This window comes from Serinus canaria, chromosome 7 (genome assembly GCF_022539315.1).
Source record: "Serinus canaria isolate serCan28SL12 chromosome 7, serCan2020, whole genome shotgun sequence".
NCBI classification, from domain to species: domain Eukaryota; kingdom Metazoa; phylum Chordata; class Aves; order Passeriformes; family Fringillidae; genus Serinus; species Serinus canaria.
Genome location: NC_066321.1, coordinates 12,625,562 through 12,769,740, shown reverse-complemented (window position 1 = coordinate 12,769,740; position 144,179 = coordinate 12,625,562).

Below are 144,179 nucleotides of genomic sequence, written 5' to 3'. Positions count from 1 at the left end.
TTAGCTTAGTGTAACACAAATTGATGGTAGATGAAAGGAGGAGAGTGTATGGTATAAGTAATAGGGGCCATAAAAAGAACAAAAAAAATAATAAAGAAAGACACTGAATTTCAGCAGAGATAATTTGTGTAGACATGCAAGAAGTGTTCACTGAAATCAATGGAATGAGGCAACAGAGGTAAAGGACACAGAGGAGAAATGGAAAGTGTTCTGAGGTAAATTAATGTATACCCAAAGGTCTGTGAGCTACCCAGCAATAAATATGTTTGGAGGGGGGAAAGAAGCAAATGGATGACCTATGTAGTGAAAAGAGTAATCAAATGGAAAGAAAAAGCACATGCAAGGAGTAAAATAGCAGATATAGAGGAAGGAGATGATGATTATAAATGCTTGTGACTTTTCCTTACTAAGAATATTAAAAGATGAGACAACTGCTTGGATGAATGAGGAAGGAAAGAGAAAAACTCCAGTTTCCACACTGATAGTTCCCTTCAATCTTCATTAGATGAAAAATATAAACTAAATAAATTAAATAAAATAAACCAAAAAATCAAAATTGCTCTGAGGTCAAAAATCTCCAAAGTGCCAAGTAAGGGTAATCACAATCCATGTTAGTTTACAGAGACTGACACCATGCCTTAAGGAAAGAAAAATTCCTATTCTGTTAAATGGATGGTTCCAGAAATCAGTGATATTATCTACTAACCCTTCCTTCAGCAAAGCATGGATAAGATGAGTGATTGAAGCATATAATATGAACTAATGTCTTCCTGTGCTTCTCAAAATTGAGACTAGGAAGCAGATTATGATATGCTAAGAGTAGAAACAACCTGTAAATTCTCATAAGAAACCACACCACAGGTAAAGCAAAAGTGACTTAGTTTTCATACTCCTAAGGAGGACATTTAATTTCCATAAAATGCTGTCCATCCAGGTTCTATATGCTCCTGTATCTCATAAAAGAGCACCTATTCATACCTTATTGCCCCACTGCAGAAGGATTTGCTCTGTAGCTCTCATTATGCCATAAGCTCTCTCTCTCTTATATGGAAATTAGTTTTGCCTCCTCTGATGCTAAGGAGTATAATGCTTAAATTATTTCATTCATATTTTTTGGAGGAATTTAATGTTTTGCTGAAGACTTCCCCCGAACATTGTAATTGTACAAAGAGATCATTCTTTTCAAGCTCAGGTTAGACTTCAGGGAGGGGGGATAAGGGGAGAAGAAAATAAAAGACAAAATCAACATCCACTGATTCAATGGCTGGAAAAACTATTGATCAGTTGGGTCATTCTCTAAGCTCATTTCATTCTCTGTGTGAAAGAAAACAGCAGTCTTCTAGGAATAAAAGATACTCTTAAGGCAGCATCTTAATGCATTTCCACAAAGGGGTATGCTTTAAATCCTGAAGGAGCACTAAAGTACTCATTTTTAAGACACCATTTTAATACAGCTTTGGAATAGGCACATAATTATTGCTTTATGCTGCAGGACTGGATAGAAGTAAGAAATAATGGTCAGCTGGGCTAGGTGCTGAGCTAATAATAAGCCATAGCCTGGCTTCCTGCTGAGGGGCTGTCAGTGCAAATAGCCAAAACAGACTAAAAAGACAGGATATATTTGGGAAACCATTTCAGAGACATGGAGCAGACCCACTGAGAGGCTGAATGACTTGCCTAGGGTAACATTAGGGGCTTGATTCCAGACAGAAATACAATGCAGATTTCCCAAGTCAATGACAGCATAGAAAACATCCTTCCTTTCCACTGCAGCTGTGCTCTCATTTCCAGTAACACTCAGGAAAGCCAGAGTTTTGGAGGCAGGCATTTCCCTTTTCTTAGGAGTCAAGTTAGAATTATAAATACCAGGCTGGGCTATAAAATCCCCGTCTCTTATGTTTCTCCAAAAAACTGGAGACATCTTCAGTCCAACTGCGATGCATCATTTTGTCAGATGGTGACACTTGGCACTCTGGAGTAGGCAGAGGCTGTGTGACTCAGCACTGAAACACAGCAGAGCACCTGGAGTGCATGAAAAGAGGGAGGAATCTGCAGAGAAGGAGACACTTCATTTTCAAAGGTACTTAATAAAAGCTTTTGCCTCTGCAAGAACACGTCACATCTCTTTCCACAAAAGCCATCTGCCTCCCTCTATGCCTAAGAAAGCACCCTTCTGCACAGCTGGAGTGCTAATTAGAGCAGAGCTTTCAGGTCTAAACCAACCACAAATTGTGGCTCTGCCCCAGAAATGAAACACAATCAAGAGCTAACTAATGCTTTTGAAATGTAACAGTCTAAATTAACAACAGTGAACCATGAAGCATGAGAAAGAAGAGTCAGGAATTAGCTCTGGGTCATCTAGTGGCTTTCAGAGAAGTCTCCTGGCCTTCAGGAAAATCCTGACCTGCTTGATCATTTTTGGCCTGGGAATGTGAAGGGAGAAATGGAACAGTGAGATCTCTGTATTTTCAGTGGTGCCTCACAGAGCTCTTAGCAGCACCATGGCATAATAAAAATGCTGAGCCAGAACATGAGCTCCATGGTCATGGTGTGCACCTTGCAGTGGAAAGAAAGGAAGTAACATCTGTTAATAGTGTGTGGGAGGAAACATTCCTGGCAGTACTGGGCTCTTGGCTCTCCCTATTAGAAGCAGAGCAGTGCCCAAAATAAGCTTCAAAGCACCAAGTTCAGGAAAGGATATCCACTTAACAGAAGAGGAGAGGAAATGGGAGGATGCAGAACAAATGTGAAATTCCCCTTCCCTCTCTTGCTGGTGCTCTCTGCAGCTATTTTTAGGGAAAGGATCTTGGATCCAATATCATTTTCACATCCTTCAAGATCACTTCTCCTTGCTTGACTTTGAGAAGCCATTCTTTAAAACCACAGCTAAAGAAAAAAGTCATTATGTGATCTGTCCATCAGTGCAACTCATTCAGGAAGAAACTGCAGCTTTTCACATTTAAGCTGTTGTTTGGATATTCTGATGCTCTATAGTTCAAGTTGGTGCTTCAAAATATTATGAAATAATACATTTTGGGTGGGTTTCTTGGCTATTCAGTTCCACCCACAACTGCAAATCTCTGGTTCTGACTGAAACAGAGGAACACTATCACTCACAGACCCTGCAGGGGAGGGAGAGATGTGGGTGTCTACCTACTCTGCAGCTCGGGGTTGCAATTAGAGGACACTTAAGGTTTCATTTACTTTGCAGCAGTAGCCATGACAATGCAGCAATGGGGTGTGGGGTGGTAGCAAGCCAAGAAAGTTCCCAGAACCCCAGTGCTGACTTTCAGAATCTGTGCACTTCTTCCATTTTTTTCCTATCTGCACTTGCTAAATTAGATCTAAAGCTAATATAACTACCTGAGCTGCAAACATACCTTGGGAATGTGGAATGAGCATACCCTTAGGCAGAGGAATGTTGGGAATGAGAACAACCTTTGGTAGCAATGTTCAGTTCTAAAAATAGGTACATAACAGCTGACAATAAGCATTTTTGCAAAGTATTGCTTTCAGATCCTATATTGGAACAGCTGGATTCTCTATCATTTTGCTTCTAGAGACAGTCTTTGGATTTCCAGAAACACCTAATGCAAAACTCATCAGCTACTAGAAAACTGACTGCTAAAGATTTTATTGTTTGACAGAAATATTTACAAATTTATTCATTTTAAAATAGCTTTATCCCCCCAAACAGAGGTGAGTTTTATTCTGAAAAAAAAAATCTTGTAAAAATGTCTTCAGATTAAACCAGTGAAATCTTGGAAATCTGACAATTTTTATTTGCTTGATCCCTTTTGAGAGGAGGCATCAGTGTTTGCTGGTTTGGGGTTTTTGTTTGGTTGTTTTTTTCTGGTTTTTTAATTTGGGGTTTTTTTGTTGTTGTTGTTTTCAGGTTTTGTTGGGTTTTTTGGGTGTTCTTGTTTGTTTGTTTGGGGTTTTTCTGAATCACTTGAAAATACAGAAAAAGAAAGAAAATATCATAATTTTCCCAGCTATGGATAACAATGCATCTCAAGCCTGAGGTGAAAATTTAGATCAGTTCTAATTTCATCTGAACCAATCTATCCACGGCTATCAGCAGCCCAGGGCAGGAATGCAATTGCCAGAAGACAAGGGAAAGGGAAATGGCAATCATTACAAATAATGATTGTACCACAGAATCCCTGGATTTACAGCAGACAGAGTGGCAGGGCTTCTCGTGCTCGTGTGGTTGCACTTCTGATTGGTAAGAGAATTACATCTGTACTTCTTGCTTGCTTGGTGCTGGATTGTGCCTTTCTTATTATTTCTCCCGGTTTGTTTGACTCCCAGACCACCACTCAGATTGCAGAGATGATTAGAAATGTCTGCTTACATGAGAGCTAGAGGGCTACAGACAAAACTAAAATGTGTCACAAAGTAAAGAAAAGAGAATTACTATTTCTACTGTGTGTTATCTTCTTCAGTTCTTTTATCCTTTTATTTTGATATAAAAATGAGTATTAAAAAAGTTAAAAGAAGAGAAAAAAAATAGTAAATAACATAAAATAAAATCTGAAATTCTTGCTTATATGCAAACAACCAAAGGCACACAGTTATTTCTGTGGCATTCCTACATAGGGTATTTCAGAGGTACTATGCTTTCAGAAAAAGAAGGAAATTAATTTCCGTGGCTAGCTTTTCAATCTATGGCATTAACTAAGATACTTTATTTAGACTTTTCTACAATCTTTGTCACATTGTTCACACCTCAAATCTGCAATACTAAGCAGAGACTTTAAACTCTGGTCTCAGAGGAAAGCCCCAGCCCAGCTTCTGCTCCAAGCCCTTGATTCTGTGCAGAGGCTGATGCTGGGGCAAGGCTTAGGGACCATTCCCTAGGCAAAGTCTATTCCTAACATGGCTGGCCCAGCAGAAGAGGAAGCATTTCATCCACACAGACTGTGAAGCATGTCCTCTGTTGAGGAACAGGCTGTGGTCTGCAGGGCTGACAGCTAAGACACTTTGTGTAAACAAAACTCTACAAAATCCTTATTTTCATGCAGTGGTGAAAATGCAGTAACCTGAGAAAGCCCTCCACCCTAACACTCTGTCAGACTGTTCCAGTACTCATACAATGCCTACAGACAAAAGTTTCAACCTGGATCCCTGGATTTCAAGCATATATGATTAATCTTGTTTATCACTGATCTTATAAGGGATAACTTTTTTTTGAGCTAAACTGCAGAAACTGCAGTATTGTCCTCCACTTCAAGAGGATTTCTTTGGCAAGGTGTATCCATCTTTGAAGCAAAACTTCCTCTGATTTTAGGAAAGAACAATCATGCCAGAGATGACTTCAGTGTAGATGAGTGAGAAGAATCTGGTCCTTGATTTGCTTAAGCTTGGCTGCAGGGAGGATTCTACTTTGGATGAGTGGTGTAGTTATGAAAAACAAGTTTTCACATTGCACATGATCCATGTGAGTGCTGGAAGGGTGCTCACAGACCATTTGCTGTAGAGTGGGATAGGACAGTCCCAACCTGTGACTGCCAGCTCAACTACACAATCCTATCAGAAGGACTTTCAATCCTAAACTATACAGGCCTCTTTCTCCTAAGTGCCCAGCAGTTACTGAAGGAATTTTTCTTGTTGTCTTTATGTTCTTTCAACAAAATTAATTTTCTTAAAGATCTAGTGTACTCTTATTCAACTCTTAACAAATCAACGTCAAGGAAACAATACATCAAATTATTTTTTATGCTTTGACTATTCTTATTTTCTGTAGAATCAGAGTGATAAAGCAAGAAAATGCCTATTTATTTTGGCAATGCACTCTTGATTAGCATCCAAATATTGTGAAGGATCTGATCGTTATTAGGCAGAGGTTCCTGACAAAACACACTCCCACAAGTCACAACAATTTGTGATTGTATCTGTTGTAATTTTTTGTTCTTTTGAATGAGTGCCTTGAACCTTTGAGGCACTGACAGTCACTGCAAACTCTTTAGGTCTGTCCAACAGAGATGTCTGCTATGCTATTTATGCCCTCTTAATTCTCCAGGAAGAGCTGGATGCTGAAATGGTGTGATAGGGTAAACATGTATCCAATAAATCCATTCTGACTTTATCCATATAGTTCCTCTGAAATAAAAATATCTGAAAAAGTGTACATGGGGCTTTCTTTGAAATGTCACAATGCAAGTTAATACTTTCATTCAAGGATGGACAATAGGAGTCTGCCTTCTCATGGCTTTTTGCATTAAATAAATTGGCAACCCACTATCATAATTTAAAATGTGCATCTTTTGCTATGTAGAACTGTTTTATGATACTAAAATTTGTTGTCCATTTGTTTCAAATTACCATATTTTAAATATAGGATTTTTCTTTTGCAACTTAAATAATAGAAATCCCAAACTAATGTAGTTGGGAGGGTTGAAGCATAGAGGTGTGAGTTGAACCCTCAATAAAAACAGGAACTTTTAAATTGCCATTTATGGGCTTTGGAACAGTTACAATTTGGGTTTCACAGGATGTTCTTTTGTGCAGAAACATCCTGGCATAATCCACAGTTGGAGGCAAAAATGTCCATTATGAAGCAATGTAAAGTCACCAAATTGATTTCCTGCTGTATTTTTAATGACATTATTTTGCATTTGCAGCCAGTGGCCTGAGCCAAGGGGGTCATTGGTGTCCTAGGTATTAAAAACAGCCAGAAACTGCACATACTAAAAAACACAGGCTCCAAATAAACAAGGCAGACATAAAGCCAGGAAGCTTTAAAAGTATTTTCTGCGTTCTTTAAACCCAAGCAAGTAAAAATAATAGTGATGCAATGATTTCAGACCCTGAAAATACTTACTATGAAAGTGGATCCTTAACTTCTATTGATATCCTAAATGTTTTTCCAAAGTTTTACTTTGGCAGTTTCTTATATATTCACACCAGGATTTAGCTTCAGAGAGGAGCTTTAAACAGAAATCTAGAAACAATATTCTTGATAATTTAAAAAAGCTACATCCCAAATTGTAAAACAAGATAGGGTTTTGTGTCTCAGGGCACAGCCAATAAATTAATTCTGAGAAGGTGCCACTATTTTTTAAATTTAATATATGCATATTGGGGTCTTTCAGCCTCAACTTGTACCTATTGCTACCACAGAGACCTATAAAACTTCCTCCTCTCACAAGTAACACTTGAAAGGCTTGTTTTAAACTATTTAAAAAAATATTACTGTCCTAATAATGTTGTCTATTTGTGTTGGAGTTTTTAAACACTGGATTGTATTTAGGATTTAAAAGAATTTTTTGAGTGAACCATATAGATAAATATATCTGTATCTCTATATTGAGATAAAAAGCTGTTTATTTTAGAATAAGCAACCATGAAAGTGGTAGAAGCACACAGTATGAATAAAATCACTATTTGCATTTCTTTTGTTATCAATGATAATTTCTACCAAGTTTACATGTGAGACATTGATTGGATTATTCCCTGTCCTATGTCAGTAAATGAAAGATGAAGATTTGTAGCCACTATGAAGAAGGATTTCACAAGCAGACTGTGACTTTTTTCCTGTAGATTTCTGTTTTAAGCGGCTCTCTTTCTGTCATGGGGCTGGACAGTCCATATGTCCTTTAGGATATGGGATGGTGTGCTGTTACTATGACTGACCAATGACCAAATGCAGAGATCAAAGAAGTTTCCTGAAAAAATGCAGGAACTTTAAAAATTATTATTTTCTAAAAGGAAACAGTCAACAATAAATATACATAAGCATATACATATATATATATATATATACATATATATATATATATATATACAAAAATATGTGTTATGTGTGAGAACCTGAGACTAAGAGAAAATTTTTCAAATGTTGCTTTGAAATGCTAAAAATACAGCTATTTGAAAATTATATATTTTTTTCTCCATTGTAGCATTCCTGAAGAAATATCCTAAAAATTGCTGATATTTAGACCATTCTCATCCTGTTTTGCAAAGAAAACATATTTCAGGATATCAACCTTTCCCATGGAACAGGGATTTTAAACAGCTCTAATCACTGCAATTTTCATTAACTTGTGCTCTGATGTTTTTATCTGTCTTCAAAACAATTGCTCTTGGTTTTTTGTCACTCAGAAAAAAGAAAAAAAAAAGCCTGGAGTCCAGAGATAAGGGGGAGATCTCAGGAGTTCACCTAACCCATTTCTCCTCAGTACCATGTAAACCTGGTGCAGGTATTATCAAAACACTGCCCTGTGCAATGATCTGCTTTTTTTCCAGATGGAGTAGAGTCATGGTGTATCATCCTAAATTTAAACTTGCTCTTTCATCACCAAGGATTCACCTCACCTGGTCTATTGTTATCAGAAACTTGGGCACCCAGTTGAAGGTAATCAGCCATTCTCTGACTAAAACTGAGGCAGAGAAAGGATTGTCTGTCTTCCCTCAACATCCACAGGCCCTGACAGAGGAAGTTTTATCCACTGTGGAATATGCAGAAGGACATACCTTCCCAATGCTAGTTCTCTCCTCTGACTACCCTGGGGAAAAGTAGATTAAATTAGATGCTTGCCTTGATTGTTTCTTAGGTCTTCAGCTAGACCTGCTCATTTTATGTAGTAAAGAACTTTTACTGTGGGATTCAGTATTAGCATCTCATACCTTTCTGTATCTGAACTTAGTGCTTTATAACCCCTATGTGGTTGTGATCTTTAATTTTTTTTGATAATTAGTCAGGCTGAATATTAAATACAAATGACATAATGAAATTTAACATTCAGTCTTTGCTGCTGATGTTATGAGAATAAGGGACAAGTGAGGGAGAAGAATAAAATGAAATTAAAAGATCCTGCATCATCTTTGGCCTAAGAAGATAGTAGCAAGATGTTCACCCACAAGTGTCCTCAAATAATATAATTAACATCTTAAGAGAGAATGTTCATGAAAGCTGAAGGGCAACAAGGGAGCAGGCCCAGTCAATATTAAGTGGTGAAATAAAAAACTGAGGAATGACTTAGGATGTGAAGGGAGTAATAAAGGAACTTGGATCCCTACAACCTTCTTGATTCTTTCTGAACATCAACATGAAGTAAATGAACTAACAACTCCTTCTGCTTTTGAACATCCTTTTCCCTGCACCATCCTGAGTCATAGAGTCAAGTTCTATGTCAGTGCTATAAACTGCAGAAACTTTGTACTTTTTGCCTCTGTTCAATAGAAGTAGCTTCAGTGGCATCAAACAACCTTCAACAAATCAGGACTTCAGGACATCTTGTTCAATATACTACAGAAAATTCTGAGCTGTAGGAAACCCATGAAAATAATCAATATTTTCTTCTTTTTTTTTTTTCCCAGATGAGACAGAAAAAAGAAAAGGGGAAAAATCAGACATTCCAGAACATTGGACTATAGGAGCAGTTTGGACTACAAGTGCAGATAGCTTAGTGAAATTCAATTTTGATGGAACTGCATGAGAATCCTTGTCTACCACATGGATTCCAAATTCAAGCTACACTAAGGAAGTTTGAAGAACAGGGTACTGAGATTTGATAAAGAGTTGGTGGAGATTAACCTCTGAATCTGTGAATCATCTCAGTTGCTCTATTTCACAGGCAAAATATGAATGTCTAGATACTGACAGTAAAAATGTTTGATTTTTATAAGTGGAAAGATGGACATAATGATTACTGTACAGTAAGAGACAGGAGGAAAAGACAGAGCTGACTTCTGTGTACTAATATATGGCATGTCCAGATTTCACTGAGCTGGCTTTTTATTTCTTTCTTTTTAGCAACATGATTCCAAAACCAGTAAATATGAGAAACTGCTTATTTCAGAACCGTTAAAATTGGTTAAACTTCCACGCTAAAAATCTCCATGAAATTCTGCAATATGAAAACTTTGGTATTTGTGAGTTTTTTGAAATTCAGGCTACATTTGGTCATTTATTTGGTCAATATATATCAACAACATTTAGAGATTCTGAGACAGAAACTACGATCCGTGCTTTATAGTCAAGATCAAACACTAATCAAGTGTGAAATGAAAAAAGAAAATAATTACATTTTAAAGCAGTTTAAAGATGCCTAGATTCCTAGATATGTTACAAATACATGTGTATTTTTCATATGTATTACCTCCCTATATAATATAAGTATCTTGATGATGGTGAATGTATAAGTCCTTTTCTCTACCATTTTTAAAAATGAGAGTTAAAGGAAAGAATTTAAAGTGAACTCTATTTTGGAACAAACCCCTTTGATGAATTTCTCTCAAGTGCTGTTGATGGAATTATTTGCACTTTGTTCTTTCTGGGAAGTCAAGATGCTTTTTGTTTGTTTGTATGTCCTTTAAACCACCAAATTTAATTGTTTGCTTCCCTGACTGTAATGAAATAAGAAGATAATGAGTTTTTCATTGTTCACTAATTGTCTACTAAAGATGAGACATAGTCAGCCAACTGTAAATTGCTGCTTTACTGTAATGTTTGGATATTTCAGTGCAAATAGTCACAAATACATCTGTTCCTGCATAAAGTGAAATGCCTGTGTTATGAAAACAAGCTGATGTAGACAGCAATAAAAGAATAACTCTGATGACTTCTGTTGATTAGGATTTGGTGTATTGTTGGAGGTGCTTTTGACATCTCAGAAAATCGCTGGCATGTTTCAGCACCATAAAGACAGGTGATATTTTAGCAGCTTTTCCTGCTCTATAGTATTTAGAATTTGAAACCTGGAACTGATATTCACAGGTAATATAAATCCTAGGATCTAAGTTACTTTGCAATGCAAAATGACAAAACCTGTTAAGGCTCAACAGGCACCATCTTTTTCTTATCTTGGATGGTTCTAAAAATAAAGGTTCTCAAGATGAGTTAAGTCTTAAAGTTATGTTAACTTTGAATTTCCTGGCATGGGTCTTCTCAGCTTTTTTCCTATCTGTTTTTAGAATGGGGTAGATTTAACATTCTAATCTGATCCAGACTTCCCTCAAGGATCCAGATAGAAATTTTAACTCTATTGAGTATAATGGCAGGTTTAGTATTGATATAAAACTGACTAGGATTTCACGTTAAAATTTTCAATCAGATCATCCATAATGTCTAAGTTTCAGTTCAAAGGCAGAAAATGACTGTTTCATCAGCAAGCCCAGTTCTCTCTGGAACAGGGAGGTGTCAGTAGACAATGTTTCAAAATGGACTGGACCCAAAACTCAGAAAAGGAACAGACTTGTGTAAGAAAAACAACTGGCTCTTGTAGATTTTTGGTGACTTTGACCATATTCAGTATGACCACTGTTCAGAATTATATTGGTTCTTCTTAACAGACCAGTTGCCTTTAATAAAATACACATTCTACCCCAGAAACATGTTTAATAGCTATTTACTGACCACAAGATACTGTACCATCATTACATAGGAGCAAAAAAAAAAAAAAAAGCTATTTAATTGAAGCAATAATTTGCTCTGTCAAAATCTGGCTTTGAACATATTTGACTTAGATTACTATTAAATTATTATTATTACTATTATTATTACTATTAAATTATTACATTATTATATGTATTTTGAGTTCAGCATATCTAAACTTAGACTGATTTTATTTTTTTCCATGGGTCATGGAATTTGAACATTGTTTATTTTCTGAGCCCTTGCACCTTCTATCTCTATTTCATTAAAGAAAACTGAAAGCAGGCATAGTTCACAGACTGGAAATTGCTTTGATAGCAGCACCATTTTAATATTTACTCTTATTTTAAATCTTTATATATTCATATACATCTTATCTATAAATATGAATATTTTATATAGATTTATATTAAGGGTCATGTTGGTAGCTACTAGCATCTGGTGCACTGTTTTAATAAGAAGGGACAAGGAAGGGTAACTGGGAATTAGCAGGGCAAGTGCCTAAATGCTTTTAAGAATAAGAACAAACTAGGGGGCCAGGCAATCACTGCTTCATTTATTATTAGCCTCAAATGCAAAGATGGTCTTGGGGCCCTATCTGAGTGTCCTGTTTGGAAAAGGGATAGTATTTTTCCTAGGATTTATGGTTTAATCAAGGCCTTTGAGTCTTCCCAAGGCAATGAACATTCAGTTTATAGCAATCATTTCTGCCTTAAGGCCAGAGTTGCAGCTCATTCTCAGAGCAGTAAAGAAGCAAAGTCCAACTTGTTCAACTGAAGCACCTGCAGCAGAGGAGGTCCCAGCACCCTGTTCTCAGGCAGAGGCTTCTGCTGCCTGTGACTGGAGAAACAATGAGTAAAGTGCTGCATAATTGCTCGCTATGATGCAGAAAAAAGGACTCGATCTGCTTAACAACATGAAGAAGTAAAACAAACATAAAGTCTCAAAAGGGAAGGAGCAGAAATCACATTAAATCCAAATTCATATCCACCCCAAGTCTCGGTGATGAGGTGGTTGAGAGGAAGGACACACATCTATCCATGTTTCTCCACAAATGAAAATTCTATGAGGATCTTGCCAAGCAACCCAGGAATCTCCAGAAGGTGAAATATCTGTTACAGAGGGTAAAGTTCAAGCAGCTATGACAAGACTGTTTTGAATTAAACTACACAAACATTTTCCATGCTTCTTCATTATTAGTGGCTTTAATAACACCAATGTCTATACATAATACTTCTAAATGTGTGTGGTTTTCCTGCTTGCAGGGGCCATTACAGTTGCTCACAGTAAAACAGATCAACATTTTTCACCAGTTTCCATCTAGCCTATGTCCATTCCTCATTAACACTCTGAAGGGATTAGAAGTGGTATTTTCCTGCCACAGAGAACCTAAAACACAACGAGTGAGCTAAACTCTTTCAATGACTTTGTTACTTGTCTACTTGAAAAATATAATTAAGGAGTACCAGGAAAAATATACATGTGTGTAGGTGGGTATTTATCTTTGCCTAGTAGTGAATAGACTATTTGAGTTCATGCTCAGCACTTATTACCAGGCAAACACTGCTAGTAGTGTTTGCTGTCTGGCTAAAAGCAGAAACCCATTAAGGAAAATACTTGGCATCATTTGTAAAATTCAACCCAACTTCAGCCCTGTGCTGAAATGAGATTATTTTCTGTTGATTTCTCAACAGAAAGGGTTTGTCCACTATGAAGACTTTGTTGTCTCCAGAGGATCTGGTTTTGTTTGCTGTTAAGGCTGAGACTTTTGCCTTAAGCTGGCTGGGCTCTTTCCAGCACTGTGGAGAGGTTAGTTTTAAGGCCCACCAAAGAAACATCACTGCAGCCTTGCCAGTGTAGGTTGCTGGATGCATGCTTTGAATTAATGTGTCTCTGCAGACCATGAGCCCTACCCAGCTACTGCCAGTGAAGACCTCAGCAAAATGCCAGGCAATTCTTCCTATTATGTGTTTTTCTTTGTGTCCTACATCCTGAGTTAAATTTTGCTTTGATGAATTCCTGAAGGTGTCTTCTCATAAAATGCAGAAGAAATATTAAAAAAGGAAGGAAATATTAAAAAAAAAAAAAGACAGAAAAACTGTAATTAAATTTCTTCACATCGGGTAAAAGAAAAAATGTGATTCTTTTGGAAAAACATATAACACTTATTTTTTCTAATCCTTCTTCTTCCCTCTAGGACCTTTATTTATTGCATATTTCAGCAGCTGCTATCAGGTGATGAGTCTATCAAATGATAATGTAACTGCTGACTTCATTTATTAAACTTCACAAAGGCCAGGCGTGGAGTGTATATAGGAAAATCACTATCTCTGGATGCCAACAACGATAATTGCAGCTACAGTTACTGTGAAGGCAGTGGAGTGCTCTGCAGAGAAAATGAGACAGGGATTTTTTTAGTAGATAAACATCCTGTTGTAGTTCTGAGTGAGTGGAGAGATAACACAAACAACACAACTGTTTAGAAAATGCACTACTTATCATTTGACTAGTTGAAAGGAACAGGTAAGAATTATAAAGTCAAATAAAAATATAGGAATGATTACTGAACCCTGATCAATAAAGAGATACATGGTCTGATTTATCTCCAGATCAACACTACATGGAGAATGAATTTTCAAGTTACCTCTCTGCATTATTCAAAAAATATCTACCTGTGTCTAGCACAGCTTTCTCCTCTGCCAAGGCTCTCTTCAGTGCATTCCCATAGGTATCTTCCAGCATTTATCACTCCCATATATCACTCCAATTTGAGGGGATTGTTGCATTGTTGCTCAATGCAACATAATATTTAGAAGAGTTTCAGCAGGGTATGAAAGACAGAGGATGGACAAGGTTCAGATGCAAGCCTTGAGGGGTTTGTCACAAAAACAATGAATGACTAAAAACTCAAATCTTAGGACACTGCAAAGCAGCAGAAAGAAAGCTGCACCCCACAGTTTACAGACTCGTTCCTGGGCACTCTTCCATTCAGTGAGAGTGAACAGACCTGTCATTGTGCTGGCAGTTGGAAAGTCATTCATCCTCCACTCGAGGCCAGTGCTAGAAATAGCCAGCAGTGGGATCTCCATGCCTCTTTCAGAACCTCCTCTCTTGCTTTTGCAGGAGATGGAAAGGAATTAGAGAGTTCTACTGCCAGTCTTAAGAGTGCCAGAGAGGGCAGAGTTCAAAGGCTGGCTTTGCTTCCTCTCTGACTTCTGCAGCCTCAAAGACTAAGCAGAAAGTTTAATTGTTTACCAACATCCATTATAAGCTTGGGAGCGATCTTCATTATAAACCACCATTATTTTACTAGGGCCAGTTGGATCAGACTGCCCATTTGTGGCTCAACTTCTGAAGCAACAAAAAGGCAAAAATACTATTTCCCCATTGTGTATCTCAGATAGAATGCATTTTAGCAGCACAAAGATGCTGTTTTGTAATTATCCATCTTATGGCAGGATGAAAGGTTGAAAGAGCTGTTATTTCTGAATGTATTTGAAGGCAGAAATTATTGTCTTTTTTGCCAGCAGTGAAAAAAACAAACAGATTTTGGGGCAGGTGTTAAAGAGCCAGATGCCATTGAAAAATTAATAAATCTTCAAATAATAGCAAGAGTAACTTCTCAAGTGAACTCAGACTGAAGTTTTTTTGGTAGTGGGTCAAGCTAACATATGGTCTGCTTAGACACTGAGATGACAGACAGAAACTGAACAGAAGCAATCAAAACAAAATCTGTTAAGGAACAGACAGCAGAAATATGATCAGTGAAGGCAGGAAAATTAGATTGACAGCTGAGAGAGGCTGATAAATGATAAATAAGCAATTTGGCTTTTTAGTTTTTTTCAATTTAAGCAATTGCCCCCTGCTATACTATTTCATAAGCTTTGGATATCTTAACAGGTTGATAATAGGAAACTAATTTAAAAGTAAATATCCTGTTTCCACAGGGAGTATAACACAAAGCATCACTGATCCTGTTTCCAATATGATACACTTTTTGCAGTTGCCTGAATTTAATATCTCATTTGCATCAATAGAAAGACAATCTTGATATATTTCTATGCCCATTTTTGCCAGAGTCTCTGCCATGTCAGGCATTGCTGAACACTCAATGGAACTGAAAGACCCAAACAAATCTCCAACAGGCAACTGCAGTAAGAGAGTCTCAGCTTTGGCTTTCTTGGTTTGCCAATTCTCCTGCAACACTCCCACCAGGAGAAGGTCAGGAAAGGTTCAACAATTCAACAATTAGTACAATTAGTCAAATACACAATGGGATGGAGTTGCATCTTATGAAGGCTTTTCTCCCTCAGTGAAAAAAAGACAAAACTCTTTGCCATTCTTTGTCTTAATAATGCTTAAATTAATAAAACCGTTCTCTTTTTTTATTCTGCAGGCAGTTCCAAGTTGTATATTTGCATTTCAAATTAATTTTTATTTGTGGTTTTCTACACTTCCAGGAAATAAGGAGCTGGATTCCAGAATAAGAATACTGGACTACTATCCCAGACATGAAATGTTAGGATGTGTATATTTAAATTTCCTAGAGAATATATTACTTAGTGGCAAAAAAATGGTGGGCAAACTATAACACAGATGAAATATGATAGTATGAGATGTATAGAATTTTTAAGTCCCATGAAACACAGAGAAAAGACTTCCTGCCTAGAGATAGCAAAAACAATTTGCAAAATAGTAGAACAATGGGATGTGCTTGAGTCTGTATTAAGTAATTTTCAAGTGTCATCAAATGGATGAAAAAATCCATAGAAACCACACAGATTGCACGAGTTAACTATCTTCAGATTATGATTTACACTGGAAAGAGGATTATCCCTGAGTTGCAATGGTGAATGTTAAAATCAAGGCAGGGCTTGCTTTTCATCCAGTTGAAATGAAAACAGCTTAAACTGGACTGACTGGTTCACATAAGGTAGAGGTGAAATTAGAAAAAGGATGACCTGAAAGAAACAAACTCTAAAGTCTATTCAATAGTGTTTTTCAGATGGATGACTGTAATTTTAAGTTTCCATTATGTTACATTATAACATGAGCCAAAATCCATTAGAGTCTTTCTTTTTGTGGAACTACAGGGTTGGGAAATGTTTCTGATTGGAACTTGCAACACACACACCTCACTCAAGAATGTCACTTTGATAAGGTTCAAGAGCTCTCCTAGTAAAACACTTACTTTGTGTTACAGACACAGAATTAAAGGTTACCATTCCCCATCTGAGCTGCAGTCAGTGTTCATCTCAATAGGTGAGCTGTCTGCTACAACAGAAAATCAAAGTGCTTAGCTGAAACTTTCTGTTGTTTACTTTTTCTTAAATCACTTCAATTGGGTCGTTTGCAGCTCTCAAAAATTTCATTTAATCTTTTAACCTGAGTTGGCCAAAAACACCCACATTTTTTTGACTTTTCTGGACTTACCATAAATGCCAGAAGTCCCAATTCCAGTGATGCATGGACCAGTAAGAAATTTATGTTAGTCCTCAAAGCACACTGGTCCAAAAGTCCATATCTCTCAGTGTCTGCCTGCTTTAAGCTTTCTGCAAAAGTGAAACACTAGACAATTTGGGTTTTGCCATTTGAGAGCTGCAAAGTAGTAGTAAATATTTTACTATCCATTTTATGTTTTTTAGTAAATGAAACGCATAAAGGAACTAAAGAGATTATAGCATTTTCTGTATTTCTATTCCTTCTTTACGGCCCCCCAAACATTAGGTGAAAATCTGTAAGTTTATCTATAATGTTCAATGATTCAGCACATAGATTCTAATAGAAGGTATTACAGTGCACACATCTCTCAAAGCAGAGGCTGATGAGAATGGATTTCTCTGCATGTGGAGTTAGAAATGTACTTATCAGCTAAGTGTTTCAACAATATTTAATTCATAATAAAACACAAATAGTAATTTTTGGTGTAATTCCATGGGATTGCTAAGGTATCTGTCTGCCACTCTGAAAGAAATGGCTTATACCACACACTACATGGGAAGAATTGCAAAAATGCTCTACTGAAACCTGATTTTAACCCTATGTTCATTAACATGAACATTTAGAAGAAGAATTTTTAAAACAAGGGATAAACTCCCATTCAGCACTGAGTGTGTATAAAAAATACTTTATGAAGCTATTTTTAAATACTTTTTTTAATCACTTCTTGTATCTCTTTGCCCTCCCTAATTACTTAGTCAATACCTGTGGTGTGGAATTGTTTTTGCCAGGGAAAGCAATCAATGATATCACTAGAATGATACTCAGTCTGAACTTACTTGCTTGGATTTAGATTTCAGGTTGGCTAAGCCACTCTCAAGATGTAAGGTGGTTGCAATTTTAAGTTCACACTAGAGATAGTCACAATCAAATTCAATATTAAAATATGGTGAAGCATTATTTTCATATAACTTCAGCAGCAGTAAGCTGTTCAGAAGTGACCACAGAGAATATTTTTGAGCGATTTCATTCCTTTATAAAACTATCGACAGAATTCAACCATAAAATGTGTGCAACTGAAAAAGCAAGAAAGCAAAATACTTGCCTTGCTGATTAACACACAATGTATTTATGAACAGTCCTGGCTCTTGAGTTGAAATTAGCAAAGATGATGAAGCCACCATCAGGTGACCCTAACACCTCAGTCCCTCAAGACATCCTAGGATTGTAAGATGTGGAGCTAATGAAATTTCAGACAGTTGGTGGGTTAAGTGAATAAGAGGGAAATTGCTTCTGAGGAAACTGAGACATAAGACAGTCTGGACATAATTTCAGTTCCATTTTTCTAAGGCTGCTTTTGAGGTGAATGTGATGGCTCTATCACTCAGATACCAGTAGTTCTCTAAGGACTTCTTACAGCCCTGCCTTCAAGCTAGGAGAACCAAGTACAGGAAGGAAAAAATCATAGCAGCTCAAGTAACTGTAGTATTCCTCACCTCTCTCCAATGTCCTTGGAAGACTTAGGGCCCTCCTAGCAGAGTCCAAGTAGCCCAGAGCAGGCTTTAGAATGCATCTAATCTACACCAAAAGTATATCTTGTATATCTTATTTTTCTTAGAGCTGCTCTACTCTGGACTAAGAATGTTGCAGTGATAAAACCACACTGGCTGGTGCAGACACACAGCATCCTATAGCCATAAGACCAGGATCACAGACAAGACCATGTGATGATCAGTTGGGATAAAGAGGAAATCAGGAGGTCTGCAGTCCAGCCTCCTGCTCCAAGTGGGATCAGACCAGGCTGCTCAGGACCTGTATTGAGCTCCCTCGAGTACACCCACAGCACTCACTGCAGGTTGGCAGGAAGGCACTGAGTTTGCTCTTCAGTGACTTGCTCTCAGCCAAGACAAATGATAGAGAAGAGTGGGAATGCTTAGGGAACCTTAGTTAAGCTGTCAGATGAAAAACATTGGTTTTGATTTACATTAGGCATGAATAGGCTCAAGCTACAGGCAGCTGTCTGTCCACAACACAAAGCTGATGCTATTACTAAAGCACCAGTCATGTCTGACTATGCAAAAATGACTAAGAGTTGAGAAAAAAGTAGCTTACCAAGAATTGAAATGTAACACTGTAGGTGGATGGCAAATCTAGTTCTGGCAGTAGCACTGGATGCATGTTTAACAGCATGAATGATTCCTATCCTGCTCTGCTAGTGGGTACTTTTTACCTTGGTATGTCTGTCACACAAAAACCAACACAGAGCCCCAGAAAGAAGGACAGATAAAGAAGAAGGAGCAGTCCCCTGACAGCAGAAAAGGAGACAGAAATACAGCCTTTAGGTTCAGAGGGATGTAAAGGTGTAGGCGAGACTGGGGGTTGCACGGCCGGGACGGACGGAGACGAGAGATTTCTGAAGCTAAGTCATGGAACTTGCGGTTTATTGCAAAGGGCGTGGGTACAGGGCCCTGCTGGGAGCTGCCAGCTGCAGCTCGGAGCAGGCCCGAGAGAAGAGAGAGGATGAGAGGGTAAGAACGTAAAAGGCAAGAGCTAAGAGCATAGAAAAGTAAGAGCAAGAGCAAAAGCAAGAGAGCAAGAGAGCGAAGTTCTCGTTACAATACAATAAATTATCTTCTGTGTTGAATATTCTGATTTTTGCTAACTAATCTAGTAGAGCATACAAATCTTATAGCATTTACATACAGCTTATAAGAATCACTACATTACCATATTGTGGTACATTTTAAACTCTAAATTTACTCTTCGGACCCCTTCTGCCAAGCTGGCAGGGTCTGCTCTGACTCTTGGACCTGCCTGCTTGCAGAGGGTATTGTTTCATCAAGAGGGGATTACCTTCATCCGGCCACACCATTGTTTTCCCGTTGTTCAGTAACTAAGGGATGTCAAAGCTTGCTTTCATTTCAATCTCGCTTATAGTTTCTATATTCTCAAAATCTTTTGCTAGGCAATCATATTTGTAAGGCTTTCTTGTTTCATCTTCCCCAACATAAAGGGAATGGTTTGAAGAAAGCAGAGTGAGTTATCCAAGGGAAAGAGAAAGTTCATAGGCAAGCATCTGTTATACACAGCTTGCAAACAGGCCTGTGATTTATTAGGAAGGCCCACTTTATTGCTGTAAGACCTAAGCAGCATGGCTTTCAAAGCTTCCAGTTTCACAGACACCTGGCAGATTATGCTTGTTTTTCTCTAGCCACATGTGTGACCCTGATCCACAGCTCAGTGGAAGCAGCATTAGAAAAATACTCACTGCTATAAAATCACAAAGAGGTGATAAGAGTCTTTCTTCACACAAAGCAGATATGATGAGTGCTTCTGAATAAGCTACACTGCTGGGGTGATTGTATTGATTGGGAAAAGAGGGATAATCATGCACTGATTTTGCTTTTTTTAATCAGATATGCTCCTGAATTTTCTAAGCAAGAAACTCTAGTGGATAAATTTATTACAACAGTATAAATTTATGCACTGACTGAGGCAGTTGTAGCTAGTAATTTTACCTTTCCTGTCAATTTTTTTTTGCAGTGTAACATTTGTGATCCTTCCTGGAGGTGGCTGCATTTAAGGAGTGAGACAACAACTGAGTGACCAATTCATCTTGCCTGCACAGTGTTACACAAATGCATCAGGATTTATTGCTATCTTTATTTATTCCTGCATTATTTACAGGCATGTTTATATATATATATATATATATATATATATATATATATATATGCAAGATAGCAGCAGCAATGTTTATTGTATTCTTTCATGCAATGGTAGTGCCCAGAGCACTCAGGGTTTATCCAGTGCAAAAACTTTTTAAAGGTTCCAGAAGTACAAAGCAGCTAATAAACCTCAAGAAACTGTTCTAAAATGCTTCTGCTTCTGCACAGGGCCATAAGAATAAATAATTCATGCTCTTTTCCATCTCTTCTTTTCACCCCAAGAGCTGTCCCTGTGGGATTTTATTATTTTTTTCAGTGTGACCCACTGAATGGTTCAGAGCTACAAGAGCTCTCCAGTAAGCAGAGTTGGGAGTGCTAATGACATGATGGTTCTGCTATCAGACCACCTTATACATTGCTGGTCAGACAAATTATGACAGGCAGCTTCTTCTTTGACCTTGCTCTGCTGCTCAGAGAGACTCCAGACTAGGCCTTTAAGCCTGAAGAACCAGACACACAGGGTCCAGGATACCATTTGGAGAGACCTGTGTTTAATCTATATCCTCCCACTCACAGCCTTGCAAAGCTCTCATTCCTGCAGTGTAGTTGTTATTGCTAAACTGAGATCAAAATATCTTGATTTTTGACTGACTTGTTCAGATTCATGTAAGACATTTATCAAAGGTATAATTTTCTCAGTCTCTGTGAGATCTCCAAAGTGAAGTCCTGTGGAGTGGAGTCAGATCCATTAAGAGCACTAAAGAATGCAAGTATATTCCATACTTATTCTTCACACAGAGGAGAATTCTGTGTAGAGCAGTTACAAAGGCTGGATTTGTAACAAAGTGTGTAAGGACTGGATGGATGTGTGGCAGATATTGTGGAAATAAATTTGCATACAGAAGACTGCAGTGAAGAAGTATCAGTTGCTTTGGCTGATTCCATGGTCACGGCAAAATATAAAGCAAGACAGAAATATCTGCTCTGCTCCAAAAAGTTTCTTACCAATTCTGTTTGAGTGCAAGCCTCACATGATATCTACAAGGGTAAATTTAGATTTCCTGTGTATTAATCTGGTGGAATAAAACTGATATATCAAAAAATGCAAAACAAACCTCTCTTTTGCTGTACAGCTGTGTGACAGAAACAGAACATGGCTGAAACCTATATGGAAACAGAAGAGTTCTTGCTGAATAGAGCCACAGCCATATATTTTAGGCCTCTGTTTAAGCTGGCTAGGCTAAACCACCTCCATTAAAAAGTTATTTTTCAAAGCATAAAGCTGCATGAAATTTTCATAACAAATATAGTTTATTTGGCAATTGAATAAGAACAGGGGATCCTCTAGCATTTAAATAATTCTGATTTGCACTAGAAGCTTTTTTCCCCTGCTTAATTCTGAAGAGAGCAGCATTATGCTTTAGTTTCACATGCTAGAAAAGCTTCTTGCTGGTGTTAGCAATAGCCCTCTTTCTCATAAGCCTCATCCTCTGTTTCCCAGTCTGTGTCCTTTGCTATGTCAAGATGCTCTTTTCTACTCTTCCTTTCTTGACACAATCTGTTTTCTCCCAGCAGTTACAGGGAACCGATGTAGAAAGAAGTTGACTCCACTGCCAGAGTATTTGCTTCATTAAAGGGCTGTCTCATCAAGGAGACATTTACATGTTCTTCCACATTACCTGTGTCTTTTTGAAAGAAGCAGAGTCCCAAAGAAGTGTCTTAGCCTATAAAATAGACAAGTACACTCCAAATTCTCAACTAGTCAATGTCAGCATTATCCCCAGAAATCTCATACTTCCTTAAAACTTGTCCCAGTGCTCACCTTCTCCAGCATTTCTGGAGTCAAACTGCTGCTTTGTGGATGCCTCAACACTGCATCCTGCCACACAGATGTAAAAAAAAAAACAAAACAAAAAAAAACTAGCCAGGGCACAGATTTGGGCATGGATTTCTGAGATTGTTTTCTTTAGGTGAAGGTCAGGCACTGCACTTTCATTTTCCACAGGCAATCAGGATCCATTTCCACCCCAACTGAAAGGAGCACATGCTCTGCAACAGTAGCTAAGGCTAATTTGTTTTTAAAAGCTGGACAGTCTTAAACCCTGTGTATACTTTTTTTTTTTTTTGCTTCTAGCCCACAAGAGAGATGTACCAGCATTTCCCTAAGTTGATGTAACCCACTAGGCTGTGATGAGACTCAAACACCCAGTGAGAAGTTTCTGGACAATCAGCAGAGTCATTGGCTCCATGATAACTCAGCTCTCTTCCTCTGGTTCACAAACTTCACTATCACCCATGAGACTTATTTGGAACATATTAACTTTTGCTGTAAGATTCAAAACAGCAATAACAAAGGTGAAATATGGGGGGGGGGGGGGGGGTGAGGAAATTTTTCTTAGTTTTCTGCAATTGAAAACTACAGCATTTCCAGTCTGTTCAGTAGTCAAAAAATATTTTAAAGGTGTATGAAGCAGCCATGGAAACACATATTTGCAATGAAAACAGCCATTTAAATGAAAATGCCACCTGCCTCTCTCCCTGTCACAGCCTGCTCAGGAAACTGGGCTGTTCCCTTTCTTTCTGATTTTCAATCTGGCACCCACTGACAGACCTTCACTTTGAGATATGTGATGAGAGAGCCAGCCTGAATTTTTCCTTTTGACTGTCCTTGTGGACAGACGTCTTCCAAGATGTCCTATGGATAACTTCCATTCCTTCTAGGGAAGCTAGAAGCAGCAAAAAGCTGCAACCCAGGGAGTCTGAGCTCCTCTGCCCTGCAGCTCAGTGGAGGTTTTTAACCCTTGACCCATCAGCCCATTCTGGCGTTGTGGATACACAGCAGAAGGCTGGGATTTACCTTTAAATTCTTCCCTCACAAGATCGGGGAGGTCACCTCATTACAGTCTGAAAAAAGTTTCCTGGGATAAAAAAAAAAGAGGCTGCCCTTGCTGCAGCCTTTACTGTTGGTTAATCTGTTCTCTCCAAGACAGACTCCTCCAAGGACCATGTTGACTTGGAAATCAGAGCAGTAATACTGTCAATCAATATGCCTTGAAACCAAGCAATTAACAGGTCTGACACTGTGCTTTAAGACTGTTTTATCCTTATTTCGTTAGTGACTGTACCTGTTATTTAAGCCAAAAGCAAATTTCACTTATAGCAATTCAGGAAGTCTGTCTAACCAAAAATGGTATAAAAGATTAGGATGCAGAAAAGCTACATAAACTCCAAGACATAAAAGTAAAGGAATTAAGCTCCTTTAGTTGTTGCTGAGTAAAATTGAATGAGGTTGAACAAGCACCAAACAAATGGAATATCTATGATTTGCACCATGAAAAACAAGAAAATGTTTAAATATTGTGCAGGTCTACAAAGTATCGCCAGTCTTTGCTTTTAAAGACAAATTTTCTGGACAGCCAGCTGGACAGTTCTGTGTCTCTCTTAATTTTATAATTCACACTGTAGCCATGAATGCAAAGGGTAAATCTCACAGGTATTCACCTGTTAAAATCACAGTACATTTGCCAGCTTCCAGCTGTGAAATGACATGGCACCAGGGAAACACCAAGTGCTGGTGAGAAGCCCTTTACATGGTGTTCTCAAAAGCTACATGAGTGACTCTATAGCCATTACAGTAGAGGCAGACAGAGAAGTTTCCAAGCAGTGACATTTCATGTCAGCAGAGGCACTTTTGCAGCTGAATTTCACTTTTGCTTACCAAAAATGTAAATAAACTGGAGAGACCCAGAATGTTCTGGCAATAACCAAAGGACATGAACCCTCCTGGTTGAGGATGCAGGCTCATAAGTAATGACACTTTTCCTCTCAGACTGAATTAAAGTGGTGTTTTGAATCACTTGAACTAGGATTTAATTTTTTTCCTCACAGAACCATCATGCAATATCACAGTTTCTCTTAAGCCAACATATCATCCTGAAGTTAAAAATTCAGGTTTAATCTGAAAAAAAAACCAAAAAAATCAAGAAACCTTGGACATTTGGAAACAACTCCAGTTTTGTGGATTTTTCTTCCTCATTAGTTTTGGGCTATAGAACAAATTTTGAAGCTGCAAATGTTTGGAGTGATCAGCATCCAGCATTTCATTAATAGCTCCAGTGATTAAAAAGTGCAGCCTAAGCAATACTCATGTCAGTAGATGTCCACCTTTATAAATCCTGAGCAGCCACCAAAAACAGATGTTAAATGGGGTCCAGTACAAACCATTGGATTAAAAAAACCCACAACTTTCCATGTTTTTTATTCAGAGCCTCACAGCCATCCCAGCTTATTGCAGTCTCTCTCATATATTGTACTTTTTTTAAAAGTTGTCAAATTCTAGGTTTTTGTCACTCTTTGAGGAGATAAAATTATGTATTGCACATTTCTGGGGTTCCAAGCATGTGATCTATTGGTGGCAGATTTCAAAAGCATGAACAACCCATGTTCCAAGAATCACACCAGCAACATAGGAAGCAGCCAGCTGCAAAGGTATGAAACTGCATTTTCTACAGCTCATCACCAGCTTTGGTCACAGTAAATTGTCCTTTTAAACACATCTTCTACCAAAGAGAAAACTGTCAAACCATGATAATAAAAAGTCAGGTAAACATCACTCCCTTTAATACCTATTCCAGACATTTTGGCTTAAATCATTGCTCTGAATATTAATATCTTCCCAAAGTGCCCAGAGGATGTGGGAAAACCTTTCAGTTTGTTTGGAAGATAAGTTTACTGACCCACTAACACTTTACACAAAAGAAGTTTCAGTCTAGGAAACCTATTTTATGCTTCAAAACTATATATTACTGGACCTGACATTACTGCTTACACTCCTTTCAAGAATTTCACCCCAGAAAGTTGTTATGTGCTCTGACCTGTAGAATTAAGTAGCACTTTCTTAAGACTATTATGAACACTTATTTTGGATGCTGCTGTTCTAGAAGACAAATAAATACCACAGAAGGTTTTTTTGAGCTTTTCTTTTCTCTTCCATGCCTGACACTTTCACACTAGAAGTAAAATGTAGCTGAAACACAAAACTGTTAAAATGAGAGTTAAAAACTGAACTTGGTTCAGATGTTTGAATTATATGAAAATATATATTTGTACTTTGTACTATAAATACCCATGTCTCCATTTGTAGTATATGGAGGAGGAAAAAAAAAAAACAAACCAGGAAAACCTCTAAGAAAATTTTAGAGGAATAATCAGGTTTATTATTGTTATTTTTAATGACTGACATTTGTCTTATGGCTCATCAGAATTAAGCAGATCACCTTTCTGGGTAACAGAAAAGAACAAAAGGAAATATCTTTTTCTGGCTTTGGAAGTCACACCTTAGTTTTATTTTTCCTGCAACACTTAATACACTTAACTGAAGACTAAAATATGTTTTTGTTTTTCTAATGAAAGTTCATTCCATGTTGCATGTCCATGGATAAGGACAGCTTTCTCAACAGCTGAGTCACAGCTGGTATCTTTGACTACAAAAAAAGATTGAGGACCAGTGAGCAGGATGGTGTTAGCCACAATGTGTAGAGTTGTTGGCAACAGTTTAATTCAAGGCAGTGTTCAGATTGCTCCAGTTCATTCTGGAGATCAAACACCATCTAAGGAGCTCTTTGTTTGCTCCCTGTGGCTGGGGCTCAGCAACTGAGCAGCACAGTGAAAGACATGGAAAGCTAGGAGAAAACTTTCATTTTTATTACAGATTTATACCTATGTACCATAAAATTGCTATGCACAGCCTGAAAACACATTCAACATAACTCTTTAAACATCCAGAAATAACTACAACTTGCTTCATTTGAAAAGTAGGAAATCTCAAAGCAGTCACTGCTCTATGAAGCAGAATCTCTGGTAAAAATTTTTCTTGGCCATCATTGGACTATTTTTTTCTTCTGAAAAGCAAAAAATACAAATCTAAGCCCTCTTCCCAAAACCATGACAGAGAAAAGAAATCCATCATTCAATAAGAAAACTGGTTAAAAAGAGAGCAAACCTGCATAAGGGGTACCTTTATTCCTTTTCTGAGAGGCACAAGGGGACCATTTAAAGGCACGGTGTTACCTACATGCCATCCTTTGGTTTTGAAGGCATGGCCTACAGCAGGGTAGAACAGTGGCAGAATAAGCTACTGCCTACATCCTGACAGACCTTCTTCCACACTGTTTAGGAGAAGGATTGTCTGACCAGGGATGAGATCACCCACAGCAAGAAGTTTACATCCAAGTCATAAACCTAGGGATGAGGGGCAATTCACAGAGGGCATCAATGCACAGTCACCAGAGAGGGGCAGGTGCCAGGTCTGGTGTTTGGCTCTTGGGATACTTATTTCTTGCTCCAGTTCTCTACCCTGCTAGCTAAACTCAAGCCTCAAATTATTAAAAATAAATAAGTTTATGAGTATGCATTTGGTGCTCTGTCCTTGCAGCTGGGAAAGGAATCTGACCAATGTCATGATTAATCATTGGAAAAAGTAGGCTTTATAAAATATTTCCATTTAACTGCTCTTTCACCTCCATGGCTCTGAGCTACTTTAGTCCCACAAGTGCTGATCCACCTGCTGCTTGACTCTTAACCTTTTAGCACCTGGATCTTCCCTTCAAGCTGTCTCTAGATCATTGTTCCCAAAGATCATACAAGGTTGTCCATGAGCCTTATCCTTACACTCATAAAGCATGGCCTTGCTTAAAAAAAGGAAATAACTTTTTGTAGGAGAGAAGAAGGTGGCAAAAAAACTTAAAACCAGCAATCCCCATGGGAAAAAGAAGTTTAGAAATATCCATATTCCCTCAGCTGGAGGAGATTATATGTACAAATAACACATTCATAATGAACATAAGTATTTATAAATATGAAGGGCTGTTTTGGTAATTTTAACTCAGCCTTCATTAATTTCTAATGTATACTTCTCTGCAGTATGAGATGCCCTGTAAACAGAAAGATGTGTTGCAACACAGATAAAAAACCCTCATGTTTTCTGAGCAAGCTGCAAACCCAAAAGCTGGCTCCCATGAGAGCCATGCTCTCAGATTTATGCTGTTGAGCACTGGCAAATGGCCCTGTAAATGGGTGCTGTGCTTTAGCAGGCTCCTACTCCCAAAAATTCTGTCTGTGGTACTCCTGGAAAAAATAATTCCACCACAAAGGAGCTTCAGTCTGTAGATGGGTGCAGCCTGCCTTGAATGATGATACAATCTAGGTATGTCCTATGTGGGATGTCAGTGGATTTTGCTGTCATTGCTGTAGCTGCACTAATGAGCAGAGAACTCCCACATGTCAGGGAAATTTGCAGCTGGATATCTCCTAAAAGGAACAAGATATGCCATGAGGCAGATGTTTGCCAAGACAAGACAGAGAGGGGAACTTTGCAGCTAAAGGGAGCCTTTGGAGATTAGCAAACATGTGGGTAAAAATCTGTTGAGGTTCTCTTCCAAAGCCCAGGAGATGGGGGTGAGTGGCTACATGGGACTTGTTTTAGTGGAGCTGAAAATATTTCCCAGCCTACATAAAATTTCCTCACCCTGCCCATTGCTAAAGGTCTGGGTTTTTAAATGTGGGAGATGTGAGGGGTGGAAAACTGAGCAGACCTGAAGTAAACCAAGAATTCAACAGGAACTGAAGCAAAATAAGCTAATTTCCTTGGGCATGAGATGGGAGGCCCAAAGATTATAAAGGCATGTTTGGAAAACTTAGTAAACTTGGTATTTTTAGACTCACTCAACAGACCATATATATTAACATTTACTGAAAAAATATCCTCTCAGCAAAATAAAGTTTTCTCTTTAAGTGACCACATTCAAAAGCATTATTTAGACCCCCCCAGGTACTAACTTTCCCCCTGCCACCCTCCCTTCCAGTGTCTCACATGTTACAAAGAAGAGTTCTAGTTCAGCAACTGGTTCCTATCCAGCTTGTATTAGTGCAACTCAGCTATTAGTACTGTCCTGAAGAGATTAATATTAAGTAAACCAGCTTGAGGTACATAGCTCATCAAAACTGGTCACACTGCCCTTAGATGAACAATTGCAACATTCCTTTTTCCAGCCATGGTTTTACTTTCATCACTAAAATACCCCTGGTAGTAAAGTGGTTGTACAAGCTTATTCTCTACCCAGTTACTCCAAGGTAATGTAATTTAACCAAGCAGAAAATGGAGAAAGTCTACCTGCATCACTGGAAATGGAGCCTAATCACTTTGAAATTATTCTGTTTGAATGAACCTGGACTCTCACCAAAGAGAGAAGAGGAGGAACAAATCAGTCAGCAGATCAGAGTTACAAGGAGAACCTGCACATCTGCAGGCTAGCAGAAGCTCTTATTTAAGCTTCTAAATTCATGCCAGTCCCTCATGAAATAATAAAAATCAACATCAGAAATTAAAATTATTTTGCTTTTAATTACCTTTTTTCATTACCCAACTTTTGGTAAAATTGGTAAAGATGTCTAAAAAACGATGAGCATTCATTAATTTTTCAGACTTCTGAGATTCTGTGAAGAAGCAATTAAATTTAAAATGGCAGCTCTCTTTCTTCAACTGTACTGAGTGTTTATAGAATTGCTTCAAGAAGGTTGGTGAGTCCCCTTTTCCTAAATGGACATCAATTTACTGTTGATCTTAACCAGAAATTATATTGCATATATTTAATGAACACTATGTTGATTTGACTGATTTTTTTTTTCCTGAATGTTGGGTGTTGGGCTACAATCTGACCAAGAATATATTTTTAATCACTCTAAAATGTTCAATTTTTTTAAAGTATATTTTACATAGAATGAATCTGTGTATATATCTGCTATCATAATCCATGTACACACCACATAAAACAGCAATCTTTCCTCAAATTTAAATAAACAAGGTAAGATCATGGCCACATTGCATTAAGAGTTGCACAATCAGCTCCCAGTTTTCCATACCATGAGCATATTCTCTCCAAAAAATAGCTTTGTTTGGATATATTTGGTTTTCAAATATTTTCTTATTACTATTTTCTTGCTGTTTTTTTCCATATCTAAGCAGTGACAAAGCAAGACCTATTATTTATTGAGTTACCACTGAATCTAAAAGTGCACTTCTTCCTTTCTCAAGGTGTGAAGCCAAGCATTCTTTCGTAGCTATGACAGTTTCAACTTCAATGACATTTTCTTAATTAACCAGAACAGGAAAATTCATGTTCTGCATGAAAATACCACAAGTCTTTTGCAGGGTTTTTTTTTTTTCCCTCAGAGGAAGCTAATTTTCTGAAAGGAAGAATCTCCTCCTATGGCATTTGTATTGATCAAAGTGAAATTGTTTTCTTTGTTTTGTAAAGGGTATATATCCCACGGAACTGTCAAAGCTATTTTAAAGACCCAAAATTATGGCATGCCTGATCCTGTCTGTCTGAGACCATAAATTATCAGCATCCTAAAAGCTCTCTGCTCTCAGAAAAGGACAGCTAACAACGATGTCTTAAGCTACAGGAGACATCAACAACACAGCTGATTCCTTCTTGCAAACAGTTTTGTTAAAAAACTTTTTGCTTGATTTTAAAAAAGTCAGGAAATTATCATTAACTCATGATCCCCAAGCTTTGACAGAAACTGCATGTGATTTATAATCAGCAAGTTGTCAGAGAGGGACCTTAAACCATGCAGTAAAACTCCATGAAGGGAAATTTATCATCCATCAAGGATTACTCTTCCCTCAAGACACAGGATGAGGGAACAGGGGCAATTAGGGAATGAGAATTACAGTGTCGCCTACCAAACAGAATTATTCTAGGGATTCTTGAACTGGACACCAGGGAGCAGCTGAACTTTACGTACTCTTGTGGGCCTCCAGAGAGCCTGTTAAAATTCCACTGTAGTTAAAAATGGCCAAGAGTGGAAAAAATAAACTTGAGCTACAAGGAATGAAATCCTAGTGACTTGGTGGTTGTTTAATGATCAATGGTAACTTGGCAAAATTAAAAAGTTTACTAAAAAAGAAATATTACTTCTGTGATCATTACATGGCACATCTAATGGTTTATTAGTCACAGCAAATGGAAATCTGACATTGCACAAAGCCCATTGTGTTTCATGTCAGGGGGCACTCAGTCACCTGCATGACTCATGAGACACTGCAATGTAGAAATCTGACACAGAACAAGGATCCTGGGGCTCAGCTCAGTGTGCCTCTGAGAAGACACCTTTTTTCAAAGCTGGGTACTTCGGAAAATCTGACTGACAAAGGGAATCCAGAGCTGTCTGCCAAGATGTGAAGACTTGTGCTAACATATTTCTTCTTTTAAGCCTAAAGCTACATTTAAAATACAAAGATCTCATAGTGACAGCGTCAAACCCAATGCAAGTCCAACACCTGCACCTAAGGAGACTGTAATTCAGCAGCAGGGAATACAGTAAGTTTGGAATCTGATGAACTTCAAGTTGACATGCACTGGAGTATCACTGACAGACACATCCATTTATCTCTCTGTTAGGACTCATTCATCCCTCAGATAATTAGCACTTGGTTTGTAAGGGCCTGTTACTCACAAAAAGCCTTTGATTACAGGTCAGATTGAATATTCCCAGCAAGTTTGACAGCTGATAGGAAAACCACTCACCTGAAACCTCTACTATACTTAAATGATTTGAGAAGATATTATTCTAATGCTGCTGCTTTGATACATTTTAATGGTAAAAAGGCTGATGGCTGCATCTGTGAATGTACTGCAGCACACTGGAGCATGTGCTTCCAACTCCAGCACCACAGCCCTGGTCCCTGATTTCAGCTTCTACTGCTCCCTCCAGTCATCTGTGGACTACACAGTGACCAATTTTAGACCTCTTGGCCATTCAGATTTCTACTGCTGAGCTGGAATGGGATTGTTTTCATCATAACAGCATATGACCTGATCCTCAGGAGCACAAGACATGTGGTTCCCCTGCCAAAAGCTGTACAACTGATGAATACAGCCAGGACACACCCTGAGCTCTGTGTAAAACTTTGCCAGGTAAACTGGCATTGGTACCTTCCCCATTTCAGCATTTTCTCCTAAACTCATCCACTTAGGCAGAATAAGAATTGTAAAAGTAAGAGCTAGAGCTAATCAGCTCCCTTCCTAACAGGGATTCAAATTCACATGTCTGCTTTGACAGAAAAGCAGCCTAATTACCAAGCAACAGGCAAAGCTGAAGCATGATCATGACATTTCTCCAGCAAGAAAGGCTTCACAGAAGCCAGAAGTATTCATCCATTAATAAATCAGAGGCTGTGTCATTAAATGTACTTCAGATGGATGCAGTGCCCAGCTTCAAATGCTGGAAAACCTTTTCTAGTGTTTTTTAAAAAATAGTGATCAGCTAAGAATTATTTTCTTTCCCTCTACCGCAAAACTAAGATTCTCTATTATACCAGAAACACATGCATGCAAAGTTCAAGGTCAAAGGACAAATTTAAAGGGTAGGAGTTGCAGTACAGTCTGTGACAGCAAAGTCATTTCAATTTACCCCCTTTATTCCCCAAATAATTTGATTCTGTTTTCCTTCGCTACTCTCCTTAAGCACATACATCAGCAACACAGTGCCCTCTGTGTAACAACTCCTCCCAAGAGAGGCAAAGTTTTCATCCCTCATTACTATCTGTCCTCATTAATTTCATCCTTTTTTTCCAGTTTTGTTCCAAAACATAAATACCAACAGGCTGATTAACTCATTTTGGATGCAGAGAAAGTTTGGCTCAGAGCAGACCTGGCCACAGCAGAATGGTTTTTTCTTCCTTCTTCTCTACCAGGGCAGTACATCCAGGTATGAAACTGGAGAAGCCCTGCAGAACATCAGGCTGTAAAAAGCAGTACCACTAGAACTTCAAACACAACTCATGTACCCATTCAAAAAAACTGACAGTGCTACTACACCTTATGTCAAGACAAATGGAGAAACTGAGACACAAGTCAACTAAGTGGAGACATCAGCAAAGAAGCACCATAGTGGAGAACAGATCCAAGAGAAATTTCTTGGTGTCATAAACTTCCACTTAATCCCAAGACCATCCTTTCTTTTTCCAAAGCAATACTTGAATGAATTTGGTTAAGTGATCATCAGCTTGAGCCACCTCTTTACTGCCATGAATCTGAATCCATTACAGAACAGGAATATCCCACAAGCACATCATCTCTTATTTAATCATGACATAGGAAGAACCAGAAAGTATTTCTCTCCATGCTCAGCTAACTCTTTATGGCATTTGGTTGACGCACAGAATTCAAGTCTTTTTGAAATAATACTGCCAAATTATATTTGGCTCATCAAGTTTCATACCTCTTGGCTCGATAACTCCCTTGACAACTGACCTTCTGTTGGTTCTCAAATTTAAAGACTGATCTTATCTTACATATCCATGAAGCAGATGGAGATGAAGAGTTATGATTTTTAAAGGTAAAGATGGTAAAATATATTATTTTGTAATTACAGGAAGTTAATTTTGTCCATGCATTATTGCTTCACTACTATTATTATTATTATTTCTACTACTATGATTTTATTCTTGCTGCAATTTCCCCATCCTTCTCAGACTGCCTAGAAAGCACTTACTCTGACACTTTCCCAAAGGCACCTGTGACAAGAAGCACATCATAAAGCAGCTTGGTTTTGCAAGACCAATTCTGGGTAGAGAATTTGATTTTAAACAAATGCTGTGTCTTAAAAACAGACACACACAGAGATCCAGCCTATACATGCCACCTGTGCAATATATCTCAAAGAGAAATCTAGCACCTAGAGGGCAGGCTAACACTGGCAAAATAACACTTCACATGAAGTGCACCTTCTAAGTGCTCCATCTTCCAGAATATGCTGTGCCCAACACTTTGCAGTCTCTCCACCCAGTCCCTCTTTATGGCTTTAGGTTTCATTTTACACATAAATCACCCAAAGGAGTAAATGCACATACCTGGAAAGCACAGGGCAGCCTGTTCAATGTACACACTTTGCTCTCAGTTATGGTGACAGCACAACTCCAGCAGCGAGATCTCAGCTCTGTATTGTGAAGTTCTTCATCTGAATGCATAAAAGCTCCTTCACTTTTACTAGTCACTCTAACATGACTTTCATGGATATCCACAATTATATTCATTTCTGGATTTTGGGAAGGAGGAGCTACTTGAAAAATGCCCACAGTTTAAAAAAATATGTCATTTGTGTTACTTTACTGGGCAAACCTGTCACGGGATTTTCAGTGCTGGCTGCACAGGCTTGCATAAATGGCACAAAGAATATTAAGTATTTTTCTCTGATCACCAGCTACTGTTTCCTTTCCCTGCTTCTCTCCTTGTTCCCACACATAATCCCACTGGGGTCAAATTAGACGAGGGCTAGATAAACAGATAATCTTAGGTTTACCAGATTCACCTCAGACTTGGGAAACCTATATTTTTAATCCAGTATGTGTTGCTAGCCTTTGCTGCCACTTGATCTATCACCTAATTTCCATTTCTATGGTTGCCCTCTGCCTGTTTCACCTGGTGAGCTTTTGCTATTCCGTTTGCCTGTGCTAGAGTCACATCCCAGTCCTGTTCCCCCAGCAAAGGTCATCTGCTGCTGCTGGGACCTTATTTATGCTACACTCCTTCATTTCTGCAGAGTTCCTCCTGGGTAAGCCCGAGAGGACTCGCCTGTCCTGCCCCGGGAATGCCGGAGAAGGCTTCGGGGGAGAAGCAGCGCCGCTGTGACAAAGCTGCCGCCCCCTCCCTGCAGCGACACAGCCAACATTCACAGCGTGCTGCAGTCACCCACTGATGACTCAAAGCTAAGGCAGGATCAGAAAGCAGAGCTGCACCTCCCAACTGGCAATTTGAGCATTTTGCAGCCTTTTGTAGGAATGGCCTCACAGTGACTTTTGAGGAATAAGATATTATAAAAACACCAGAAGAAAAATAATATAGGCTTGATTGGAAGGGAAGAAACTCCTCTATATTGCATCATAGCTTCCCAGGTCTCCTTTATTTCATTCATTGTCCTCAGAATTAAATGATACTCGTTTAAAATTACTAGGTTCATGTAGCATAATGTAAAATTAAAGGGTATGTCAACTTCAAATACACAGTTCTCCATCACAGCAATTAATTGCTGAAATTAGTCATTGTTTCATAAACTGAAAGCAAGTAAAATATATGTTTGCAATTGACAAAAATGTCAACAATATCCTTTAATTATTTTTCCAACTAAGTCATTAGTATTTTCTTTACTCTTACAAAGACACATTCTTCATAGTATAGTATTAGCTTGCAGATATCACCACCTCTGCTTCCCAGGCTGACGCCTTCCCCTTTTGTGCTGAATAAATAGCACTAAAATACAGCAATTAAAAATAAAGGCCACCTTCAGGTTGTACATGAGTGACTCCAGATTTACCTCAGCATGAATAAAAGCAGAATTGTGCCTACCTTTCTAACTAGGTTCAGATTATTTTCTTCCTTTATTTTGCCTGTGAATATCATGGGGCCATAATGAAGCCAAGCCATGTTTTTCAATCAAATGGCAGGAAGGAATCATTATTCTATATTTTCTTACTATTTCTTCAAGATTTATGGTGGTTTCAGTAGTTCATTTGTTCCTGACTGCTCCAGACACACATGGACTGGAAAGATGCACTTCAGAGAGAACTCTCTGCCCCTGAGAACATCCATGGGCCAAGAACATGATCTTACTTAATGCCCACAAAGTGTCACTCTGAAGTCAATTACCACTGAGCACAGACAGGTCATGTGCATTCAAGCATTATAACCCATTCATTTTGCTACTTGTGATTTTGTAATATTGACCAACTCAGATAGAGCTTTTTGACCCTTCTAAAGCCACTGTTAATGAAAATGAGATTTGACCCTGTGAAATTGGAGCTTCAGCTGGTTCTTTCATAATGCTTTTCAAAATACTTGTTCTTTCAAAAGTACTTTAAGTCTGAAATAATTAATTGTAAGTAGCTTCATTTTCCAAACCTTATAGCTATATCTAGGTGACTGAGCCTCGCTGTGGTTTTTAGGAAGTGAGGCCAGTGGCACCAGGTAAACTGACCTTCCACCCATGGTTTTTTACAAAGCAGAGGTACCTTTTATATAGCTGCTGCTGTGCACTGCAAAGTCTGTGCATTCATCCTCCAAGGCTGCTTGAGAAGCCTTACCTTTGCACCAGGGTCTGTCTGCAGCTGCAGGTGCTAGGAGCCCTCCTTTGCACTGACAGCCCCCTGAGCCTTAGGGAAGCTGCCACTCCACAACAGTCTAGGGAAGAGAGAGAAGCTTCCATTGAGCTTGGACAACATGAAAAAATTTAACTCAGAAACACTATAATCTTTCAGCCACTTCATTTAAGCTGTGAACTGCAATAATTTACAGGCAGCTGGATGAATGCCACACTGGAGCAGCAGTCACTCACAGCACAAGCACAGATCCAACACTCAAATAAATCCCTGTAGCCCTGCCTCTGGGAACTCACATCTCACTAAGAACCCAGAGGTTTCAGAACTGTAAGACACTGGTATTTTGTCCCCTCTAAGCTATACTATATTTTGGTCTTACTATGAATAGCTTTAAATGAATACACATCAGCTAAGGGAATTCCATTCCTAGACTGCTGGAAGGGTCAGGACTCTTACTTTAAAATTAATTAGTGAACATTAATTACTCAACAACAGTTATAAAACATTTAAAAGGAAAATTAATATCCAGAAATACCATTAGTAAACACATTCCTGAGGAAATTATTTAATTAGTGTTTAATTACTGGTAAAGAAATTTATTAGTTGCTAAACATTAATTACATAAAGCACCACTTTTAAATTGCTGGTGCCATTCATAATTTAAATAACTACTTTTGTCAATGTATTTATTTTCTAGTGTTAAGTGGATTGTTTCTCATTAAGGGTAGAACATAGTAAATGCTTTATACACAGGATTGATTGCTATTCTGGTTTGACCCCAGGTGCACCTTAGATACCAAGACACAATTCTGAGCACTTTGGAGTGAAAAAGCAGTTTTCTTTTTGGGATAGCAGAAAGCCATTTCTGTCACCTGTACAAACCAATACTGCCTCTTGACTGAAGGAATAGGTACTCATTAGCCAAGGTGTCCTGAATATTCAATAGCTGATACAAGGAATTGCATCAGAAATCAGATTTGAACCCAGGCCTCTTGCCACTGATTTCTGCCCCTTTCATAACTGAGGTGCCTTCAGCAAGAGCACCAGGAATCCTCTGTCGCCTGCACAACCAGCCCTGAGCCATGATGATACTCCTTTGAGAGAGTGTTACACTGAGTAATAAAATAAATCTTAGCACTATTTCTGTGAGCAGTCTGGGGACTGGGAAGGCAATAGTTATTTTGGTTTGCTTGCACTTTGTGAGGTGAACTGATGATTCTCATGTTCTGCCTAGGAACAGAAAAACAGTAGTTTCCCCCAAGTCTTTATATGGGATGACCTACAAGGACAAATTTCAAAATGGTTGCATTTAGTGTCAGATTATCCAAACCATTGGGAATAACAGTGGAATACAGCAGTCACTGAGGAATGCATACAATTCCTCTGTTTTCCAAAGGATATCTGGTATTGCCTGAGGTTTCCTTCCATTATTCCACCTGCTTAAAGGTATTTAAAAGCAGCTTGACTCCTACTAGGCTTAATTATATTTCTTATCTTACAAATCTCCAGTTATGACTTTTTTCAAAATTCTTTGCAATCTCAAGATGAAGCAGGAAGAAAAAAATGTATTTGCTCATGACCCAGATTGCTCCGTTAAAAAAAAAAAAAAAACCTCCTGCAGTTTTTTAATTGGAACCATCTGTTATTGCTTGTCTTTCCTGAGAAGAAAAAAAGATTTCAACTCGGTCTAGGTGTCATCTATATGTAGCATGAAAAGTTAGATCTCTAAGCTTCGGGTGGAAAGGTGATAGGACACATTGCAGCTGGTCTATCAGATACCAGCATTTTTATTAGACACAAGGAAAAACCTTGTTAAAATTCTAGAATAAAATTTTTTAACTTTTTTTCCTCTCTTATTCTTCGCTGAAAATGTTTTGGTGGTTTTGTTACCTTTTTTTAATATTTTGTGTAGTGAGGGAAAACCAATACACTACAAGCCTCTTTCCTTTAGGTTTTTGGAAACATTCCAATTAATTTGTTTTTTTACTATTTTTAAGGACAGAGACTCTAGAGCTTCTCTGGTCATCCTGACACAGGATTGAACCACCATCACAATTTATTTTTTTTTCCCTTCATATCCAAAACAGTTTTACTTGCTGCAGCTTGCAACCAACTCCTCTCAAAACCCAGTAATTTGAGAAGAGTCTGATTTAACTCCCTAATGGGTGATTCTGGAGAAGATGAGGACAACAGAAGACACTACCCTTAGCTTTTTCCTCTCCAGGCTGAACAAAAACCTCTTCTAGCACATCCAGGCACTCACCCACCTTGGTGATTCACCTCTGAAGTCCCTCCAGTTAATCAGCATCCTTCCTGTTCTGGGAAGACCCAGATGTAGTCTATCAAGCATTGAATAGAGGGGATCAATCCTTCACCTCTGTCTACCAGCTGAGCTTTTGCTAGTGCAGCTCAAAACACAGTTGAAATTTCATACTCAGATTTAAAATATGCCATAGTCTATGGTAACCCCATAAAAAAATTGATAAGAAAATTACCTGGGACAGAAGACTAAAAATATTGCATTAACATCTTGACTGTATATGAAATTGGACAACAAAGAGGTGTAAAAAAAGTCAAGGCTAAGAATTTATCCATTTTCAGATCAGGAAATATCAATGCAAATAAATTCCATCCCGGGGTGCAAAGATGTAATCATCTGTGGTGGTTTGCAGCTAGGACCTCAATACTATTTCTGAAATTATACTATTGTTTATTTCCTTTATTCATCTCTACTTCCCCTGGAGATGATCATGTACTAGCACTGGGGCCATTGAAGTAGAATGGGAGTGAGAGGAGTTGGGTGGGGGAGTCACACTTTAGAGCAAGTATGTAAAATTATTAAAATAATAATACACAAAAATGTTTCCTGCATCCATAAATAGGAAAAGTTAATAAAATAATTTGAAGTTAATTTTTCTTGCATTGGATAATCATGTTTTTTAAAGATTTGCTGTTAGATTATATCTATGATCACTTAGCACTCTTTCTCTTTAGATCTCTTCCGTTCTGGTCTCTTCAGCAGCATAATACTGATTTTTAAAAATATACACTGAATATAGAAAGCTATCACACAAGGATACTGTGTTTAAAAAGCTCTTCATAGAAACTTCTGCCCTAGGACAGCACAAAGCCAGCACAGATACAGGTCTGACAGGGTGTGTTTTCTGGAGTCCTGCCTCACTATAATATAAAAATGGGCTTTCATAAGTCAAAAAAAAAAAAAAAAAAAAAAGAAAAAGCCAACAACAACCCACTATGCTGGTTTGGTTTTACTCCCTAAGTACCTTGCAAACTCCATAGTTTGGGTTATTGCAAATCTAAAATATTTGAAAATATTAACTTTCCTGCAGCAAATTAAGGCACGCTCTGAAGTAAAACAGTGTTCCTATTGACATACCACTGACAGCTGTTGATATTTTTTTCCACAAAAACTCTATGAAGTCTTTATAATGATACATGTTTTTTCCACTGAGAATGACAAAAAAAGTCAGAGTATTTCTTTTTTTTTCCTGGCTCTCTTTGAAATGCTGTGAAGAACAAATATTCCTTTGTCAGAAGGCAGAATCACTGAAAACAATCAGGTAAAAGATGACAAAAAATGGAATATTCATGAGGTGTTTGCATTTGACATGATCATACAGCTTCTAGTATTACTGCTTTTAAACACCTATATATTGTGGGTCACCCTGTCATTCATTTCCTAATTTGACATAAAAATAATTATACCAACTGAAAAGTAATGTTCAGACCTTTTTTCATTAATTGATGATACATGATGTCCATCATATCCTCTCATAGGAAGTTCAATACAGAACTTCAGTATATGTACCCTAATGCAAACGTCCCGAGAATGCTCTGTGCAGGTGGAATCAACTTCATCCAGCTTTAAACTCCTAAATGAGGCTAAACTCATTTCAAACTCCTAAGTTTGAAACCCAAATATCTGAAGGAAGTTGTATACTCAATGAGGGGATGCTCAGACCATGATTCAATTAATTTAAAATAACACCTTTTTCAAAATAAGTGTCTAAAGTGAGATATATTGATCTGAATGGTAAAGCTTTGTACATAGAAAAAAGGTCAGGATTCAGGGTAGAGGCTAAGGGTGGCCATTGTTTACCACGCTTCATCTCTTATAGTCCTGGCAAAGTCTCAGGACAAAATATTCCTGCTGATTATCTCTGTTATTTGATTCAGTTCAGTTTTATTATAAGAATTTACTCATTAATGTGGCTGTAAAGTTTTGCCAACCCCTAAAAAAGAGTACAGGATGTTGGTGAAATAATTTAGAACTCAGCAGACAGAAATGCATTAGCAGTAAGACCAAAAATATTACAGCAAAAGCAAAGCAGTGAGGTGTATTCCAGTCTTGTGTTTCCAAACACAGATCTATAGTTTCATCTGTGGCCTAACTTCCTTCTGAATGCCAGCTATATCATTTGCAGAGCAGATCTGGGAAAAACTGAAATATCATATTTGGAAAAACTGTAGAACAGGGAGCTTAAGGTCAAGGCCTTCAAAATAGTTCGATAATTTTGTTCCCTTTTTCCAGACTCAGTTTATTGGCTTCATTTTCTGCAATGGAAGGAGGCATCTAAAAAAATTAGAACTTAAAAATGTGTCCTAAATAGCTTTCCATATGGACATAAGATATCTTTCAAAACCTCTAACACAGAACCCAAATCTCCTTACTGCCACCAAAGAACAGTCAAAACATTATGAAAAGTAGAGCAAGGGACCTTGTTATATTTACCTATGCAGCACAATAAAGCTATTGGCACCCTCTATTTGGAAGGCTGTTCAGCCAAGCTCTTAAATCTGTCTGCCAAGGCCAAAACATTTCTTCCTTAATATGAGACTGAAGAACAAAGGGTAATCTTGGAACAAACATCTACACTTTTATGCTGGGGCTCACGAAAATCCTACTTCCTCTAATTCCCCCTGAAACCCTGTAGACAGTTGTGTTAGTTGTTAACAACAAAAGCAACAATAACTTGTCAAGAAGGACTTCCTACCTTAATTCCTTGGGTCTTTGAGATGGAAGAGAAATGGGGAAAAAAAGGGAAATAAGCTCTTGAACTCTAGCAAGACTGCAAAGAAATATTTTTTTTAAGTATATAGATACCTAGAAATGGTCTCAAGTACCTAGCAGGATTTGCGAATCATGCTCCGTGTGAAATTGAGTAGGCAATTAGAAATAAAACAAACCAAAAAAAAAATCCTGTTTGGTACCTATTTAACCTAAGAGGCATGTAAATTACTAGGATTTTAGCACATATGGGTGATACCCATAGCAGGACAAACTGCTTTCAGCTACACAGCTGAAAACCTGGGGTCACTCTGCTGTGGTTGGTCACATGGGGTGATGGCTTTTCTGGAAGATCTTTTCACTACAGCTAATGCCATTAAAATCTGGCAGGAGGTATCAGCATGTATTTCAGTTCTACTGTCCTTTTGATCTGCCAGGATTTGCATGATCAGGGGTTACTATTTAGACTGGAGGGGCTGTTTCATCAATGAAGGGAAAAGAAGCAAGCACTATAACCAAGTTCTTTCAAGGCCGGTTGCCTCAGAGCATGATTTACAATTTGAAATGAAGAGATGTGAATAACAAAATAAAACTTCACTGACACACTGCTGGCTGCAATTCCCAGAAACACATCTTCCCCTTGGATTCCCCCCTCCCTTTTTCTTTTCATTTTAAAACTCCCAAGACACAAAATATGAAGAAAATCTTTAAATCTTTCCTAGGGCTTTACTCAGGATGAGCCAATACTGCTGCCTGCAGCTGTGTGAATACACTGGATGTTACTTTAAACGAGACAGTTTAGATCCTGGACTCAGTCACCTTGCAGCAACACAATACCCAGTGTGAGTGATTCTCTGCACTTCTTCAGGTTACAGAGGGATCAGTGCTATGCAAACAAACACTTCTCTGGTATACACAAGGAGGAAGTGCAGTGGTGTGTTTCACCAAAACTGTCAAACAAAAACGACAGTGGTGGCCAGCTGGACATTCTTTGAGGAGAAGTTTCCATCAGAAAGCAATGATTAGCCCCATATGACAAAAGTCCTCAGGAAGACAACAAACTTACTGGCATTTAAAATGAGAGAAGATGATTTAGAAAAACTAAAGGCCTTTTTTTTGTCTGTAACATGACAATTTTTCTGCTATTTTATATTTTTGTTTGAATAACATTTGTTTGAATGCTCCTTGTACTGCATTGCTTGGTTTTTAAAGAACAACTTCACAGGAAATTTGAAGCCCTTCTAGTTGCATTGCAAGCCACAGTACTTGCTGCACTCTGTTTTGCTTCAGTCTCACCTTAGATACCCATTTGATTATTCTACCTGTGCCCTCCTTTACAGGATTTGAGCCCCAGACACAAATGAAAATTTACTGCACTTACACAGTGATGGTTTCCTAGAACCATAATTGTGAGTAGTATCTCAGCAGAAGCTGCCATAGCCTGGATACTTCCCAGTAGGAGCTTTGTTCAGGTATTTTATGGTGGGATGGAGGTTTGAATGGGTGTTTGAACAACTGATAAAGCCTTCTAAAGTAAACAATGAAAAAATAAAATTAATATCCAGCCTTGGTTCTTCCACTTCCATAGTAATCCAAAGGCAAGATACTTTCTCTTTAACCCAATACACATTGCACAGTCACGCTTTTAGCATTTTAAGAAATAAAGAAGTACTTGAAGTACTTTAGGGGTCATTTCCACTTCTCTGCTTCACTGTATGGCAATGACAACACACCTCAGTTCATACTGTCAAGCTCTGTGGTGAAACAGCCTTTCCATTATAGGATGAAACTTTTTCTTCATGTACCTGCAGGAATATTGATATGAATGATCTTTTGGTTGCCAATCACAGTTGGTGTCAAGAATTTATAAACATTTAACAGTAACAAAGCTCCTGCTACAGCTCATTAAGAGTTGAATTTTCACTGATCTGAAGACATGCAACCAACCACAAAAATTACTGAGATACTTCTGATAGGACTGGTTCTAAGTGTGACCACTATTTTGATTAGTATTGAAACTGGAGACTTCATTGTGGGCGCAATCCATAGTCACTATACAAGAGAATGTGTGCTCCAAGAAAAAGGACAAAATCTTGACCACATATGAGGGAATCATAAGATTTCTATTTGACATGACTAGAGGAATCAAGACCTTTGCACAAACTGTGAGTGCAAACTATTAATGCACTGAAAGAAGGAAAGAAAAGGTAAAAATAAGAATATGAGAACAAACGTTACTAGGTGGCTTTTATCTCTTCTTTTAATTCAGATAAGAGCAGAATCATGAATACTACCATAATGAAGGCATCTAGGAATAGGCAGGGGAATTAAAGCCATCTGTAGCTGAGATTGGCAAAGTCAGAAATACTTGTATTTCATTTATTCATTTAATATTCAATTGCCTTTAGTCAACCCAAAGAGGACAAGGCTACTTGGTAGCAACATTGTGTTAGATTCATTGCTAAAAAATGCCCAAATGGGACTGACCTGCTGTTAAAAAGTTAATACTTGCTTCTGAAATCTGAAAGTAAAAGGTCCTATAGGTGTTTATAGCACATACAATATCCAATCAGACATTACCTCTTTGACTTTTTAAAGATACAGAAAAGCTTCAGCTGTCAGCCATTTCTATTGTCAGGAAAAGTGGGTCAGCAAATACATACAGAACAGCTGAATACCATAGCTGGTCTCTAATATATATTGTAAAAATAAAATGAGAAATAAACACACAGAGCAGACTGAAATTCTACAGTTCTTTCCACATATGCATAGAGACACACTGTCAGTGAAAAGTCAAAGTTAAAAGCAGTTTCAGGAGGTTTTCTGGTTCCAGAGTCCCCAAGCAAATTTTTAACAAGGATATACTTTCTATTTTATATGTGTTCTTCTCTCCTCTATAAATTCCTGAGATACCCAGACTAAAAACATGATGTTGTGTGAATAATTACAGAAAATGATGTGGAAAACTGAATGAACACAAGGTCAAATGGAAAACTGAAATGTACTGAAAAAGTTCAGAAGAGCTATGTTCTTTCTGGTATTACTTGCACGTGTGATTGATGAAACTTGAAGTGGAAAAATGGTCTCATGTTTGGAATGATGGACATCGATTTTGACAACTGAACTCGGTTCTCTTGACTTCCTGGTTAACCTGAAGTTAATTCACTTTAGTTACCTGAATGATACAGATATTGCTTCTGTCATTTCTGGTTCATACTTAAATTGTAAACTCTTCAAGGCAGAGCTCTTCTCACATGAATGTGCTCAGTAGCTGACACAGGGAGGTCTCTACAAATGCAGTGTCATAAGGCAAAACATCCCAATTCTTCCTTCCTTTCCCCCAGCTGAAAACAGAATTGACTTGTTCCCATTTGCTGCCTGAAGACTAAATTCTCCCTTACTGTACAGAAGCAATGGAAAAAAAAATTCCATTTCCCTTTATATGCATATTCCCAAGGTTAGCCCTCACCACTAAGAAAAAAGATATTTAGGTTCATAAAATATGGTTACAAGGGACCTTTGAAAATTATCTGGTTCACCTGCTCTGCTCAAAGAAGGGCCAAGCTCCAAGCAAGATCAGGCTCTGGGTTTCACCCAGTCCAATTTTCCTTTATTACTAGAATTCATAATCATTGTTTGTGTGTTGACCTTTTGGTGGTGGTGGTGATTTTGGTTTTTTATTTTTTACTTTTTTTGTAAGAGGTCTTAAATCTTAGCTTTCAGTTAGGATTGGCTTTACAACGCATTTTCTTGTGATTTTAAAGCCAACTGAAAGCTGAGTGAAAATTGACATAGTCAACTGTATTTTTCTCTCTCAATATTTCTTCATTTTGTTGTATAATGTCAATGAAAATTTCATATAAGAAACTTTTTCCACATCCAGAAATAGTGACTTCAGTCTTCATCCTTATATCCTTGTCTTTTTTTCTCATTTTTCATGCTTTTCAAATGAGTCATGTTAATTTGTAAAAAGTCAATTGATACAAAGGTAATGGGGTTTTGAGAAAGCTGTTAACACTAATTTGCTTAATTAACAAATCATGTATAAAATCATGCTCACTATAAACACTGCTGTGGAGCAAATGCAATCCATTAAGAATCATAGGAAGGCATCTTGTTCAGCTTTGTCACAAAGGTTTAATGGCTGATGAGAAGAGTTTGAATCCTGAAAGCTGGAAAAATGCACTTTTTTCTTGTACATCCATTAAACTCTCCCAGACTTCTCCTTGGGCTGCTGTCAACTGCTCTCACCTGCCCTGTTGTCGTGTGTAGCTAAAGGGGATGTGTCAGATCAGAAATACCATAAATTAACAGGGCTGCATCTGGAAGTTTGAGGTGAGTATGCTGCTTGTGGGACAGGAACAGAACTGTTAGGAATGGTAATAAAATCAAGCAGCAGGGTCTTATCAGGGCATGGTGAAATGGAAGAGGGGCAAGGGAGAAAAGTACAGTACACCATAACCTGTTCCTCTGGTCACAGAAGAGAAGAATTTCTTCAAATCATTGCCACAGATGCAAAGTAGATATTTTATTCTAGTGAACCATCTGTGCATTGATGAACCAGTTTACAAAATCCAGCAGTTTCAGCTTATCAGTGCCTCTCTCACTCTGCTAGGTAAGCATGACAGCTCTGACAGAGTCAGTGAGTTACTGGCCAGGATGGGGACTGGTCAGAAGCCAGGAACACATTAGAGATTTTCCATTCACCAGGCTGGATTTACTTCTTTTAGAGTGATATTGCTTTAATGGAATGAAGCTGCTCTGATTTATTCTATGAAAGAAATTACTTTTCTTTCAGCTTCCTTTTGCATTTGATTTAGTGCAACAGTTAGCTGCTGTCCTCTATGATACTGAGTGTTCATTAGCTTGCAATAACCACTATAGTAGTTGACAGGTTTCAGATCTTGCCGTGCCAAACTCAGACCCAGACTTCCAAGGTTTCCATCCTTGAGTTTTCAGAGACTCCATTATTCAGTTTTGACCAAAGGCAGGATCATCCTTCACAGTTATATGACAACTATGAGGCATTTAGACATGAAAAGAGATGAATTAAATTCCATTTTATGGAGGACACCTTGTAACAAAGACAAAGGACAGGTAAATTGTATATTGATGCAAAATTGGGCAGTCCTCACAAATATAGTTCCTAAATAACCATCTAAGACTTCTTAAAGATATCTGCAAATACATAGTAAGCTATTTGCGATAAATTAAATTATCGTGGCATCTGTGATATTTAATATAAAAATGAGATTTTACATTTTTTTGCCAAAAAATATTTAAAAAATTCCCCTGGTCAAGGGTGTGCAAACTGTTCTATATTACATGAACTTGCTCTTATACATTACCAGCTGTGTTCATTTTACTGTATATTTACAATCAGACAGAGCAGGGAAACATTAGGAGGGCTTTATCTAGTCAGCTTTGAGAAGCACAAAATTTCCTGAAACTCACTGCACATCATTTATTATAACCCACACAGCAGGCAGTTAAGGTCATGGGCACATTCCAGCAGAAGTTTGGTGAAGGCCACACCATTCAAGCGTCCTGAATATTGTTAATGTTTCTTTAAAAAGAAACCTGACTCCTCTTGAGAGGAGTTTGTCAGATACTGCCCTTTTCTCAGATGAAAATGTTTCTGCATAAGCTGTATCAGTCCCCACCAGCCTGTTTCATCAGTCCCTCTGGGATATACACACAAGGCAAAGAGAGGATGAAGGCAGGGTTCTTGAAATCTGGAATTTTGCCTAGAAAAGCCAGGAATGCAACCAAGCCAAAGTCATAATGTTGGACAAGGGCTCACTACACATCTGGTTTCTGACTGCCAACCATCTGTTAAGTGGATTGGGTGTTGGCTGGAAAACCCCAGTTATCAAGAGAAAAAGGGCTGTGAATTGGGAAAAGACAAGTGGGAGGTAAAAAGGCAGTAAAAGAGGGAAAAGGTGAATGGTGGAAAGCTTATGAAGATCACACTGTCATTTTACCAAACTTTTTGCCAGTCAACTATAATTCTTAAAAGCCTATTGGGTGCAAAATTTTCCTCTCAGAGTAAAGATAGATTTGAAAAAAGGTATTAAAATCATGGGAGATGCTGCTAAGAAAACAGTAGTGACTGTATATTATACAAAATGACCAGGAACAGTTAATACAAATTATCCCTTCAGAAATTCTACTCTACTGTACTTTACAGAAGTTTTACAGAAAAAATCTAGTCCAAGTTGAAAACATATGGGAATGCCAGTGTGCCTACATATGTATATGTATAAATATATATCCATCACCCTGCAGTTTCACTGAAACTGTATTGGATTACACCAGCCAAAGAGCTGGCTGCCTAAAATGAAAGGGTTATAAAATATAGCCATATTCCAGAGGAAAATGAATATCAATCAAGCTTCTGTGTGATACTAGTTTCATTGATTTTTGACAATAGTCTGCATATGAATGAGCTGTAGTTAATAGCATAGGAAGTTTTAACCCTCCCTCATAAGTACTGCTTATTTGTTACAACACCCAGCTACTGAGCGTGAGGATCTTCAGCTGCTGGCTGCCATGGAACTCAGCCATAGTGCTCTGTGTGCCACGTCACACAAATTGTTTGGGAAATTAATACAGGGTGCATGTGTATGTGGGTGTGTGAAAGAATTGCAAGCCTGAATAAAATGCAGATAAATCTCTGAAGAAAACCTGCAGATGCTCACCCATGGTATACCAGGCAGACAGACATGCAGAGAAATTGTAACATGGCACTCAATTCCTGAGAGTCTGTATCTCTGTTATACAAATCTCATACCACTAGCAAGCTTTCACATACATTCTCTGTAGATCCTTCATTAAAGCATATTTAGTGACCAATTAATTTGTTAACAGGACAGAATTATCTTATGACTCCATATTAATGTTCCCTAAGAAGGCTAAACATTAATAAACTTGAATATGACAGTAAAACTTTGAGAGGCACAGTACCAGCTGAATTCCTCCTCCTTCAGATCAGATGCTGCAGAATGACTAAACATTATTCTGCTCACTTTATGTAAATGAAGGAGATGGGAAGCTAAACCTTAAGCAATTTAATAATGTCTTGATTGTATGTAATTTAGGATTAACTAACCCTGATTAAGCAAGACCTTACAGATCCATCAACAGCCTGCAATTAACATGCTGTTGGTAAACAGAATTACAACTTTTGTTTCTCTCTATAAGTAACATGAATAAGTGTTTGTTATACTTCTGCTTGCAATACCTAGTAGTCAAAATCATGAAATCTGATGGATTTTTAGCACTTCTGATGTGTCCTCAGAAGCGTATTGTGAAGAAAAAAAAGACAATATTTCTAAAAACTTCTTACTGTATATATATGATAGGGTATACTTCACAGTCCTCAATAAATCACACCACCAAGCAGAACTCTTGAGAAATCAGAAATAGCTCACAATTAACTTTCCAGCAGCACCTTTGGAATGAAGGACCACAACTTGGAAACCAAAGTACTAAAAGAAAAGGTGCTCTCACAAGGTGACTGTACACTGGCTTTGTCCTGTTAACAGAGACATCTGCTTCACACTGCTTGGAGAACCAGATGGAATAAAAATACAGGACTGCCCATCCAAGACTACTGGAGCAGGGCTCTTCAATCCCCTTCCCAGAAAAACCCAAAGCCCATTCCCAAGGAAAGCTGCACCCAAGTGGATGCTGACTGGTGCCAGTGCACCCAAGTGCTTCTCTGACAGGAGCTGCCACCAATGACACTTTAAACTCCAGTGCTCCACATCCAACCTTCCAGCTGTCCTCCTTGAGTGTTGCAACTCTGTTCACACAGCCTTTCACACTGTCTTTCTACCAGCTGAACAAATGACTGACCTAACCTCCCTCCAGCTGGGCTGCACAGCTCTCCTTATCTCTGCCTGCTGAACTGCTCACATGAATTCTCATCTCAGATAAAAGGAACTGAGGTTAGCAAGGACCAGCTGTTAAAAGTGCTTTGGAAAATTCAGAACATTTTAACTTAAATAGGTGAAGCAGCAATTCTTACAAGCAACTGAGCTTGCCAGTCACCATAGACTTTTTGGGTAGAAGCTTTAAGGAAGTTGTATTGGCACCTAATGAAAATGCCATAGTGTGCTTCCCAGCTACAAGAAAAATGGGTAAAAAGCAAGGCACTGGAATTGCAGAAGGAGAGCCAAAAGCAAAAGTCCTGACAACGTATAATTTTTCCTTTTTAAGCACCTGACTGCCTTCCTCAGAAGCACTCTGTTCTGCTAAGGATAGCCTGGTTTGCCAGGAATGAATGACAATACATTCCCCCCAGTCAGACTCCTGCTTTCTGGAATACTCACTTTCCATCCAGAAGCATTCAAATCATGAGCACAATCAGCATTGGAATAAAGATGCAAATCATGATACCTGTTTTCAGTTATTGGTGTCTTTCCCATCCCTCTTGTTAGTTAGTTGGAGTTCTTAAATGACTTCTTCACATCAGATGACTTCTTCACATCATAGGGGTCATGTTTTTTTGAAGTTAAAAGGATGGTGATAAGGACCAGTCAGTAAAAAAAGTGATTATCAAAAAGAACCACAAAGATCATTCAGTAAAACCAATAGAAGCTCATCAGATAACTCCTTTGGGATTAGAGCTAGGTGGAAAATTTTGATTTTCCAATAACTTGAGAGAAAAACTGGTCTTTGGTATATTTTTTAAAATAAAACATTATTTAATTTTAACCATAATTAAACCTTTTTTCCTTCACCTTGGTTTTGAGGCTTTTTTTGTTCCCTAAGGGACTTGATCACTTAGCATTATGCATACTGTATACATTATACCATCTGGGTTTGCCTGACTTTTCTAGGTCTTTCCCAGGATGTTTACTTGGCCAAGGGCCTTTGTCAATTTCCTTTTTTTTGGATCTGAATGATCAATAGCTAAAGCAAAAGAGAAGCTCTTCATGTTTCCCAGTGTATTAAGGAAGGGGCCTCACAAAGTTCTACTGTGAGGAATCAGATGTAGGCAAGGGAGTAAAAGGTCATGAAGAATTATGAGGTCACAGCTGGTTGTCTCAAGAATGCATGACACCTGAAGATTTTATTAATATCTTCAGAAAAAATTATTCCTAGACTTTAATAAGGGAAAGAATTAACTAGCTTGAAAAAAATAATCCCAAAATATCCCTACTTCTCCAAAGGATTCTTTGGTCTACTAGCAGAAAACTTTCAGGAGCATCACATTTCCATCTACATCTTCTCCACAGGATACAAACTAGTCTCTTAGCATTTAAGTCCGACTAAAAACAACCCAAAACAATCAGGGCAGGAAAAAAAAAAAAGTGGAAGGCAGGGAGGAGAATAAAAGGAGAATCTGCCTAATCTGCTTCCTGGCTTTGGCCACCAACCAACACTCACTCAGTGGTCTTGCATCTAAATGGACGATAAACAGATTTTAACGATTTCATGTAGTCAGCTTCATGCCATATACAGAACTGACTGGTGCCAGTGCCTGTGCACTGCTCTCACAACAGACAGCTGAGAAGCTGAGGGAGCTCTGCTCTCACAGTGAACTCATTGTACAGCTGACAGGCTGCCAAACTTCACTATCTCCAGTACTTACAGGAATTTGTAAGCTCACGTAGTCAGAACCCCATACCACATGGAGACTATTGCCTTCCTTGGTCTAAGATACAGTCAAAGAACATTCATTATCTGGACACCTAATATAGCTAATTCAGAATCTGGATATCATAAAAAAGACTCCAATTTTTCCCCTTAAAAAATGTTCATCATTAAAAGCAGTTATTTAACTCTTGAATTTCTTCCCTGCATGCATTGTAAGAAGATCTAGAATAGCTCTCACTGAAAAGAAAACCCATACATAGTCCCAGCTTTTATCTTCTCCTTTTCTGGTGTTTTCTAGATCTTCACTGAATTCCTTTTTCCCTTGGAACATACAAGACAGTAAGAACGTGTGTGCAGTATGGCAGATCAAAGAAAACTGTATGTAGTGATTTTTATTTCCTTATATGACTTGTGTACTGCGTAACAAACAGTAAATTTTGCCTAGATCCATCATATATCAAGTTAGAGCAATCTTTTCCCTGTTTTTTTCATTCCCAAAATGACAGTGTGGCATTGAAGGCCCTGGTACCCTTTCCTTTCCTCATTTTATGTAAACTGAAAACATGTTACTATTTGCACACTGATAAGTAATCCTGATAAATAAGACTGGTTTTCAGCCTGGTTTGAAAGCAGTATTTTCCAGTTAGAAAAGATTGTAGAATGGATTTGAAAGGTTAAACTCCTAGATATAACTCTTGCAAATGTGGATCCTGTTGTGCACAGATTCCCAAGTATCCCAAATTATTAATGGAAACAGGGAAGAAGGAAAAAATCTGACTTTGAAAGTCACAACATATTTGAATACAGAAAATGCACAAGAAGAAATCTGAAGCATCTTTCCAAACTAGCAGAACATGGCACAGCACAAAGATGAAGTTGAGGCTCTTATTCAGAGCTTTGCAGTGTATCTAACTTAACAGCAGCTCAGACAGCTTGTGTTGTGGTATTAAAAGGGCTTCATTGGGAATACAGAAATCACTGCTCTCACCCTGCCTCCGCCCATGAGACCCCAATGAATTCATTTGCTATTAAGGTCATCAAAAAGCTAAGTAACCACCATGACTGTGGTGTGAAGAGGCCTGCAAGGAAGCTTTTACAAATTCCTTGATGACACCCAGGACAAGCTATCAAATGCTGCTCAAGACACTACAAAGTACTGATACCTACATTCTGGCCTGCTTCAATTCATCAATGGTTTCACGAACTCCTGTAGGGCACTGCACAGAGGGGGGGAAACCAGCAGCAACAGCAGGGGAGGAAAACTGACTAAAAGCAGGAAACCTTCCAAGTACTGAAAATATTTGTGTGTTGGGTTTTGGGTTTTTTTGTTGAAGTTGAAGGAATGGCACAAATAAGCATTGCAGAGCATTGTGGGTCAGGGAGAAAAAGGGCAGCACCCTCCAGCAAACTGAAGCAAGTGAAAAAGATTGATATTCCTTTCTTAAGTCATCCTTCACAAGCACACAGGCTACTGCAGGTGTCCCACTGTGCTAAACAGCTTGCTCTACAGAAGATTATGTTCTCTTTTGAGGACCTTTGCAGTGCCTCAGCCTCCTAAGGTGAAGTGTCTGTTAACATATCTATCCTGTTGTAGAGTGTCTGGAGATCTATTGAACTACCATTGTTTCCTTTCACAGTAACCCACAGAGACAAGGACCTCTCCCCTCTACAGATCTGCAGGCCCTTTCATAGATGTTGAGTAAGCCTATTCCATGTACACTGTTACCTTTCTTTTAATAGAAATATTTATTACTTTGTACTATCTGTATAAGTTGTCCATATTTTGTTTAAAGTGGTCTTTCTTTGTAGTGCTCCAGTACAGTCCCAAGTGTTGTAAAGTATGAAAAAAATCCAGATATAAGTCACAGCAACTGAACTTCCATAGATCATTTTTAACTGTCTTTGGATACAACAGCACATTCCCATCCCCCTCAAACAAAACATGTTTAAAAGATAATCAGACAGCCAAACCAGCAAAAATCCTCAAATCTGTACATGCTATTTCCCTCCTGTAGAATTAATCACTATGCATCTCATAGAAAACAAACTCTTAAAGAGAGCATGAATTGCTGAAAGGAACCATTTATCTGGGGAACTGGAAGCTACACTTAAATGGATGGCCAGAGACTTTAAAAGGAGTTCATAAAATGTTTCCATATAGTAAGTAAAGCAAAAGCTGCCCACACCTGGTTTCTGATGCCAAGAGTAGAAGGCCACAGGAGGTTGTTTCTGAGGTGTTATTTATATTGGCTTTTAAAATGGTCTGAGGGGACAGAGGGTTGAGCTATCAATTATGTAACTGTAAACAAAGAACCTTTGGGAAGGGAAGCAGAAAATTGTATACTTAGGGAATGGGCAAGGCATTTAGGAGAGGTTCAAGGTTAACTCCTTCCCTTTGCTCCTCTGAATTCTGCCAGGAGTTCACATTATTGCACAAAGCCCAGGGAACAGTTCTGGAGCCACAGGAAAGTAATTCCTAAAATTGTGATTTGTTCAGCACCTTAAGGGACGTAGCAGGAGCTGTTGCAGGAGGAAGGGAAGGACAAATATCGCTCCTAGCCCACTGAGACCATGTTGTAGCCACTGCAACTCAACTGCCATGAGCTTTGTGTAAGACTCTTGTAAGTCTTGCTGTCAACAGGCCTCAGACTACTGGCCACTGTCTCACTGCCAGTACTGCTGGAAATGGGGAAAAAAGTTAACAGCTGTTGGGCCAATGGGAAATCTGGTCAGAAATTAAAACAGAAGCTGGCCTTTTTTAGTGTGAGTGAATTTGTGCAATAGGAAAAAGAGAGAGGGGTGGTAAGTTTTCCTCCCCAGCAGTGAATTCACATTGTAAAGTGAAACTATGTAGTAGTTTCTCAAGAGCTGAGATAAGTCCACATGAAAAGATTTTCTTGGATACACGTTGTGGCTGCTGGAAACATTTAACAGGATTTTTTTAGATACACAGGCAGGAAGGCGTGAGATAGATTGCAAACCTTCCTTCTCCCACTTCCCTATTTTTTTTCTAATATCTAAAATTTAAGATGTGCCTTTCTACCCTGAAGCATTTACTGTCCTGAGCACCTCAGCCATTTCTTTCAGCTGATTAAATTCTGCTTCTGCCCTTATCTAGGAGTACTCCACTTTAGCCAGGGCTTTATAGTTAGCTGTTGAGGTAGCAGGCAGCTGGCTGGGCAGAGACACTATTCCACCTCCATCCCTAGCCAAGCTACAGGAAAAACAACAGGGTCCTAGTCTAGCACTTCCAGCAGGAAGGTCTGAAACCTTATCCAAGTACCACTCACCGCAGCTCAAAGCACAGGAAAATTCCCCACAGAGGTGGCATCAGACATGCAATTCCCATGGAGAGAATAAATTGTGAGAACACTCAGCAGACATCAGAGCTGAGACAGCCACAAACCTCAGAAGGCTTCAAGCCATACAGAGTAACACCACACCTCATCAGAAAGCTTCAGGTGTTTGCCCTTTGTGCTCTTTAGCCCAGCCTTTTATACCCTCACGTTCATGCATTGCACCTGTGTGCCCTCTGCTCCCTTTGGGGATTGGTCAGTGCCCCTGGGCACTCCAGGGCTCATTACCTTCAATGATGCTCACCTGCTGCTCACAGCTGTAGCCCATTGGGGATGAGGCTCTGCCCCAGCCCCACTCCCAATCACCACAAACTGTGTGCCTACAAGCAGAGTTGTGTCAATTTCCTGCAGGACAGTAGTCAGAGCAGAAATGTATGGAGCCCTGACATGCAGAGAGAGGGGAGAAAATGAGGAGATACAGTCTCTGGGTTGTAGGTTCAGATGTTAGGGGGTTACAAGGATAATACCGTGGGGTTAAGACAACAATTTCAGAGCCTGCACAAGGTGATCCAGTGTCTTAGGACAAAAGGCACTTGTTGGATGCTTACTCTTTGAGTTGGAAGGTGCTCTCACTCTGTGTTTTTTTGTTTTGAAACTATTCCACAAGACGGGCATGCTTGCCCTCTTCTATATTCTGGAAACTACTTAACACTCTTCTGCCTTATATTAATTAAAGTACCAAACCTGACACAAACATGAAAATGATCACTTCAGGTAATGCTCATGGGAAATTAACTGATGAGTTAAAAAAAAATATACATTTTTCTCTCCAGCTGATTGATTTTAATTTTTCCCTGTTGAAGAATATTAGGAGTACAGTAGACACACATTTTTAATTTAAATCAATGATCTAGTGTTTCAAGCCATATCACCTAACTCAGAACTCAGTAAGGTCAATGGCAGTCTTTCCATTCATTACAGTGGGCTTTGGATGAAATCCATGCAGCTGAAAGTGATGACTTGCACTTTCCAATGCAGTCAGTGCCTGCAGTTTTTAAATGTATTACTATTATTTTCTTGTTATGTCTCTTTAAAATGCTGTTTATTTGCCATGGTGTTGTGTAATACCTAAATATATTAGTATTAACATGGCTCTCACTTTTAAAACTCAAATAATTATGTTTCTTATATAAGCAATTTTTAAATGAAATCAAATAATATAATTTATCAGAAAATGAATGCTACTTTTCTTTAGTTTTCATCATTAAATAAAAATTGTTCTTTTGTTGAAAGGTTATGTTTCACTGAATGTTTAATAATACTTATTTCCAACTGTATCATTATAATTAATAATAGTGATCACCTTTCTATAAGGTATTCTAATTATATACAACCTCGAACATGTTCAGTATGCCAATTCCTTGATCATCATGCCATTGCAGACTAATTGCTTTTCCCTCCCATATGGGCATTGCATTCCTCAAACGCTGGCAAAACGAGAGGTGGATGCATCAAAATATTCACCCAGTCCCAGGAGCACCAGGAAGCACCTCCAGGTCCTGTAACTTAGACAAAGCCATAAAATTTCTTTGTCCTCAGGCTTAAATTAAAGCCTCTGGTGTTACAGACTGCAAAACCACTAAGCAATGCAAAACTTTCCCCATGCCAGAAGGTTTGCAATCTAAGGAAGAAAGGCCAAACCAGGCACATACAGCTGGTCTCAGGAGCCCTGGCCAGAAAGCAGCAGAACAGCAGCTGAGCTATTGTGATTCTGTCAGAAATGAGAGGTTTAAGTAGGAATTTGAAGGTAAATGCTGCTGAAGTCCTGTGTAGGTCCCTCTGCTCTGGGTGTCACTTTGTCACTGAGAAAAGTCCATTGTTTTTACCAGTAAAGACAAAAATAGTTTGTACTTAAATACAGCCTCCTTTTCCCGCATATAATCATTTAAAATTTGTAACATTTCAGCAACTTTTGCACTTATAATGATTGATAATCCATTAACAGAAAAGATTAACAATGACTAATTACAAGGAGTATTATTAATTAAACATAGAATGAATGCCTTTGTCTGAATGAATGGCAACGAGGAAATGCCATTTCATCACTGACATCCAGGGCTGAATTGGTGACCCCTAACCTTCCTCACAAAAATGGCAGAGCTGCCTTATGCTCTAGCTGTCTGGAACAGAATGACTGCCCAAGTGTTTCCTTATTCTCCCTGGTACAATACCAGGGCATTGCCAGGTAGAGCACATAAGCTGGCTAAAATTAATTGCAGACTCCAATAAAGGCTGTCAGATAGGAAGACGGTAACAGAATTAGCAGAACCTGGATTTGTTCCATTTGTCACTGAAGTTGCCTCATCAAATCAGCAGGAATTTCAAAACCTCAGACTTGAATGAAAAAATGAGAAGCAAATTTTTGGCTAAAACACCAATACCCTTTTTTAATTGAAACAGGACCTCGTAGGTGTTGTTAGAGAAGTGATGAATATCTTGACCCTGTCTGCAAGGAGTTTTCTTGTTACACACATGTTCAAAACACACCCAGGAGTGTTTGGATTTTTTACAGGTGCTGACAAGAACACTCAGCTTTGGTAGGAAAAAACTACCTGTAAATTTTTGTTCTGAGTCACACAGAATGAGGATTTCAATCCAGATGTGCTCCAGACTGCAAGGACTCTTGTGACCAGCCAGGGCATCTCTCAAAGAGGGCTCAAAATAATTGGATTTAATCATCCAGTTCCAGGGGAGGGTCTGTGACCAGGCAGTGCTCAGCTAAGTGGAAACCTCTTGCAATTTCTCACTACCTCAGTGCACCCTTGGACAAGCAGGAATGCAAGTCAGATTGCAGGATGCAAAACAATGGCAGCTTCAGGATCATCTTTCAAGGCACAGAGACATTTGGGTTTGGCTTTGGGTGGGGTTTTTAATAATAATATAAATATTAAATGCAAATTAGATTTGTATGGTAACAGATCAGGAATCATTAACTTAACCAACTCTGCTATTATTAGAATTAATCAAGCTAGTAGAGGGATGATCAGAGTAGCAAATCCTCCTTGCACAAATATTTTAATTTCTATTTTTTTTTCTATAAAAAGATTTGAAAATAGTGAAAAATTACCAGTTGTCCTCAGATTAGAAGCCCTCTTCCTGATTTTTAAGGCAGTTATTTGCAAGCCAAACCAAATATTCAGGTATTAGGTGTAAGGAATCAACTCACTTTGGCACTTAAGGTGCCAAAGGCTGAAATTTTGTGAAGACAAAAAGCCAAATGAAAGTAAATTTTTCTTCCTATAAGGGAGCACAAATACTGTTGGCAATGTAACCCTTAGTAATACCTACTCCTCTCCCTTGCTAAAATTAAGATAGAGAAAGGACTAAAAAAAGAAGTACCTTCAGCATAGGGATGATTTATGAATCAGGACTAGTAAATTCACTGTGATAGATATATATTTTTCATCTTCTTCATCCTGAAAGTAGGAAATAATAATGATTTTGCTTATGTGGCAAGAAGAAATTAACTGCCACTGGAAATATGATATGTACTCACACCAGTCATGAATCTGCCACACAGACTTGTCCTGTTCAGCTGAATGTGTGCCCTGATGGCCAAAAGATCCCTGCCTAGTGGAGTTTAAAGAGGCATCAGTGCTTCAGAGCCTGGCAGTTTCAATCTTTTCCTGGACTGTATGGATCTGGACAAATCCCAGGAAACACTGACCTGCTTGCATTCCTGACTTTTGGCTCAGAAGGATGGTAGATAGCACACAAACTCCCACAAAAACACTGAGTGGTCCCACTGAAGGCTGCCCTTAAAAATGTGGAAAGAGTTCAATTGCTTATAATAACTTGTTTAATATTTAGCACAAAATATAGGAAAAGCATATTTCCCCTTCTTGGGGGGAAGATGGCAATGCAGTGAACAATCTGACACTTGAAAACTTGGTTTGTAGAGATTTTTAAATTAATAATAATAATGTTTTCCCATCTCAACAGAAAACAAAAAATCTCTAAATGATCTAATGACCTCAATCAAATGATATATTTCTATTTCCCTAAGAATAAGTGATGGGGTTTTGTTTGTCTTTTTCCTCAGAATTTCAACCACAATGAGATAAGAATTCTTTTTTCAAGAGAGAGATAGAGAAAGAAGCCAGGAAATTGAGCAGTGAACTCAATCAGATAATGCACTATAAAGAAATGACCCACGACTGGATGAACGACATAAAAATAACATGTTAATTGGAAAGAAAATCTAAAAGGATTATTTCCCCAAAGAAACAAAAGGAGGAGTACAGACCTAACCATGAAAATACAAGGCAGGAGGACAGGTGAAGTTAAAATTTGACAGTCTGGGGTGGGGTATTTACTTCCATGGAAGATAAAGGCAGTCTATATTGAATTAGAAATAAGCTCTAATAAATAAGTTAACAACAAACATCACACCAGAAAGGTTAATCCATGAGAAATTTATGCTGACTTTGGCATCACTAAGAAACCTGTCTAGATAGTAATTTCTGACTTGTTTTTGTACCTGCTCCCATCCAGATTATGTTTCTTTTAAAACTCACAGCTCATTTTGCACTTGAAGTCATTCAAATGCCCTGCAAGGGTGTGGGGAATACACTGACTCCCCTGGGATTTTGCCCTCATTCATTAGCTAGTTTTTCAAAATGTTTTTGGAGAAATGTATAGACCAAGGCTTACACCAAGCTCTTGGCTTAAGATATTGTAATAATATTTCAACAAGCAGTATGAAAGTAAGTTTTGCTTCTTACATTGCATCTGCCTGAGAAGGTCCACAGAACAAATAATTACTGCCATAATGCTTTAAAATACAATCAATTAAAAAGATCATGACTTCAAATTAAATTAATTGGTAGGTGAGAAAGATTGAGACCAGATTCCCAAACTTATCTTCAATTATTTGAAGTGCCCAAAATATCTTGCCATTGTATTTCTGTGCACCTGCTAATAAAATAAACTACCATAGCATATTAAATAAGAACTTAATGCTTAGACATGCTTATGCATGTCTCCTTAGGGTCTAGATAGAGCTCCTTCAAACAATACAATGCACAAAAGAAGAGATGTATAAAAAATGCACGTGTGTTAATTTTTAGCCAATACATGGAAAGTCTTATTTCTGCATATTTGACTAAGCTGTTCTGAAAGTAATTTTAATTTAAGGTCACCAGTTATGCATCTGACACAGAGGTCAGGAGAAGCAGTTCAGGTAAACTTTTTATTTTGGAAAAAGTTTTTAGTATAGAAAATTAGCCATTTTCTTTATTATTGACTTTATAAAATAATTTTTATTTTCCTATTTTTAAGAGCACCCATTTCCATAATTTTCCAACACTCTCCTAAATGGAAAAAAACATTTTCACCTGCAAGTGTAGGATGGAATAAATTACTGTCTTCTGTATGCTGAATAAATTTATCATCTTGCCAGTGTTGGAGTTCTTGGAGTGTACAGACATTAAAAAAAGCCCCAAATTTGTTTTCAGAGAAGGCACTGGTATATAAGCAACAATCACTGGCACTTGGTACGGTGCTGGCCATTTGTAAAGGCCACAAAGCCGTTTGAATTCTGAAATGCCTGTTGCCAATATAAGAAATGTGGCAATTCCCTGTGCATCATAGGGGAGGACTCAAAGAGAAGTTTTGTTTTTCCTAAGCATTTCTGGTGATCAGAGTGAAATTCATTCTTTTACATACTTTATTTGCCTTATTTATTTGTTTGTCTGTTTGGATTTTACTGAGGAAGCTCACTGATGTAGGTGTTTACAAGAAATGTTTGCAGAGAACTGCAAATCAAAATGAAGAAAAACACCTTGCTAGTTCAAGCAAACATGCAGGGGTTGTGTTTTTCAGCCCACTCTGGGTCACACAGAAGTGATGAATCTTCTTCATTAAGAAGTATCTCAAGAGAAAGGTATTACAGCCCAGCTGGAGGGTGTACATGCCCCCATGATCCATCACAAAGGAATCACATTTCCATTGGGCACACAGGCAGCCTGCCTTCACTCTGACTGCTTGTACAAGGTAAATACGATCAGTTTCGAAAATTCTTTTTATTCCATGCCTTCTCTGATACCTGAATGAACATTTCCCTTGGGGTAAAGGTTATTTCAGGAAAATTATCTGTTCCCCTGTGGATCTGGAAATCAAGAGAATATTAGCATCTGAGTCATTGATCAGTCACAGCTGGGCACACCAGATCACACTGTATTTTAAACAAATAAAAGACTGAAGTTCCTTGCAGAGGAATTTGAGATAAGAGGAAAGCCTTAAGGAAAGTATCTTTCAGTGACGTGGAGCTACCACTCCTATAGGCTAGAGCACAGTATGGTATCAGCATGAAATAAATCAAACCAGTTTGACATTTCCAAACTCCACTTTTTCATATAACTTTTTATCCCTATGAAAAATTTTGATATTTCAGTTTTATTTTTTCCTGACTCAGGATGAAGTGTCAAAATATCAATCTCTTTGGGGGCAGAAATTACATTTTATATTAGCTTTTTCATGAAGAGTGACACCTCATTTTCTTATTTGAATTATCTCTATTTTTACCTTCTCCCATTCAGCCTCTGGAGAAAAATAGTATATGGTAGAAAAAAGCATTTGGGGGTTGATACTTTCATTTTATATCCTCAGTTCACAGTAGTTTGGATTTAAGAAGTTCAGTGTGTTTCTTTTCATAAATCCTGTTCTAGCTGGCTACATTAGAAGGCATGGGATATCCACCCTGCTGCTGGGAAGGCTCACCATTGTGTGTAGAAGTTAATAAGTTCAGCCCTGTAAAGACCACCCTGGGGGGTATTCCACAGGTAAAATATAGTAAAGAGCACAAAGATCTCAAAATGCTTAAATATCATTGAGAATCCAACAAAGGTATTTAAGCTGTGTGCTCTAGTGTCTTTCTGAGTACATATTTTGATAATTTCATATCCTACTGGAACCCACGGGAGACCTGTTTTAATTTTGACTGTAGCATTTTGCACTACCAGTTCCACCTGGCTGGGGAACAGACTCTTTTCAGTGCAAGATGAAGATTCACTCCATATCAAATTCGTATATTTCAAAGGGAAATCTTTCCAGCTGTGTAGCAAACACAATGGTAAGAGGTGTAAATTATAAACTACTCTCCCAAATTAAAAAAAAAAAAATCCCTTGGCATAAAACAGGTCCTTGGATCATTAAAATTTCCAACTTTGGAGCTTGTGAAGAACCTAAATCAGACAGAGCCAGATTACTCTGTCTACAGGGTACAGTTTCCATTTCTCTAAAGAGAAAATATTCTAAGCACAGTAAAGTTTGAAGGGGGAACAGATGTATATAGAGTCCTTTTCTTCATGGCCAAAGCAAATTTGATATTTCTCATTTTAATACCCTCTCCAGGGACTTTTGAACCCTTTGATACAAGTTGCTATTAAAAAAGTGTGACCTTTTAAAGCAGCATAGGAAAAGATTCCAGAATATCATATGGGTGTTGGAAGCAGAAAAGAGCAATATCTGTGAATACAATCAGTAGATTTGTGACCAGCAGAACGAAAGGAAGTTTCCTTCATATGGATTTATGCCATCACTTTGAACAATGTGCCCTCTCAGATGTCTAATAAGCAACAAGCTCTTGCTACAGTCTCTCTCATGGGAGGAAAGCAAATGGGTCTCTTGTTTTTTACCTGCCTCTCTATTTTCACACTGTAGAAAATAACTTCCTTGAGACCTCTGTACTACTGTCAAGAATGTGGTTGAAATTGCCCCGTCAGCTCAATATTATGGTGGAAGAGGGACAAAATCAGACACTTAAGCAGTTACACACATATTGTTTCACACACGCTCATGCATACAGCATGATCAAAGAAGCCATATTTCCTTAGGAAAACAGCCTAAAAATAAATGTAACACTACTTTTCTGACAGCCATTTGGAGCTTTGGCAGGACAAATTGTTTTATTCAATAGCATTTCATACAAAGAAAAATAAGCTACAATCTTGCTTCCTACACACCACGAGGAAAATTAATTTGGCCTCTAGGGCTCCTTGCTATTAATCTCCATCAGGTACCCCTGCCAATGCACCCCCAGAGGCCATGATCCCACAGAAACACTTATGCCCATGAGCAGCTCTATAGATTTGAACTGTCACAGGCTTAAAGTTTAGCATTCCTGAGAGATCACAGTCACAGGAAGTACAATTTTTTAAAAAATATTGAGAAGGTAGGTCTGGGCAGCATGCATAACCCAGGTACATGCTAATGAAATCCTCTCAACCTGCCCATTCTACTCAGAGGCAATTTTGCACCAGAGATAAAGGTATTGGGGTCAATAAAGTTAGGTTAGGAGTGACTTGCACTGTACCCACAAAATGTCTAAACAGTGCACTTGGCAAAGCACTTGCCAAGCTGAGATGGGAAATCAAAGCTGGAAGACTGAGAGTTGAGTTCAGCTCTGAGGCCCTAAGTAATGTCACAGGTACAATAAAGGAATCAAAAGATGCATATAATGAATTTCTACTTGCCAGCTAAGAGCTGTCAGTCAGGTGGGTGGGCTTTTCCCCAAGCTAATTACACTTCAGAGTTGATCTAAAATCCATAGGTTTATAAAGAAAAAGCTTTGGTGGGATTATTTTCAGAGTGATCAAGGTCTTCCAAAAGCCTAAGAAGTCAAGCATGACACAGGAAAATATATTATAAAGTGGCTGTTGCAATTAAAAATTATGCAAATCATAGTCTTTTGAACTCCTAATTCCTGTAACATTAAGCACTAATTTAGCTATGTGTGGCTATTTAATTGTGCAATTTTTGCAAGTATTTCAGCTCTTTTCAAAGAACATATAGTTAGATGAGTAATCTCAAAATTTTGCTTGCCAAGTAAGGAGTTTTGAAAAAAAAAAAAAAAGGAAGATACTGTACTTTGCTTACCCTGCCAACCTGGAGTATAGTGGTACAGCTGTGGATGCAGGTAATTCAGAGGTCTCTAAGTTAAAAGGTTGCCAGTAAGACACAGAGTAGAAGCCTTTCAAGTCATACTTCAAGGTCTCATGAGGAAAAAGGGATGTTTCTTCATTTTTCTACTTCTCAGGTGTCTATATGTGCCACCAAAGAGGCTCTTTTTAGCTTTTCTTTCATCAATTAACCAGGCAATGCCTTCTCTGTAACAGATCCTCAAAGAGTTTGGAAATATAATAACAGCACTCATTTATTGATTGCTTTGATCAGATACTAGGCAGGAGGGAAGAAAACCTCAACATACACATCAATAAACAACCTGGAGCCTCTAAAGCCATACTGAGAGAGCTTGAGAACTAACTATGAGACTGAGATGCTCAAAAAAGAAAGCTTATGACAGCAAATCAATATGAAGCCTTGTGGCAAAGATGCTGAAGTAAGAAAAGGAATGTTGGGTCACTGTGAAAAGAACTCTGGGCTGCATTAAAATAATGAGGCAACTAATAAGGGAGACCATCTTCCTCTCTCCAAAGGATTAGAGAAGAAGCTGGGAGTGACAAGGCCCGGGACAAGGTCAGTCTAGGCTGAATCATGGCACTGATTTTGCTGAATAGTTCTGACATCTGACAAGTGGCTGGTGCTTAGATGGGCACTAATGGTACCTGAAAGCCTGTGGGTTTGGATAAACTCTACAGGGCTATGTGAGCTTTTTATGCTGAAATTGTTCCTGGACTGCTTGTGGTATAGATATGCAGGGGAGAAGTCCAGAAAAAAACATGGCAGGAAATACACAGTCCTCTATTGAAGATTATTAAGAGAAAATGATAGGAAAAGGCTTTCAACTGAGATGAAAGGAACGCTTCCTGGAAAAAACTGAAAGTTCCACTACCTTAATAGTGTTGTTTGAAAGAGCCACGCTGTGACACAGTCAGTGTCTGAAAATTTTAGCATCTATTACGTTATATTCTGTGCATTGTAAACTGTAAGGTAGAGCTGCCTATAGACATTTAAAATTCCATTGATGTGCTTTTCAAAAGCTTCATTTCTTTCGCAAATGTAAGCACACAAGATGTTTTTAGAAGTCTAGTCATTCCCTTGATAAAACTGACTCTCAATTCTCAAAGGGTCTCAATTCTGTTAAGTATGCAGATCCACAGTAACCTAAATTGATACTCAGTCCTGAAGTACATAAAAGGTACAAGGCCCAATACCAAAGACAGTGAACGCAGGGGTATGAAATGGCCATGAAATTAAATGGAGGTTCAATGACTCCTGGAACTATAACATTCCAAATTCTTGGAGTGTGTTACAAAAGAATCTTTAATCTTCACATTCAGACTTGCAGGCACCTTTCATCTTAGCTCTTTGGAGGTATTTGGGACTCAAACACATGAGTGTAAGACCATGGGTTTACTCCTTGAGTGGAAGCATGGCTATGAAACATGCACATTTGTTACTGTCTGGTTATTGTCAGTGCGATTTTTGTCTCTGTTAGTTGTGGATGTTTTGTCCCTCAGCAGAAGGTAATGGAAATTCTCTATGATTTACTAAATGGGTACAGGCGTGCCTGCAGGCTCACAAGGAATCACAAATATAGTCACAAAGGTATTCATTTTGCTAAAGCAAACTTGGAAGGAAACCACTTGTTCATTTTGCTAAAGCAAACTTGGATAGAAACAAGTAGTATTTGAACACTGGAGCAAAGATTGTTTTGACCTAGAATTTGTGTAGACCATCTTTGGCATAAAAAGCTCTGGCACTATGGCAACTACCTTGCAATCTTGTTCTGCAGTCTTGGTGTCCCGAACACTTTCAGACGTTCTCCAAAGCTGGGACAAGATAGATTATGCACAGCTGTCCACTTCTGGAAGGAACATCCTGAGCTCTTCAAAATAAGTTAGACAAGTGCCAGACAGACCACTGAGCCCACTAATGGCCCACCTCCCCTGTGGCAGGGACTCAGCCTTTGAATGTCCAGGCTCCAGCCAAAGATTTTTTCTGCAGTTAAGGCACAGACAATCCACACTGCATGTTAATGCCATAGTGTCTAAAGCCACTTGAGATGACAGAGCCATTTCCTACTCATACAGGATACAAATAGATGCTCTTTTCCCTCCAGCAGATTAAACAGACACAGCGAGCATGTGAGCTCCACATCCCTGGGAAACAAGGCTGAGAGTCTCCTGTGAGATGCTCAGGATCAAAAGCAACAAGTTTTACCAAATCCTGTTGCTAATGAGGAAAACATTCATTACAAGTGTTATCAAAAGTAGCAGTATGTTTTCTCCCCAAAATGGGTATCACTGACAAGCGCTATTTGTAGATATTTGGTAAATGCTTAGAACTTTATTTTTTAATTCCATAATAAACCCAATGCAGAAGCTGATGAGCCAGCAGGGCTGTGATACTTTTTTTTGCTAATTATGTGCTAAGTTTTATGAAACTAATAACTGTTTTTAATAATAGTAAGGAGGAGGAAGCTTACATTTACAGACTACATTAAAATTTGCACAGGTAATTGGATGGTATGGGAATTCAAGAAAAGAATTTTTAATTAACATGAAATTTTAAAACAAATGACCCATGTTGTTCTCAACCCCTTCACACACCTTAAAAAAAATACTTTACATCTCAATAATATGTAATCCATACATAGTCATAGCTGGGTGTTATGACTCCAGGTGAGAAAAGGAGGTAGGCAGAGGGTATCTGCATAAATGAGGAAGGGAGAATTAGAGGTTCTAGAGTGCACCTATTAAAGATATACTCCTAAATGTCCAGACCACTGGAGAAGCAAATGACTTCTAAGAGTTCCCTAAACCAGGCAGTTATAATTTGCAATCCCTGAGTCACATGTCACACAAGGAAACACATTTTTACAGTTGAAGTAACTGTTCACTGGCACAAGTTTCCAGGAGGAATCTCTGTCCTTGGTGATATTAAAACGTGTCTGGATGTGGTCCTGGGACACCAGCTGTAGATAACAGCAGTGGGGGGTTGCTCACGATGACCAACTGGTGTCCCTTCCCATCTCAACTGTTCCATAATTTTGTGATCTTTACCCTTCCAGAACCCCAACAGCAGCAGTGACTGCTGTTCCCAGATCTGAAAATGACTCTCCCTTCCTGTTGATCAGTGTTGGAAAAGTCTGCTGCTGAAAGGGAGGCCAGGCCTGAGGTTACACAGTGTTCATTCTCCTGCCCAATTTTACAGTGCCTTTTACATGACATAGGTGGGAAAATGTGGTCAGTACTCAGCTTTTATTTCATTTTGTGTTTTCCCCGAGAAAACAACTTTTGTCCTATAGGATAAAAATAGCCTTCCAGAATTGTTCTATCCCTTTAGACTTAGTGAATAATTGAAGAATGCTTTCCCAGTAGTTGGTAATGAAGGAGGTTTACTCTGAAGCTTTCTCCATTATCCAGTGGCAGCACTTTTCTCCGTTGCTGAGGTTGCCAGAGAAAGCAAGAGGTGACAGGTGCTTGTATATCTCTTCATGAACAAATGAAGCAAATTGTTCTGCCATTTCTCTGGGAGTAAATCTGCAGTAATTCCACGGGATAACTGAGAAAGGCTTTGGACTTAGTCAAAAATAACTGAAAGCAAAATGTTCAATTGCATTTTTATTTGGCATGTTCAAAAGAACATGTGACTAATGGGACTGACATGCCTATAAATGTATGACAAAGTGTCAATCCATATGGCTTGCTTTTTTTGTCAGCTCTTTCCTCCTACTGTCTGGATTATTCACCTGTGGGTACCAACATTAATCTCAAAGCATTTTTCCTGCTGTTACACATGGATCTTCTCTGCCCATGTTAACCAAACTTCCTTGAATTACTTTCTTTCATGCTAAATAGACACTGGTATTAGTATAAAACAGTTTTCTACAGCAACCACTGTCATCTTAGACTGTCAGCCTGAAGGAGAAATTTGTGCAAAAAAATTCTGCCTTTATTGCCAGCTTGATTTGGCTTTCCTTCTCTTTTACAGCTAACATCATCCTTGTTACAACCCCAGATCAGGGTTTCCTATCTCTACATCTCACTGAAAGATTTAATTTTTCACAGAAATGGGCTTGAATTACCCCACCATTTAGGATTCTAAAAAGATGCTGCATATTGAGCTGCTTTAATTTTCTTGTAATTTCTTTCATGGCTGTAATGACATTTATATAAGCTCCATCTTAAAAGAAATGTTCATGTTACCATCAGTGGGGGGAAAAGGGGAGTAGGACATTTTTGTCAAGCTAGCCCTTGGATTTTGAGGTGTTTTTATTTTAGGAATTTTCCTTCTTAAAAGTCAGCAAGAACAGGGGAGCTTTTAAAAAGTGTAGGGATGCTAAAGGACACACATAATGGAGTAAAAATTCAAGCCCCATAAATTATGAAGACTATTCAGGTTTCATTTATCTATGGACTTCCAGCAGATTTAGTCATAAAGAAAAAACAAAGCAAAGTTCTGCAGTTTACTTCTCTTCTCCAAGGAGGAAATCAAAGATTTCCAGATATGGTACTGAGATGTTTGGATGAAGCATTTCATAATTTTCTTTTACTAGAGCTTTATGGGTAGTGGAAATCCTAGAAGATGTGAGATTTTATGTAACCTGGATGGAGAGCTTAGTCACAGAAAAAATAAACTACAAGAAGCCCCATGCTGAGATTTGGCATTGAATTGAACTGAGCCAGTAATATGTTTTAGAGGGTGAAGGAACAGGGTACAAAGTAAGGCATCATTTGTGATGGTTCAGACCTTAACCTGCTGTCTCTAGGAAACTGAATGTAAAAAGGATTTGCTGTGCTTGTGTACACTGTAATAGTGCAAAAAAAGTAATTAAAACTTGTCCTAATTAAAAAATAAAATTGCTGAGGCAGAATCATATCCCGTATTTGTGAGATTGTTCCTTTGTTTTTTCTTCATTTTATATTTGCTCTCAAACCAAACTCTCTTTGCCTTCTGGTGCACAACACTAAATCAACAGACAATACTACCATTTGTTTTATTTATTTTTGCCTCTAATCTTTTTGAAATTTTCATGTTCACTCCTAGAAAAAAAAAGTGCATTAAAAGCAAATTAATAGAAAATTAACTCATGTTTCAGATGAAAAAGTCACTACTTTGTTTAAAGTGTCTCACTTCACCTATTCTTCATCTGAATCATCTGACCTTTTGGAGGTTAATTGATTACAGTCCTCTGCAGCTGGCAATGTTTCTGGAATGATCCTGACCATTCAGAGATGAGGTACCAAGGAGATGAAAGGGGAAAGCAAAAGCATGATGAAAGGTACCACACTCTTTGAAAGGCAATGAGGAAGGAATTGGGATCTTTCAAACCAGAAGCAGACAACCCTTCAGTTATGTAAGATCAGAAATATTTGAGATTTTCAGCTGTTTTCCCCCCAAGATTCCATAGGATTTCCTGGACAAAACTTGTGCCACTCCTGAACCTGAGAGCTCGTGTCCTCCCACTGAACTATCTTTCTCAGTGAACTACGTTACTCTCATAGCCTTTCTAGGACTTCACAATGTGCTGTGATTATTCTTTTTCTTTCTTTTTTTTTTTTTTTTTTAATATCCCAACCCAACCATCTTTTCCAGCTAAAGAGACTCTTTGGATCCATGGACCTTTATTATGTTTCATGCTAAACCTAAATAACCATTCAGTACTTCCGATATCCTCATGTGAGTGCACATCCATTGGGGAAAAAACAGTTTCTTCCTTTAGATTCCATTTAAGTAGTTGGCACTAATTAGAGCCTGTGAAAGCTGTATGATTTATTGGTTAAAATGCTGGTAGGACTCCAGGGGGCAAAGAGATGAACTGGTGCTGACCAAAAAGGACTCAGCCCTTTGCCCAGGATTAACCATGTCACCATGCACAAGAACAAGAAACCCAACTGTACAGGCACATACCTTGCCTCACTAATGAAGCTACTTCTCACCACAGGATGGGGACAGCTAACACTTCTATATCTGGACACAGACACTCCTTCCTGTAATGTTAAGCACAGAGCACTTGACTAAACCAAGAAAGGATGCCATCAATTTGATTTTCAGATTCTGTTTCAAAAAACCAAAAGAGCAGACAAAGTATCAGAAAATTACTGGAGAAGGGGGAGTTGAATTGAAGGGAAAACAGACCTCGCATTTTCTGCAGACCCTTATTCATACTCCTTGAATTTCCATAGGTCAGAGATTTTTTTCTATCAGGAATTTTTCTTTATATCAGGAGTTGCTACTTACACATCCCCTATCCCAGCTTACTTTAACATCTTGGAGATACTCCTGATTCCCTGTTAATTATACATCAAAAAATGATGTGCATTACTCTGCCTCCTAAAATTATTGCAAATATTTTTGAAGCTTTTTTTTATTTTATTTTTTTTGTAATCACTAAAAGGGAAAAAATATAGGCAATGGAGACATTTAACCATGCATTAAATTCTGGAAGATATTATTAATAAAAAAACATGATTTAAGTATAATTTTTCTGGTTTTAATGCTTTGTGTGATGATTTTGCTTGCCGAGTTCAGCTCTATTATATGAATCCTTTATTACACGTTACCTTCTGCCAGTGCTGCCAGCATTTCTTCACAGCTTTAAACTTTGGCCAAGTAGATTTCAGTAGATATGACAAAAGTTAAGCATGAAAATAACTGTTCTCACTACTGAAATGTATTTCTCATTCCTGCAAGGCACTGTTTGGAGAAAAACCTTCTGAACTTCTTTAATTAGGAACTAATTTAGGATTACAATAGTAAAAGAGTGAGTGAGGGTGAAAAATCAATTTTTGAAAAGGGAATTTTTGTTGAGGTTTTGTTTCATTTATAGGCTGAGAATCTTGCAGAAAAGCAGATTCTTACACAGTTCTGCTTTTCCATTTAGCCATATAATGAACATATGTATAAATCAAAACAAATAAGAAGTGGTTGGGGGGGGACAGGAGAGGGAGTTAACTGGGGGATTTTGGGGGCTTTTTGAAGAAAATATAAAAAATATATAGCTTGACAATAAAAGTTGATTGGCTATTTTGTGAAATGAAAAATTGTTTTAAAACCCTGGGAAAACTAAGCTAGCCTGAAACCTAGAATAAAACATGTTCTTTCTGCATAATTTGCCAAATTTTAGCCAGGTTTAATAACATCTTTATTCTTGTAAGGATTAGGTATCTTAGCTTGATGTTCATGGTGGGCGAAGGAGGAAAAAAAAATCCAGGAAAAATTACTGCCTTAGAAAGATTTTTACTGATTACTGTATCACTCTATTGATTGTGCAGGGGTCTGAAAATACTTATGAGTAAGAATGTCTTCTACTTTACCAGATACACATGATCATGGGACTTTATCCTGCCACTGCAGAAGTCAATTAAAAAGAAAAAGAACTAATTTTTACTTTAATTAGAGAATAAATCTCTCTCTTCAGATACAGCAGATGTGTTAATAATGTGTTGATGTGAATAACTCTAAGAATCTCATTTAAGTCTAGCACCAAAAGTGACTGGACTCCAGCTATTACACTCATCTAGCAAATGGGGCAAAGAAAGCTACTCTCTAGCAATATCTTATAGGGCAAGATTATTAAAGAATATGATAAATATTATTTACTGCATAGTAACTCCAGCATGAATTTAAATATTTTGCAGACTGTGTGTGTAGATGCTCTGTTCTATAGTATTGATTCTAAAATAGCATAATACCACATTGAACTGTAAGGAAGCTTTGCAGTACTTCTTTTAGTAAAATACTCATAATCCCTTTTACAAAGGCAAAAATGCTCAATGAAGTGTAATGCTGCTAGCCTCAGATAATTTTTCAAAGATTGGGCTGTGTCATACATTATATTAGGGGGTGGTAGGGGAGATTAAACCCATCAAAATGAAAAATAATGAATGTTTAGAAGACATTTTCTGAAACCAGCAATTATAGAGGACAACTATTTGTTAGGTTGCTTGTAACCATGATTAATAATCATTAATTATTTTCTTCTAATGTATTTATTGCTACCTCAAACTCATACTATGCATTCTACCAGCAGCAGTATCTAGCAATATGTATTAGCTGCTACTCTAAAGATTCTGCTTTCAGAAAGACATATTACCCTGTGCTGGAAAAAACAGCTGTGACATGCAACCACCTTACAAGCTTTCAAGACTTTAGTGAGGGAAATGAGCATTTATCTCCAAGAGCAGTTACATAATGCACCTCTCATGAAGACTTTCTGATAATGTGGTCCTTTATGATTTAAATCTTGAGAGAGGCTCTGTCTTCCTCCTGCTGCAGCACAATTAGTAAGGATGGTGGGAAATTCTTGCTGGTTTTACAGTAACTTTAATTCCCAGTAGTCACAGTTGTGAAGGGAACACCCGATTAAATAAAGGCACCTGGATATAACTTTCTGTCTTGGACACTGCTGGTTATAGGAAATGTCTTGGTCTAAGTGTACAATGATTGTACTTGGTCTTTACATTGAGACCACTCTTCCCATTGAAACCCCTTCTCTTGATGTTAAAGTGATATAAATGACTCCTTATGCCAATCTAATACTCCTTGGGTAGACTGCATGAAAGTTGGCTCCATGCCACAAGATTGATTGTTTTTTGAATGTTGAAGTGCCTCAAAATTTAAGCTTCACTATTAATTGCTTCAGAATTACTATTTTGAAGTCATTATATTCAAGAAAGGTAAGTCAATACAGTTTACTCTCAGTTGTCACTACACCATTAAATATAATGGTGGGTGCACACAGGATAGTAACTTGCATGGCTACAGCAGTATTTGCCAAAAAAAGAATTCCATATAGCAGAAATATGGAGAAGGTGAAGTTATATTTAATCTGTTCTGCATTGCAGAGGGTGTTGGAATAAATTTAGTTTTTCTGTGTCTTTGGAAGCTGTGTAATATTCATTTATGTATCAAGGAAATTGTGATATTTTGGTAATATACTTGTGTATCTGTACTTTAGGCTCAAAATATTAAATTGTAGCACTGAGATAGAAAACTTTACAAGTACACATTGCCTCCCTAATCCCACAAACATCCTTTTGAAATGTATTCATTTGTGTAGATGAGGGGACAGGAGCCCAGAAAGACTTGTCAGGTGCCCAAAAACTGAGCATGAAGGTCAAGTTTAGAACTTCAGTGTGCATGGCTTAGGAACATGTTCAAGGCAGTTGATCATCCAGGCTTCAGAACAGGTAAAACATCCAGCCTGTTCAAGCTGTCCTAAAACAAGTTCTGCACAGAACCTTGGCCACCTTCAATAAACCATCTTACAAAATAATAACATGCAAACACTGGCTTCTGTCACTTTTCTAGAGGGCTGTTTCGGAGGGCTTTTGTTACTTTCTTGTAAGCATAAAGGGGAGAACTACACATTGCAGTCTCCTGCTTCATTTGGTTACAATCAGAGCTGGGCAGATACACCACAGGACAATTATTTAAAAACATACTTAATGTTGTGTCGCTCACTCACTGAATTAAAACTTTTGCCCATTTTCTTTAGTTACTAAAAAATTCTTCACAGATCCACTGATTTCATTTTCAATTCCTTTCCAAATGTAGAACTATTTCCCCTGTATCTAATCAATGGCAAGATAAAAGCCCACTCTATGATTCAACTTTAAAGTCATAGGCACTAAGTGCATTCTCTTCTCTAAACTCAATAGTCAGTTCACTGTATTTTAGTGCTCACAATTTTCCAGAAAAAACAAATTGACAGTATTCAGACAAATGCAGACTCCCTTTCACTGGTATATGAATTTAATTGAACTTACACCTCACCTCTTTTCCAAGATCAACCTCAGAGCCAATAAACCATCTTGATTTAATTTCCTGTTTTTGGATAAAAGAGAGGCAAAGTCATGAGGCTAGCTCATACCCCACAGGCTAATACTCACCTCCAGTAACCCCACTAAAAACTGTAGACGTAAGTCAAGATCACAGGTGTGTTAGGCAAAGGTATTGCATAGATGAATTACCACTCCTGATTAGGTGCACTTCTTTCTCACCACCAAAATAGTGGCTATTCTCTTGTGCAGCAAAAGCACACACAGGCCAGGGATTCAAATCATTACTTCTGCCATTTGCTTACAGAAGAGGATCCAAACACCTGTTAATTTGCTGAGGAAGGTGTTTCTCTTCAGATTCTGTAATCGCTCCTCTATACTTTGCATTTCTCAGGTTTGCAGGGGCACTGAGTTAACCAGCCCAGTTCATATTTCAGAGAAAATGTAATCAATAAATCACCTATATTAGTCTGATGTCCACACTTGGGGGTTTTATTATTAAGGATATTTTGAAAGGTTCACTGAATATTACACATTGAAATAAGTGTCTGTTGCCTCGGAGCAATTTCCAAGCTGTCTTGTGGGAACTAGAACACACTTAAAAGGATTTAGTGGTGGAAATCTTTCATTTAGAAAATCCATTTCTGCAATTCACATGTTAAAGAAGTAGAAAATGTTTCTTTGCCAACTTCAACTGCAATAAATGCATGTGAATACCTCTCCACCCCTGAAACATAGCTAATTTCTGCAGGAATTCATCCCAGAGATATATTTCTGAGCAGGTGTTTTGCTTCACTGTTCACATCTTGAATTGTGTGCAATCCATCATATCTATCATTTTGCCCTTACACAGTCAAGGAATTTGGTCTTTTCAGCTGAGTGAGCCGGGGAAGGAGAGTGCATCACTTCTCGTTTTAAACATTCCAGAGTACTTGGCTACTGTGTATGTCTGAAAACAGTAAATGTATAATGAAATAGCTGGAAAAACAAAGCACAAATTACCACATATATCATGCTCCACATTTACAGCAGCAGAAGCAAAAGCACTTTGGAGGTATTTCACTTTCTCCTTCCTCATAATTGCTGCTGTTGCTTTTGTCCTTGTTTGTAGAAGTCATGAAGTCCTTCCATCTGTCAAGCCATCATTTCTCAGAATGAAGATGATCCAGAAAAACCTAGATGCAGTTACAGGAGGAAGTCATCTCTAGGCACCCTTGGCAGGCCTCTTCCTCTGGCTCTGTCCTCCAGCAAGGATTTGTAGGAGGAAACAAAGGGCAAGTCAAACTGGGCGTTACTTACAGGAGAGTGCCTATTTCACACGTGGTTTCCAAGACTCACTGATTAAGGTCACAAATATTAAACAAAAAGGGATTTCCCTAACCTGAAATCAAATAAGAAGTCCAAAGGCCTGATCTGCCTTGCTGGTATAGCTGATTACCACAACTAATTCTACCTTTATTTCAATGGAAATTAAGTGTGATGAAAGAAGAATTGATCAAATTCCCAAGGCCAATTCTACCTGTAGACAACTTGATCTTTTCAAATAAGCACTCTGGCAAGATATCTCCAGTGTAAATTACTTCATGAAAATGTGTTACCTTCCCTAAGCCTTTTCTAATTCTAAAGGGATGATTATGTTTCCCAGTCCCATGTGCAGATGGTGAGCTAAATTTCCTAAATACTGTAGGGATCTCCAATGTAGAGTAAAAATCCTGGGTTTTCAGGCACATCTATAGCATTTCTATGTGAAGTTAACATCTGATCAGTTTTCTAGCCTCTCTAATTGAAATCCTATTTTGGTGTGTTTTGTTAGTCATTATGCACATGGAGTTTAAATGAGCAACTAAAGCAATAATTTCCTCAACTTCTGAATGAAAGACTGTGACAGATGTTTGGGCTGTAGGACTCAGTAAGGGTAATCTTGGGGTTTTTTCCATCTTGCTGCTTTTAACCCAGAAATGATGTCATGAAGCAAGTTCTATGCAGCTTTCTCTGAAATACTGGAATTTATTACAGGTCAGGTTGTTAGATGGGACCAAAGCTGTCTCAAGTCAAGAGGAAAGCTGCAATTTGTGAGCAAAATATTACTGCAAAGCTTTCCAATATAGGAAAGAGAAAGCTGAATAGCCTTTTAGTTTTCTAGGATTCTTTCCATTCAAAGAAATTGATAATGGAAATTTACTGGAGCTATTTCTAAGAAAGAGTCTGCATTCCAAAGTTTACTTAGGAAACCAGTAAGAATAGACTGCCTGGGTGAGTCACTTGCAGTAGACCAGGAGGCCTATGCTAGTTGGAAAGATTTCTGAATATCTGACTAGAGAATGAAGATTATTTGCAAAAATATTATCTTAATTTCAAGGATTTTAATGCTGACTGGGAACTTGTTTTACAACCTTGAGTAAACAGACAAAATGACACATAAGATGGAAAAGGCATTCTGTCTAATAAGGCAGTAGAGATCTGACTGCGTCCTGAGAATTGACCCACTGGCCCTTCTCTTTCTCAGAGCAGAGCTGTGCTAAATCAGCCCCAATTGAATAAATCAAGCCTCCTCTGGGCTGGCATTTTGATCTAAATACCTTGCCTCCACCTTTGAATCCATATCCCAGAATTCCAAAATCAAAGGTGGAGTTCCCACCAAAAGAGAGGAAAAGAATACAAGGCAGAATTTGTCACTGTGCTTTGTTTTCACTGTAACACTGTGCACATCAGTTTGTTTGATTGGGTCACTTTGCTCAATGAATTTTGTCTTCCTTCCAAACAGATGGTGTGAGACTAGGAATGGTTTTAATAAAACTCTTTGTGTGCTGGTTATATGGCACTTATTTGGCAAATGTCACTCTACAGACACACTTTAGGTTCAAGATGATACTGAAATGGCTTAAATCTCCTACCAGCTGCCACAAAATTACAGCCACATTAATATCAACAGAAAAATTAGGAGTTCTGGTAATTCGGCTGAGAACTTGAAGGAAAATTTTCTAGGCATTTGGAAGATTTGTGATGGGAAGGGGTTGTGAAAGTCTGTCCTCACTTAAGAAAGTAGCAATATTAACCCTTGAGAGTCTGAAATCCATTCAGTGCTTTATTCTCTGACCTGACCAGATAATGCAGGTGGTCCATAGCTTATTCTTGACAGCCTGGAAGGAATCCTGTCAAGGTGTATATATTCGGGATAAATATTATTCAATGAACTGTCAGAAAAACACTTTGCAAACTTAAAGAAGTTTATGCCATATAGATCTCTATACTGTGAAGCATCTCCAGAAGGAGAATTTCCTAAATCCTGTAGATAAGGCTTCTATATTCATGGAGATGCATGGCTGGAGACACAACTACGCTTCACTGACTGTGTCTGCTCTGCTTTTCCATTCCCATTCCAATTAACAGATCGGCATTTAAAACTGACCACAAACACCTAGGAAGTCAGAGTGAGGTAAATCTTGTCATTATGTATCCTGCATCACCCACAGAGACAGACCAGGCCAGGAAACAAAATACAGGGCAGAGATCTCAGCATAACAGGGGAATTTAGGGAGAGATGTGCAGAACATCATGGGATATAGACAGTCCAGATTTCTATTAGGAAGTTAAATACTTGGGCAGGTCAGAGAGTAGGGATGACACCATGTAAAATCGGAATAATTCAAAGCAAAGACAGAAGAGTGCAAGTTCAGGAAGCTCTCTGGATGTTATGTTCAGACTGACTGCAGAGGCATACAATTGTTTTAATGAGATGTATTAATCTTCCCCCTTCACCTCCCTGGATCTCTAAAATGCCCCAGACATCACTGAATTTAGCAGGGCTTTGTACTGGGAGTGAATGATGTGGATGATATGCTACAACAGTTAAATGCAATTGCAACAAACTTCCCCCATGGGTAGAGCAGTGCTATTCAGTTATTTTTACTGTTACAGCCAATGGGGAAATTATATTTGCTTTTGGAATATATGTGATTGGCTGTGCTCTGAGATGGGATATCACAGTAGATGGACCACTACAGTGCTCTCTTATGGTAGCTCCTGTGTTTCAGAGTATAAGCACATTATTCAATAGCTGCAAATGAACATATAAAAGTTAAGAGGCTTTTTGAAAATGATCTTTTTCAGCCTGCAATATTACATTAATTACACCACAGAGGTATGAGAAACAATCATTAGTGTGATCACACTATAATGATGGATAAAGAAATCATCAGAAGTAGAAGGTACTGAGTAGCCAGGATAATTATGAGGTTTTCTGTTCAAAACTGTAATGACAAAAATGCAAAGGGAAAAAAATAGTGTTAATAAAATATAATAATAAAAAAGGCAACTTTTAATATTGTTAGAAGTCTTGAAAATAGGGTAGCTAATGGGGGTATTCACTCAAAAAGCTCATTATTATAAATCTGCATTAGCAGTAGTTTTTCAAATCACTGCTGGGTATGAAATCACAGTTTACAGACTGTAAAGAACATAGTTTTTAACTGTCAATCTGTAGAAAAATGGGTCTATGTCAAACCAGACTCACAGCCAGTGAGTGCACTTGGCTAAATGTCTCCTGATATTCAGAGCTGAACTAATGGCTATCATTCTGACTGTAACAGGACACTGCAGTTTTATGAGATCCTCTTCTGGGACTTGACATTTTAAGATGTGTTTTGGGAGGTTTGTATGTACCATTATTGATTTTAGAAGAAAAAAAAACCCAGCCATAATAAGCAAGTTGCTAGCTAGCAAACATTTAAGAAGCCCTGAAGCTAAAGATGAGGCTAGTGCAGCCAGTCACAGTAAGAGCTGGATTTTCTGAGTCTTCTATACACTAAAACCAGAGTTACATGACTCTATTGTGACCTACTACACACTTGGATATACTTCTCCCAGGAACTAGTTTTTGACATGTTATCAGAAAAGTATTTTTTAAGGCTTTCTATGTTGCAAGTCAAACAAGATGGCATATTTTTTTACTGGAATGAATAAAAAACCCCAATGTGTTGCTCATTTTTTACAATGATATTCTTTTTGAGAAATTAAAGTGAAAGGACTTCAGCCATATCTGTGCAATTATAAACTTGTGTGCACAGATTTGTGGTCTGACTTGGTGTCTATCATCACCACTTGGCACAAATGATTTATGGCACTGCATGGTAGGCAATTAATTGAACTGCTGTATTGCTCTCCCAATTTGCCTATTGCACCTGCAGAGCAGGTGACCAACCTTGCAGAGCTATTTGCATGTGAAATTGCAGACATTGGTATGTTTATCTTCATATGCATTCAGACATGAAAATGGAAAACAGCACAGTGGTGTCCAGGCCTGCCTTGCATGACTGTTTTATTTTACATGGTTCTTGTATTGGAGAATACTTTAAAAAAAATGTCTTGTAAAAGAAAGTGTCATATACAGATATGCATTTTCACATACACATATGCATATAAGTACCTCAATATGCATATATTGAGAGATAAAGATTTGCATATTTATGTGTATACATGCTGTCATGAATGAGTAACTCCTGCCTGGAATCTCCAGGATTTATCTGTGTGTGAGCAGCACTACATAACCATTAGCAGAGCCGGGAAGGACTTGGGTGTTTGATTTGTGACTGCATAGAGATTTCCTTGGCTCTAATTGAGCAAACATTGGTTCACTGAGCTTGACATTGCTCTTGCACAGGTATAAAGCTGAAATAACTCTATCAAGGGCAGATGACCTTTGAGAACATAAACAAGGAGAATTATGTTCTCCATTGAATAAAAGCCATGAAGAAGCACTTCTGAGATGCAAGCAAGGAAATTGATTAGGTTTGGGTGTTGTCCTGTCCTCCCTAAAGGTTGTCATTGTGACTCCAGCAGAAACTTCATCTGGATATAATTTTTAGAGGCTTTCTTCTGTGGATTTTTATTTTTATTTATTTGTTCTAGCTGCTACATATCAGGTACTACAGCTGGGCAATACCTCAGATATATTCTGTTAAAAAACTTTACTATTCTCACAATGAAAATGGTTTTTGATCTACCTTATATGAACAGACCTTGAACGAAAAGGACCTTATTTGGAATGGAAAAGGGATGAAGTAAATTCCCATGACATATTCTAAGGAAACATCACCAGCCTTAACTATGGAGATAGAGAGTTTGTCTCATCTTCACCAGTACAATGAGTATAAATAGTTTAAATGAGTTTAAATCCATTACAAAGTGCAATAGCAGTTTTCAGTGCTGCATTTGGGCCTCATGGCAGGAGCCAAATAAACCTTCCACTGAAGATCAGCCTCCTCACACTGATAAACATAAAACATGTGCTGCCAACCATCTCTTTGTCTTAAAAGCAGTCTAGGAACAGTAGCTGAAGCTGGATTCTTTAACGCATTGTAACGCTCAGTATTTTTTCCTGTGAGTTTTTTGGAGCCATTCTGTGCTTACAGAATGTGCAAAGGTAGTTGTTCTAATATTGCAATGACAATATTCTTTATTTACAGCTGAACATTCCACTTGCTTTTCAATTTATTCAAAGGGGGAAGAGTTGCAGCACACAGCCAAACACTTTTGCTAAACATGCTGGCATATTTTTCCTTTTCTAATTTCAGTTAGCACTCAGCCATCATGAAGTGCAGGTGAAATAAAACAGGTAAAATATTTAAGTAGAATTATATCAACACATCCAGTTTAGCCAGTCTTCAACTTCTCTATTGTTGTGCTCTTAACCTAACAATTTCTTTGCATGCACTATCAGCAAAGTCCATTGAAGTTAATGAGGCAAATTCCACAGACATAGAAGAGCTCTGAATCATGCTGCAAATGATTTAGTACTGTTTATTACAGGCCTGAGTGGAGTTTAGTGTTTGCAAAGTAATTTGAAGGAGTAAATAATACTTCTGATTGAGTTAACTACACTCTGGACCAATACCAAGAGAAATAAACAGCAGTGCAAGAACCCCAAGGCTTCCTCAAATCTCTGGGACCCTTATTTATCTGAATAAAGCTAGATATCTATGTCTGTAACCATGTTTAGCCACACTTCATCAACTGCTCCAAAGCAGATTTTTGAGAAGCCAATTTGCAGAGAGAGAAGCGTTAGAGATACATAGCACGCAGCAGCAGGACTTCAGCTGCCTGCACTTTATTGGGCCATACACTCACTCAAGGAAGTCAGAACACTCAAACTATAGGCCACAAACACTTTTCTTGTATGTTTTTCCACTCATTCATACTCTTCATCCCAGTCATCACAAGCACTTTTGCAGATAGACCTTGTTTTCAAGCACAAATGAGACCCTTTACATAATAAAATCAATGGGAAAGCACATAGAAAGAGGGAAAAGAGTAATCTCTGTCAGACAGCTCTGAAAGCAACATGGTAATTTTCTGTGACACACAAAAAAGAAATCAGCAGAAAATGCTGCCAGTAAATAACCTTGTGTCTCCAACAATAGACTCAGTGGGTGGTAAACACCAGGGGAATCATGCCAGTCAAACCATGCAAATTCCTATAAATGGACAGCATTCTTTCACCACACTGCTCTCACCCTTGCAGCAGCATCTGCTGCCACTTCAGTTTCATGGGGGCTGACATGGAAAGGCACAGGAGCTGAGGAAAGGAAACAGAGACAAAAGCTGCTATTTCCTTTATTTGCTATAGAAAACAAATACACACAGTTTTCCACTCTCTCTTAGATCCACTTTTCAGGGTCCATAGAGAGTAAGGGATTAGGATTACGAAATTGACTGAAGAATTCATGAAAAAGATTTGTAAACACATCAAGACTGACCTGTCATATTCCCATTGAATTCTGAGGTTGAGAGTTTCTCTCCTTCCAATTTAGATAATTTTCAGCTTCTCCCTCTCTCTCTTGCTTGGTTTTTATATCCTTGAAAGAGTATCTCACTCACTCTTCTTTGGATGTTACATTGGGAACTAGCCACACTAGCCACAGGAGCACAGAATGGGTTAACTATAATTTTGATATGGTATAGAAGTGATACTTGCCAAATTATGTGTGAAATAGACCTTGTAGCTAAATATTTATTAACTAGGATATACTACATGAAATCCTCTTTTATAATAATGACTCTCTACAACCCATCAGGATTAGTTTTAATAACAACTATAAAAGCCTTTTTTTCAAAAGGTTAGAAGTTTTATGGAAAAGTACCATGTTTTTCTAGTCTCCAAGAAGGATTATTTTGAAATTATTTCATTAACTTACCCTAGCAAAACCAGAAGTCACTGAGGCATCTTCTCCTATGTTCTGTATATTTGCCTATGAAAAAATAAAAACAGATGTCTGCTAGGAAGAAGTATTACACATTTGTTTTATGAGTGGCAAATGGGATAGATGATGAAATCACATTTAAGTTATAAAATTCCCTTGCTTTGGGAGAACCAGAATTTTGCCTTTACATTATAAAGTTTCAGGAGCCACATGCCATAGGATGACAGAAAAGAAAGCTAAAATCAGAGGCTCTAAACCTTTGGCTTTTAAATGAATCATAATTCCATCTACAGAATGCTGATATTCATGTAAATTACTGGTTCATTATCAAGTAAATAGAACCCATATATTCCTGGTAGGCAACTGAAGAATCCATAAATGTCATCACTGTTTATCCAGATTGTAATGGTGCTAGGTTCAAAAGAGAAGCCAAAACTTTAATATCTAAATGTGAAGAGAGAAGCCAGCTTTTAAGTTAGAATCATAGAAAATGTGTTCTTTGCAATTAAACAGATATTTGACACTGTTGTAAAGTGTAGTGAAACTGAGAAGCAGTGCTAACGACTTGTAACAACTTGAAGCTTAAGTAAAACATTTTATAAAACTCCTTAGGAAAACAGTAACATGAGTACTAGTGGTAGAAGATTCATTGGAACTGTGCTGGTGGGTACAGATTTAAAGTGCCTCCCTATTTCTTTTATTAGTTCTGTTTAGTTTTTTGAAACCACAGAATGATTAATTTTCCATATATTTCAACTCCTTTATATTTAAGTATCTCTGCCCATATGCAGCTACATCTGTGAAAAAGAAATAGCAGGTGTTTCATTGTTATGGTTACTTCTGTTTATTCTTGACAAGTCCATTTGTTATTCTAAAAGAAAATGAGTCATCTTGAAGTCCATTTGATTTGGATAGAGGTCTGTCTGCTTAGAGCCATTAGTATTCCCATTCCAATATTCTGGGTGTTACATAAATAGATGCATTTAGCTAAAAAGCAAGAAAAAAATGCTCTGTGTATCATTTGACTTGATCCATAAAAGAACAAACTTGTTAGACCAATATTGCTCCATTTTATAATCTGTCACAGAAAAAAAATCAAATATTGCTCAAACTTTTTACATGCTAACACCTGTATGCTACATACTGTAGCTACTACAACTTAGTAGGTGTAGGCAATACACTCTTTTTCTTTGAGGTTATTGTAATGTAAAGAAAAGAGAAAGGGAAAACTTCACCCTAAGTGCCAATGTGAACTTGAATTTCCCACACATTGACATATGTGATTTTGTTACAGAGTTGATGGTGTACTTGGGAATGGCTATTGTAGATAGCAGGAGAGAACACTAGAAATAAAGTGAGTAACAGATCATCTCTGAAGCAGCTTCTCTAATCTGACAAGGAAACAAAAGTTGCTTTTGATCTGTACATAAATGAAAAACCTTGCCAGAAAAAACAAGGTGTTACAGGAAGAGAATATCTTGCTTCAGAAAGTGATCAATGTCTCCATGGATCAATGAATCATGACTCAGCATTGTCAATGACCCAACATAATTTATTCAACATTGAGAAGCATAGTTTGGATGAGAAATAAGTGTTTTAGGAAGAATTATTAACATCACTGCACACCTGACTTCTTCTCTGTGCTCAGCTTCACCAGCCTGTTCCTCACCAGTGCTGGCCTCTGGAAACTTTCATGCTGATTTGCTCTTTCTTCTTGCTTTTGTGATCTGCTGTTCCAAACTTGTCTGCCACTCCTTCAGCAGCTGCCCAGATCAATGTGAATGGAGACTGGAGTGAATTTTTCAATAATGGTAAGTCAGGCAAAATGGGGAGCTGCAAACACAAGCCAAAAGACAGGTTCTTTTAAGTCTTAAAGTTTTAATCTGCTATGGCTTTCAACCTGGAGAGTAGGGTTGGGAGCAATGTAAGATTTTTTTATACTTTTATGTTTGCCCTACATAAATGCTACATTAAAATGCCTGGCACAGACCATTAGAGGTTGAATCCAAGCCCAATAATGTCACAAAGACATACAGTGGTGCTTAGATTATTACTTTATCAAAGAAAATGTTTTGCTGCTTGGTTTGCAGAGACTCACATAAAAAACTGCAGTCTGAAAAGTGTCTGAAGATGGCAAAAAAATACATTTTACAGGCCTTCTTATTCTGAAGAGCATTCAAGACAGCAACTTCTGTTCACTTAAGTTTAATGGTGCTGGGAAGTGCAAGTTGATTTTGAAGTACAATTACATGTCATTCAGTGTGTAAAGGAGGAACATTTTATTTATCCTACTATATAGTATTGAAGTAATAATGACAGAACCAGCCATTCTTCTTTTTAGTATAGGAGGTTCTCAGAGATATAAACCAAATGGTTTAGAAGAATTCATGTTTTATGTGATCATCTCTTTTAAAATTTTTTCCTTGGATTTACTGTGTGCAGAAGGAATGAGTAACCAGAAATAGACAATACCCTTTGAGGCATTTTGTTAACTTAACATTCAAAAATAGACCTCAGTCTGTCATGCAATTATTTTGGGATGGAGTTTGTGTCACTAAAACTCTTTCCAGATAGTCCTGAGTTGTTTCTAAATGGCCACACAGCATTTTGTAAAAAAACCAATCCTATGGAATAAGAACTGCAAAAAACATATGAAAATGGCACAATTTAACATTTTCTATCACTGTTTCTCACCCACTGCTTGGATAATTAGACTGTACTTTTTCCTAAGGGAAGAAGAGAAGATATTTTGAGAAAAAGATTCTCAGCTAACCAATATTTTCTCTCCAGATTTCCCTTTACTGAGGATTAAAAAGATTGCTAAGGTTTGCAGTTTTTCTCTCCAAAAATGGATGACAGCTGAATTCCTGTTATGAGAACTTTTACTGGGTAAGGGTGCAATTGGCAAAGAGATAGTAACTCTGCCATAAATCCATCTTCTTCTGTAGTAAAATCTCTCCATTAAAACCACTTGATCATAAATATCTAGCTGTACTAAAGATCACATTTAGAAGAACCAAAATAATGCCACTAATGAGGATCCCTGACAGGTGAATGTAGTCGTGACTTTGCTAGGTTAACCAGAAAGTTACTCAACTTGGAGAAAACAATAATTAGGTCCCTGTAGGAACCTGTGCAACCAAGTTACTGGCAAAGTTGCACAAAAATAAGAGCTCAAAAATTCATTTAGTCTTCAGCAGGATGCTTTGTCTCAAAACAGGTTTTCCCACAAAGCACACCATTTCCAAAGAGAGGAAGACTGAACAGAAGTGTTGTAAAATAATGGCAAAACCAGGCATAAGGAAAGGCAATGTTACTCACACTCACATGGTGCTGTGCAGTTTGAGGGCTCATTGCAGGTTCTGGGGCTGATTACTCACTACATTATTGCAGGTTTATCTTCAAAATCCTGTTGATGGAAAACTGAAGCAATGCAGACGAGAATCTGGCTGGCAGCGTTTATGCAGATGGGGGAAAGTGAGAAGGACACTGTTGGACTGTGCAGAAAGAAAGCAGACATACAACAGGTCTAGAGCTGGAGTTCCAACTACTTGGCCTAGCTACATTTTGTCCATGTCTTTTGGTCATGTAAAAAGCTTAGAGGAATTTTGCTTCTTCTGACTCTCTTGTTTTTCCACTGTGTTTAACACAAGCATGGTGATTTTCCATTTTGCAAACAAGAGCAAATTGATCAGTTTATTCTCTGAGAAGTGGGTGACGTTCAACACAACATTTGACTGACATCAGTGGTCAGTCCAAAAACAACTGTACCAGAGTTTTCAGCAAGAAAGTCAACATCAATAACTATTCTCTTTAAAGCACTAAACACAATTTTGCATATTCTCAGGCTGTTTCCACATTTCCTTAACCATGACAAAAGTATTCACTGTAACAAGTGTTATAAGGCTTAAGCCCTGCACAAGTCAGTGCAAGGGTAACTTCTTTTGACCTCTTGAATGCTACTGGAATTTCAGACTGCTGGTGAGGGAACGATCCTCAGTTTAAAATCAACAGGGCTCTGCCCACTCCAAGAGAGTTTGATTTACACAGGTTGAAATTCTGGCTCATAGGGTTTTGATATGATCTCCAATCTATTCTTCCTCTGTCCTCTTTTTCCAGCTGCTCACAAGTCCTTCCCCAGAATAATTAATAAAAATGCTGATTTCTCCTCTGCTTAAATGCCTTCACTGCAGTGGACATGTAGTCAGTAATGAGCTTAGTCTGGTTTGCCAAGTGGACTTCTTTACATTAATTTTGGATTGAAAGAAAAGCTTTAAAAGGTTACAATGCTTTTAATTTCATCTACTCAGAGTCCCTTCCTTGAAGACCTGAATTTTAACTTCCATGATTTGTGTGAAGTCTGTGGAGTAACTACTCTCATAATTGCATGCCATTGTTTTCCTCCTAAAGGATAATATGGCAATCAGCATAAAGTACAAACACAATTTCCTTCTTGTGTTTTTCCTCTTTAAAGAAAAATGTCATGCAAATACCTGGTTGTAACAGAAACAAAAGGTAAAACAAACACAACTGAGATACAGCCCAGAATTACCCCTGTAAATGTCACATTATTTCCCCAGTTAACCTTCAGCGCAAAGCCATCTTTTAAGTGCTCTACAGAGTAGTATTTTTGCAAGTCACATCTCTACAGACACTGAATTCTGTGTGCTAAGACTTATTGAGTACACTATATAAGCCAGTCAGGGTACCTTGTAGGGAAAGCATTTTACAGTTCTGTGAAAAGTCATTGCTGTTTTGTTTTTATTTTTGATGTATTGAACTACTAAGAGCAGAAACATCAGATTATGTTTGTTAAAATGCTTTTATTTAGATCAAGGAAGGAAAGGATTATATTTCTCCAGAAAATGTTAAACAATTTTTTTTTTAAATTAAAACCAAATATTCTTGCAAGAAGTATTGTCTTGCATAACTGAAGTTTGGATGCTTCTTTGAACATTTGACATTCTGGGGAAATTGTGTTTTGTCCAGCATTCTCTCTTGAGATACATTCTGGCTCTCATTTCCAGCAAACTGCAAGATGAGGGCTTTGCAATTCTATAGTTCAGTTTTGCTGAATGTTAAAATGTCAAGCAGCAATAAGTGGACAAAAGAGTAGAGCACAAATCAGGGTTTTTACAGGCTACATTATGGATGAATAGCATCCTTACAATGAATATCTCAAGTTTATGTAAGCCCACCCACATTGATGTTTTTAAATAATACAGTCATGACCAAAACCTCTGAGATTAAAGATCCTGTCATGAAAATGAAAAATTTAGCAGTTGAAGGTGAAGATATAATCAAGAGCAGTCTGAGGTAATTTTAGATTTGTCAACAGATGAATATAAACCTTTCTTTTATTTATTTTGCTTTGGAAATTTATATTTACAAGGCACTAATAAAGATTAGAAATCCAGTCCAAATTAAAACTTGGCTTAGTAATAGAAGTCATTTGACTCCAGAAGCTGGAATCTGAATAAAAATACCTGCTCAAGCTTCTGCTACAAATCTGATGATATCTGCCAACAACAAATGCAATGACACATGGGATATGGCAAATTGGAAAATCTGGGGTTACAAAGATACTTGTATGAAAAGAACTGCTCAGAGCTACTTGAAAGATAAATGTAACAAGAATGAGAGGAGTGAGTTTTAGAGGTAAATCCCTTTAGTTTTTCTTTCTATCCTGCAAAATGTATTCAGATGTTTCTCTGGATTTTGATAGCATATGTAGAAAGAGGAATAGAAGTGGTTTTTATATTCTTTGCTAGAGATAATCAGAAGACTTTTATGTAGATATTCTGATGTTCTTGAAAGCACTTTTGGTATATCCTTAGAATTTCAAAGGAGAAGCATACATATGCACATTCAAACACATAAAATGCATTTAATTTTTTTGTTTGTTTTGCTGATGTAAGTTGGGAAAAATACTTTCTTCTGTGTTCCAAGTCTGGATATCTAATAAAATGCCCAACTTGGATTTTATGAAGCTTTCAAAACAAAAAAAAAAAAAAAAAAAAGACATCACCTTAGGGTAAAAAACGAGTGTGAGAAGCCTCAGTCTAGGGGGCCATTATTTTCGTTTTATGTCCTTGAAAGCAGCCTCGTGTTTCTTCAACCATAACAATAGTGATATTGCCACAGTGTGTTATGACTGCCAGCAGGAGGAAGGCAGTGACTGTCTGTAATGAAGATGATTTTATCATGAAGTTGGAGAGTAATTCCTGGATAGCTAATTTGATAGGCTCAGTACAAAACTGGTTTTATTTTAAAACAAAAATCAGGATTGAAAAAACAACAACAAAACAACAAAAAAACCACCCAAACAACAACAAAAAACCCAACAGGTGGAAATTTCAATGCGTAATATATACAATTTGCCGTTCTCCTGAGCTTCCTGTCCACTTTTCACTCTTCCTGTAATACGTATAAAACTCAGTTGCTTATTTATGTGCCTTATTAATTGGAATTTAAGCATATGTTTTTGATAGGACAAATGCACCATCTTACGCATTTCAAGAGGATATGAACCCAAGTGAACACTGGAACAATAAAATTTAGTAGACCTTGGGTTCGAGGAAACAAAATCAACCAATTCATAAAGTTATTGAGGCTGTTTTCAAATAGAGTTGGTGGGTTGATTGTACTATATTCCATTATGAACCTAAGCACCTCACACAAATGAATTAATTTATCCACACCTATATCCCCCATATAAGTCTAAAAGAGGCATTGTTATTTTCCCTGGAGCAATAGCAAAGTGATACAAAGGGATCAGCCTGGCTCAGCATAGGAACTCCAACTGTATGGACATCAGTTAAATCTTCAGTGGAGCCATTCCTCTGCACAGAAACATTTTGTGATACACACAGGAAATTGCATCACATTTTTTCACTCTCTTATACAGGGAATGCAGTCTTTTTGCAGGACTATGCTTTCACCCATTTCAATGAACTAAGAATGTCCACATTAATTCTCTTTTAAAATTTGTAGCATAAATATACAGGGATCCTGGCATAAATATCATATCTAAAATTTAAGGTAAATGGATTTTATTGGCAGGCATTTTTTATTGTGGTTAATATTCAGTCTTTGAAACTCCCAAGTTTTTCTTTGAAAAAATTGTTTCCATTTCAATTTAACCTGAAGTTCATGAGCAAATATCTAAAGTACTTCAGCTAACTTAAAAGACTGAAAATACTCTATCTTAAAAATGAAGTATAAAGTAAGAAGTATTTGTAACTGAAATGGCCCATAACATATTGATTCTCTACCCAGGACTGATGAATAAAATGGATTGTCTTTATGCACCTGTTTTTCTTTTTTTCTTGTCAGCCACCTTCCAAAGTAGTATTCAGGATCCAGCTGATGGATCCACAGATCACAGAAATGTGGATTATAGTGCCCTTCTGCCCAAGGAACACGCAATACAATATCACCAGCAATGCTGGGATTTCAAACATAGCAAAATTTTACTTTGAGTTTCTGGCCTGCATACATAGAGAGATTTCTTAGGTAAAGTTATGGAATCTCATAAGAATTTAACTTTTTTAATTACTTTAGATTTTAAGCTACATGTTTATATGGTTCCTGATTCTTTTAACAGCACAAGAACCAAAGGATTTTTGGCCCCAGAAGATCACAAAAACTCCTTCACTGTAACAATAAATTCCCTATAGATTCTTTAAAGCTACACTGTTAGTTTTAAATTGAGTTGGGTTTTTTTAGCAGCAGAACGTGTTTTAATTTTTGAAATGTGATAGATACTTTAATTTCCTGTCTCTTTTTAATTTAAATTTAATTAAAATCTGGCCTCACTGACTTTTCTTTTCAGGTCCTGAGCTGTCTCTGTGTTTACCCTCCAAGTCTTTCCAGTACTTTGAGCACATTAGGAATATTAAGCAGTTAATCAGGTGTAAAAAACATTAATTTGCTCTCTAGCGTCTTTCATCAATATCTTTTTTTTTTTTTAATCAGAGAACTATTCAACAACTAAGTGCACAGATTCCACAGCAAACATTTCATCAACAGGCACTGGTATTTTGCTGCACCAAGGATGGTGAAATAAATCTCTGCTGACGTGAGTGAACGGCACAGGAATTGTCCCAGCCCAGTGTAATCACCAAGATTCCCCCATACAGGTTTTTAAATAATCTAAATAACCCCAGTCAAAGCATATATATGTATATGTATGTGTGTGTGTGTGTGTGTGTGTGTGTGTGTGTGTGTGTGTGTGTGTGTTTAGAACAAGCTGATTCCTTGAAGTCATTTTAAATTCTCTGCCCTATTCCTGAAAGCCCAATGTAATCGAGCGTGCCACAAGCTCCATCACTCTCTGGGTAATTTTCTCTGGTTTCTGAAGCCTGTGTCAGAACTGCCATCTGTTCTATTTCTGCTAGTGAACCAAGGCTCACCCTTTCATGGCTAAGTAACTAGAATCTGGCCAACTCAATGGCAACTAAAGGTGAAATCCATTTTACATGGTGGATCTGGCCTAACATTCTAGCCCAAACAAGAAAGATACTGATAGAGGCAGAGACTTTTCAAAGAATGAACTGTGTTGATTACTTTATTTTTATTGCAGACATTGCTGCTATTGGCCCAAAATATACAGCATCTGGTTCAGAAACAGCATAACCGCAGGTCTGGAATATCCATTATTCCTGGATCTGCCTTATGTCAGTGTAGGTGTACTAATTCCTGGTTTAAGGCTGCTTTGCCCTCAGGTACCAGCAATAATGACCAGCTCTAGCTAATGGGAATTTATGGATCTTTATACTGGAATTTATTTTGAATTCTACTGTGATTCTTCATTTGTGCAGAAACTATTTTATGAGCTGCAGTGGAGTTATGCTTTCTGAAATCACCAATCTACGCATCTAAAACTTTGTGCAGAAGTTATAAAACTAATGCAGCAATTGTTTAGATTATGAATAAGAAGCCTCATTCATTATGCAGTGATTCCTTTCCATACAATTAAAACCACCTAAAAATTCTCTACTAAATTTCCCCATATCCTATTCAAATATGTGTGTTTTAAGCCCTCTTTCTGTCAAAAATCTTCACTCTGGGACAAAGAGGAAACACAATTGCCACACAAATTATACAAGTTTCTGGAGAACCATGAAGAGGTCCTGAATTAACCCAAGCATCCCATGCCTATCACTGGAACTAAAAATAAGTTCATCAAACTATTTCTGTTGAAGTCCTTTGTCCCTTTGTCAACAACCCTACAAGCTTCTTCCAGTTCAGTGATAAGCACAAAATACTTCTAGAACTCCTTAGAAATGCCTTCTGGTCCTGTTACTAAATGTAAATGGTTTTGTCTTTTCTAAGAAAATTTATATAATTGACTTAAATTGTATTTTTGTGATGAAAGTATGCAAAAATCTATTTTGTTCTCCTCTATCTTGGAGACCTGGGACAAAATCCAGATGGAAAATTCCCATGGGGAAGTTTATGTTTACTAGTAGATTTCAGGATATAATTTATTGAGAAATCAGTCTACGTCAAGATAAAGAAATTCAGAAGTAGCACTCCACTATGGAATTCAGATGAGCAAGTTGTTTTGCAAAGACTCATTGGATAGATATTCGTAGGTGAATTCAGAATGACTGCATTGATAATACAGATAATTATTTTTTCTTTGTGTAACTTTAAACTACAGTATCTCCTATGAGCAAACATGAACACACATCTTTAGATCTCGCTTTTGAAAGTAGAAAATATTAGCCTTGAACTTCCATAGGAAGTTATGATACAGTAAATGAGCCTTGCAGTGCACAAAGTGATTTTGAAAGTCCATGGGTCTTACTGCTTCAAGGTGAAGTAATCCTCCTGCAGCCCCATCTCAAGGACAAGTGAGCACCCTGAGAACCAGCTGATGAATCACACAAATGTCCACTTTGCTGGTCTAAGGCACACTGGCAGGCCTTAAAGCACTGGGCTGGAACCTGCAGAGGAGCAGCTTAGCTGAGTGCAGAAGCAGTGAGTTGAACAGTGGAGCAATGTCAACAGATCTGCCAATTTAAATTGTCCTTCATGAATCAGGACCTGAGGAGTGTGTGTGTGGAGGAAGAGAGAACACTAACATGCAGGAAAGCCCTGCCTGCACACACTGTCCTTGGGCATCTCTATGCAAGCATAGGGGGAAGGAAGGAAAACAAAACCAAAGAAATTACAAAAAAAAAGAAAAACCAAAAAAAACCACCACAACCAACCAATAACAACAACAACAACAACAACAACAACAACAACAAAATCAACTGTTTCTAGACTTTCCTGTTTGTGCTTACAAAATAAAGCAAGCTGGAAGGGAGCTCTGAAACTGCTCTGGTCCAATGCCCTGTTCAAAGAAGAGTTAACAAAAATTAAGATTGGATGTATAGGTTTTTCTAGAGAACTCTGAGAAATTTCCAAGAATGGAAATTCCACACTTCTCTGGATCTTCTTTCATGCTTGACTATCCTCTTAGTGATTTGTTTTTCCTGTTAACAAATCAGGATTTACCTTCCTTTGCCTCTTGCACATTTATTTTGCCCCTCCAAAGGTCTGGCTCTTTCTTGTCTGCCTTTTGATAGAAAAACTGAAGGTAGATTCCCCCCATTTTCCTCCCTATAAAGTGTCCTTTAAAGCATCTTAGTGCCATTATGATCCCACTTCACTCAAAATCATGTTTTTTAAACCTAGTGAGTTCTGACACATGAAATGTTTCTAAGTAGCTGAGATTGTGCAGTGTTCCAAAAGAAGTGCTTTGTCAAGGTGCACACTTGAAAGTAGAAAAAAGATTTAAATTTTTCAAGTTCATGATTTATTCCATCTGCCTAATGCTGTTTACTGGAATACTCTTGTTCAATGTCATTTTTTTAACTGAAAAATTATAGTTTTGGAGGAAACATTCTCACTGCAGTATCTGAAACCCAGAAGAAACAGTGAAAAGAATAGCTGTATTATTTGTATTCCTGAATACAAAAATTCTGGAAAGTTACAGCAAGCCGCACACACAAAAAATAATAAGCCTGGCAGAGAAAACTGGGATTTTAAGAGTACATCTTACTGCCTGGTGTTGTAAATTTGGGGATTAGACAAATATCCTCTTTGCACTCACTTCTGTTCTTCAGCAACATAGCAGACAACAGTGCCTTGAACATGAGCTATTAAAAAGAACAGTTTCTCTTCTGTGGCTTTTAAGCAGAGTGTTGCTATATTAAAAAAAAAACATAAGATCCTTTACCATCAAACAAAACAGATCAGTTTGCCGTGCCTACAGGGATACCCAATCTGAATAAAAGCCTCTAATGGAGTCTAACATCCCTTGAATTACTGTGAAAGCAACACTTGTCTGTTGTACTCTTTCAAGTGTTGATACTGATGAAAATACTTGTGAAGCTGCCAAGCTAATTTCATGACAGATAAGTCAGGAATGGTACACAAGAACCTGATTTTGGGCATAAATATAATGTCTAGCAACACATTTGGGAAAAAAAAAACCAAACCAACATTGAAAAAAAGTAATCAAAAGATCCTCCAACAATGCCAACAGTGAAGACATCAGTGCCAGGTATTTATCACTAGGATTATAACAAGTTTACTAATCTCAGTAAATTGGAACAAGAGATACATTAATTCTGTTCATTAGGTACCTCCTGCTGTTATGGTTTGATTATTATTCATAGTACTTGGACACTTCACTTAGGATTGGGTTATTAAGAATTCTAAGTACTGCACATAAGCACAATAAAAGTCCAGCTCCAGCTCTGCTTTACAGCCTTACAGCTAAAAGGATTTAATTTGCAGTTTGGGAATAGGTAAGGATGAGGTTATGCAACTTGTGCCTTCACCAAGGACTGAATAAAGACATTCTTTATCAGCACAGGTACAGACCTTAATGCACTCATACCTTATCTTCCCTGTGGGCTTCTCCCACTGCAGTGATATTTCTTTTTACTTCTGCTTGTTTATAAACATCCAGCTAATTCATGTCAGCAGCCGCAGCCATCACACTCTGGAATGTCAACAAACGCTGACAGATTTGCACTGCTGTCTGTACCAAGGGATTCCACACCACTCCAAGAATTCCCACTTCTCAAAGAAGGTCTAGATTACTCTGTGGTAGCTCAAGTGTTACAGTGTAATTCCATTTTTGGTAGGAAAGATCCAGCTGGAAACCTCAGCATTTATAATTGGCACAACAGTGCTATTTTCTCACTTAGAAAGTGTCCAGTACTTCTGTGTTGAGTTTTAAATTCCTTCAAGAATGCTACAAAATATTTAGTATCCAAAAGGAAGAGGTTTAAATGCCCCAGCTAAAATGCAGTTTTTCAGAGAACATGTAACAGGATTGTATGACAAATGTCCAGGGTAGAGCAGCACCTCAGAGGCTTGTATCAGCCAGATCTGGATCTATATAGCATGAACTCTCAGAACACACTGTAGATCAAACTTGAATAAAATACTGAAGCTGAGAAGACTTAATCACAACTGGATTAACTGCATTGATAGGTTCCTCCTCATCATCACCATAAATATGAAACTTATCTGATTTTGGATTAAACAGGCCTCAGTGTGAATTCTGAATGTCTTTGTGAATTATTTCTTTCTCACAGTTCTTACTGCTAGAAAAGTGATTGTCTCAGAAGGCAGAAATTAAAACCAAACAAACAAACCAACAAAAACAAAACCCAGCCTACCCAAGACTGTGAATAAAATTGCTTTATGAGCCCGCTAAAGGGATATTCAAGGATTTGTTAACTAGGCTAGAACTGTGGAGGAGCGCTGGCCAGTTCTCCTACTGTTCACTGAGGTTTTCTTTATGCTTTTTACACAGAAGGCCTGAGCTTTGGCAACAGTGTCGTTCTGAGTCTGTCCTGCTTTTGGAACCAGCTCACAGGACTCTGTCCCCATTTGGTTTTGCAGTGTAAATCCAAAGCAGAATAATGCAAGAGATGAATCACACAGAGAATTTTGAGGTTGAGAATACTATTTTCTCCACTTACAATCTTTCTTGGACCTTTTTTAGTTTGTTTTTATTTTTCATGTATTTTTTATTAATAAATATATACCTAGCCTCTAAAATTCATGAAGGCTTTAATCTGAACTGGTAAAAAATCTCTCATGAGGTTCAAACAGGAGTCCAGAAGTGCAGTTACCCTAACTATGAATCAGCTCCCTCGAGCCTCAAACACAGCTGGTCAGCACAACACAAAAACCTCATTTTATTTTTACAAGATCATCAGATATAAGAAGCAAAAAGGTTGTGTTTCTCTCCTCTCTCACTAAAAATAAAACCATTTGCACTGAAGAGAAAGGGGAGGATGAAAGAGACTATTTAATGAGCTTAAGCCTGATAAACATTTCTGCTGGGAAGAGCACACTGATGTCTGAGAGGTAGTGCTCATGTGGAAGAAGTTAAAAAGAATTTTCTAATTCCATCCATATAAGTCTTTATGTAGGAGGGGGAGAAAAATCTATTTCAACTTAGATTAAATTTAACAGCTGCTACTAGTATAGATAAAAATTTATAGTTTCACAGCTGTAAAGGGTTTATATTTAATTAGAGGAACTTGTTTCCATTTACATGGCAACTTTTGCAATGAGGTATGCTCTGACAATTTGTATTAGTGTGCTTTATGTAATTTTTACTGAGTTTCTTGCTGTGAGCTGCTAACTCACAGTATCGTATTTCAGAATAAAAATGAGAAAAGCAGTCTTCAATTCTTTCTTGCTTACGTTGAGAATTTGGCTGTTATTGATTTACTTTAAGAATGATAGCCATAGATAAGATATTTCCATGAGCAAGTCTATTGATTAGGTTTCAGCATGGTTGCAATAGAAAATTTGGTATTAATGAAGTTCATGAAAAATTAAGTCAGAGAGTCTTTCTGAGGGGTTCATTAACACCTTCACATGACAGAAAGACCTCATGCTGACACATTTCTTTTTTCACTTTCTGGTGCATACAAGGTGAGGATTTAAGATTTTCTTGAAGACATATGAGTTTATGTACCTTCAAGGGTGTCATGGTTTAACTCCAGCTGGCAATTCAGCCCCACAGAGCACCTCACTCACTCCTCCTCAGTGGGATAGGGGAGGGAATTAAAAAGCAAAAGTGAGAAAACTCTTGGGTTGTGTTATTTTAATAACTGAAAGTAAACAAAATTAAATAATAAAATAAATATTAAAACACTAATAGGCAATAGCAATGAAAAGGAAAATATCCAAAAAAGGGAGAAATAAACCCCATATCTAACAATGGTTCAAATGAAAAATAATCTCTCACAGTGAACTGACTGATGCCCTTGGTCCTAGTTTGTATACTGAGCATAATGACATATGGTACCTAAATTGTAAAGCTCTACCAGGAATTTGCTTCATCCCTGATACATTTTTTCCTGCTTATTTTCAACATTGTTAGATACTAATATTTCTGGAACACCTCTAGATTCACTAGTCATTCCTCTGCTTTTTAAGTTAAAAATTGTACTTTCTTCCTTAAGATAAGCATACATTTTCCTTCTCTTTTGTTTTAGTCTCTCTTGTGCATTGTTTATAATTTCTTCCTTCAAATTGAATAGTGATCTTCTTCACAGACTGCAGAATCACCCTTTTTTGTCCTTCAAGGCTTCTATCGTGCCTCCTGCTTTCTTCCTCCTAAATCCTCCCAATTCTTTCCAAAATCAAGCCTTCTAAAACACTGTGCATTTTAATATAATAATAGTTTGTGCTGCTCTATTTTTTACTAAATTAAATGAAATCCCATCAACAGCATTCCCAAAGTCATTGTTAACTTTCATTGTGGTAATTAAATCATCTTCATCAAATGGATTTGCTGTTTGACATTTTGTTTTATTAAGCTAAAATTATCTATAGTTTATAGAAACTAATGGCATTTTATTATTTGTTACATAAAGCTGACAAACTGAATTTTGTATTCATAATTTTTTTTCCTATTGCTATACTACTATCATTTAGGATGTAGAAGATTAAAAAGGAATCCCTTCACTGGAGTTTGGGGGCCTGTGAAAAACGTCTTCATGATCATTGCTAACACTACCACTACCATGTACCAAAAGACATTTGTTTAGCCACAGACAGTAGTTGACAGTAACATGTAAACAGCTGGTCATGAAATGGGTGAGCACCAAGAAAGCAGAGAGAGAAACAAGACACTGTACCAGGCATGGAAAATTCTAGTTTAAAATTATGCTCTTGTCAGGATCACCTTCCTAACAGCAGGCACTTTTCAGCTACCTGGGAAAAATTGTTTTACTCTTCCCAAGCTCACTCATTTATTAGGATTTCTGCTAATGCTAACATTTTGTGAATGTTTTCACAGAATCACAAAACCACAGAATCACAGAATATGCCAGGTGGAAAGAGGGCCACAAGGATGAATGAGTCCAGCTCCTGGCCCTGCACAGCACCATCTCTAAAAGTCACATCATGTGCCAAAGAGCATTGTCCAAACACTTCTTAAACTCCATCAGGCTTGGCACTGTGACCACTTCCCTGAGAAGCCTGTTCCAGTTCCCAGCCACCCTCTGGGCGGAGAACCTTTTCCTAATATCCAACCTAACCCTCCCCTGGCACAACTTCAGACCATTCACTCAAGTCCTGTCACTGGTAACCACAGAGAGGAGTGCCTGCCCCTCTGCCTCCCCTTGTGAGCAAGCTGTAACTGCAGTGAGGTCTCCTTTCAGTCTCCTCCTCTCCAGGCTGAACAGACCAAGTGACCTCATCCTCTCCTCATATGGCTTCCAATCCAGGCCCTTCACCATCTTCATAACTGAGATGAAAACCAAGTACCTTAATATTTAAATTCTAAATCTGCGGTAATGTAACTAAATCCAAGGTCCTGAGTCCTCTCTGTTCAATCTCCAGCCTAGCTGTCATTTTGGCTTCAGCTTTGAGAAACTGATGTAGGCAACAAAACCTGTGGGCTGAGGTGGGAAGAGAAAAACAAAGAAGTTCTGGGTTTCGCTTAGGCTCTGTTGCATGGACTTTGTCCTGAAGTTCATTGACAGGTGGTAGAAAAACTTCTGTGTTCAACCAGGGTAGCAATAGTCCCAGTAGAGCTCCTCCTTGCAAGGCTGTATCACATCTCCTCAGCAAATGTTCAGGCTACTGCAGCATAACAGTTTCCTTATTTTCTTTCTCACTTCTACTGCAAACTTCACATGCAACACATTTTACTGTATTCAGCCAAGGGTGATATAGTTCTTGAACAGGTTTTCATCTCTGGAAGGTACATAAGAAGGATTTATGCAGCAATGTCAATACCTAAAATAAGCACTGCCAGTTATCCTGTCAGCATTCCAATTTCTACAATGAAAAGGTATTGATGCCTCCTAGGTCCTAGGTCTTATCAGTCAACCCCAACTGTAGGTCTTGGAATTTCTAAAACAGACATCTATTAAGCATGTGAATTATTTCCTCTGTGGTGGTAGACAACTCTTTCTATGTGTATGACTAGCACAGTACTGGTTTTGCAGCCAACTGAGTAGTGACAAAGGTGTCACAAATAAGCCTCACAGCATTGATTGGTTATTACAATCAATTCAGACCAGGTGTGAAGCTACAAACTGGCCCCAGATCTTCAGGTCACTCTGAGACTGGGCAGCTGATTCCCAAACCATGCATGGCTGCAGCAGCTTTGCCCTCTTGGAATTGGAAAAAGCTGGGTGCTCTCTCTTTCAGCTCTGTCTTTCTACTACTGTTACTCCCTTTTTCCTCTTTCTTCAGGTATTTGCCTAACTCTTGGCCTTTCAGCTTCCATCAATCCTTCCCGAATTCTCCTGAACATTTCAGATTCTGGTTTTAATTCTTTAGAATTAAATACTTAGAAGTACGGATAATTATAACAGGTCTCAAGGACTTGCATAAATCCAGCTATCTACTAGTCTACACAAAAATCAGAATTTAGATTTAGTTCACCTGTACTCATAGCAGGCTCTGCAAAACCAAAACTAAGCTTACTCATAGGTTCCTCCACTTCTGTGGACCTTTGGATACAATGATATGTTGAGAGATGGATATCAGTGCAAGGTGGGGTTTTTGTTCACATTATTTTACTATATTACAAAGGAATATATAAATCTGTCATATGGATATTGGAACTCTGTCTCCAGAAGTTTCTCTAGAATATTGTGGTAAGAAAAACCAGACTGTGGTCTGGTTTATTAATTCTAAAGCTCTTCATGATAACCAAGTGATGTCTTCCCAGCAGCATTATAGTTAGTAAAAAATCACATCTATTAGACACAAATCCCTGTGTTTCATAAAATTATTTCTGCCAGTATCCTAGACACTTACAGAATTACCCTCATCCCTTTCATGTCAACGATCACTCCTTTAAGATCAACTCCCCAGCATTGTCTCTGTAATCCTTTATTGTTACATTTTGTTGCTGATAAATGAAAGTTTTTTTCTTCTTCTTCTCACCTCAGAGGCTACTCTACCTGTGCTGATTCTGGCAGGAATAGTTTCCTCACAGTAGCTGCTTTGGGGCTGTGGTTTGGATTTGTGCTGCAAGCAGTGCTCATAATTCATGGTGTTTCCATTATTGCTGAGCAGCGCATACTCGGTCAAGGCCTTTTCTGCACCACCCACCAGTGAAATGGCTGGGAGGTGCACAAGGAGCTGGGAGGGGACAGAGCCAGGACAGCTGACCCCAAGTGACCCCAGGGATATCCCATCCCATATGGCTCACGGTCAGCATACGGAGCTGGGGGACAAAGAAGGAAGGGAGGGAACATTTGGAGAGAGGGTGTTTGTTTTCCCAAGACACTGCTACGTGTGATAGAACCTGGCTGTCCTGAGAATGGCTGAACCCCTGCCTGCCCTTGGGAAGTGGTGGATGAATTCCTTCCTTGGGCTTTGTTTGTTTGTCTTTGATTTACCTATTATGCTTTATCTCAGCTGATCAATTTACTCACTTTTATTCTTCCACTTCTCTTCCCCACCCCATGGGCAGGAAGTGAAAAAAGTGTAGGGGTCAATTAACAGCTGGGACTAAACCATGATACCACCTCAACTTGTTAACTCTAGTTTAAAGTTGAACTGGTAGGCCAAATTAATTACAGGATTGCATAAAAATCCCAGCTGAAATATAATTAAACACAGTATATCTTCTAGCAGAGTTTAACCTGGAAGTTTAATAATTACTTCAAGGAAATACAGTCTTTAGATGTCACATCTTCTCAGTCATCAAGTTCTTCTTGTATGTTCTTGGGGATAGAAAGGGATTACAGATCAGTCTTCTGTGCAAAGTCTGGCACAATAGGTCCTTTAGGTTCTACTGGAGTGCAAATAATCACCACATTCTTAGGGTGTTTAAATGTCACAAAGATATGTTTAGTCTAACCAGGTGCACAGTCAGATGAAAGGAAGATTTAATTGGAGAACTCCAGCCCCTGAATAACTGATTGGATTTTTCACCTCAATTAAAATTATTAGCAAGCTCTAATGCACTTCCCACTCTCATCAGAGGATGTTTACTGACAAATGGGTGAACCTATTGTTGCCCAGATTAAACAGAACTTCTCTTAACTGCTGAGAAATGACTAAAGATTGAATTTACTAAACAAAGAAAAGTAGGTTCCTCTGGCAGACATTTCAAGGATTTGCCTAGAGCTCAGAGAATAAAGAGATTCAGTAACCCAGTGCAGGTCTTCCAGTCCAGCGAACTGCATAATCCCCTTCAGGTGACTCCAGAACAATGAGCAAAATAATCCACTCCACTCTTCATGGGATTTCAGACCAATGAACAACATAATCCCAATTTCTATTAGAAACTATGGTCAAAGACAAAAGGTTTTAGGAATAATCAACATGTAAATGTGCTCTATATAGTCAGAAAGGGAATTTGTACTACAAGATGTTAATAAATTAATTTCTAACACTCAGAACATCTGTGGACTTCCATTAGCTCAAAAATAAGAAAATAATGGCTTCATTAACCACAGCATGCAAATATTTCTGTTCCAACTGACTATGGATGATTACCAGCCTGGGAGCACAGGCTTAGCATTTCCAAGTATGCTCATTACACACTTTTCTTATCACTAGATTGGATATACTCTACACTCAAGATTTGATAAAAAGTCACTCTTATTTAAAAAAAAAATACATGAAAGATATCTTCAGTCAGTTTGATTCCTTTGTTATTCTCTCTAAATCTTTATTTTAATTGTTTTTGTGCATTCTCTTGTTGTTGCCTTCTTTATTTTTAATATTATTTTATAAAAATCACCCAAAAGATGCAGAATTAAAGATGCAAAATCAGTTCTTGTAAACTTCCATTTTTGACATTAATCAAATCAAGTATCTGGTCACTAGAGGGCACTTCTGAGGGGTAAGAAAGGGCACTTTTTTTTGGTCAAAATTTCACATTCAAAATAGAAATATTTTATCTCAGCTGAATGAGCTCCCAAAACAATGGGAGCTCCCATGTGTCTCAGTTTTCTGCTTATTCCTAAAGACTTTGATAATTAAAGTTTTCTTTATATGAAAAAATTAAAATATGTACCAAGATACCACGTATTCCCCCAAGGTGCATATTATTTCCTGATCACTTTGAACTGATAAATACTCCTTAAAATGTCTTCTTATCCTAAAAGCATAGCTTTGTCTTTATCAAACATACTAATTTTGAACACGCTGGGATTCTGAATTTGTTAGTGGTTTGCAGAGACAAAGCACTAACAAATTCACTGATATTGTGACAGGGACCATCATAGATGTGGACATTAGTATGACAGGAATAAGTTCCAGCCTGTTCAAAGTAGTAAGAATTTGTCCTCTGAAAGTAGTCCAGATTAGCCCATTAATTATTTTAAGATTCTCAAATTAAAATAGCCATGGAAGAGTAAAATGCTGCCATGTTGTCATCCAGATTATTTCCTTCACTTCAAGCTATGTGGCTCTCAACCAGTTCCACTGGCACTGAGAAGTCCACCCAGCCACCCATGCACTTGACTGTTAGCAAATGGAGAGTGAAAACAACCATCCAGCATCTTCAGAGCAAGGGTGTTTTGTGGACAGATTGTCTGGCCACTGCACTCGGATTCCCATCCAACTCTGAAAATGTTTGCAAGGAATAATAAAACTGCCAAAGGTGTTTAAGAGCAGTCAGCTAGTTTAAAGTGCTACAGAATTCGGTTTCCTGGCAAATGCTCTAACAAGCTTTGCTACAAAATGTCAACATTTGGATTCACAGCATCCCAAGATACCTGTTAGTTGCAGCTCTGCTGAAGCTCTGAAGGTTTAACTATCTGAACAATGAAAAATTAGTTATAGCTGGAAATATAACAGCATTGAAGCCTAACTTCTCCTGAAAAATATGTGCAAAGAATAGGCAAGAATTCTTCTAAGCTGAAACAAACATACTAGCACTAAAATGATTTCTGTGCTTTGGTGGTGTTCTTTATTCCCAAGACAAATATTATTTCATGAGTTATGAGATGGAAACTTTATCCAGTGAACTGGCTCATCATGTCACGGTGTTCAAAAAATAACACCCCAGCTTCTTCTGCTTTGTGACAAGAGAATCCATTATAGAGCTGTGTTAGAAATAAAGGGACATGAGTGGTCAATCCCTTACCTGTTTGCTAAATAATAGGCTAATGATATTTTCCAAAGTGTCTACTTGATGCAGAAGCTTGAAAGCCATGTTCATAAATTGCAAAGAAACAGAATTTCCACGATTCTCTTGATACCTTTTTTTTTTGAAGCCTTTGGCCTAAGCCAAGATTTAATAAGCAGTAGTGAAATTGTCCACTTGAAATTATGAAATTATCTCAGGAATTAAGAACTTAAGTCTTAAGAACTATCAGTGGAAATCTTTCAAGACCCTGTTTTTAAAGATATTTAAGTGTGTCAGTATCCTGTCTTGTGTTTCAGGATCTGTGTTCTCTTTAAAACAGAGAGTGCTCTCTTTAGAAGAGATTCCTCTTGTGTTATGCATTGCACAGTCTAAGCAGTTGCAGCAGGCACCACATTTGCCAAAAATGTTTGTGGACACTATGGTAGGAAAAAAAAATTGACTAGGCCACAACTAGACCAATGCTTTGGGAAATCCAAGCCTTGGGCTGATTTCATAACAAGTCAGGCAGTTCATGGTCTGAGCTGCCAGACTAAACAGCAGTGCAGGGAAAGAGATTTTGCCCAAAGATTTTTTTATAAAATGGAGATTTGGAACTGGTGGAATAAAACGACAGAACAAGACTAGCTAGAAAATGCATTTCTTTCTGTTGGTTTTGTTCTCACAGGGCCCAGACATGGAAGTTCTGAGCCTCTCCCTGAGAACGGAAATGCAACACACAATTTAGTATCTTGTGGCAGCATGCAACCAGCTGGAAAAACACAGAAGATGTGAAGAAATCTCAGGGACTTTCAATGAATTAGGTCAGAAGTTTCATCTTCAGTCTCAAAGCATACTTATCTTCAAATTGGTAGAAATTAACTGCAAGTGGCATTGTATATATATTTTAAAATTAAATTAACATATACCTCAGTCAAGTTTCTCAATTTGCCATCCTGTCTGACTTCAACATAAATCAACTATGGCAGAAACCTGTTTTCAGTAAACATTCACAGTTAAAAAAAGAAAGGAAACAAAAGCCAGGACCCAACTGAATTCCAGGAGTCTTAAAAGAATTTCTACTACACATTAAACCTGCCTGTTACACACTTAAAGGAAATTAACCTTGCACTGGGTCTTGTTAGGGTAATAATAACTGAATAAATAAAAAAAAAATCTCTGAATTGGACTGATTAAATATCTTATTGTCCCAAAGTGCAATGAAGAATATATTTTCAATAGTTATGAAATATAAATGACATAATCTAAAATCATAATGTCTTTTGCTCCCAAGGACCATTTCTAAAATTGATGCTGGCACTTATCCTTCTGCAGTATATGTCAAGTGCTGAAGTCCATCATCACAATACTCTTCCAAAGGATTTTTTAAGGACTTTTAAACATTTTGCTTTCCTATCACTGAGCCAATACATTGCTGCTGAAGCTGCTTCCTGCAGCAATTTTCTTCCAGTCTTCCACACCCATGCTAAGGATAACTACGTATGCAAACATCCAGGCTGTCTTCTAGAGCAAAGTTTCATTGCTCAACTTACAAAGCACAATCAGCAACAGATACTTATTAATAAGAAAATAAAGGGAACCACACAAGGACAGTCCCAGTTGTAGTGATTGATATATGTGATTGATAATAATTTTAAGTGAAGAAAAAAGGTAAATCTTCGTGGAACAGAATGTTGGTGGTTTGTATTTTAATTATATGGATCCCCTGAAACCAAATAAGTCTTTAGTGCATTTTTGGACCTTGGGAAATAAGAGTTTTAACATGATATGTCCTTCATGCTATATATTTATTAGTGTATTTTATGAACATGTCATTAAGGAAGTCAAGTTTTGAATAATGGATAGAATAGGATATGAAACTACTTAAGCAACATAAAAAAGTCCCATTCTCAAGAGTTCCACATGATACTAGTTCAGAAATAGTATTTTTGTCCTGTTTTAATTTGGTCCTGCTTAAATGCTCAACTGCAAAGCATATGTAAAAATAACCTACTCCTAAAAAATAATGAGAACCTGAGACCTTTTTCATATAGACAGATCATAGTCTGCATAATTACTTTGTCTATCAAATATCTCTTGTATTTGAAGTACTCAATCCAGAAAACAGAGCAGTAAAACAAAATAGCAGAAGTATTTGAACACTTCCTAATGAAGCAGGTTTTCATTGAAAAATGTTAGTAAAATAATATAGTGTTTTAAAATATGTTCATAGAAAATTTCTAGGAAATTTCTGAACAAAACATTTAAACATACTGAGCCACGGACAAAAATAATAGAAACATGCATTTTGTAATTTTCATAACAAGATATTTTGAAAAGGGCAGAGCAACTCTTTTCCACTATTTTCCATTTTTTCCAGTAAAAAAAAAAACATTTTATTTTTCATTTACCATGCATTTAGTTTGGTGTAATGGGCTATTGACCAACATATTCCAAGCTTCAAAGTATCTGCATTGTGCTGTAGCTCAGAATTGAAAGTTTATTAATTTATCTGCAGAAACAGAATGAGGAAAAATACTGTTTTTCAAGTAAGTTCAGGTTTTTTTCTTGCTTTATATTTTGTAGGGTAAGTTCATCTTGATGGTCAGAGGCAACAAAAAGAAAGAAATTATTTGTCTCATCTGTTTAAGTAATTAATTCCTCTTAACCTGGAACAATAGGACTATTATTTTGATGGGGCAGCCGAGTGCCAGCACAAGCCATAAGAATTTTAGAACTACTACCATATACACTACAATCCAACATTAACCCTCCAGAGAGTTAGTATAGAGAAAATATTTTTTCTTAAATATATGTATTAAATATTTTGGTGAGGAGCAGAGTTTTTGACTATCTGAGGATGTATAGTCCTATATCAAGATGATCTAATTAAATGCTCTATTGGACATCTAAGCCTTAAATGTAGGCAAAGGGGTCTTAAATGAAGAAGCTTAAATGAAGGCAAAACTCAATTCTAGAAAATAAGGAAATTTTCTAAATCATTGGCCTATTTAGAAAAGAAACACCTTCAATTCACATTTTTCTGAACATGGATTTTCCTCACATGAATGACACAATGCAATCCCATCCTTTTACCAAGACGTCATTAATTCACCATAGTCACTTTTATCTGAAGGTCAATGAAATCCATATGTGACCTCTTATGACACTCTGAAGAGTTGGCTGCTCTTAACATCTCTAAACTACCACAACAACTTCTGAACAATGTCAAAAAAGATGACAAGTGGGCCTTGTCAGGATAGCAGATATTATGTCCTGTAAAGCAGATGATCGAAACTAGAGTCTAGACTGAAAAGTACACACATCTATCTTCTAGTGGTCCAAGAGCTGATTCATTATTTAAAATTTAGATCTTTGTATGTCCAGTGCATTTTATGAGCAGGGACATTGCCTGTATAATCCAAAGAGTGTGCACCATACACCAAACAAGCAGGTAGTGTAAGTGGGTCTAACTCTACTGATGTCCTCAGAAATGGGATGATTTGCATCAGTTGAGACCTGGTCACCCATCTCAATGATGTGCATAAACACACATATTCTAGAGTGTATTTGCTGTCATTTCTGCAGTGGGAGCCCACTTGAACAAAAGAGATCCTTATGGCTCCACTAAATTAAACCCCAGCTTTATTATAAACCATCTTGGAAGGTGGCTAAAGGCATACTGAAAAAGTAGGCCATAAAGAATTGGTTTTGAATAGTGTTTACCTCATGCTATTCTCTAAACTAATAAACCTGCCTCCTGCTTATGAAAAAAAAATCTTATCTACATCTTGTATTCTTTTCCTCTGTTCAACCATTTTCAGAGAACAGAGGATAATTAGTCTAGCTTTCTGTGTATATTGTTCATTTAATTACACTTTCCTTTTATCATCTGCTGTAATTCTAACAGACTGAGGGTTTACTACACATAGATCAAAAAATCAGGCTGACAGGAAAACAGCCTCATTTTCCAAACTATTTCATACACAAAACAATGGTTTCCAGGGAAAAAGATATAGAAAATGAAGCAAGGATAATGGAGTTCTACTCCCAGCCATCCCAAACAATGTCCTTCTCACCTGAGGAAAGTCACTTCACCTCAGTGTATATCTCTTACTGCTTTGAAAATATAAACAGTAATGTGTAAGCGGCTGAATTGGAAAAACATTGTGAACAAGGTATTCCATAATCAAAGCTCAAATAAATGCCACAAATTCATGTTGATTACATAAAAAATATTTTAAAGCAGTCGAAAAATCATATGTATTAGCAAATGCTTCACAAAATATTTAAAGGACTCACAGAGGGGTTTTATTCTTTATGATCGTAGTTGGAAATGCAGAGTTGTATTGCTGACTCACTTGGCAGGCAGAAAAATGAGGCCTATTAGCTGCAATTCAGAAATACAAAAGGAATATATAAAAATTCTTGTCACAATTGAAAAAAAAAAGCAATAACAACAGCTCATATTTCAAATTTTTGTTTCTGCTATGTACTGCATTTGAGAGTGAACAGAAAGTGAAACAGAAAGACATATCCAGCTACCCCCACTATATTACAATTAAAATAATTGAACAGAGATCCAATAAAATCAAGTTTTTTGCATATTCTGGGACCTTTAGCAAATAAGTTGACTTCCAGATTGTATGGGGAAAATTTAAAATCCAATATATATCTGTAACTATATATCTGTGTGTATGAATGTGATGGTTCATATGAGTACACACACACAGAGGAGCCTCGAGAAATAAACACCACCACCACCAAACAAAAATTGTACTGTCTAATTCTAGGAAGTTGAGAAGACTTGAAGAATGATTACTTATACTTTTCAAGACCAAACTAATTAGTTTTAATATTAACAAATGATGATGATGCTCTTTCCAGCTCAGTAGCAATAGATTTTGCTCAAAAGTTCAGTTAATACAGTTTACTCTTCTACAATAATATTCACTCTGTCATTCATAGAAGCCTATCTGCAAACCAACATACTTTGCTTCTATATTAACTGTGATAACCAGCTATCAAGTGAATGTTCACACTGGCTTCATTTGGCAAACCTCAGAATTAATAGGTATGAAAGGTGTGATAAAAACAAAAGAGAGAGAATTCACTGATTGATGTGTTGAGATCTATATAGTAAAAATGAAATGTTCTTTCAGATGTCTGTCGGTTTTCTGTGTAGATCTACAAAATAAATATTAGCAACATGTTTTAAATTAAGCACTTGATTTACATTTCATTTTTTCTACTCCATTTGTTCCATCCTCTTAGTATGAGTCAATCACTGTACACACCAGCTTTAGCAGGCCACAAAAAGTAATTTTTGGCTTCAGATTCAGTGATAAATTTCTCATCAGAAAATTACACGTCAGTCTAATTTCATGGCTGTATTATCCTTCTGTCTAAAAACTTAACAAACTAATTACATTCTGAATTAACTGAAATCAGAATAAGCCCCAGACACTAGCTGCTAATCTGAAAAAACATCTCTTGACAGAAGATAGAATTAATGTGTGTCTCATGCTTTGGAGAAGTTTGCCAAAAGCAGATCCCTTAGTGTTTCAGGCACATGGCCTTGTTTCTACCACAAATGCTATTTGGTGATATAGTGTTTCTCTTTCAAAGGCGCCAATGCCCCTTTTTAAGGAATTCCAGCCATGTTACACCAAAGGGATGCAAAGCGTCAGCCTAGAAACTATACTGTCAAGACAAGAGGATCTAGTGGCTCATTTTTTTTCTCAAATTCATGTTAAAAAATGAATTTTTCATATCATATAGTGTTTTGCAGTCCTTTTGCAACTCTTTGAATGCTTGAAGTATAGGAATGGAGAATTCTGGCATGACTTCTTTACAATAGCAATAGTGTAGGAAAGTAAATGAGGAAGATACTCCCAAAGGAGACCTGGACAAGAAAAAACCAGGAGATGAAAGCTCAGAATGTGAAGGTATGTATGCATTCCTTTTTGTTTCCCTGTGTAATTTCTAAAGGAACAGTTTCCCACCTGCACACTGTCTGGGTGACCCCAACACCCCAAATGGCAGGATGCAGCTGTCTGTAAAAAGCTTAACCATACAGCTAAAGCAGATCTTGTGTTACTGCAAAGAACTGTCTGGTATATCAGCATGTATACAAATATCTGCTAGAGATAATTTTCACCTCCCAGGTCCCTTGATCTGCCTTTCTTCCTTGTCAATTAACAGCTTTCACTCTTGAGAATTGTACATGCATCCTGTGGCTGCTGCCAGCAGGACATCTCATTTCTGCCTCCTGGCTACATTTAAATGTTAATGACTAATTCTATAGCTAATACATGTAGTTGATTTTATCTTAATGTCTACTAGTTAAAAATGTCACTGCATAGATTTGTCTGAAATGAATTTTTCTAAACCATCTCTTGTTAATTATCTTTACCATTTATAGTTCTATCTAATGGTCTGTGTTGTCAGCTGGGCTGGTAACAGGCATTTCTGCTTTCTGCCTTTGAGATGGGGAGGTGGAACAGCCAAGCCTTCAAAACAAAGCATAATCTGGTGTTTCCTGATGTGGAAAAGACTATTTGGAAGGACTCAATAAATAGAAGCCAATAAACCTGAACTTCCAATGCCATGAAGTTTCAATGGTTTTAGCTGCAGAACACTTACATAAGGGGTGACTTGCTTGTTTCTTAAACCTAATAGCAGCTTTTTTTTAAAAAGAAAATTATGATACACAATTAGTTTCAAGTAAAGAAGGTAAGCAGGAAATCAAACATCAATTTATATGTCATAATTGCCACAGTTATAGTTTTGAGGAAAAATATCATTTTTAGGCTCACCTAATTTATAGACTGATCATAGAATTTTCTGTAAAGATAGTTCTGTGCATGGAGGTATGAGCAGTTTTGAGAATAATGAGTTTCTTAAAAGGAAAAATAATTTTGAGAGTGTCTGCTTCCATTGCTTTGCTTTTAGATTTATTATTGTCTTAATTGTCAAAACCCATCTTCATTTATATAGTAGATGAAAATTCTTATTCACAAGTACAAAGGTATTTCTCTCCTACCTCCCTGGAACTCATGTCTCTTGTATGATTTGAGTTAATCAGGTGAAGACTGGAGATAGTCATGAAGGCAATAACTAGTTCTTTATATTATTAATGACATAGGTAAGGTTAGCAAAGATCCCAGGTAACTCAGCATGTCCAAATCAGGACTTAAAAGAACTGATGTCAAGACATTTAGTGATGGATAAAACCATAGTAGGCATAGTTATCACCATGTTGGACCATTTTGGTGGCTTGAACCCAAATTATGTCCCTAAAAGTCTCTAAGCTTCCAGTTATCACCAGAGTGTGGGCTGAGATGGCCTCATAAAACACACACTCTACTTTTTCATATTTTCAAGGAAGGACAATCTTGGCCTCAACAGTGGGTTAAGACTTGCATTTGTCAGGAGCAGTGTAGAGAAATCTCAGCATAGGATGCACATATAATAATACTGAAAATGAAGACAGGGCCCAGGAAAAGCATGTGAGACTGGAGTGAGTGAGGATGGGACAAACATTTGAAATAGTTGGACAGAAAATACTGTTTTGGAAAGAGTTATAACGACACCTTACTGTCCTCACCAAGTGCACCACTATCTTTGCAAATAGGATCTTCTGTGCCTTGTTACTCTGAAAATTGTAACAATAGCACTTCACCACATCACAGAGGAAGTACACAGTGCTCAGATGTCATGGGTGCTATGAGCCATATATATGTTTAAGAGATTGTCTGCAGAGAGATATTCATGCAAATTAAATCCCCATAATGACATTTTAGAGTAGAATATTAAATTCTGATTAAATTGCTGCTCTAAACAAAATTACCTCTTGCTAGAATCCTTCTAGAATTCAGCAAGATTTCTTACATTTTCTTTGCCTCAATTAATTTTCAAAATTAACCAGAAAATAACTAATTCAGTGCAAATACACATTTTCTTGACATGCAGACCTCAGGATCAACAGACTCATATTCCAGAAAGATTTTCAACAGTGCAAATAATTGGCTTCCAGGTTTAAAACAGAGGGCTTGAGTGTATGCTCCCAGATAGCTGTACATTTTCACTTTGAGACAGTTAACAGATGTAAAACAGCACCTTTTTAACAATTTCTGTTGATGTTAGAACACTATGTTACATAGTGATGTCACATCACTGATATACCTGGAACATTGGTTTTAAACTCCAGCAGAGGCCTAGCCCTGATTTAGAACTGATAGACAGTATTACTATCTTTTCCATGTCACAGTTAACAATAAATTTCTGTTTTATGAAAATCTCATCTTGCCAAAGATGAGTTTCTTACGTTGTGATACGGTACATCAAGCAATGCTGCCTATTTCTTTTCTATTTCTTTTCAGTTTCTAGGATTGTATTATATATGAGAAGAGAAATTTAAGAGCAATTCTTGTAGCAAAAGCTGTATGGACTTCTGGCAGCAAAAGTTTCTTAGTTCTGTTTACCTGTGCAATAGGTTCTTCCAGTCAATCGAAAAAATGAGCTGTAATTTGTCCTCTCACTGTATAACTATAAACTATTCTGAAAAAGCCCAGTAGATATGTGTCTCTGATTAACATGATAAAGCACTTAAGAAAACTCCACCACTGGTAAAGCTCCTTCTGCTCAGGCCCTCAGAAAAAAAAAACCCAGCAAAAAAAAAAATCAAAAAAAGAGAGAAAGGTTCTATCCAGACTCAAATGATATGCATCAGCAAATGCATAACAATGCTACCACACAAAAATCTGTTCTCTCAATAATGTGTCCCTTTCTGAAGCACTTTTGTTTAGCATATAAAATTCATGTGTGTGGTGTGTCCATGCTCTCTGGCTCCACACATTCACAAATGCATAAATGCACACATCCACATCTAAAACTTGGTAGAGAGAGGCATGAAAGGAGGACACCTAATCTGCAGAATCACTCACTCCTAGCACACCTTAGGAGGAAGCACAAACTGGAAGCAAATTTATGTGGGTCAATGACAGCAGCTACTGCCACCTAGAGAAACTCCAGGATAGCCTGTGACTGAAGAGGAGAACCTCAAGGAAGTCAAGTAATTGTACAGACCTCTGATACCAGAATAACTTGATGTGTACCCCCATGTAATTGGTTAGCTTGTCTACAGTTGCCTACATAATTTTTACAAACCTCAGTACAATTTGGTGGGTAAGTCATTTCCAGAGAGTAGAGGACTTTCCAGTTGGCAGAAGTGTCTTCCTTCTCGTTCTGGAAATAACCTTTTAATGTGGTCAGTAATGGCTGAGACAGCAAGGAGATCTGACACTATTTATTTTCCTTAGTTACTGTTGTTGATGAGCAGTATTTAACCTTTCATAAGTGTGTTCTGTTCCTTATTTATTTTGAGCAGCTCGATTCCATAGGATTTGACAGTTTTCTGACATCCTCCAAATTCTTTTAATAATAACATAGATAATGACAATATCATTTAGAAATCTCTCACATGCTGTATATGAATGGAGATACATATCTGCTGTAAGCAACAGAATAATGAAACAGCAAATTGTTTTGTAGAGGTATCTGAGATTAGATTGTACTATGCTGCCAAAAGAGACAAAAAGAGACAGATGAATTTTGGAAGGACAAGAAATTGTTATACCCCTGAGAACTGCTGGTTGTTATTTCTTACCTCAAGGACATACAAGCTCTTCCCATCTTGGCAAGAGGTAAAAAACCCTGATCAATTCATAAACCTCTAAAATTCTGTAGAGAGGAAGCAAGCAGTTCCTTCCACTTAGTGACTCAAGGAACTCAGCTGAAATTTTCAACCTGTATATTTTGCTGATTAAATCAACAAATGCCACTGAGAGCCACTGAGAATTCAAGCCCTCAGAAGCAATTCTAGGTACTTCTGATAGAAATAACCTTCCTCCCATGTATTCCACAAGACTTTAACCTAAAGGTCCACAAATATTTTCTTTCTCAGCAGCAAAAGCCTGGAACTTGAATGGTCTTGCAAAAATAGGCAGAACTATAGGGCAATGAGATGGGAAATAGGACAAATGGGATTTCTTACCTTAGTCAGCATCCTGTTCCAGACTGCAGCCAAACACAGGGTTTTTTTAAAAAGATACCCAAAAGTTCAGGTACAGGACTGTATTTCCCAGGTAATAAATTCTGTGGGAAATCTGATTATTTATATGTCTGTAAGAAATAATAACATTGGGTTCATTACTCCTGAGAAGCACGTGAAGAATGCAGAAGTACAAGAGCAGTTAATTAAAATCATCATGAAGCAAAAGAGAATGTGCATCAACAAATAATATCCTTGGTGATGTTTAATGTGTTTCAGACCTATTTGTGAAAACTGTGTTTTCTATGAGTTTACCAGTCATGAATGCAGTGTTATGTTTCACCAACCATTATGGCTCATATTGCAGCGGACTCAGAACAAGGAGTAAGGGGGTGTAAAGTTTAATTTCATTCAGTTATTTGCTGTTTGTTGTATAAAATGCAATAATGTCTCTCCTATTAACATACTGCTAGGCTCCCATACATAAAATAGGTTTTAAAAAATCATATAAGGCAGAGCTCCAAGTACTTGAAACTATTCTGAAAAAGCTAAAGGGTAGGACCTGAAAAAACTCTTTCATATAACTTCTTAAATATACTGCTTACTATACTTTAATGTTGTTTAAATACATGTATCATAAATTATTCAAGATTTTCTTCTGGTGTAAATTAGAATAGCTCTAGAAAATGTAAAGTAATGGAATTGCTTTTAATTCAATTCAGTACCTTCAGGATTATCAATTAAATAAAACACAAAATCTAATCTTCCATTACCACAGTGATATTATTTTTTCTCTTTTTGCTTCATTAATTAAAAAGTGAGTTTTTCATTACATGTTATTGTGAAAATGAAGGATGGGAATAAAAATAGGACAGAATGAATAATGTTTTGAGATTCTAAAGAGGTATAATTTTGTGTTTAGAAATACTAAGACAGGCAGAAGGGGCTTTTGAACTGGGGACAATACTGTCAGCTCTCATCTGGCTGTCCTTCTGCAAGAAGGGTTTGGAAGAGTAGATACAACTTTTGTCTTTTAAGATTAAGTATAAATAACATCGAGACATTTTATAAACCCATTTCTGAGACGTAGAAAATACTAGGTCTCTGCTGCATAGATTTTCTCCATCTGGATGGGAATCCTGCATCATATTCAGAACATGCAGAAAAGGGTCTTATGGATATTTTCATCTCTCACTCTTCACATTGCCAAATCCATAACCCAAGAAACAAGTGTGTGAACTTCAAAACTCGCCTAGATGACATGAGAAGTCATCTAAAGGAATTGCAAAGGGATAATCCTAGAAAGACTCATCAAAAGGAGAGGGAAGAAGAGATGTATCTTTCAGAGCATGAGCACTATGCCATAATTTGTCAGATATATATGATTCCTCATTGCATTTCACACTGGGAACCTAAATCACACATCTGACTATATAAATATCCTGGATTTCATTGCATTGTCTCATCTTAAATTACATGTGAAAATATCTCTCTTCTGAGCCATTGTCTTTGCAAGAAGAATTTTCCCAATGTGATCATTAGATCCCATCCAGCTCTTATTAGAAGGCACAGGAGGCCACCCTTTCCTAGTAGTGACTCTCCAAAGCCCACCTCATAAGGACTGAAGCACAGAAAAAGGCTAAGGTAGGTCAGCTTTGCTGTTATATACATATAACCTGTCTCTCCATCATTACTACAGGAGTGAAAACAACTATGATGAATCTTCTGAAACTGCAAAAGGAATTAAAACTGAATTCATTGCAGTTACTCAAGCTGGAATTTGGCCAGAATATTAAGATTAGTTTTCCCACCTGTGGTAAAAAGCAGAGGATTTTTATTGATCATGGGAAACCTTTAATCATAGTTCATCCCTTCTTATTCCTACCACACTGAGTCCTTACCACACAGAAGATTTTCAACTTCCCATACCCCTTTCCAACTGTGCCACATGATTTCAATAATCCTTGGACCATTGCATGGTTCTTTTACACACAAAACTCCTGACTCCATAACTATATGGATGATGAGATGTTCCAAACACACATGCTGACCCAGATTGTTGCAACTGAGAGGAATAAAGAATACACCCCTGCCGGTCTACAGCTGCTTTATCCTATAAATCAGTCCCAGAAATCTGCTGAGACACTTCCTGCAAGAAAAAAAATACTTTTTTCAAATATTACAAGATAGACTTGTAATCTTTGGATAGAGCTTCAGGAAGCTAGATAATCCAAGTTCTTGTGTCCAGCAGGAAGCTGTTGGGAAAAAATTCAAGGCTTCATGAAGGCTATTTCCTTTTTATATAGATTCCTGCATCTTTCAGATTTTAGAGAGGGCTTTCAGATATGGTTTTGGATGGAAAAGGACACTGCTAATAAGGAAAAGTCTCAAAGAAGTGGACTGGGTGAAAACAAAATCTTTATCCTCACAGAAATACCAATACTCTCATGTTTCTCTGCTTCCTGGAGGTTCCTGCCTCCTGCACAAGTGTACCTCTGTCCATTCCTGCACTGCTCTACTTCTCCTGGCAGTGATGAGTTACTGCTCATCAGCATAATCTACAGAGAACTTGAGTGGAGAAGTGCAAGCTAAAGGATGCATAAAGATTTACACAGAGCCCTGAGGTTTCAGCTGCGTGTAACTGACTGGAAGGTTGCACTTTTTCAGTCAGGTCTTCAGATAAAATGTAGGGGCTGTCTACAAGCATGAACTGCTCATATTCTTACGGAGTCTGGGAAAATGGATGTGCATGACAGTTAAATTATGGAATATTCAGGTTTCCCACAGCATCTCTGAGCTTTTAGGACTTAATTTGCAGGAAATGAGGCTGGAGGTCTTTATATGACCTAAGGTAGTTAGCTGATGTTTAATTGATTTGGGGCTCTGGGTGAAAGGAAGGATCAAAGATGGGATGATCTTTAGTACACAAAAGGAAAAAATAATCTTTTTTATTCATCAACTAGGGCATTTTTCAAAAAAATCTCCTGATTTTTATTATAGTAGTAAAAAAAAGTCCACTTTTTGGATTTTTTTTCCTAAATCTACATATTTTCAGCTTTTTCAATATAATTTATTTGGATTCAAAGTGTTTCTTACTGTAAATTCATAAAAATAACAGCACGAACAACCTCATTTTAGTTTTAGTCTCAGAACTACTGAAATACAAACAAAAGGGAATAATATGTCTCAGGAGAAGCAAAGTAAAACCGTAGGAAAATCTTGGACAAATAGGTTGTCTTAGCGAAACTAATAACTGCAGAATTTGCTGCTAAGTATGACTTCAGATGTGGTATATGTATTTATTTATAAAATTGAAAAAATCTTTTTTGTTGCCTATGTCTCTTTAAATTACAGAATTGAAGTTATTTCAAAGTTCACACACTGTCACTGGTAAATTTGCCATATTTATCTGAAAAACAAAAAGGAAATGTCTACAGCTTTTTATAGAAACCACTCCTTTCCATCACTTCCCCAGCTGTTTTGCCTTTGCAGTTTCTTCACCTGCTTCAAGGAGAGCATGAATTCCTTTATTATTCCTGTAGTCACAGCTGATAAAAATCTGATCCAGCTCTCATCCTGCCCTACCTTAACTGCTTAAAGCTTTTTGTCTTGTCTTCCCCCTGCCAACCTCATTCTTCTGCAAAACTCTCTTGTGTGCAAGTCATAAGACAGAATACAGATAAACCCATCTTTGAGCACATTGAAAATGCATGTTAAAAAGCAGTGTTATTCTTCTCTTTAGTTTAAAACATGACAAAATCAATTTTTAAAGCTTCACATCTTAAAGTGATTTTGAAGCTCTGAACCCTTTAAGTGATGTGCAAACAGCAGAATCATATCACATTGCCAATCAGTTGCCTGCTACAAACTCAATTTTCCATGCTGCTTCAAAAGCATGGTATAATCAACAAGTAAGCCTTTAAAATGCAAATTAAACAAAGTGCACCTTTAGATTGAAACAAGAAATGACTCATTTCTTCACACACCAAGACCAGAAAAGTCTATTTCATCACATCACTTAGAAAGTGGAACAAAGTTATTGGAGTATTTCAGAGATCATTTTACCTAGATGCCCCAGTACTGAGCTACCTTGCTTTAATTTTTAAGACTTGGGATTATTTAATGTAATTATTATTTGCATGCTATCCACACAGAACAGATTAGTGTTGCAAATATCATGGAACTGTTCCCATCAGACACAGGCTCCTTCATTCAGAGAACATGGAAATGAAAAACCAACAAACTAACAGCAGAATGCCTTCCTTATGAAAAATACAGGAGAAAAAACTTTCTGGTCTTCTCTAGAGGAGAAAGCAGAAAGGGAAGCCAAAGCCATCTTAAAATGTTCATAATACTGATAATTGTGTTGAGGGAAAAACAGGCAATTCAATTGAGTTTGCCCAAGCTGCCCTCTCCAAATCCCCTGCCACCTGCTCCCATTACTGAGGGGGAAGTGAAATGTATTTATGCTTTCTAAGGACAGAAAGGATTACCATTCCTGAAAAAAACAGTAATTCTTTTCCTCACCACAGAAATGTGTTCAAATAGGTCACAAGGCATTACCTTGCATGAACAGTATATAAAAAATCTCTTGTTTTAAAAGCATGAATGATTGCAAGCCTGAAATCTCAGCCAATAAACATTTAATTTGCACTTAGTCCTAGAAAACTGCTTCTTGTTCAATGTTGACTTTGTGTAGTTTTCACTTTTCATTACTAGGTCTGGTTATCCTTTCTGATTAAAACTGATATTCTTTCTTTACCCTCTGCTATCAAATGTTTTCCTATAGTTGAAATAACTCTACCTGGTAATTTAAATTGCCCCTCAACTGCCTTTATAAATTTCTCTCTGCTTCCTTGAATTATTTTCAGTGATCTTTTCCATGAGTCTTCGGCAAGTGCAAATACCAGAACTGGATACTGTACAGAGAGCATTTAGAAACAAAGCTGTGTTGGGGTTTGGTGTTTGTATCACAGAACAAGTAACACTGCTGGAGTGCATGAAAAACAAGGGTAGAAATGAATTTTTGTCTAAATTGTATATTAACATTCAAGATGCCTTTACGTTATGTGTTAATAGGTTAAAACTCATCTGGATCTCACAGTTAGAAGCCTAATCCTGGATTACAGATTTACAGTGGAAATCTTTCTTCCCAGGACACCTAGTCCTTAATTACTCCTTTCCAATATCCTCTAGTGGCTAAAGTGCTACAGTCTTGTGACTACAGGAGCTGAAGTTCAGTGAACTTATTATGCTAAAAGCAAGTGCAAAAACAGGCTTAATGGAGCACTAGGTAAATTCAGTTGAATTAGGGTCCGGTATTTTGACAGTGAAAATTAGGATGGAAATATGAATTAAGTCTGGATGTTTGTATTACAAATGCTCAGCAGTGAATTCACAGAGTTGGGAACAAAGGAGCCACAAATAATTACAGCAATTATGGAAAGTTTACTGAAGGCTTATAATACAAATTATTTCAGGAGCCTAAGATAACAGAAGGAGAGAAGTAAGTTGAGCCTTGCACAGAACTAAGATGTGCTAACTGCTCATGAACAGCTCTACTAAAGCAGTGCTGAGAGGTTTGACTTTTCAGTACTACCCAATGAGTGGTAAATTTTGACATTTCCCTCCTATAAAGCTGAACTTAAAGACTTGTCACAGCCTTTTCTACACTTGAGACAATAGCTTATTGCCTTTAAAAATAAGCCACATCCTATTATGTCAGTCTGACTTCTGGAACATAAAGACAAGGGAAAAACTGCAAAGACAGGACTGCCTGGAAAATATTATCCTCAAAAAAAACACAGATCTTATTTTTTTTACCAAGACACCAGTATACTCATTAGGTTGAATTTTCATTTTCAAAAGAAGGGAAAGAAAAATATGAACAGCAGTGTATGTCATGTGGCTCTTCCTCCTCACACCTGCTAAATGCTTTCTGCACATCAATGCCTACCCTGGAGAATGGCTGCCAACTCCCAATCTGTCCTGTGCGTGACCAGCCAGCAAGCAGGGTATTTCTTAGCAAAATACTGTTATTGTAGGAAGGAAAATTCCAGTGCTTCTTCAACAATTGCAACCAGTTTAAATTCATCCTAGCAGTGGTTCTCATACTTGATGCACTGAAAAATGCCATCATTTTACAGCTCATGGACTAAAATGGATACCCCATCTATATGCCTTTTTTTGATACTAAAATTCTCTTGATAAAGAAAGCATATGGATAAGTGCTGAGCAGGAGTCCATGGAACCCATAATTTTGTCCACTTGTACAAAAGAGACAATCATGCCTCTATTTCAGGAGAAACAGTAACTTTATTTGAATGATCACTTTTCCAGTTAGTTTGCTTGCCGTTCCAGCAACAAAATATGCAAAGTAGTTTATTTTGTGAATCTAAGACCTCACATTTTAACATCAATGGGAACATTTCAGCACATGGTCTTTAGGCTTACAAGAAGTTTACCTTTGTATTTCTTTTCTTTAAAACTGAAAAAGCCTCACCTACTATATCCCGCCACCAATGTCTCATCTCTGTCTATTGAGTATTTCTAGTTCAAGAGCCTTTCTAAATAGTGATAAAGGTCAGTTTATAATGTCAATTTTATGCTTGATAAATACTCACAGTCCATGATACTGGAGCTGGTTTGGAAATGCTGGAGAAGCATAGAGCTTTGATGAGGGATTCAGATGAACTATCAGAAAGAACTCTTAAGCCCAAAAAAACTGACGTAACACTCTTAAAAGACATATAATAAACGCTTTCAACATCTTAAGGAAACACCTAGTTTAGTCCTAAAATAAGCTTGGAAACTCCTAATAACAACTGGGAAAGCCCTTCAGGTTTGTGACAACAGGGTCTCTTTGGACCCCCTATAAAAATGCACAGCTCTGTAGAGGGACCCTTCTGCAGAAGTACTAAAAGGAGTCTACAGTGTCAACAAAGTGTCCTTCTTGGTGCTGTTTGCCTGTTTGAAGCAATCTTACAGGAGTTAATAGCTCTGTGGAAGCAACAACACCCATGAGTTTAAAAAGCTGCCATTTTATTTGTAGCTTGCTCTTCATCACAGTACCTGAGTGAAAAAGGAACCCAGAGGATTACAAAGTATAAAAGCATGTCTTTCTCTGCATGATCAATAGATCTAGTGATCCTATTTCTTCATTCTAGACTACACTACACAGAATACAGTGGATAAATAAAACATTGAAGTCAGTTGAATATTTCAGCTTGCTGGACAAGAGGATGCCTGCATGTGTGTTTGTGCACACACATCTGAGAGTTCTTTAATCTTATGCCATCTTTGGTAATGAAAAATGTGAAAAATCCAAAATGCGCAAAATCAAAAAATATGCATTTTCAGTATCAGCCAGCAATCATTCAAAATTTGATGCTTTAAAACTGTGAAATCATTCCTTTCATGAAGTGGAATAATTTTTTTCTCTTCACACAGCTGAACATCCTCTGTATGTTCCATACAACAGAAACCAAGGTCTGGCTGTTTAGTGCTGTTAACAATTCCAGAATACCTCTCATACTTCTCATACTCTCACACTAACATCTTTTTCCTTGAGACTGAATTTGAAATCCAAAGCCCAAAATTCTGCTTATCCCAGCAGGGTGATTTTAACCAACTCCTTAATTTGGAAGCTAGTGACAGAATACTTGGGGTTCTGCTGTCTAGCAGTTTTAGGTGCAAACTACTTTTGCCTAAATAATTGGCTGAAGCTTTCCCACAGTCTGTATTCTCTCACAGAAAAATATCTCAAAACTGGAGAAGTCCCCTAAACAACTCCCTATCACTGTGATGTAGCCAATTTATTTTCAGATTATCCTTACCCATACTGTGATGTATTAAATATGTAACCCACTGGAAGGAAAAAAGGAAGTAAGATAGTTGATATTGTAGCAAAATCATCAGGAAATTGTTATTTATTCTGTCAGGTTCAAATGATCTGAACGCAAAGAACTGTGCCAGTAACAATATGCAGTTTAAGAAGAGACATACTTGGGACAGTATTTTTAGGTTTAGGAGTTAGTTATATAAGAAAAATAATCGGGTGCAGAATAAGTGAGAGAGATTAAATCCCCAGACTTGAATAGATGTGTTACTGGAAATCATGACACCTCACACTACTCACAAAAGGAGAATCACACCTTCATCTATAACAACTTCTGTTTACAGAAGTGAAAGCAGTAGCAGGCTTCCCAATGCTCTGAAATGCAAACAGTAGGAATGTGACTGCTTTGTTTCCCTAAATATTTGTTTCCTGATATTCCAGAGTCCTGAGGCAACTGGTTGTTGTAGCTGCCAAGCCACTCTCTATGATATTTGAAAAGTCTTGACAATCAGATGAAGAGAGAATTCAAACTGATCACCTCAACTACAGCAGCAGTGGGGATTTGATGGACTGCCTCATGCCAAGACACATTTTGTCTCATTTGATAGTAAATTATTCAAGCTGGAATTAACTAGGAACGGGCACTGTTGACCACCTGCAGGAATTTCTTTGGGCTCAAGGTCAGCATGCCTTTCTGAATTCACCGCCAGTTTGCTTCACAAAGAGGCAATGTTCTAAACCTGCAATGTACAGACAAGTTGCTGGCTGCTTACATGTATTCCCAGTAATTCTGGAGGGCAATCATAAACTCTCATCCTGCAAAAACATTACTGAACAGTTCCACCACTTCAAGGATGTACCTGTATATAGTAATTCTATATGAGTGGCAACAAATTAGGTTTGGATAAACTGGGATCACTGCTTGGCTCTGCACTACCCTGTTTAAATAGGGATTCTCTAGTTCAGGTGTGATAACTGCATATTCTGTTTCCCCTAATTCAATTCTCTGATTGTTGGCCAAGAGGATTTCTGCCATAGGAGCAGTTACAGCACTAACATGCAATCAATCAACTTCCTTTAAAATCCTATAATTTTTTCTGCAGCTGTTTTGAACAGCCTCTCTACAAATACTAATTGGTCAATAAAAGAAAGGTTTATACTCATTGAAAACAGCACAGGAAGAATATTCAACACAGAGCCAGATGGATTATTACTTTTTTTCCTTTCAAATATGTTGAGATGCCAAATATTGCCACTGTCATCCTCTCATTTAAACAAAATATGTGTATGAAAATAAGATATTTTAGAGATCTTATTTGATGTGGTGATGAAAATACCGAGCAAAGTACTACAGAAGCCTTTGAACATGAGGAAAAATGAGAGTTTGTGAAAGGGAGTTTTTATCTTATCTCTGCAGTCAGGGAGAAAAAGGATAACCAAAAGAAGGTAGGAAAGGCCCCAGGTTAAATCAGTTTCCTTTTAAAGGTAAAGCTTCCATTTTTTCACAGGGAAAACTCTTACAAATGTGAGTACAAGATTTACGGTTAAGGAGCAGCATTTGTATCACAGTAAGTCTAGACTTTGAAAAGACAATATTTTTCATTCAAAAGGCATAATTATAAACCCCAAATAGAAAAAAAATTAGGTCATTTTCACTAACTGATCTTTTAATAACTTGGAGATTGCATAGGACAACAAATACAGTAGGATTAGAGATGGAAATGGAAGCTCTGAACAAGTGTATGAATAGAAATGCTTATAATATTTCAATCTGCATCTCATAAAGCACAGCTTTGAATACTTGAGGCTAGCCTGTAACTTTGAGGTTTGGGACTTTCACACTAACTGAAGTCCCTTACCCTATTCATGGACATATTCCTGTATTGCACAGTCTACAGACAGCTTTATGCATGACATAATTTCCCTGAACTCAGAGGACTTCAGGATGAAAAAATCCACACATTTCTAAGAAATGGATTTAGCAGATTCCCAGAACTACAGATTAAGGCTGTATATTTTAAAGTGCTCTGAGGCTACTGATGTAGTTTCCTTTATGTGAGCACCATACATAGCACAGTAACTTTTTATTAGATCTCTATGTAATACTCCAATACTCATATTTATATTGCACATGATAACATTTCATATTATGCTATGAATACTTAGCATGCATAATGGACTTCTAAAGAGCTTGATGCAATCTTCACAACTTCCTATAAAACAAAGCAAAACAAAAAGAAATGACACAGAAGAACAAATTTTGACCAACTGCATGCTCCAAACAGGAAAACACTTTAACATCTGCTTTGTACCTTCTCTGGGGAGTCCTTCTATGCTTAAAATTAAGCAGCCTATTAAATGCTTTACTGGATTAGCTCCCTAGAGAAAAATCCCAAAATTCTACAGTGTGTCACAATATTCCTGATTTAATAACTCCCTGTGCTTTTGTCAATTGGCATCTGAACATTAATGTTTTCTAAGTAGAGCTGTTGCTTGAGTGAATATGGGTAATAAAAATCTGCAGTGTTGCACAAAGGTGATCAATTCTGCCCTTTCACTTGCCAAAATATATTTTCTGAATCAAATTAATAGTGCAACTTAATTGTAAAGTAGCAGCTGTTATAGTATTCTTCAACAGTTTCTGAACACAGTGTAAGAAGAAATTATAATTCCAAGGTCTTGAAATACTGTGCATATCTTTACATTCTCTCTTTCCTTCCTTCTCTTTTTTCTTCTGTGGTCATTATTTTAATGACCAGGTTTAGCTAACACCTCGCAGGGAAGGTAGGCATTAACAGACCCAATTACTATAATATCCATTGCTAATCAAGAGCTATGAAGTGGCTCAGCAGGGAGTCTAACTCATAGCCTAGGACTGATCTCTGCAGAATTTGTGTGTGGAAATGAAATTATCAAATTCCCACCAAATACAGCTTAAGGCACTTTGAATACTTGCCGTGCTTTCTCTACTATCTCCTAGTCTTCAAATCCTCTAAATTGAGACATTGGTCCAACACAGGAAAAAAATTCCAAAATAAGAATAACTGACACAAAGAATACTATTCCCCAAAGAGAGAAGGCCTTTTTTTCTTCTTGTCATTTGCACTCTTTCAGTTACTACAAGGTCCAGTACCATGTGGCTTCTATATTGCTGTGTTCTCTAAACAATAACTGGTAATAGAAATACATGGTAGAGCTGGGTCAGCTTTTAGTACAGATATTTATCTTTTCTTACTCTGCTATGTGGGGTATAAGAAAACCACACAAACTCATAAATTTTACAATTTGAGGCAGAATAAAGAGAGGGGACTAAAAGGATAGTTTAAATATAAAAGCCTAATTAATTTAGTAAATGTAATTAATTTGAACCAAGTCCCAGTGAGTTTAATATTTGCCTAAAGAAAGATTTGGCTAAGAACTTCAGAATCTGACCTTCCTTCATTTCCTTTTTACTTTTTCTTCCCTTTCTTTTCCACCATGTGACAACACCACCATGTAAGCTTACTGATATAAGGGGGAAAATAACAAATTTGTCACTTCTAAGTCATGTAAATTTAGTAGAGATCACAGGAAAAAAATTTGTTTCATTGCATTTTACATTTGAACACTGAGTTTAGGATAAAAATTGAAAGCAAAATTTTAGCTGCAGGAAAATTTTTCTGAACACTTAAAGAGATGAGATAATGTTACAGGACACTGAATTTTAAGAAGAAAAAAAAAAGATTTTTTTTTTTCAAGGTTAAATTTCCCCTTAAGCTAAAGGCAGCACATTTGTTTTGAGGACTGCAATGCAGAATGTGTTACGTTCCTTAAGAAGTGAGAAGAAAGAAAAAGAGTTTACTGCATTGTTAGCAGATGACAAGAAAACAAACTATATGATGAGCCAATCCACATTTGGGGTGAATCAATGTTAGCTTGGATGGAAATGTCATTTTAAGCAAAATAAGAGTCCAAATCCACCTCATTGCATTTAATTCATGATTAGAAACTAGAAACTTGGCAGCAGGGAGACGTTCTGGCACAAATACTCCAACACATTCCACATTTTGGTCAGTCCTACTGCCCTGAGGTGTCTGGCCAGACCAAACAGCTACAATTGTGCATTTGTAAGCTGAACTTCTCAAAAGTACCAAAGAAGTTCCCAAATTGAAGAATTGTTAGTTGTTTACTTTGACACATCAAGAAAATATGTACATTGATACTGATTTTTACCCTATAAAGAGTCCACATACACAGCCCTCTATGATGTTTGAATGGGTATGGCTGGAGGGACAGTCTGTTTGGAGTTTCAGCATAAATGAGGTGTTGCTGGAATGCCAGCTTATGGATATATGTAAGTGATTGAATTTTTTAACCCATAGCCTGAAGGATGCTCATTTAGACATTGGGAGCCCTTTCTGAATGAAATGCAAAATGTTTACAGTATATTTGGATGTTACACACAAGAACCAGCAAGGACTACAGATATTCCATGGATGTACCTTTCTCTAAATAAAAAAGGATAAAGCAATGAGAAAATCTTAGAAGGATACACAAGCAATCCAGCAACTGGGAGAGAAAGAGCATGTCTCATGGTTAGTCAGAGCAGTGGTCTGACAATCTCTGCCACCAGAGTAAGGGGAATGTCTGCTCGTTGCCAGCCTGTGGCTGGTATTTTAAAGGGTAAAGCAATAAACAGCACACAAAGTGACAGGATCAGAGGACCATGAAGTCATATTTATGTGTTTGGGTTTATCAGCCTTGAAGACTCTGCAGCAAGGTAATTTTGCTTTAACTTTCTTGTGAGCAACACCAATCTGGCTCAGTTCTCAAAACTACTCCAGAGAAACTGTGTGCAAATGATTAGTGAGCGTACAAAACCTGGAAGAAAAGTAGGCGCAAGCATACGTCATGCAGACAGTCATCTCTGTTTCCCAGAAATAGCAGCCTTCATTTGATACATAAAATTTTTCTGCTTTGTCCTTCAATAAGACACTTGTACATCTTTCCTTCTCTCACGACTGGCCCAGCTGTGCTGGCTGATGTAGGTGAAAATGAGGACACATTGTCAATCTGATTAGCGAATGACTTCCAGTCATAAAATGGTCATATACTCTTCTCTAAAGATTAAAAAAAAAAAAAAAAGCCACAAAAAGTCATTAGGAAAAGCAGGTCATTGGTCAAGAACAGCTACAATGTCCACGAGATCTCCAAACTGTATTGCATAAGAACTCACAAAAGGTTGAAATAGATACCTAAAAGCTGCAAGCCATACTTGGGAAACAATTTTTTTATGCTTTTCCACATGAGGTACTTTTCCCTTGAAAATACACAGAGTCACATAGTGTGAATTGTGAATTCATGTTGCAAACATAAGATGAAAAACACTAATAGTAATAATTTGTACAGCAAAAGTGGCCAATAATGTGGATATTTTCTTTTTTCTAACAATCTTCCCTGGCAAAAAAATACAGAACTGGCTAAGTGCCTTTTCTTCGTCAGGTAGAGTCTGGGTGTCCAAAGCCATTTTTATATCATGCACTGTGACACCTTGCCTTTTGTTCTATTTGTGGTAGGGTGACCCTGATATTAAATGGCTACTCAACCATTAATGCTGTTTAAGAAATGCAGCGGCTCATACACATCTCATTAGGTTTAGAACCAAGAAAGTGACAATTTGACTAGGACGGGCAAAAGACTTTACTGTCCTTTGAACCTGATAACTGCCTTAAGGAGTACTTTATGGCTTACAGCCACAGGCTCAGAAATACAGTGGCCACCTTTCTATTAAATGTCAAAAGGATTTAGTACCTTATGCCCTTAATATACCATTCCAAATTACTACAAAGTTCCAACCTTCTGGATGTCAGCCACTAACACAAACCTACTAACTTTCCTCTGTCCATTTTATTCTAATTGTAGCTCACAGCTTGCACATGACATCAGTCCTCTGATAAATATGAAACATTACTTGGACCAAACATTTCCTTTCTTGTTACACCAAAAGGCCTGTGAGGGACAAAGAAGAGCTGCCAAAGAGCCAAAGATGATGTTCCCAACTGAATCATTGTCCAGACTGAAAATTTTGTTAGTGATTATCCTGAATGCATGCCAATGCCAAGCAGCACCACTGCAACTTTTAAATGAATTAAACACATAAGTGGCTTATATCAAAGACACAAAACCCAAACAATAGATAGGATAGGTAAGTGTATCACAGCCTCCCTCTGCACTGTTCCCCATGGAAGGGCATGCCATGATGCAGAGAAGATAACAGCAGGTCCTCCTCAATGACTACCTCTAACACAGCCCTTGACATTCAAAACCCCTGTATTTGCTAAAACTGTACTGCACATCATTTTCCAGTTCTTCTGGTGGATATTGGTGTCCCTGTCTCAACAATTCTCTGTCAATGGTACTATGGTCCTGCTGATGGCTGAGACACCTTCTCAGGTCAAAGAGGTTATTACTCACATAGATGTTAAACACTTCCTTATTATTCATCCCTGAATTTGGTTTTGTCAATGTCAGCAAAATGTTTTGAGCAAGTTATTCCCCCTGTCCAATAGATGCCTCCTATGGAAGTTGACTTGCCTGAACCCAGTGCAGGAAAAGAGGGAGTCCTGCAGAAAGGAGACAGGCTTTCCAGAATGAACAGCAGCAGAACCTGAAGAAGTGCAGCAGATGGGTGTGTTCAATGTAAGCATCCCAGTGGATGACAAGGTGCACACTGGAAGCAGCTAGTACTAAAAGGTGTTCATCAAAACTTTCTTGTTTTTTTTACATTGTTTCCTCTCTTTAAGCTTTACTTGGGGAATTATATCCTTATTGCGTTGAAACAACTAGCAGCTTAATGCTAATTTATTTGACCATCATTTCACTGTGGTGTTCACCCAACACATCTTTTTCTCGTTACAGATAATAATTTAACCTGTGTGTGGAACCCAGTCTGTGCATGAAATCTTTAATCACCCTTCTTACTCCTCAGAAAACATACAGACATTTACAATTCACCTTTTTTTACAAAACTGATATTGGCTCTGCAAAGTTGCAAATGGCACTAGTGGTATGAGAAGCAATTTCACTGCTTGATATTTCAGGACTGATACTGCCTGATCCTACAGTGGATCTACATGACTATAGAGATGGTCTCAAATTTTTTGCTGGTCTTTACCCAGCTCAGAATTCCCATCAATTCTTGAATTCTCCATAGTAATATCAGACTTCTTTTGTCAGAGTGTCATCCTTTAGAACATTTTTGTGCTAACACAGTGATATGAAAGAGCATAACAGAAAGCCTGAATTGTAGTTCAGATATTTACAAGGTAGGTGCTGTGGCTTGTTGGGTTGACATTCATTTTCATTGCTGTTGACATTCATATCCATTTCATGTCCATTTTTTTCCAATTTACTGGCCTTTGACCAGTGTCCAGTGCCTTGGACTTCTGTGCCATTTTTACTGGGTTTCAGCATCAACTCAGTTACGTGCACAAAACTGTAGTTGTCATTAGATTAATTTCCCCATTATTTTCACCTCACTAGATGACGAATTTTGCGCCAGAAGTAAACCTGGACCATCGTAAGCTAAGAAATGGAGAGCTTCATATGGTAGAGAATTAAAATTATGCCTCATTAACAACAAACCAGAACACAGCCATACAATCTGATTAACAGATTTTTATTTATCCTGTAGCCTTCACTGATTTTTTGTCCTTGGTATTCACTAATAACACGCCTCTGATTTTCTGCTAATGAATTAGACTTCAGCTGTACAGCATTAAGCTTTTTTCAGCTTGTTCCACTGGATACATTGTTTGCTTGAAATAAATCCTTTACAAATGAATGAATATTAGCCCTAAGCCTATATTTATGAATGAAGGCTTATTTGTGATACCAAATTGTAGTAGAGAAAGACCCTTTGATGTCATTACTGAATATTTTCTGTTAAGTGGAAAGCAAAGATGCAACGTTATCTAACAGAGAATATTACATTAGGGTAGGAGAAAAATACCTGTTTATTTTGATTAGGACTATTAGATAATTATGACAATATTTCTCCTTAAGAAAAACAGACTTCATTAAAATACACATGTACTTTTTCACCTCAAACACATTTTAGATTAACCTCTTTCTAAAATAACAGCTACAAATTGGCTCCTTTGTGATACAAGAAGTTTTCTACACCCTGATTATTTATAGTCCACTGGCAAAAAAAAATATCTTTAATTAATATTTTAATCTCATTTGCCTGACCTCCAATTATAAAATATCATTTTTTTCCTTTTTACTGAGAAAGTGGGTGCAATCAAACCTATCTCCTCTGCAGGTGTTAGATGCTTTACTCTATGAAAGTCTGATTTTGGCCATAAGGTGGATTGGCCTCATCTTCTGTAAGCCATATACTACAGATGGATTTCTCAATGAAAAAAAAAAAAAAAAAGACAACCAAAAAAACCAAACTAACAAAAAACCCCCAAAGAACCCTTCCATGGAAGTTTTCAAGATGAAATTTTTGACTTACAAAAGACTTATTTTGTTTCCGCATGCACAGTCATGCCTATATTAGAGAAGCCAGAGATAAGAGGTTGTAAAAGAAAAACTACATTAGCAACTTAAAACATGGAAAAAAACACTTGCTAAATATCTCACAAGTCCTTAAACTGGTTTCTGCAGGAGTCAGTAGCAGTTATAGGAGTGAATTTTATAATTTTCAAGTGATAGTTTAGGGAGAAGAGTAACAATGCTTTTTTGAATCCACTTGCCCTTGCCAGAGAGTGTGTCCTCCTCATCCAGCCAAGGTCACCAGGCACAACTCCTTTGGCTCATCAGTTGCAGACCCTCATTAGTGGGTTTGAATCATTGAATCTTCCACACATCACAAGCAGTAGGACCATTTCTGGAAGAATTTTCTCTGATGAGCTCATAAGAGGCTTCTATTCACCTCCTTTGTTGGAAGTATGGGACACTTTGAAGGTGAGCACTGGCAAGAGTGTTCTTTGATTTAGGGGGAAGTCTTTTCATTCATTTTCTGGTTCTTTTACTGAGATGTGCTATCTTTATTATTCAGTGTCTTTTGGATTTCAGTTTTATTTCAGTCATTTCTTAAAGACTGGTGTTCAGCAAAAGCACAGAGGCTTTAAGAAATTAACATTCAAAAATCACACTTCTGACTGTTTAAGGAGTGGCAATGAAATCAGTAAGACAGGCAAGATTTGCATGTAAACCTCTCCTGAGCTACAGCTTTTCTCAGGGAACACAAACAACAACGAATGCCCACACAAAGGTCTCGGGTGCACTGGGCAGATTTTCGGACACATCTCCCCTTAGATTTATACAATTATAATGGCTAAAGTTGCAACTCAGCATCTGTCCTTGGCAGCATGTCATTAGACAATGTAGACAGAACAGTGAGGCCATAAAACAAATCTAGTACTCAAGAATTTTAATCCACTCTACACTTGACAGCCAAAGACGCTGGACTGACATATCACTAGAAGAGATCTTTTCATCTGCTACTCTTAGTCCTCAGTGACTTCTTTACAATAAAAAATTGATGGCATTTTTTTAACAGTCAATATAAAGAGAGTTGTTTGTACTTCATAGAAATGCCCCTCAGAGAACCAGTCTTTTATCCTATTATTTACTATTTCTATATACACTGAAACAATTTAAAGTTAGAAAGATTTCTAATGTGGCGGAGGCTGGAATACAGAGGTGAAAGCCTTTCCATCACTTGGAAAGAGTTCTGAAATATCAGCCAACCAGCACCTACTCACTCAAATGCACTGCAGTCCTGATGGATGGATAGCTTAATGCTGCTATGGTACCCTGCTGATCAATTTATCACACCAGCTATTTCTCCACCATGATCCCCTCAAGGAAAAGATGGGAGTAGGGAGAATAGAGACAGGGACATAAAAAGAAGTAAAACAAAAATAATCTCCATCAAGCTAGTAGCAATTTCCCAGTGGCACCAGCATCTGACAGGGCCTTTGTACCATAAAATGATAGAATTTGTAGTAAGTGGTATGTCATCTTATAGCTCCTACAGTTAAAACTGCAGGACAGGGGGTGTCAGAATGACAGCTGACAAGAAAAACTTAGAAACTAAATTTACATGGGATTTTTGATTAAAAGAGGTGAAATTAGTTGTTTCAACTAGTCGCATGCCATTATTTTTTGCTGTTGTTTAAGCATTTTTCTTATTCATGAGTGCAGATCTCCTGGCAAAGTTAAAGAGACTGTTGATGTGTGGGTTTTAATCTCTTGATATATCATATACTTAAAACTTCCAGTACTGATCTTTAATATGTACAAGACGATGAAGATTGTAAGCTCTATCTTGAGAGAAGAAAACTTTCCTTACCTTGTTAAGTCTTGTTGAAAGTACCAATAATGAAATTTGGAGTTTAAAAGGCCTTGAAACTTGTTCAATGTATAAAGAAAGAATATTTAGCAAAAGCCTGCTTATCTTTTTCACATTGCATTATGAAATCAGTGGTTACAGGAACTGAAGAAATGAATACATTAATGGCAATGTAAATTCCAAGAGCTAAGTTTGAGTTTGGGCAGTTTAGCTCAATATGACAAACTATACTGGGAAACTAACATGAGATAATCATTTGCTGGTAAATGAAGTGATTTTAAATCTGTGTTAAACTCCTATATTTGAAAGACTCAGGTGTAGAAGTACAGATTAGACCACTTTGGAAAGGGTAAGAAAGGAAGTCTGAATAATATTCTTTACTTTTTTCAAAGTGGAAGTAGGAAACAGGTCTGATAATAGATTTGGCTCAAAGCAGTATATATTCAGCAAAGGAATCTGGAAGCAAGAACAGTAATATCCAGTAGAATGAGTTCAGATATCAAATGGAAAGCCATAGGCTTGGATGATGGAATGGCAGTTTCTTTTCTGTCCCTTCTTCAGTCATCAAAAAACTTCAATTAAAAAATATCTACACTATTCCTTTTTCTGAATTTTACAGAGGTTATAGGTCTAGATTTCACGTTATATTTGTCATTAAAGTGTATTGAAATAGTTATTTGTCTTCTGTTTACAGTGATTGAAAGCCAGGGACTTTGTCAAATGAAGTGAGTATTTGAAATACGCCTTTAATCATATTTAATACTTGTTCAGGGAAAGTTATTCCCCTTCCACCCCAAATCAAGAAAGAAATAAAGAAAACCATTTAAAAACCTCATCTGTGGAGTACTTTGATAAGACTTTTCTGTCTAATGCTGGAAGAGTATTATGAGGAAATGTATTTGCACCATTCTTTTGTTGTTTCTTAGACATCTGATACAAGCCTTAGTTGGAGACAGGATGCAGATTTAAATTAATCTTTCATCTAATATGTTCAAGAGGAGGGTGGTGCATGACTGGTTATAGAGAGAAGCTATACCTTGTGTATCACTGGAGTTTTTCAAGACAGTCACAGAAAGCCATAGTTGAGTTTATCTTCACAATTATTCAGTTTCAAGCAGGATTCTGGGCTGTAGATCTGCAGAAGTACCTTCTAAGAAACATTTCAGTACAGAATTCCATGAATATTATTATATTACATTATATTCTCATAAAATACTTCTAAGTTTTAAATAAGTTGAAAATAGGCATGTTAAATTTGTACCTATATATTTTTAAATTGCTATAAATTGCTTATATTTGACAGAAAACTGAGTAGAAGAAAAAAATTCCTTTAAAATAGTCTTTCATGTTTACTATTTTCAAGCCAAACAATCCTGATCACTGATTCACCCAGAAATTAAAAACATATCTAAGCAGAGGTGAGGACAAAAAGGTTTAAAAAACACCAGGTGGTCTCCAAAACTTACAAAATGAACTGCTAAAGCATTATTTGAATCCATCATTTGAATCCACTATCATAAAGATGTGAGGAGAAATTATGGCTCCTGCTAATTGGTGGGCTGGGGAGGATGGATTTGAAGTGTCATAAAACAGCTTGCTAACCTGTGTGTGGTACCTAACAGCACAGAAAACCCAGAGTCTTTTCCACTCCTATGGAAAAGGTGGCAAGTAGAGAAAAAAGCTTTTGGAAGACTGCAGATGAAGACCCTGTCTGCAGCAGGCAATGCAGATAATAGTATGTGCACCCTGCTTACATTCAGATAAAGGGAGAGTCACTGGGCTGCACTGCCTTAAAGGCCCTGAAATCAGAGTGTAAGAACAGAGAAAGATACCATTGGTGGCAACCAGATGAATTACTATTTAACAAACTGCTTTGGATTGCAACAAAAAGAGGTTCCTGCTGTGGGTGCTGCACTTCAGTGCTACAGTAGAGCTCATCGACATGTGGTTGTCACTGATTTGCTGCCTGGTACTAAAAAGAGAAGAGAGAAATCATTTCTGTGGGCTTTTAGAACATGCTCTTTCCTTTCTGGTTACAAGATGCTTACAAACAACAAAATATTTATTTTTCTGCATCAGGGGAGGGAGAAAACATTAAAAAAGCTTCAACATCCTGCATCCAGATGTGCTGCTTTTTTTACTACGTGTCTCTTTACTGAGCATCTTGTCATGGTTTAAGCCTGGCACAATACCAGTGCCCCCACGAGAACACCTACTTCCCTGGCACCTACTGTGAGATATGATCAGAGACAGAGCAAAGCAGGCTCCAACTTAAGGTTAAAAGGAAAAAAAAAAAGCATTTATTAACCTACAACTACAAAGGAAGACACACAAAACACAATAGAACATAAGATGAAAACCTTCCAAAATTCTTCCTCCTCCCCCCACCAAATTTCCAATTTCATTGCCACCCTTCAGACAATCGATTCTCAGTCTCTCGAGGAGAGAGAAGTCCCTCTTGCGCCACACGCCTTCCATGTCCAGTGCTCTCACCACTGCACATGGATCAGAGCTGCTTCTGGGGTTTTTCATTTTAAGGATACTTTGACCAGTTCCAAAGGGAGCACAGTCCTTCTCCTTCTGGGACACTTGTCCCCCCCAAATTTCACCCCCTGGGGCCGAGGGGTCTCTTGAACAGAGATCGTCTTCTTCTTCTTCTCTTCTTCGAAGTGGAGGGCACCACCACACCCTCCTCACCCGTCGTCTCTGTTCACTCCTCCACATCACTGCACTCTCTTGGCTCTGAGCCATCGCCTCCCCCTAGAACGCAGTCTCTGTGGCACAGAAACACCCGTGGTTCTGCCGTGGCTACACAAGAAAAGTCCAGCCCAAAGCCACTCCATCATCTCCTCCCACCTAGAATTTTCTTAACATCTTCTCAATTTCAACAGCTTCTCAATCTCATCAACTTCAGGAGGACTCAGCTTTTGCAAGGTTCTCATCTTCCTCAGAGGGGTTAAAAGTCCCGAGCTCTCTCTCTCTGCCGGTTTACTTCGTCAACTCCCACGCCTGTCTGCCCTGCTGGGCACCCCCCCCTTCTCCTTCACGCCGGGCCATTATCACAGACACCACAGGCACCGGCTCTGTCTCTCTCTCTCCCTCTCCGGGCGGGGGGGGGGGGGAATGGAGGATGGCTGCCCGAAGCCCTTGCAATGTTCTCCTCCACCCTTGGGCCCAGGCCTGGCCTACCTCTCTCTCCGGCCACATGGCTCCCCTCCCCCCCTGCCCAGCCAGATCTGGGCAGGGGGGGGGTCTGCTCACTCTCCAGCGGGACTCCAAGAGCAAGTTCCCCTGGGAGATCACAGCTTTTAACCCCTGTGTTCTCAGAGGCGTATCCTGCCCTCAGTGGACAAACCAGGTGCCAATATTAAATCTGAACACTGATTGGATTGCCCACACCATCACAAAAAACTTCATTTCCTTTCAAACCACGACACATCTGTACTGAATACTACATATAATGGAGTTCATCCTAGAAAAAATACTTTTTCTGAGGGTATTTGTTCTCATTTTCTCATAATACTCTCTTTGTTTACTGCCTTACATTGAACATGATTTTAAAGTTATTTGCCCATAGGTGACAAAAGAATGGGGCATTAGTTGTTTTCTTTTTTTGCTTCCTGAGCCCCTAACACAGGAAAAATATTATATTTACTGTAATTATTTATTTTAGACAAGGACTTTCACAAAGACACAAATATGATATCCACAGCCCCTTTAGACATCTCACTTAAGTAATTCAATCTTTTGCTCTTCAAGAGCAGCCTATTACAAAGCAAATTGGTGCTTTGTTTCTCTTTAACATGTATTCTTCTTTGATATCCTAATCTTGCCAGTCAGTTAGGAGGAGCACGTTCTTCCATTTGCTTGAATAAACTACTGTAAAAAGTACTCAATGACCTACATGAACATGATGTTCAATTTACTCCCTAGTAGGACTGAATGACAAAGGAAAGGTGACTTTTAATGATTCTAAAAGCATTGAAAGAGATCAATAAACCATCAAACATTTGATCCCAGGAGACCTCTTAGCAGCTCTCTTTGCTCATAGTTTCCTCTCAGAGAAGACTATATGAGAAAATGAAGTTCTCTGTCTGTTAATGGATTTTTAGGCTCTTTCCTATGCATTAAGTAAAGTATAATTAGCACCTGCATTCTTCAAGCTTTCAAGAATGTTACTTGTGTCTGTCTGATATTTTCTTGTTTTGATGAAAGCTGCAACCCTTCATCCTCAAGAGCTTTGTTATAAAAAAACCACTTTATGCACAAAAACTGAGCCATAAGTAATTATTTCATTTAGGAGGAAAATAACATTTTTTTCACAAAAGTTAATTTTGAACAAACAGATTAAAAGCTAAATACTACAGATAAATATAGACTCTTCTAATGTGTCTCATTCAGTTCATTAAGGGTATTTATGTTTTGCATGGCAATCTGAGTCCTTTTTAAAGTCTATTTTCCCTGAAAAGAGAAAAAGCAGGATGTCTAGGTGGCTCCTGGCTAAATGCACCTTGGGAATGGTATCCATGTGAAAGGGTATTTTGGTGGGAATAAAAAGTTATATCAATCAGTTCAATAGTAACTGAAATGAACTAGTTTTAAGAGTAAATTAAGTTTATCAGATGTTCTGATTTTTATTACTGACTCCCACTAACTCAATTGATACAACAGCAAAGAACTACTCTTTTAAAAGTCTACGTCATGGTAATATATATGGCTTTGGGTTTCTACCTTTTATTTTCTTCCTGGGCCATAGGGGAAGCCAGAATTTCAGGGGTTTGGCAGATGAACATTTTTCTAATAGATGCTTCTTCCATGTAGAGATTGCTACTGCTTTTAAGTCTTTACTTGTATAAAGTCTGCTTGTAATTGAAGCAGCTTTTTACTTCATTTTAAAGATATCATCACAGAAACTGGAACACAAATGTCCCAGTGTTTTACTAGCACATTAGAGACAAAATAATAAGCAATCTGAAAAAAAAAGTAACTGTTCTATTTCTCAGTTCTATACAGAATCCTGAGTTCTATAGCTGAGTTCTATACAGAATCCACATCTTGTAAACTAAGTTATGTCTACCTATTTTAAAATATACATATGTATTTGTAAGACAAGGAAGAATAAAATGCATATGTATAGATAAGAAAATACAGTAATTACCAAAATGAAGGTAAACAGAAATCCAACTAACAGGCTTTCTCTGACAGAGGTACCTGATACACCAAAGAATAATCAGCTATATAACTAAATTTTTTAAAAGAGGATTCATGTTTATAAAATTACCCTAGTTACAGTTTGATAGAAGAGGGATTTTGGTGTGCTAAATTAGGTTAACGGACACGTTTTGACAATATAATCTTGTCACCTTCTTCTTTAAAGGAACTCTGTTATACATTTAGTTGTATAACATGGTTAGAAAGCTGAAAGTTTAAGGACCAAATGAACTTGCTCTCTGTTTGTAATTTAAACCGACATTTAAAGCAGTTTGCTGGAGTATGGCTACCTGATTCAATGGCAGGTCTGAATTTCAAGGTATTTTCTGAATTCCATTGCTTTCTTCATTACATCTCACAGAACAACAAACCCATCACTGACTGTCTCCTCCTTCATTTCCTCAGCGGAAAAACAGAAATGACAAAGCAAAGCAAAGCCATCTTTTTAATTTGATCAATTCACAATACACTGTTTGAGCCTGAGGCTGGCAGTCAGGAAGTGCATACATGGCAGTGAGAACAAGGAGACACGTCTTCCCTGTGCTCTTTAAGGATTATGCATGTATACAATATGCACACAGGCACCCAGTAATATTTCTTACTAAAGGAAAGACACCAAAAATCTTGCTCAGATAAATCGAATGCTTGGTTATGTTATTAGAGAGCTGTAATTTTACATGGAAATTTAGAAGCAATTTCTTGTGTAGTTTCCCACGTTTCCTTAGAATAATCCCATTATACTAAAATGAAGCATTCCCAGAAGCATTGGTGACTTTTTGGCTAAACTAATGTATTTGGAACAAGGCCACACAAGTAATTTTAGCAGTATTTAGAATTACAACCAGTTACTGAAAGGTATACTATTTTCACACTGGAGTGCACTGTTCTTTACCAAGCAATAGAGGGATTTTTTTCTCCCACTCTTTTCACTAACCTCCTTGTCCTGCCTACATTTTCCAAACCTAAAATGGCTTTTTGCAATGATTATTTGGCAGAAGAAATTCAAGCTTAACGTTTTCCACAAAATTTTCTCCTTTTTTATTTGTTGTTTAATTTTCCATTTCCATAATTTTTGAAAATATAGTTTGAGAAACCAAAACTTGTTCCCATTTTTCTTTTATAGCCATTATTTTAAAAAATAAAATAGTAATTCCCTTATTCTTGTAAGGCAAATCAGTTGGATTAAACTACAAATCTTCTCCTGACTTCAATATAGTCAGACAAATCCAAATTTCATTCTATATCCAATTGCAGTTATAAATTCAGTGTTATTTTAACTCTTTAACTTCCTTGTCTCAAGTGAAAATCCTCAAAGGTAACTTTTTTAATTTGTGCAGTGTCTGAATTGTGGAAAGCCTGTAGATCGTTACTGAAGAATTTACAAAATGATACATTTAAAAATTAAAATTTTTATTAATAAGAATCTTTCACTAAAATCTGAGTGCATAAATTCCTTCCCTGTTTTATCTTCCTTTTCCCTTCTGGCAGACTCTTTATCAAAGGAATATAATAAAAAGATGCTTAATCTGATCTATAACCTATAGGTTATGGACAGCAACTTTGTTTGGCATTGACAGTAACCTCTGAACTATTCTCAATAATGCAGCTCTAAGAAATTCAAGTACTGGAAATTAACAGGTTTAAAATCAATGGGATCACCCTGAGAATTTTTAATCAGCGCACTTACCTAGACTTCATACTAAAATAAATTAAAATCAGAAAGCTTCAGATAACCATGAAAACAAGTGCACTCTATTCATGATGAGAAATATCTGCATACATAAGATCTGGCTGAACTGAATTAACAATATTCACATTACTTGCTTAAATTAGAGAGAAATCCAGGTCTTCTATTTACTAGCTCACTTAGCTCTATGTCAATGTAATTTTCATGTCAAAATATTGACTAAAAATAAAATAAATAGAATTAGTATTGATGAAACAAATTAATCAGTGCATGTTCTGGCAAAAAACCACCATTTTTGTGTCTTGAAAAAGAAAAGTAATTCCTGTCAACCCTCTTTTATTGAGGACAGGAACATGTACTGGAGAAATTAAATAAGTAAATAAAAACAACTATACTTTTGTATAAAAACAGTCAAAAATCACTCTATTATGAACCTATCCTGATAAGACAGTAGAAATGACTGGCTTGTTTTAAGACACTGTGATGGAGTTTGGATACATATCACATGTATATTATATAATCTGTAGCATGTTTTCAGTACATTTTAAATATCTTTTTAGATAGAAAAGGGACTGCATTACCAGCTGAGCACTCATCACTGCTGTATACACTTCAACTCCTCTATTTTCGGGAAAATTATTTGCTGTCCTCCAGAGTCAAACAAAAAAAAAATGTGTAAAGCTCAAAGCACAGGAACCTTTTTACAGAATCTATAACCTCACAAAAAACCACACCTATCAGTTCTCTACATCATTCTGAAGAACCTTCAAAGTTGTTTTCCTAACTTCTCCCTGATTTCCAGCTCACCAAAAGAAGACTTTTAGATGTTTTTATATATGAGACACATGAGAGGTTATTCTCTCCCAGCAGGTAAGGGAAGCTTGAAAAAATCACACAGTCTAAAATAACAATGAGAACAAACTAGGACTAATCCCAAGTGATTGGTTAATTACTGTGTTTTTACATTTACTCTATTTTTTCCCTATTTTTCTTTTCTTTTGTCCTCATTCTTTATCTCCTTTGGGGCCTGGCAAAACAAACAGTGCTAGAAGACCAAATTCATGTGATGCCTTCTGACTCTGAATGGTCAAGCTTCACTTTTTCACAAAAAAAAAAACCAAACAAAACCAAACTTACTTTTTAATCTTTTAGAAGTGCAATTAATTTGTGTTGTTTCCTTTGTTTGCTAAATAAAGAAAGATTCAATCTTATTTCCTAGAAATTTTCAAAACTTTTTTCCTGTTTAAATTCCTTACGAATGCTTAAGAAGATCATTCTATGACTGGGCTGTAACAAGAAAGTAAAGGTAGAAAAATACCACAAATGATTTATGAGTGCACAGGGACCACCTCAGAGATATCAGCCAGCTCACAACTGAGGAAAAGCAAAACCCAGCATGAACCTAGAAGTAAAGATTTCCCCTGTAAATTTAGTTTTCCCTTAGTTAAAATGAAACAAAATGACATTGGTTAATTATACATGGACTAGAATAAAAGACTCTTCATAGGATACAGCTCTGAGATCTATTTAGGGAACATGACAGGGGCTCTATGATCCAACACCTGCATACGTCATGTAACTTCACATGCTGCTGAACAAGCACAGTCAGTGTCAGCAAACAAGTTAGACGAAAACATCCTGACAAAACATTTTTGTCATTTTAAAAAGCTCCCAGTAAACAGCTTTATTTCAATGAAACACTCTTATGTCAAGGAAACTTCCCTGTAAAAAAAAAATGCAGTCAGGAAACAATCTTTTTCTCTCAGCATTGTCATCCAAGCACTCTCCATACTTCCAGCTGCAAGGCTTACAAGCCAGCTCTCCAAATCAGTCCTACTAAGGCAAAGTGGTCTCAGAAAATTTCTACACCACAAAATAGAGCAACTAACCAACTTCAAGACTTAGCCTCAGCTGTTTAACTGTAAGCTCATTTTCTGATACTGTTTTTGCCTCCTCTACTGCTTCTCTGTCTCTTGCCTGAAAGGAACCAAAGCTGAATGATGCAGTTGTATCCTCATGTCACTCTTACACAGCAACACAGTCACAGCCTTGGTTCTCTAAGGTAGCCAAGGTCAGGCTTTTTACCACGTACCCATTTTTGTGACAACTACAAAAGTCAACAAGAGGTAAAGTAGATTTGATTAACCCAGGACAAAACAAAAAGTAAAAATCTCTCTTCAGAGTCCTGAAAAGCTCTGCTGATGATATTCTAATACTAAATGGAGTGGGCTTGGGCACAAATCTCTAACCATGAGGGCAATCTGATAACAAAGGCAGGTTTTACACACACTCACCTTCCTCTCTGCCCCCACAGGATGGTCTCATTCCTGCAGTCCTAGGTACACACTATGCCCTAAACTGTATCCCGACTTTATGCCAACAGAGGTTTCATTTTTACAAAGTCACACTAGTTAAGCAAATGTACCACAGTTTCTAAGTAACAGAGCACCATCTTCCACTGTATGTGTCTCAGGTCTTCTCAAAGTCCTTCCTTCATCAAAGAATTTAAGCATGGTGTTAAAAAAAATGAGTGTGTTTAGTTCCTTAAAATAAAGAACATCTGCTGAGCCACACACTAAATCCCTAAGGACCTTGGCACTTGTCTGTACAGAAATCACTCCATTTCCTGCTATCACAGCTGAGGCTACATCTGTCAGCACTGATGGTCAGCTGCCTGCTGTTGGCAGAGGAGACTTCTCAGCTGTGACCCTCCGGCCAAATGACCATCAGAACTGGAATGGGTTGGGCTACTGTCATTGCAGGCAATCAGAAGTTCGGCAAAATATTATACATGTGTGAGTACATACATTGTAGGTATACACATACAGGATCTTGCTTCTTTGATAGCTCTGTAGTCAGTAGCAGATGTGCTTTCATGAGTTTTGCCTTCTTGATGTCATATAAATGCCCTTCTTTCTGAGGCCAAAACTAGTATCCACTTAAAACAACAGAAAATTACCCATCATTTAAATAAATCTATCCTGTTAACTGTGCAGAACTATAGATTATTTTAATCACAGTTAATATATAAGACAGTAAACTCTAGATTTTATATTTTGTCTCATGTCCCATGAAATCACATTTTAGCAAATGTTGGGTTTTTTAAAAACTGCTAATCTAAATATTCTGTGAATTGTGAAAGCTAAAAAAAAATAAAAAAGAAGAGTCATGTTATTTTCAGTTAGTCCTCCTGATTATATTGCTCTTTGCAGGATATAGCATATTCATTCTAATTTTGCTGGCCAGCTGGTAGAATTACTAAATACCATTATTTCAGACAAGATGGAGTACCAAATTAATCCAAATACTCAGACAGTTTTGGCCTGGTGGAGGCTAATTTGTCTTTTAGCAGTAAAATCAAAACCACGTTAGCAACAAACATGCAAGTTTTTGTTCATAAATTTTGCAAGTGACACTCTGGGGAAAAGGATGACCATGTGAAACAAATTCTCTACTGTAATTACAAACATAGTATTTTTTGAGAGATCTCTATTTAAATTGTGCTAGTACAAAGTAATGGAGATCTAATAATTTCATTGTTTTATTTAGAGCATTTGGCAATCTCCTCTTTTAGCAAATGATCCTGCATGGAAATCGTACTACTTGGTCATATGACCATTTCCTGTATATGGGCAAAATTCTTACAAATGGTCCTGCGCTAATCAGGCTTCTCAACTTCTCAACTTCTTTCCCATCTTCGGTCTTCTCACTTTTGTTTTATCAGCATCATATTCCAATCTTCTGCCTTAAAAAGACTGCAATTGCCTCTGGTAATTGGTTAAATTGAGAATTTGTACTGAAGATAAGAAAGCAGTTCTCCAGTTAGGGAAATCAGGACTCTCCCACATGTATTTGCAATCTGGGGCTCGGGCAGTGCCATGAAAAGAAGTCCCCTTGAAGCCTGACAGACTGCACAGCAGGGTTGTGCTGTCCTGCACGGCAGGTTTGGAACACACAACACCACCAAACACAAACGGGTCCCCGCAGTGCCCTGTGGGTGTAAGACAGAATATGTCATACACATCCACACATCCTCCCTGCTCTTACCAATGCCCACAGCCAGCTTCTGAGGCCTGCTGTCACTGGACACACCTCTGATTTGAATAGTTAATGCTCTTTTTAGACATTCTTATAACTGGATAAAAGAAAAGAAACAAAACTCTAGATATAGTGTTAGTTTTTACAAATGCTACTTGAGAAGCAGAGTGCAACTGCGCTGTTGTGAATGTCATTGTAATATGAGGTGGAAGATAATGAAGTCTCCATGAATAATTCTGTTTTTATACAGCCCTAACACAAATTCAGAAATGTTCCTTTTCTCTCATTACAGAAGACTTAGTAAACAAACTGTATACCAAAGAACATTGACTGTTGTCTCAACTACTTTTGCTTTTGCTGTCATGAAAGGAGTGTTCTTAATTCTCTTCAAGAAAACACATGAGGTCTCTCAGGAATTTAGAAGAAATTAATTTCATTTCACAGTCTGGAGTCTATTCAAAAGTCTTGTGACTTTCTTAAGCTATATGAATCTCAAACAAAATACAAGCTCTCAGTCAGCTCAGAGTTTACCAGTTTCACTTATGAAGGCTATTCTGCTCACTTAGTAACAGGGCACTTCTGGAACACAGAAGTATGAAAACTCTTTTCATCCTGGATTATTGAAAATGCAGAAACTACCCCTGACCTTCATGTAAGCATGGAAGAAGTCCCTTCTGTTCTTCAATCTTATCAGCTGCAGCAGGTGTCACAAGAAACAGTGAAAACTCCACACATATTCAGGTTGTTGCTGATAGCTCTGACAGCCGGGTAAAGAATTCACTTGGAACGTCACCCACATTTAAGTCAATGATTTAAAGTATTCAATTAATTTTAAAAATAATTTCACTTAGGTTACAGAGCAAATCATAAAATTCCCTTACATTCTTCCCGAGATGGCTGTTGATTTTTTTTTTTTACTTAGTGTACTGACAGCTCACATATATTCACTAAGAGTTATAACAACTCTGGTGTGAGTCATTCACCCATGCTACAAAAAGGACATAAGAAACAAGACATTCTCTCCGTATTTTGACTTATTACTCAGTGCAAGGACCCCATAATCAACAGACAAAATAAAATTTTCTTTCAGTACTGTTCATTTCTTGTCTATCTGCAAAATATTAGCTCATGAGACTCCAGTTTGTTGGCATCCAGGAAGTCCTTGAGTGGAGAACGGGGTGAGACAAGTACCTTGTGCTCCAGTGCTTGTATGAGACACACATGGGCACAACCTGTAATACAGTTACGTCTTACTGCTAATATAGTTTAATTTATTATTTGATAAAACATGATAGGTAAATATATTTCTTAATGAGGATAATATTGCATCAGAGATACAGAAAAACACTAAATAAACACATTGAGCCTCTAGGTAAGATAATACTTACCTAATTACTTTAAATATCTGTGTCATTAAATGCATACTCATTCTTTTTAACATTTTCTATTCTGCAGTGAAATCTATTGCTTTGAGATGATCTTTTATTATAGGAAAGAAACAAATGCTTTCCTTCTGTTTTCACCAAGAGATAGAATAACACATCATATGCATAGAAAGTGTTAGCCTGAAAGATTTCAGAGATGAAAGCTTCCAAAGATGCATATCTATGTTTCGATTATATTTCTTACTGGCTTAATTTAGTTATTTATTTTCACTAACCAGGACTTTGAAACATGCTTGATCAGTCCATGTTCAGGGGAAAAAAAAACCAACCAGGTGTTTCTGTCATTTTAGGTGCTGGATTAAAGGTTTTGATGAAGTAATCAAAATGTATTCAGACTGCAGGAAGGAAACAGTTTTACAATATACTACATCATTTTACACACCTCTCAGACCTGACCTATAGACTTTCTAGTTGTTCAAGGCTTATGAATCCAGACAGATAAAAATCACTTCATTCACTAAAAGTTATCAGCACTTCAAGAACCCTAAACTATGTGGAAAACACGCAGTCAGCCATCTAAGCCAACTTAGTTCACCAGTGTCTCAAGAGAGAACTCAGCTTCCAGTGCTTGTTAGGGCAGGCTGTAAACAGTCTGAGTGTTTTGAGGCACCAACACCAGCAGAGCATCTCCAAAACCAAGTGGCAGAAAAGCCTTTAGTATAATCCACCCTGACATTTTCTGAAAGAAAACCAGAATGCTTTTCTGCTGAAGTATTTTCCCAGGCTCATTGCAAAATAAGGAAAAGCAGGTCTCCAAACAAGAAAAACAGGTAAGCATCACATTGGTGGGAATGAAACTCAGTCTTACTACTGACTCCTCCTATAGTCATAATATTTGTCAGGGAAGTGAGACCCATGTCTCTAAGTGAACTTCACTCAGCACCTGTGCATTACAGGCCTAAGCTCACTTCAGCAGGAGTTGAATATTAACTGGAATGATTCATGCAGAATACAGACTTGACTTCCTGAACAGACCAAGCTAAAGTCATGGGCCATCAGGACTGTATTCTGGTAAGACATGAAGAGACTTTTGTTCAAGATTTCTTGAAAAGTGGGATCTAAATTCCCAACCAATTCTGCTTGATTGAGAGGACCATAGCTTAATTTTTCATAACAACATACTCATCAATCATTTTCGGTTAATTGCTGTATGAATCACTAGACTGATTAAAATACAGGGCATTGCTCCCTCACAGCCTGTGCTATATCACATTATTTGTAGTCTAGTAAATGTGCATCACTACTGCCCACAGTGAGCCAGTGCTTTGCAACATTACTTCAAAATATTGTCCTCTTCACAGTTAGGTGGTAACATATGACAAATAAATACTAGGAAATAGTCTGCAACCAAAAGAACGGTCAAAACTTGAATAAAGTGCCTTAGACAGGTGAAGAGACCCTCATCATCAGAGCTGTAAAAGCAGATTAGACATATATCTGTCACAAGTGGTTCCTTTTGCCTTGAGGAGGCTTCAGCAACTCTTCCACAAGCCTTTTTTTTTAGGATTCTGAAATACTTCTATACAAATTCCAAATGAATGAACATGAAAACGAAAACACAGGGTGTGCAAATGCCAGGCTTTCAGTCACCAATATACAAACTAGTCTGTGAGAAATAAGAGGATATTTTCTTTACTTCACAGGTGAAAGAGAAAATTGTATTATACTAAATGGTTATAAGTAACATACTTTTTCTTTTTGTATTGAAAACCTGAAATCTTCTCCCCAAATTAAAATCTCCAGTAAAGTTTCTGATGTAAATAATTGAATTATCCATTTAGAAATGACAGAGGATGTGACACAATCATAATACCACCCAGTCAGGTACCAGATATGATGGAACTTGACTGATAACAATGCTGTCTGAAGCACAGACATGAGTTGGCAAGTTTTTGAATTCTCGTATAAAAGCTGGGGTTTTTTTTTCAGAATAAATTTTCTATAAGAAAATCTTGGTAGGTTGCACCAAGAACACAGCAGCCAGTTTAAATTCAGGGAAAAACTAAGCACTAAATATATAATTCCAAAGTCATTAAATTCTCCACACGGATTCAGTGGTTAAACATTGCACAGTTAGAAATATTAGCACTGTTCTCCACACTTGCTGATCCAGCTTCAGGTAATAGATAGAGATAATTCTTCACATTTTCTAGCCTAAACCACAATGATGAGGTTTATTACTTATTTCTTAGACTATAGTCTTAATCATCTGTCTTTTAGTTTCCAAATTTTAAAGGTTAAAAAAAATTTAAAATTGTGTTTTCACTACTCAGCTTACTTCTTTCATTTAAAACAAGAAGATAGAAAAATAATCATTTTTTATTCCAATATGAAATCCAGAAGAAGCAGACTACTATAACATCTCTAGTCAGCCATGCCAAGGGGAACACAGAACTGCCACAACATGGCTCACTCCAAACCTTTCTCCTTTCAACCAGCCTTAGCCCATTAGAAATTTA